The sequence below is a fragment of the Chelmon rostratus genome, chromosome 9 (genome assembly GCF_017976325.1).
Source record: "Chelmon rostratus isolate fCheRos1 chromosome 9, fCheRos1.pri, whole genome shotgun sequence".
NCBI classification, from domain to species: domain Eukaryota; kingdom Metazoa; phylum Chordata; class Actinopteri; order Chaetodontiformes; family Chaetodontidae; genus Chelmon; species Chelmon rostratus.
Window position 1 is genome coordinate 18,378,214 of NC_055666.1, and position 129,597 is coordinate 18,507,810.

Consider the following 129,597-nt stretch of genomic DNA (forward strand, 5'->3'; position numbering starts at 1 on the left):
TCCGTCATGTAGTATTTCCCCGCTGTGCAGGGAGATCTACGACATCAGAGCGTGGGCTAACGTTAGCGACGCTGTCCTGCTTTATTCTGATGTTGGATGTGGGATGTTTACAGTCAGGCTTCTTAAGCACCACCAAACACACTGGTTACATACAAACATACTGTTTGAAGATATGAATATAAAACAAAACTTTAATCTCTGGCTGCTTAGCAAGACGCAGGCTTAGAATGAAAAAATAAGTCTGATGTTGCATTTTTCTATATATATATATATATAAACCATCCTTACGTCTGTTATCTATTATGCATTTTGCCACATTAACCGAAATGAGCTGTCATCATAGCTGTGTGAGCGCTTACGCAGAGCTTTAGCCGGTCACCCTCGCAGCGTAAAGAGACATGCACTTGTGCCAAAGATTAAGGAGAAAAAATCAGGCATACACCTTTTCATCTTAATAATGTAACATAACTCAAATCCATTAACCACCACTGGCGGCTGCGTTGAGAAGCCTGCATCGTCCTTTCGCAAGCCAGCAGAAATACTTCTAATTTCCATTAATGGCATATTAAAAGCATATTTAGTGTATGCAGAGCAAATGTAGGCTGCACACTACAAACATGTAAGATCATTGGATTGACATATTAACAGAATTCTCTTGTTGCGATCGAAAGAAGCCTAATTCTTTTCCCCAGTTCACATTGTTTGCTATTTGTCCGGTCGTTGCCTAAAGATTTTCAGGATTTTTAAAAATTATGTTGATAGATGCTTTTGGAATATTCTGGGTGCCTGCGCTTTTAGAGAGCAGATCATATGCAGCGCCCTCCATTGCTTGGCTACATGTCCATATAAAGATAACAGATGCAGGCGACAATAGTAGGCAAGGAAGTGCGATATTTAAAAAATGACCATATCAATATATTAATGTAGATTAATCAGTAATAGCTAAATTGACTTGGACCAGCTTAAAATGACTTGTGAAGATCTCTGGTCTGCACACACTAAGTGAATTATTCAAGCATTCTGGTAATATTCGTTTTTTTTAGCATTTTTTATGGGAGTTACTGCACTTTTACTTGAGTAAAGATTTTCTGTACTCCACCCACCACTGATCAGACTGTTAACATTACGCACATCAAAACAGCATTTTAATTTCCATGTCCTCGACATGGATCATCAGCTGCTGAGGATGCTGAAATTAACACATTTAAACCCACTTTTACAAAACAAGTCAGCTGGAAGCAGTGAAAAGCCAGACAGAGGCGCTGTTTTCAACCCACTCGTGGAGCTAGCTTAGCTTAATTAGCTACGTTAGCCAGCAGAAAATCACAGATAAAACCTGCAAGCAACAGTTGTTAATTCAGCAAATAAAAATGAGAAGCATGCTCTGTTTCTAACCCTGTCTGAAATCTGCTGCTGTTAAACCCTGTTGTGCCGTGGACAGGTATCCCACCAGGTGTAGAAGCAGGTTTAGCAAGCAATTTCAATTCAATTCTCTCCCAGTCCAAGCTGATGATACCTTTCACTGGTTGCTGCAACAGCATGAAGGGTTGAATATGTGGCCTGAGAGAAGAGAAACGTTCCTACTATAACCTGCCCGTCGCTCAGCCCTGTACTTTCCTACAATAGCCCACTTGAAATTACAGTCATTAACACTTTATTTCTGCCTCTCTGTAGGCTTTCTGTTCTTCTCTGAGGCAAAGCGGTGATGCAGAGCCCCTCGTGGAGAAGGAGGGCACATCGCCACTCTGGAGCCACCACACCAACCGCAATCAGCTCCATCTTTTTTAATCCATCTAACAGTGCCCTCCATCCGCCTTGTCCCCCCTTTTCACAACTTCAAAGCACTGCTTTACCCATTACCCTTGGGCTGGAGCTGCCCTCCTCTGGACCACGCTGACATTCATACGCTATTTAGAGCCATTAGGCCACCAAGGTCAGCACTTAACTTACATTTTCACAGCTTGAGGCAGCAATGTTTTTTTTCATTTTGCCTTTTTTCCCCCCTTCGTTATTGTTGTTTTTTGCGGCACAGTGCACACGGGACAGTGAATTGCTCATTAGCTGGGGCTCTGGTGCCATAGCATGTGCTGAAAAGGGGAAAGTGGGGCGAGAAAGCCCGAACATTCAAGGCGACATTTTTAGTCATCACAGTTAGACCATGTGACGAATTAGCTAGCAGCGCAGGCTATCCTTGTAACCCCGTGGAGAACATCTTGATTCTTTAGTAGGAAGATAAAAGGCCAAGGATATGTCATTTTAAACCACTTTCTTATAGGATAATGCAATATAACACTGAATGGCGCCCAATGACAGACCATCAGGCAAGTTTTTCTGGTGTCCTTTCCTAGAGCAGTCAAGGTTCATAAATTTCTCGATGGAGAGAAGGTTCACTTGGTCAGGAAGAAGACTTTAGAGGGAAAACCATAGCTTGTCAAAGCTGTCTGTGGCGGGGCAAAAATGAAATAGTGTGTCAAAAGTGCAGCGCACAGCCCTTAAAAAAATAAAAGACCTACACAAAAGATCACAAAAATAACAAAAAGAGCATACAGAGATATGAGACAAACTCTCCAGTCATGATCTGATCTCCCCTGTTAGATTTAATGTGTTATTTAGTCTGGCAGACGGAGAGTGTGACAGAGAGCAAAATGTTTTTGGCCACCAAGTATCACAGCAACAGTCACAACTAATTTAGTCTGTTTACTTTTTGCTATCACGACTTTTTTTTTCACAGCAATATACTAATGTCAACGCAGAGCATTGTTGCATAATCATCTGGCATTTGTGCAATGAATAAAACAGATGCAAGTAATTGCTTATTGTTATGGAGTAGCACTCTGAGAAATGTGTTAAGTTTTGGATGCGGACTGGGAAAAGAAAGCCGTATAGCACAGGATACATGAGGACTGGTCGGGTTCATAATTATAGAAACATCTCAAAATAATTAGACTGTGCTGTGACAAGATCACACGTTTACTTTTAATTTTTCGGCTTGTGTTCTGTTATGGTGCATTTTCTGTTAAGTTTGACCAGAGGAGGTTTTGCATGAATTCTTCCACGTCTCTTATAAGGTGATGATGCGTTTTTATATTTGTCCCCGTGCAGTGAATGAATGCATAATGCGGAGTAAGTAAAATGAGCTCAGCCCTGATAGCTCCAGCTGGGAGCAGAATATTCAGTCAAGTAATTGCATTAAGATAACATGAACATTTTATTTGCTGTGTACTTCTGTTAAGCCCTGCAGTCGTGCGCTGCGTATCTTTTGTTTCTTTTCTTTTCCCAGTTCAAGGTATTTGACAATTGATCAGTTCTCCTGGAGCAAATCCCAGTGTCACCTCCCAGCTGAGCAAATGAGCAAGCTGAAAATTTAATTTAATTTCCTAATGACAAATGCAATTCTCCTGCAGCAGGGGTATGACATTCATATTTGATGAGCCACTATATCTCACTTCAAGGGTCTCAATAAACCAGCGAGCGAGCTTTTTTTTTGTAAATATACAGCACTGCACTGAGCAGGCTGCAGCCCCTCATTGCCTGGCAACTCCCCATAGGCTGCTATTGCTCATTCACAGCTCTGTGAGATGTCAGGGTTTGGCGCTTATGAAAATTGAACTCCAAACTCATCTTCACCCCAGGCCAAAAAACGCTGAACAATGCCTTGTCATATTCACAAAGCGCAGAGACTAATCTGTGAAGTGAAGCAGGCATCAACAAAAATAATGTCACTGTTTGACGTATTGACCGAGGGAGAGTGGGAAGGTGTGTGCATGATGCGTTGTAGTGTCGGCGGGCGTATGAAAGGAAAAGTGTGTGTAAAAGAGAGAAATGGATGAAGAAGAAGAGGGACGGCCGGGGTGAAAAGAGATAAGGGGGGATTTCCTTTATTAAATTCCACCAACATTTATTCCAAACATTAATTTTATTGCGCTATCGGAGCCGTTTCAGGGTTGAGGAATGAAGGAAGAGCAGGAACAAATTGCTTTCAAGTTCTACAGAGCATTCCCTCTGGATGGCACAGACTGGGACGCCTCTACCCCTAATTAAATCCCCCTGTTGTATTTAAAAGCGTAAGATGTAATTAGAACATTTAGTTTCATTTAAAAAACACTTCAATTTCTTCCCTCCTACATGCCACAGTTTAATTATATTCAGCATATCGTGGACTCCTGACAGGAACAGAGAGTTGCTATAGAGATGACCACGGCTGAGCTGTGCTTGGAAATCCTTCAGAGTACTGAGTCTTCACACAGCGAGCCGAGCACACACACACACACACACACGAAACCACTATATGCAAACAAGCGCAAGGAAGAGGCTACCTCTCTATCATTTTGTGCTGCAGATAAATGCAAATATGCAAACACGTGTATAAACTGCCACATTCTGAACAGCTCAGCCAGCCGGCGCTGCCGCCAAGCAGCAACAAGCGAGCGCATTGTTCAATCAGGTGCCAGCCTCTTGCATAGATACAGGCCACAGGAGGTGCACCTTTATCACCGCGAGCAGAAAGCCACCTCCACTCCTCCCTCTCCTCTATCTCTCTCTTTGCGCATGAAGCGACCTCCCTGTATTCCTGCCTCTCGGCGTCCTGGAGGTGCAGATTTTGCCGTGGGTGTCCTCTTCACAGCTCTCCCCCTCGCTGGCTTGATTGGGGCTTTGAACGCAGCGCACTAGAAATCAATGTCTGTGTGATGGCCGCTGTCACAGTCATTAGATGCGCTATTCTGATGAAAGAATGGACTGCATCCTGAATGCAGATCAATTACCCTGAGCCGATCAAAGCACAAAGTCAACAGGACACCTCACACACTCATGTTCTGACCTACTCGCCCTTCACTCTCCATTAGCTCTAACCTCATGCAGTAGCTGGGGTACTTAACAGTATTCTCCCAGAGACCAGTTGTGGTGCATTTGAGATTCAAGGCTGGAAAGAATTTCCTGTCACAGAGAGATTCACGAGTCAAACCAGTGAGTTACTCTCCACTTAACAGATCAATAGTTATAATATCCAGCCATCGGCAGCCAGCAGGAGAGAGGTCACAGACATTACAGAGACGGGTGTTCGTGTCATGCAGAATATACAGTATAACGCTCAGCTTAGACACGGCTGCTTACTGTTTGGTGAGCAGAGACAGCACGCTCACCAAACAACCGCTGTTATGAAAACCCAAAGCACAACGCAGAGAAAATAACTTTAAAAACAAACAAACGGCTGCGCTCCTGCAGAGATTCCTCGAGCCTGAGTAATTAAAGCAAATGTGTAAACCAGGACTTCAAATTAAACTCCTCTGACTGAGTCGAGGAAGAACAAGTCGCAGCTTTTGTTTGATGATGCTTGTGAAGACGGTAACTGAGTAACTGAGCACAATAAATGTATGAAGAGAAAAATAAAATGAAAGCTGCTGATCATGACTTATGTCTATCATAAAGCTGCCGTCTGTTCGGTTTTCTTAATGAATATATACATTTTTACGAGGAAACTCAAAACCCAGGAGGATACAATTAAAGCAGCTCTCAGCTTCTGCTATTAAAGCCAATGTGTGTGGATTGTGTATGTCTTTAAGATATTTCTGAGAGAAGGTTTTTATTTCGATAAAAATATCACTATCCCAGTCAAAATTGGTGCAGGCTATGTGTTACTTGGCCAACGTCTGAAATTTCCAAATTCTACTCATAGTGGCTTTAAAATGTTGGTTGGCTTGCTGAGTCACACTAGTCTTAGTTGGCAGTGCCAGTACACACACTGTAAGCATAGACCGTCTACAAAGTCAGTCACACTGGCAACTCTGTGAGGTCGTACTCAGGCCGTAGACTCTATAACTCTGCCAAACTTCCAGCTAATCCAAAAACGGGTAAAGAGGTGGAGCGTGGGTGGAGCTGAGGTGGGCCGAATGAAGCCTGGTTGCTAAAACTAAGCGGTTAGGTGTCACTCAAAGCTGCCATTCCCAGAATCATGCTTAACTTTCAGCTTTAATATAATTTAAAAAAGTGAGTTATATAAAAATTCACCCCCTACACTTGTCACGAACGGTACCAGGCTGTAAACATGTTTATTTCTGCTGTAACGTTGAACATGTTAATATGGGGGTCTATGGGGATTCACTCGATTTTAAAGCCAGTCTCAAGTGGCCATTTGAGGAACTGCGGTTTTTGCTACTTCATACTGGTGTCAAACGAAATGATGTCACTGTCCATGCCTTTAAAAACCATTACATATATAATTATCAAAAATAATCAATCTGAGCATGTTCTGATTGTCCCTGGTTGTATTTGTGCAACTAAAACTGCTGTATTAAGGTGTGACTGAGGTTGCTGCCAAAGCTCTTTGCTCTAATGTGCAATGGCAGTTTTCACACTGAACTTAATACTTCATTGCTGAAGTGATATATGAGTGGTGGGATTAATAAAGAGAAAAAGACTTGCAAAACATTTTCTCCAATGATCCTTTTTTTGTAAAAATTGAGATTGGAGTCTAATGGTAAACATCAGAACACACACAGCAGGGCGGGTGTGCATCGTAGCATGACTGCTATGGATCATTCACCTTAGTACAGAATAAATCAGGAGCCGTTAAGTGGCAATACGAGAGTTTGCACGATCCTACCCGTGATTTATTGGAACATCATCTGAATCAAAGAGCTGTGTGAAGTGATGATACTCGTGCAGTGGATTAAAAAGTCCCAGCTGTATCACATATGTTTAGCTTGTTCTGCAACGGCTGATTCAAATAAACTCCGCACAACCTGCCACAACTGCTCTGCTCTCTTTGCTGCACGCTGAACATTTCTATTACCTCCCGCCCATCAACGAACTAACTAAAGTGTGTCCTCTTTGCTTCTAAACCAGCTGGTCTCTCACACAGTATGGCACTAAAACACTTAAAAGGCATTCAGAAAATGCATTGAACGCTAATTTTTTCTGACGACCGCGTTACCAAATTAGCTTCTTAGCGTCTACAGTCACGCTAGCAAGTCTGTGAGGTTGCACTCAGGACACAGACTGTATCAAACCTGGATGTAGCTTCTGTGACGTCACCACAGGTTTCTGACGAGCCACTGAAGCTCAGTGACAGTCGCTCTGGCCGTTGGCATCTTGGCATTACCTGACTCCGCCTAACTCAAAAATGGGCACACAGGTGAAGCATGAATGGAGCAGAGATGGGCCAAATGAAAGCTTGTTGCTGAAACCTAGTCGCTAGCTGTCACTCAAAGCAGCCATATTTATAAGCAGCATAACTTCAAGCATTAATATAGTTTAAATGAGTGAGTTATATTAAATTCATCCTCGTACAACGGGGAAATTAGCTATAGAGACCAAAAAAGTTTTTTGGACCAGACTGTAAACATGTTTACTTCTGCTGTGAAGTTTTTTAATATGGGGGTCTATGGGGACTAACTCACTTTTGGAGCCAGTCTCAAGTGGCTGTTCGAGGAACTGCAGATTTGGGCGCTTCCACGTTGGATTCATTTTTTAGCCCCAGAAGTTGCTGAAATGTAATGTACGCTGCCGTTTAGCAGGTATAATGTTTTCCACCATCCCACCATCTTAGATTAGTGTGTTTGCATGCAGACATTTGCTAATTAGCACTAAACAGAAAGTATAACCGATGCTGACATCATCAGTCCGTATTTCTACTGACAGACTACAGACTTTTTAGATAACTGCTCTGAACTGTCAACCACCGTAAAACCTTACAGAAGAAGAGCAAGCTGAAGAAGAAAGCAGCAAACACAATCACATTCATGATGAAGGTTGGAGCAGGAAGCCAGTTTCAATGACAAACACATCAAGAAAATGTATTTTTAGTTGAAATGCAGCAGCATTACAGCTGAAAACAAAGAGAAGGAGGTGAGAAAAGAAGCGAAAAAAGGAGCCAACAAAACACCGTCGGCAACAGAAATAATGTGTTTGAATGAGATTTATAATGTACCCCAACAGGCTGCAACCTTCCCAAGGCATTGTGGGTATTTTGCAAGAAGACCAACAGTTGCATGGAGCCAGCTCTCCAATCAGCACAGAACATCAATGTCATGTTGGTAAGGGCATTTTAAGAGAAAACTTTCTGACTTCAGATCATTGCAAGAAATGATGCGAAAAGTCTCCACAGCAGCCGCCAAAGCACTTGAGGCTTATGTGCGTCGCAGCTAAAGCCAAAATCCATTCACCATAGCTGAAGACCTGTCACTTCCAGCTGTTGTTGTAGGCTGTGCAGGATAAAAACGCAGAAGATAAATTAAAAACTGTGCCTTTGTGCCACCGTTTGAGGCAGAATAGATACGATGGGGACAGACACTGTTGATCAAGTTGTGGGGAAAAAACTGGCAAATCCTCTTCACTCCAGCTCGATGAATCAACAGAAGGGCACGGCTTATCGCTTTCGTGAGATACATTTATACTGACGACATTGTCAAACATATATTTTTCTGCAGGAGTTTGGAGGGCAAAATAACCAGAGAGGACATTTTTAATGTTTCATGTGCCCTTCTGTGAAAACGGCATGAACCAGTCTGCATCGACCACAGGCTGTGTGAAAAGGCTCATGGAACGAATCTGAAATGAAAATCCCTAAGCACAGTTGACTCACTGTGTCATACACAAAGAAGGGCTGACGTCCCAAAAAATCTGTCCTGTGCTGTATGATGTTTTAAATGACGTCAAAGTAAGAAAGTTTATTACGTCAAAGCCGCTTAATGTTTCGCCGCCGTTGTGAAAACGCCTGAGCCGAACACACACAACTGGCTCTTTCGAGGGAGAATACTCTGAAGTGCGCACCTTTATGTCAGAGCACAGGTCTCTTTGAGGACACAGACTGGTTTACAAAGCTAGGCTATCTGGCAGACATCTTCAGCAAACTGCAGGAAGTGAATGTGTGTCTGCAGGAAAGGACACCGGCGCTGTGAACCTGTATGGTAAGGTGGGTGTTTTCCTGAAGAAAGCAGAGCTGTGGAAAAGGGCAGCTGCAGAGGGGGGTTTCACCTGCTTTCCTCAGGCGGATGCTTTCCTCTCCGGCGAGGATGTGGACAGAGCTCCGGCCAATCATAGAGGGACATCTGGCCGACTTCATTGATGGTTTTAATTCTCATTTCAGAAAGCTGCACAGCTCGGCTGGGTGAGAAGCTTCCCGTCAGTCATCAGGAAAAACTCTTGGATGTGTCATCTGACCGTGGCCTCCGGATGAAGTTTGACACGTCCACCCTCACAAAGCGATTACCCTTTGGATCCACATGTTGTCTGAGGCCTCCTTTCTCGATCAAAACAAAGCAAAGAAGCAGACTGTGCCTTGAAGAGAGTTTGATCGCTGAAGTTGCCCCCTGCCACCAAGAGTGACAGAGACCCTCTGTGAAGCACAAGCCTGCATTTCTCACTGAAATAAGAGCAGTTTACCAAAAGGATGCAATACAGTCCACCGTCTTAGCGTTACTGCACAATGACATAAAATTGGTTTGCCATGAATTTGGTGATGCATTCCAAACATTTGAAATTTCGCATTTAAGTATTTTTCATTTATAAGGTGGTTGTTGAATACATCTTTATACAGGCATGGTATTTTCTCCTGGCTGAAAAAAACATTTCAAAGGGAGCACATTATTGAATAAAGTTTGCAAAGCACTAATTTCATGTGATCACATCTGTGCAGTCTGAGAACACAAAGAGAGCGAATGTGAAACAGCCGCCGGGCGTCTGGTAGCTGCTGCCCGCAGGTAAGTGATGACACTACTCCTGCACGATTAAGCATGTTTGAGTTATGCGCTTGTTAGCTAGCTAATGCATGATCCTGGGTTGTCTATCAGCATTAAATAGCTAGCTTGTTAACTAATGCAAGTGCCACAAGGCTAACTCAGTGATAGGGACGTAGCTGAATCACTGGTCAAGTATCGGGGGGTGCAGGGGGCCTCTAGCAGGTAGCAAACAGAGCAACAACAATGCACAATAATGCACTACAATGAAGGATGACATCATTATGGATATTTTTTTATCATCATTTTAACAAAAGGTCACATCTGCCTTAATTAATCACTGATTTAATGCACCACCCTGTGAGCACACTAAGTGGCACAAATCAATTTGTTGTGTCTACCGAGGGGCCGCTTCCCTCTGCGAGGTGTGTGTGAGGCCTTTCTGCTGTTCCTGACCATCCATTTCTGCCACAGCCCGGACTGCAGAGCCTCATCAGCCCGAAACGCCTGAAAACTCTGAGAAGCACAGTGGGACAGAGAGGCTGAGAGGACATAATGCGAAGAAGAACGGTCCAGTAGAGAAGTCGAATGCAGCCGCTGTGGAGTTTATATTGTTTGCACATCCCAGTTGTGCACTTTGGTGATGTTTTATTCTGCTGTTAAAGTGGCAGTTATTTCATTTCTGTAGCCTGATATTGCTTGTTCCACCCACTGCGGTGTCCATAGCCCTTTCAACTTATTGCCATTCATTGTGCCCAATTGTCTGAGTTTTGTCCTCTTTTCTTGTTAAGCGTATTGAGGCTGTACAGAGGAAGGCTGATGTGTGTCTATAATTGATAATCAGTGGCTCCTACAAGCGCGGCCATTAACGCCAGCTTTTTGCCCTCCAGCAAATTTAGACATAGACATATCATGCTGCTTCTTAAGCTTAGACCTTTTGACATAAACCCCCCTCGTCCACACCCATGGCCCACTGCGGGTGTCTCGTGTGGATGTTAAGATTTAAGACATATAACAGAGATCAATGCGAGCGGGGTGGGCATTAACAGGTTTAACACTCAGATATGAGCAGCGCTCTGTGCAGCATGGGGCCTGTCAGGCTCAAGGAAACATGAGGAGGCATTCGGGTGGTGAGCGTGCATGCGTAGACTAGCCTACCTTTGTGGTTAGCCGCGCACATACCTTTGTGTGCTTCTGTCTCTATGAATATCCACATGGGTCAAAAAGTGTCCAGAGGAGCCGCGGTGAGCGTGTTATGGTGTGATGTCAGGTCTAATTAGCCAGCCTTGCCTGAGGCTCATTACTCACAGACCACTGGGAGGAGGAAACAGGGAGAAGAGGCAGGGGAAAAAATGAAAAGGCCACATGGGGAGCGCTCACTACCATTTTAGCTTCATCTCCACTGCTTTCTCACTTGGAACGCGACAAGACTTTGATAAGGGCACACGCACCCCACTCAAGACTTTTATCAGCCTCCTCCTTACGCCTCTCCAGACTCCACACCTCCCTCCAAACACCACACAGCTACCTCCTCAAGCATTTAGAAGAAGAAGAAAAAAAAAAGAGTGGGCTGACATTATGTTGATGCGATCGGAGGATTAAAAACATGTTTTAGGCTGTTACCTTGGAAACACATTTGTGTCCATGTTTAGGTTGATTGTAAGCGCCTCGCCTTAATGATGAAGTGGTTGTCAAGCAAGATGTATGTGATTAGAAACAAAGATGCACACCCAGGAATTTTAAAGATGAGGGCTGTGGGCTTTGGTGTAAGGCCTTGGACTGGAAGTGCATGTTATTTACCATCAACCTTGGTTAAAGCCTTCATCTGGATGCCTATTATTGGTGGAGATATGGCTGATTACAGACTGGCTAAGTACAATGCTCAGCATTCAGCCCCATTATAGGGACTGCGCTTATTCAATTACAACCACTCTAACACAGGCCTATTCTGACAACACTGATTAAAATAACTAAAGGAACAAATGAAGTGGGCCTACCTCGATTTGAGTCATGAAGTCAGTGCAGGTTAAAACAGAGGTGTGTGTGTGTGTTTGCTCTTGTGTGTTGAAACCCCAAATAGCGCAGCCCAGAACACAATCGTTCATGACCCTAACCTCTTAGACTTTGTCAATTCGGCCTGCTATTGTATTCACTGGCCATACAAACACCTAAATAACACCATTCCCTCTGACAGTTTTCATTTCATCTGCTGTCCACGTGTTGCCCTTTGAGTCGAGCAGATCATTTAATCGTCCATTCTCGAACCCGCTCCACCTCCTTTGTACCAGAGTGAAAAGATGTCTAATGCACCACTCCGCCTGCTGCTGAATACAAACAAAAAAACACTGGTTCAGTCTGCTCCCTTTGACATATCTGCCATGAAAGGTACAAGCTCACACAAAGTATGGATGGAAGGATGCTGAGAATACAAGATTTGAGAGGCACAAGAAAAACTTTGAGCAGTACTCAGTCCAGAAATAAACCATTTACTTATCTTTATAAAGAGAAATCTGCATATGGATCTACAATCTGTAGGTAAAAGACAAGATTTTGGTAACAGAATCGTTCTGGTTTCCATTTGTAGACCGAGTTGTATTGACCAATTACATTTGAGCGGGCTTTGGTTGCATGCAGGTAAACAGTCTGCATGAAAAGGAAGAGAGCAAGCCACTAGCTATAGCCTGACAATGATTTAGCTTTTTATTAGCTGTTTTTACATTTATCTGCATTTATACTCCGATAATCTATTCATACAGATTAGCTAAAATGTCGCCAGAAGGCGTCTCAAATTGCTAATTGGTCTGTAATTGGTCTTCAGTTTCTAGTGGGATTTCCTGAAACAGATGTTGGGTTTTCTTATTTCTGTGTTTTCTATTGTTACGAAGAATTTCAACAGAGGACATTTTTAGAAGGTTTATGAATGGGGTTCATTGTCACTTCTGCCCTGAGAAGGTTTATCTAACCTGATCTGATCTGACGCTACATTTTGAAAGAGAGCATTTTCATATTTCAGACCCCAGCATGAATAAACCAGGCAATGGTAAGGAGATACGTTGGATTGCCATATTTTGGCTGAACTTCCACACTGCCAGAGTAATTAAAATTGTAGGCTAAATCAAAAAGCATGAAGGCAGAAAATATTTAAGTCAAATACTCAATTGCTCCTCAATTGCTCCTTACAGAGGCGCATTATATTAAGAAAACGACTTTTTCCCAGACTTTTACTTTGACAAGGACATGATCCTGACGTCTGGATGAGGGAGTTTCCTCTTGCTGGTAAAAAACGGTTGGCAAGCAACCTTTAGCAATCTCAAGTGCTCGGAAACTGCCAAAACAGATGGAGAAAACTGAGAGGGCAGACTCCACTGAGATTGCCCAAAATCTGATTCTACTCTTATGAATTCATGCACTCTCAAATGTTGACAAGCAGACTGAGTAACGCTCAGACTTTGTTTTGTGCTCTCTCTCAAATCCTTTGTCGTCAATATACTGTGAATAACAGGCACCTTTCCAAGTCCAAAAGTTCAGAGTTCAAAGCCCGGCTTAGATAAAATATGACACAATAAACACACAACAGCAGGCAGAATGCCAGAGATGTGCCAAACACCTCTAAATGAAATGTAATTTGCAGCTTGAATACTGCAGATGACCTTTACATCTTACAAGACCCGGTGATGGCAGTAATGCTGCCCTCGCTATTTGTGGCTGTCAGACAGAGGTGTGACTGCAGGCAAGCGTGTGTGTGTGTGTGTGTGTGCTCGGGGGGTCTTGGATCACATAAGAGGAAAATTGCCAATAACTGCAAAAATGATCCATCACATCACAGCATTAAAATGTGAGATTACTTCAGTGATTTTTTTAAATAAATGTTATCATGAGATGAGATTTTTTGGATGATCAGTCCACAGGAAACTATTTTTCCCCCTTTTACAAATTAAGGTTTGAATGCATTCATTATTCATCAAAACTCAACAACACTGGTCAGAATTCAAGCATGAATTGATGAATTAGTTCATTTTAATGTTGTGAGGGGCTGATGCACCTGTTGCATCATGATCTTTATGCAAAATTCACAATATTTATGGTTTTCCTGCCAAATTTCCATCCCCAATGCCCGCAGCTTCATGAAGTCCCTGCTGTTTTTCCCCATTGTACAAAGTTTGCCAATTTTTCACTCACAAGAAAACAGCAAATCAGACCCAACAACATGTAAACACCAGCGATGTAAGCGATCCCACCGAGCGCCACTCTGGGATCGTCTGAACATTATGCAGGACCTGGTATTCATGATGCAATGATCACACAGCCATGAACATGAACACAGTCAGAGTCAGACTGTGATGTCTCATCTTAAAACATGAATTTTCACTCCCCTTCCTCTGTGCATAAACATCCACGTTATGCTCGTCATTTCCACACCTGCACCTTATTTTGGATTATCCTGGTTCTTGGTCTCTTCCTTCATATATCCCACTTGAAAACTAGCACTATGCTTCATAATTTGAGTGTACAGTATTTTAAAACTCAGTTGGCCTGAATATCAGTATAGATACGTTGAAAAGCTTATAACCTGTAGTAAAAACAAGTCCTGACACTTTTGTATAATGATGGGTCTGTTCACAGAGGTCACTGCTCTACACACATATTGAAGGTGTTAATGCTAGAGCGCTGGCTACTGCTCCTTCACATTAAAAGTATTTCATTTTGCAAAACGGCAGGTTGCTTTTATTGTGAAGCAGCCAGCAGAAATGCAATCAACCTGTCACTGACATTAAAGCTGATTGCTATTGTTTTGGGAAGAAGACACTCCTACGCAACAAGACATGGACACTTTTAGCCATGTTTCGTAGGCGCATCAGTTTATCGGGCGTATCGGAAAGTTAAGAGAAGAAATAGACAGAGCGAGGCTGCTTTCTAGTTTCATGGAAAACTAATTGTGCTGTGCGACGCAGCAGGGGTCCAGGAGTGAGTGAGCGGAGCACACAGTGGGTTCAGGAGGCACAGTATAAACCAGATTGCTGTGCTGCTAAAAGGCGTCCCCAGTGGAGCCGGGGCAGTCGAGAAGAGGTTCTGTGGCGTGACATGCGAGCCGTATGGGGTGGCCAGAGGTGGGGTTGCCGCCACAGGCCACCACCTGGCTCCGCCTGGGACACCTTGAGGCAGTTACTGTAGTCCCTCCAGCGTGTCCCGGGTCTGCCCCGGAGTCTCCTCCCGGTCAGCGTGCTTGAGACACCAGCAAAAGCGAGACAGCCACGGGCATCTGTATCAGGACCTGAATCGCTCCAGCGCTAATTAGAAAGCAGCAGCGACTTCTTAAATCTCTAATCTCCACAGAATATCATTAAAAAAGTACGACCAGCCACCGTTTGAAAAGCCTCATTTTATCTAGGAAAGAATTATGGTTTCTGACTCTGCGATGCTGACCTTCATTCCTCAGCTGCAGACCACCTCACTGTACACCAGAGGTCATGGGCAGATGGAACCCAAAGGGCAATATCATCTGCAAGCAGCTACACTTCGATATTCTGCCCATGAATATCGCAAACAGGAGAGGGCACGAGGTGCACCCTCGTCGGAGTTCACTGTTCGCATTCAACAATGTTGGTGTACTTTTCGCACAGGAGGATTTTTCTTTTCCACAAGGTCCTTCACAGCCATGTGGACGCAGAGACCATAAATCAGCAGAAGCAGACCAGCTTCATTACATTTCTACACCGATCAAAAGAAAAAGCGTCAAAGTAAAAACAAATCTTGACAAATGCATATAAAATATGCACAAGTATGAAAGAAAACGTACTGACTGAAACGTACTCACCGCTCAGTTTTCTGAGCCTTGCCCTCAGTTGACGTAGATCAGTCTGTATCAGATCTGCATCAGCGCAACACGATCTTGAGACTGCATCTTTTTGCTGCTGCCTTTGCAAAGCTGCTCCACATCTGTCAAGCTGCATAGGGATCATGTAGATAACTACGCCCCTCTAAAGTGCTCTGGTAACATGCTCTGCTTGACCCATCCATGATCAATACATGACTGGTGCAGAAATCAAACAAACAGCTCACTCATCTGGGGTTCAGATCACAGAGATTAGAATCAGAGTCAAATTGAGCATTCAAGGTGCTCATCGGATGGTTGAATTTGTAAATTGCAGTAAAATTTACTCCTCCAAACTCCTGCTAGGTGAATATACACAAACAGCCCTCCTCCCTGCTTGCTGCATTCGCCTCCACAACATCATCCATCCACCAGACTGTGAAATATGGCTCTGAATATACAAAAATAATAGACTGGAAATTGGAATTGTGTTTTTCAGCTACAGTATGTTCTCTGAAGTGTAGAAGTAATCCAAATGTAATTAAAAGTTTATGTGTGTGCGAGTGTGAATGGCGAGTGCAATAATAACTACTATCTATTGCACCGCGGCTCATTTTACCTCCACCTCTCCTGGACGTCCTCATTCTAAAACTTTATCCTTCACCTGGATAGCCCGAGGCTCCCGCATGATGCAAATGAGCTCCCTCACACCGCCACGAAAACACCCGCGTGCACACGCTCGCAGTTGTATTTGAATCTAACCAGAGTTGATGCATGCAGTCCCACACGCAGAAACCAACACTTACTGATCTCTGGGGCAGCATAATTCCCGGACTGTCCCCCTGTCTTTTTCTTTCCTCTGCTTCACCTTCAGTCGGGCACAAACTAACTCTTACTCAAAATGATAAAACAAAAAGACGCACGCCTGTTTCTTTGAATTTCCTCTCAGGACCGTATCAAAGAGCGAGAGTGAATCAAACCTTGGCAAATCTCTCGGGTTTTGAATAAGAGCATGAAAGAGTACAGGGATAAGGACTGCCAGTCTGAATTCCAGAGATAAGTTTTGACGTTAAAGCTGTATCTATGCAAGACACATCAGACTCTGGAGTACGCAGCAAAGACAAGGCTGGCATTCAGAATAATGGAAGTCATGACAGCTTTAGATAAACAGTCAGCTGCTATTGAGGTCAGTGTCTCTCTAGCGCCGCACCTGCTTCACTCTGTCATCTACCCATCTATCTGCACCGTACTCAGCTGATTAAACGGCAGTGATTGATCTGTGCTGCAATCTAAAGTTCATGTCTTTTATTTGTCAGGCTAATTTGCATATAGACTGAGATCTAAGAACAAATTAGCCTTTGAAGCATTCACTTAGTTCCCCCAATCCATTAGACGGGGAGTTGAGACCTTGAATACGTTCTGTTAAGCAGCATCTGCACGCAGCGGTTAGCACTGTCACCTCACAGCGAGGAGGTCCTGTTTGACCCAATTAGGGGCGACTGTGTGGAGGTTCAGCGCCTCCCCAGAGTTCATCTGCGTCTCCTCCGGCAGCTCCAGTTCCTCCAGCAAGGCGAGGCGAGGCAACGTTACTCGTACAGAACATTTCATCACTCAAAGTGCTTTACGTAAGACTTTGGGACTAAAAGGACATAATAAATGACACAAATTAATTAAAAAGCAGAGGGGAAAAAAGAAAAAAATTAAGAAAATAAAGTAGCATAAGCAGAGACAGAAAGCCACATTTATGGTCCAGATCTAAAAACAGCCTAGCATTTAATTAAAAGCAACAGCAAAATGATGAGTAATGGAAGTTGAGGCGAGGCTCAGGTCTTCTGGAAGTTTGGTCCAGATTTTCAGATGATTTTAGCTAAAAGCAGCTTCCTCTTGTCTGTATTTGTGCAAGCAATTATCAGAGCAGTGTGAGTCGGCCCTGTGTGAGGTGATATTTGTTGTTGCTGCAGCAGAAGATCAGATCAGAGACTTGTTTTTGACCCAAACCATTAGTGGTGTATAAAAGAGAAGCAGTATTTTAAAACTGATCCTCTGGCAGACTGGAGTCTGTGCTGAGATTTGAGGATTGGAGTGAAGGCCTCGTCTTTGTGTGCAGACTTGAGCTGCGGTTGTGTGAGAGCTTGTAGATTAATCTGCTCGGGATGAAGACATTTTGAATCTGGTTTGGACACAAGTTCTCATATTCTTGCTATGTTTTGCAGTTGTAACATAGACTGACTCTGTACTTGTTTTAATGTAGCTGTTAAGGAATAGTTCAATATTTTCTAAATGCACTTATAAGAGTTAGTTGAGTAAGTATTAAGCATTAAGACAGGACATCAAGGTGATCCGAACACTTACCCTCATTAGCATTTAACACACACATACACACATACACACACACACAGTAATGCAGTGGTAAGCAGCTCGATGGACATGTTCAGTGTTTACAAGCGCCTACAACTACAAAATAATGTGTTCATATGCCACTTACAAATGCTACAGGGGCGGGCCTTAAAGTGTTTTGCCTCCTTAGCTTAGCACAACTTTGTTCATTTTCTTTGTGCATTGATTAAGCATGCTAACAAGTGAGCTTCAGGGGTGCTGGTAGGCAGATTTTTGGACACTTTTGGACAGAGTCAGGCTAGCTGTTTCCCCTTGGTTCCAGTCTTTATGCTAAGCTAAGCTAATCGTCTCCTGACTCTATCTTCATAAACACGTGAGGGGTGTCGACCTTCTCATCGAACTCTCAGGAAGATTGCGAATAAGCTCATTCCAAAAATGTTGAACTATTCCTTTAAAGTTTAAGTATAAAAGTATAAAGGTGTGTAGGTCACGTGACCTGTAAGCTCTGGTTTAAAGGCGTGTGTGACTGTGTCCACATGTGAATCATAATGTATATGGCGAAAGCTTTCAGAGTTACATATCTGTTCAGAAACACCCTCAAAAACCCAAAAACTTTAAAGGGCGTTTAAAATGATGGTTTATTGCTAATGTGCTTCATCTAGAAGTTCAACCCAGCCAAGTCTTTAAAACTAACACATCTTTGCTGCTGGAGGCTCGCTCACTGCGGTGGCTGCGTAATTACCACAGAATGAGCTACGGTGAAGTGTTTCCCAACTGCTGCATGTAATTTCAATCAGCAATGACAAATTATTCCTTAAGCAGCTCAGATTAATAAGTAAGTCACTCCAGTTTGACTAAAAGCAGTCCTTGTGGAGTTTATATATTTAATTTAACATTTGAAATTACCTCCAGTGAAGCTGCCTTTCCCTGGTGACAGCTTCAACAGCCTCAAAGTCAATGATACTGAGTGTATTTTTAATATGTAAGACATAGTTTGCTTTTATAACTTGTCAATTTTTTGAGCCTTCAGGGCCTGAGTGAAATATGGTCTGGAATATAAAAAATCTCTATAAGTACTTACAATGAAGGAACTATGAAAGAGATTAGTGCTGACCTCCACAGAAGCTTGACACTTTTCACTTAAACAGGCTCATGCCGGTCTTCTAAAAACAACAGGAAGCTAGTTATGTTAGTTACCGTGGTCTGGTGCTGATTTGAATCGATTTTTAGCCTGATCAGCAGCAGCAGAGGATGCGAAAAACAGCTTGAGGTAATTAAGGTACTTTAAAAAGCCTTAGTTCAAATATCACACTCAATTCTCCGAGTCATAACTCAGTCAAATCTGTCCACAGGCACGATATACATATTTTGAGGTATTTTCAGTGTGATTACAGTGTGATACAATTCCTGAGGATATCATCATCTCAGCACCATGTTCATACTTACTCTCATTAACGTCCATAAATCCAACAAGAAATCAGAGAAAAAGGCGTCTTTTATAATTACAGAACTTGCCTAAGAATCATCACATTTTTAAAGTTTTCTTCAGCATCAAAGCGATCTACTTATAGTTGTGTGAGCATGCACGGCTAAATTGCAATGAGGAGCTCTTAGTAGCTAATTCGGCATGTTCTTAGTGGCAGCACTTTGTGAAAGTATTGTCAAATAAAGGCTAAAGAAAGCGGTGCTCAATTCATAGCCCAGAGGTAACTTAATGAATTGATGGCAATATCATACTTCCTATTACAGAGGGGCAGTCCAGTGTCTTTTAAAACTTCTGCTCTACAACCTCGGAATAAAGACAAAATGACCAAAAACACTCAACAAAACTCAAATTCAATGACTGGATAGGAGAATGTATTCAAATGTATTCAGACATTCTGACAATCGTTTGTTTTATGTGTTTGCTCATTCCAGATCTAAAAACCCTTAAAAATAAAGTAAAAATTGCACACACACAAAAAAAAATCAATGTAATCAAATACATTAGCACTATGTCCATGTCGTCAGCCACTTGGCTGGTGAACAGCAAATATGCCTCAACATGAGAAATAAAATGGCACTGCTTGATGGCTGAGTGGGTGTATGCGTTCAGCAAACATCCTGCTCCAACTAATTTGTGATGCAGAAAGTCAAATGAAGCCAAATAATGTAGTCCTTAGCCAGAGTCACGCCGTGGCAAAGCAACATAAATCAAAGGCGCCACAGAGTCAGCCAGCTGGGTGTACACCGATCAAAACAACATATTGTATCTGGTGGAGAAAAGAGAGGTTTTAATACCACCGAGCAAAATAGTCAAGAGATGCGAGGTTCCTCTCGCACCATGAGGGTTTGGCAGTTCACATTCACTGGTTTTAACATGACTCACTGCCTCCTCGCTTAGACAAAGCACCAACAGGAGATTGACTCTAAAAATAAAGACCAGGCACCATCAGCATTTCCTCACATACTATACATCCCAGCACTGGTTCTGACACAGCCGCCGAGGTGTTGTGGTAGGGATACTCCCTCAATCTGGAAAAAAGGAGGTAGAGCTTTGCACGAGCGGCATCGTGAAACAGCAGGACGATCTCACTGACATACTCACAAAAGGATCTTCGGTGCAACTTTGGCGACGCGAACAAGCATATCTGGGGTGTGTGTCAGGATTTAATATGTTAAGAAGAAAGGCTTACAGCAACATCTACTGGCACATGGAAAGGTCAGCGTGACTGGAGAGAATCTGAAAGGTCAGGCCAGTAAAATAATCGAACATCTGAATCATTCTAGTTAAGTCCAGGTTTATTCCACAGCTTTTGCATCATTGGAAAAGAAGCCCAAAGTAAAAGTGCTGCCTTCACTTCAGTGACCTGTTGCCCGGTGTCAAAAAGCAGGATTTAACGTGAAGAAACACTGTCTACCAGGGCAAAGAGTTCTGCAATCTTATAACATTTCACCGACTATTGGATTGGTCTGCATAGCAATAAGTTTGAACTCTTAACACTGCAGTTTCCATAGGAACTAAGTAAGGCGGCTATCAGCTCACAAGACAGATTGATGAGAAGCTTTAAGTGCAGAAGCAAGACTATTTATGTTGAAAACACAGCCACAAGGCACAGAAAATGTTTTGGGCATTAATTAGGAGGGATTATAACCTAGCTTTATGAAGCATATTGAAATAACTTGAGATTTTTCATCATGCAAGCTATTTCTACAGCACAAACATCACAAAAATAAACACTGCCCAAGGCAAGGTGCCTAATCTACGATGGAAAGTCTTTTTCATCCGTAAACAGAGCTGGTAAACCGAAAAGAAGCAGAAGAACGTAACTGTTGGTGGCTGTGGGGGGGATCCGCAACACGCATTTAATTTACTTGACTTTTGTCTGTGAACATTTATTTAAGTGAAGTGATTCTTTAAATAAAAAAAAACTATCTGTAAAAAAAAAACATCACTCTTGCTGCTGCAGACGTATTATGCTCTGTGTTTTTCTTCAACGTATTTGAATTATTGCTTTTGTGTACATTAATTATAAAGTAGTAGTAAAGTATACGTGTATGCATTTATTTTCTTTACACTCGCCATATAACTACAGCTTGTAGCCTTGCTAGTGGCATGGCTCTAAGACAATGTTGGTGTGTCAGTCGGTTGGACAGACTGCCATGAAGTCTTGTAGAGACATTCATGGTCCCCAGAGAATGAGTCCCACTGGCTTTGGTGACCCCTCTGACTTTTCATCTAGTGCCGCCAAGAGGACTGTCATGAAATATGGTACAGTTTTGTTCTTCCTTTTATGTGTGAGCTTGACACAATGTGACAGCCAGACAAACTCCACTCAGAAAGACACTTGAGTCACAGAATAGTATCCAGCCTCCATCTTTTAATGAATGAGGTGTGTGAGTGTACAGCAACTATGTATTGCACAATACGATGATAAACTATGTGATGCTTATTACCAACAAAAGAAGGCAAGAATCTTCCAGGTGACAAATTTGATGACACTTAATGGATTAGCCAAACATAACCTACAGTAGCCTCAACAACTCAACAACTATTACATTTTACAAATGATGCAAAAATTACCTGATAATATCAAATCGAATCGACAAATTGACTCGTGGATGCTACTTCCTCCTATACATCTGAGGCAGGTATTCTGTGATTGGCTAACACTTGTTGCTCAAAGATGCATCTTTCTGATTGGACTCATTGTCTGAACTGTGGTGGGTTGAAAGGATACACTGACCACAACCAGCATATTTGTCACAGGGAGACTGCCAGCTGAACATGGGATGTGCTAAATGTTGTACGACTGGACTGTACTGTCGTACAATTTACATCATGTTATATTATATTAATCATAATGATATAATATTGTCTCTTTTGTGTAAATAAAATTGCATGACTGATAGAGAGCGTCATCACATGGTGTAGCAACAACCACCTGAAGCTCAGTATCAGCAGAACATCAGCTTGTGGTGGACTACAAAGCTTCAGATATGGATGTTGCTGCAAAGAAGCTAAAAACTGTAAAACATGGATGTTTCACACACATGTTCAACCCGTCAGCACAGAAGATCTGTACAATCAGCACAGTTTCAAGGTGGACGCCCAAGATAAGCGAGCAAATGTGAAATATGGTCACAATCTCTCCTTCTGTTCCTGAGTTATGGTGTTGAGTAATGGACAGAAGAACATTTTAGCAGAACATTATAATGTCATGGCTAAGTTGACCTTCGACACTTTGGATTTGAAATGTCACCACTTCATCAGTTTATGCTATAAGAGATTTGTGTGAAAAAAGTCGGGATTAGTGAGTGAATTCTGCTTCTGCCTACCGTTCGCTTCCCTTTTTTTCCTCTCATCTGTAACTGACCCGAATTTCCACATTCCACTTCTTATCTATTCTTTGTTTGCAAATTCAATAAATAAAGGTTGGAGTCAAAGATACATCATTACTCAACACTGCTTAAAATGATTAAACATTGAACAGTGGCTGGTATAGAGCCGCATTATGTCACATAAATACCGCCCTTCCTGTCTCCCCTCCTGAAGACAACCCATGTAATGACATATGTCACTAATGGAGCGAGCATCCAGAGCAGCACCAAATAAAAGCAGGCAGAATTAATTGCAGCCTGCCGTGGTGACCTTTTCTGTTTGATAAATCATAAAACCTAAGAGACTGCCGTTAGCCTTGTAGATGGGAAATACGCAGCTTTGAGAAATGATCTCAGAACTGTATCGACCTGGCCAGTTTGTGCTTGCAGCACACACACACATGCACGCATGCAAAATTTCTATTATTCTTTCCACTTGAAATGCGACAGAGACACCCAGCGCTTTATTGTCTGAGAAGTCAAATTCCTATTTCATCACTCAGTAAAGAGAAGCATTCCCGTGGTGCTCAATTAACTTCAACAGGAGGAGCCACACAAGTCCCTGGACTGTGAATAATGTAGACAGTCATTAGGTTCTTTTCTGGTTCATTTTAAGAGGGAGATCACATTTCACTGGTGTTTGTGAGACAATGCTTGGGCAGAGGCTTCTGAACCTGGCAGGTTGTGCACAGTCTAATCTTCATCAGCAGCTTCTGGCCGAAAACTTTTAAATGGAGAGCAATCAGGAGTCAGACAACAATAAAACTAAACAGGTAATCACAGGGTTGGCGAGGAGTAATTACTTTCAAGGTGAAACAGAAGGTCAGAGAATCAACTGTGATTTCCAAGTGATTTCATCATGATAAAGCAGTTCGGCTTCATCATCCTTTAAATACTGTACAATATGAGGTCATGAACTCAGCGTGAGTGTGTGAGGCAGCTCTGTCAAAGCGCCCGAAGGCTGAATTGCTTTTCTGTAACTCAGCTCCTACCAAATTAATTGCATTTCTATTCAAATCCACATTTTAAATACAGCAATATGCTTTCTTTCGCACGCAGTCAGTCACACTAATCCACAATGAACAAGCTTTAAGTTACAGCTGAGTTGATTCACGTTGTTCTTTGTTGTCTTGGAATTATGATCAATTATTTGCGCAACTTGTTAAAATAATCACAAGTGATTTTATCAATTGAGGTAACAAACAAGCAAAGACTGAGCACAGAAAGGCTGCAGCGTGTCGTCTGCTGCAAAGCGAAGGAGACACATCTACAGTTTACCTCAGTAAGACGTTTAATGTATCAGACTGTGTCTCAACCTGCACAGAAAATATTCTATTTTCCACAAGGGTTCAGCAACATCAATGGATTTTATTTTCAGAGCTTTGACCTTTACTTTGATTGTGTACAATAACCTGTTATTAAAAACGCTCAGCTGCAGAAATGTCAGAGAATTAGCTAATTTCTTTACAATGCTGTCGTTAGGGCAAACATCAGCCAGTTTTCAGAGACTCAATCAGTGTCGACAGTTTGTTGGTCACTGTCATTATGAAACACAACTTAGACCAGCTGAAAATCGTGTTACTGATGATCTCCAGTGGTTTAACTTCTCAGCTCGCTGCAGTGATGTACACGTGAACACCACAGTGAGTTGGGGCACTGTGACATCACTGCTGGGCTTTAGGTTCAATCTGAAGTCCACATCTGAGCACACTCAGCAGTGGTAACACTCAGTTTCAGCCTGGTGTCAAGGTACTTTTTAATAAAACCTTTGAGAACTATCATCACATTCTGTTTCATTTATGTTTTACACAGCGGAATTGGGGCGGTATCATTAAAAAACCCACAACCCCAAAAAGAAACCTGGTGTTTGAGCACACTAAATACTGACTCTTTACACTCATGAGGATGATGTCCATCCGTCCCACATTACAAGAATTATTATTACGTGGATGCTTGTGAGTCATGTCTCTTTGACGGCCAACCATATTAATCTGAGCTTGAATGCAGACAAAGAGCCAAAATCAAGAGCATAGACAAGTGATCAGGGAGAGGCAGGAAGGCAACATGCACATACAGACACGCCACTGCTCACCATGAGGGATGGGAAACATGGCCCAGCCAGCACAATGGAAATATATGAAACTGAAAATTACACATACAGACAATTAGGGCACTAGGGAATTTATTTTGCTGTTGAAATGACAGGGTTAAAGCTTGAGCCATCTCTGCAGTCTGCGCAATGGTGCAGGTGAGTAAAATGTTATTATAACCAATGGGAGTAATGGCCAAAGCTGTGAAAATAACACCCAGCTTGAAACACAGGGGAGGGAAAAAAGCAAAGACAAGCTTCCTCCCACCACGAACGTTTAAAGAGTAAAGAGTAAACTCAGAAAATAGGCAAAAGAAAGAAAAACGAATGCCAAAAATAACAAGTGAGTGCATGTGTGTGTGTGTGTGTATAAGCATATCTGCCACTTGTGATATGAAATTATGATCTCATTTAGACGTTTTTTACTTCTCAAACCATTCAGACTACGACATTAAACATCATCTACCAGAGAACAATAGACAGAAAATGTTTAATTCAAAGACAGATATAATACCGGCTTTAAAGACCTGCCAGAAAAATGGTCTCCAGCAGTTTTTTTTTTTTTTTTGTCTTCTAGAGCCTGAAGGTTAGATCGGGGAAGATCGGGAGTCGTTTCTAATGGGTTCATCATCTTGCACATGGCATGAATACTCCATTATGTCTTTAAAATGATATGAAACCAGGAGACTCACTGCAATTATCCAAATAAGCCCACCCCATTTCCTTAATCTAAAAATAAGAGATTAAAAACAAAAAAAAAGACAAAAGATCTGTGCTCTGTCTGAGGTGGGGGCCAGAACCACGACACACATCCAGAAGCGAGCCGAGATAAAACACAGGCGGGGCTGAGCAAGCTCGCAGTGGAGGAAAAGGCCGAGCCCACCCGGGGTCAGGCCGCCAGACATGACACCTCGCTGATCGGAGCATCAGAACACGTCAGCTTCAATTGGAACACATGTTAGCACATGTTCAGAAGATGAAGTGTGAGCAGCAGACGCAGCGTTACTCTGCCCAGACCCGACAAATACAACAGCACAGAAGCAGTTAAGTTATTCAACAGTTTGGAAACTCAGCTGCAGCCACAAGAAGTATGTAGTGCTCAGTGCAGGAGCCATTAACTCCAATTAGAGTGGAGCGCCTGTAATGTAATGCCTGCTGATGTAATGTTATTGACCAGAGTGTCTTCCACAGGCTCAAGATCCATCCTGAACAGTTGCATATATGAGAGTCCACTTGATTAGATTAGATGTAGCTTTGCATTTAAATGACACACTTGAGCTAGAACAGACTTTTTAAAGCGGTGCAGAGGTGGCAGAGGACCCAAACTGAAACAACGTCTTTGAACACCATGGACTTCATCTTTAAAAGAGGCATAAATCAGTTGTCATCGACTTATTGTCACATGTTTAAGCGTTCATCCGTTGCGAGATGCTGCTGTCAGGAGGGGAAAATTTGGTGTTATTCAGCATAAAAGCAGAAATGTTCAGGCGGTGGATATTTAGTCAAACCCCTGTCCCACATGCTGACATACGCAGATAAAAGAAAAAACAACCACAGCCAGCATCTCTGGTGCAGAGGATGACAGGATTAAGAAATAACACCACTGCACCGCCGCCTGATAGTAACACTGGTGCAAATGTATGATCTCTTTTACACTGTGGACTTTCCATCTTCTCTTCACCAGGAAAATGTTAAACAAGACTAAGAGTCTGCAGCCATACTAGTGGCTCTGTAAGGATGTACTTGCTGCAGGCACAGCTGTCCTTTGAGCTAAACGTTAATGTCAACATGCTCACATGCTCGCAGTGGCAATGCTAACATGCAGCTCACAGGATAGCAGCATCCAGCAGGGGACTGGCACGTCTGAGGACGCAGAGTGGGATCAGCTAATTCATGATACCCCGCACTTCAGCAGAGGCGGATTTGTTGTTATTAGCTCAGTGTTTAGAGTCATCGTGTGACAGTTTGCGACACCAGATACACAAGTTCAGTGAGGATGCAAGCAGAGGATTCACCTCCTTCCTGTCCACACGCAAGGTTGTGCAAGAGACAAATGCAACTAATAACTAATAATCCACTTGGCGGAAATAAATCTTGCAAACTTTAGGATACAGCATCACTCCTAAAAGGTTTTGGGCTGAAGGTTAAAATTAGATTTATTTTATTATGCCGACATAAGGTAACATGCTGTAAAAATTGGGACATTGGTGGACATTATTCTGCCAAAGACTAGGCCGCCCCATTTATTTTATAATGCCGACAAATGCTTTGATTGACTCTGTATTTTCTTTAAATTCACGTCGAGCGTAGCAGAGGACTTTGAAATTGATGCATAAAAAGCACAAATTAGTGCATGAAAATTCACTAGAACGCAAGAAGTAAAGTGTCTGACACTCTAAATCTTGGAAATACCCCCAGACCCCCTCCTTGATTCATGAGCCCCAGGCAAGGGGCCACTCGAATTGTGTCCCTAATTCTTACACATTGAAGGTGGCAACCCTATGCTTCAGAATGGTGCGTGCAGGTTATGTCACTCAGAGAGTCGCTCTGATTTAGATGTTAACTTGTTTGTTCTGGACTCACCTGAGCTGAAGGCCAACTGAGCCAGGCTTCGGCATTGGGCTTTTGGAGCTCTCTGAGTCAGCAGACAGAACCAAGAGAGTGGTTAATGAGTTGCTTCACTAGTGGCGGGTGAACAAAACAATCTGGGTTACTTAAAGAACCGGCCCTCTAATTACTTGCGACAACTCTGACCTGCTGGTGGCAGGTGGTGAAAAGTCAGTATGATTCATCCAATGAACGTATGTATAAAACTTCACAGCAACCCTTCCAATACTTGTTACCTCTGCCCGTAGTTACAGATTGTAAATTAAGCAAGTGGTCGCTGCTCCTCTCCCATATCGCCATACTCAGGATGACTTGCCACATGGGGCCACACCGTGCGCCGGCACCTCGAAGCAGCTCGGAGAGCAAGGCCTGCAGTGCCGGGCAGTAAATAACCAGCATAAACGTGTCGCGGGAGACAACCCACAGACACCAACCCATTTAATGTTAATAGGAAAGCATCGGTTACCAGATTCTAAATAATAGCTTGCAGTCTCCATGACCAAGGATAGGCACCGCAGGCACAGGAATTTATGGAGTTAGTAAATTGCTTTTCTATCCCCATTCTTCCCCCATTTGTCCCTTTTGCCATCTCTCAGCATAGGTTGGGGATGATGGAGAGGTGCGGGGAGATGATGGGACTGTTGCAGCCTGCTTGACTGAGCACAGCTGTCCTACGGCCACAGAGCTCGAGATGATGATGCTCCAAGGTGTACAACAACTATCCGTCCATCTGGGTCTCAGGAGGGACAGCCACTTGACAGGGCACTGAGATATTTTTATTCCAGCAGGGCCTAAGGTGTTTGGATGTGGCCAGTGGCACTTTTGTTGGACAGGAATTGTGGATGCACCAGACACAGCTGGTCTGTGGTCAGTATGTTAAAAGAGGTTATACACAGGGCCAGAACAACTGTTCACATCTGTTTATTGAGGGTGTTTAGTCAAGCTTGATTACCATTCAAAAAAGAACAGTATTGTGATTTTGCAATTCTATATATAACTACATTTCTTAATTATTCACTTAATCGTGATCATTTTTAAAGGAAAACTTTAAGTTTTAAGTTTTTTTGTTCTCTATTTTCAGCTGTGGATTTGGAGCTTTCGTGGGTATTTACAGCACCAGGACAGCGCAACATAAATTACAGTGCCCATGATTGTTGTATATAAGCTATATCGAGCTTTGGATACACAGACAACACTTGTTTGTAGGATCAATTCATTCTTGGCTTCGGTCTTTTCACAGGATTTGTTGACAATATAAGAAAAGTACAGAAAATCACCAGACTTGTTCTTTAGCTGAGCTGTCAACTAACAAAGATGGCTCAAATAAGAAAACATGGATGCGAACATTAGGTTTGTAATGTGACAAGTTTTTTAGAGATCGCTTTCAGACAGACACACTCTTTAGGTGATTACCAGCCAGCCAAGCATTGCTGCAATCCAACCACAAAGGACACAGCACTTAATTTGCTGTGCCTTCCTCTTATACTGTCACAGACAGTGTGTTATTGATCCAATCAGACAGTCTGACATGCTCTCTGCTCTCTGCATGAATGGCTAGAAATTAAAACATTAAAACTAACGCTAAATTAAATAAAAGAACAGCAAAACTTTTACTGAACCTAATTAACACTTCCTGGGATACAAACTGAGTGCATCATCAAGCATTTCATAGTTTGCGGGAAGTTGTTTTTTATACTACGCTGGAGTGAGTAGCAACAAATGGTGTCTTCTGAAGGGAGGAAAATGAGCCCAGATATCTCCAGCTATGTTAACTCTGTGCAGACTCAAGTGGGAATATGGTGCTTATTGCTAATTATACTTATGTAAAGAAGAGAGGCAAATATCACAGAAAGAAATTATCCCTTAAATACAGAGTTGAGTCACAAAAGCTCTTTTACTGCAAATACGCAGTCTAGCAACACAAGGCAATATGGAGTTTTAACTGGCCAACAGGAGAGCAAGGCGACAGCATTAAGGTCAAACCTGGGGTCAGCTGTAATTAAATCACTATGGCAGTTTGACCAGTTTGACTCCACGAGGTCACAACCTGAAAACTCATCAGTGCTTTGCTCGGTGTAGCAAGAAAACGTCTGACCAGACTCATTATTCATGACCACAGTGTGCATGAACTCATGTGATCACCGATCACCTTTTCAATGTAAATAAAGAATAAAACCGTCTCAGCAAGAATATGTAATGTCACTACAGCAGTTGGTAGGTTGATAATTCTTAACGCTCCGCTAGAGTTACTGAGGACCCGGGGCAGACTTTAACAGAGGATGACATTTTCAGATCACTCTCCTGAATTAAAAAAGGGGGAAAAGAAAAACATGCCCGAGACAATCTTTAACACAGCTTGCTCCCCACATAACAGTATAAATAATGCAATCCCAAAATACATGTTTAGAATTCATCAGAGGTGATGAAAACAAACCATGAAAGAAACCAGCTCAGCGGCTTGAAGTTCTTCCTATTAAGGATTAACGTTTCACACTCTCAAAACTGAGAAAAATACAAACAGCTGAACAGTGATTCCCAACCAGGGTTAAGTTCACTACCTGGTCCTATGCAGGGGGTACTTCTGCGGCTGCTAATGGTGCTGTAGCTTGACAATTTTGTTCTGAAAAATAGAAATAACAAATTTCTACTGACACCTAGTTAAGAGTGTTTAGAAAGCTAGTTAGTCAGGAAGCAGAGAACTCTTAAGTTAGCGAAAAGTGAGTGGCTGAAAGAGCTAGCTAAAATTAACAAATAAACAATTCAAAGTGTTGATGAATTGGCTAAATGGCTTAATTAGATAGCTAATTGATGGATAAACAGATTAAATAATTAGCTAAAGGTAATAGATAAATGGTTGACCTAGCTAAAAGTACTTGATACGGTTGAAATAGCTAAAAATGATGCATAAACGGCTGAAATAGTTGGCTCGGTTGAAGTAGTTAGCTTACCTACTGTAAATGTAATGGATCAAAGTAATGGATAAATGGTTGTAATACCTTGCTTAAAGTAAAGAAATCAATAGCTAAAACTGATGGATAAACAGTTGAAGCAGTTAGCTTAACGTAGAAGCAGCTATCTTAATGTAGCCTAACTGATAAACGGTTGGAAGAGCAAGCTAAAGGTAATTAAATAAATAGCTAAAACTGATGGATAAACTAAAACTGATGGATAAACAGTTGAAACAGTTAGCTAAACATAGCCTAACTGAGAAATGGTTGAAATAGTCAACTTAACGGAGCCTAACTGATAAGCAGTTGAAATAGTTAGCTAAAGGTAATGACATAAATAGCTAAACCTGATAAATAAACAGTTGAAACAGTTAGCTAAATGTAGCCTAACTGATAAATGCTTGAAATAGTTAGCTAAAAGCTATAGATATATGATTGAATTACACATTAACATAACTGACTGATGGCTGAAGTCTACTTCGCTCAAAGTATTGGATAAATAGCTGAATTATAGAGCTAAATGTGGTTGAGAATGGTTTAAATGTCCAGCAGCCACTGCAAATGGTGGCACAAATGCAAACACAACCAAATCGACCAAATTCAATTGTGTGAAAATACTGTAACAATATCCACTTTTATATAATTAATAGTGTAAAATGACATCCAGTTTGAAATTAATTGAAATGAACACATTTGGAGCATGACGGTTGGTGTCAATGAGGAGGTAATTTATTCTTCTGACAGGGCTGTGGGGCGACCATGCCTCAGACAAAAAAGGTTGAGAACCACTGCCTTTGCATTATGTGCTACCATTGACACTGGCGCTGTCATCTTAAGGATAAGTAAAGGACATTAAAATAGGATGATGCTGTACGATTTAATCTACATTCTCCAAAACACAGCTGGAGGACAAGTGTTGAAAATGCATAACATAAAACATGTCCAGAAGGCATGTAGATGGAGAGAGGCAGTGACAATAGAACATCTCGTAATCCTTTTAGCGTCTTTAGCAATTATATTTCACTACTGTGTGGAACCTTAAGCAACACAGTTTCCCTCTGCCAAATCTGTGACAAAGAGCAACACATAATATGCGAGATGCGGTGGTCATCACAACATATGCTGCTCATTGTTAACCATTATTAAACCCGCTATCTGCATAATTACTCCTCTTGTGTTTCATAGTTTCAGATGCTTTGCGGCTGCCGTCAAGATCAAAAGACATGCAATCCTATCATCCCATCAAATTGGACTGCCTAAAGAAAATTCAGATGCGCTCCTGTTAGGCCTCTGGGTTCTGAGGAAAATGGTCTTTCGATGTAGGTACGGAAAGATGACTGTCCATGAAAATTACTTGAAGCCATTCTAAACGAATGCAGATTGATAACACTGAAAGGTCCCGCATAAAAGTCATTTTCAGAAGGATTTCTCAATGAGACAGGGTGTCCCCTTTGGGAAGGAAACATTACTCAGTTCTCTTTCCTTTGCACCAAAATAAACCATTTAAAGCTTCCAGAGACCTTCGATTTCATCCTGGACGGAGCCATGAACACCAAGAATTACCAGGCTTTATGATCAAAGATGAAAGAGTACCAGCCTGGTAACTGAGAGAGAGGATTGCTTTTCATGTGCAAAACCAAGAAGATTATTTTTTATGAAGGGATTTTTTCTAGTTTTGGATTGATTTCTCAGTCAACATTTGGACACAAAAGCACAGACGAATGTGCAACTGACACGCTGAATTTAAATATTTAGATAAATGCATTTGTCACAGCTCAAATATTTTGCCAGCCTTTGTGTAAGAGCAGTTAAAGAGCCAATTAGTGGTTTCTGTAACCACAACATGAGGGATGTCCACATATTCGGACTCTTAGATGGGGCCCATGTGGACAAGTTTTCCAACATATGAAACAAACAATATCTGAAACCAAACTTGAAATCAGATGTTGTCTGCACCTGCCAATCAGGCAGATAGGGAGTCAGTGCAGGTCCAGATCTTGTGTTTTAGTTAATAGGGAAGCTATTTTGCCAACATTTGGATTTAAACAGGCTGCTGCTGCTGTCAGGTCCATAGAAGCAGGATTACTCCTCCCTCCAAAATATTTACCTAAACCATCCCATACTGTGTTGCGTCCTGGGGCCCTAAAAACAGTCTTGGGGCTTAAGACGCACACCGTGTAATTGTAACCATAATTACTCGCGACACCCATGAGTTCAAATCCAGCTCAACACCATCACACGTCAGTCTCCACCCATACAAACTGGTGAGGCAGAAAAGCCCTAAAAATGCTCTTTTTTCTGCAGGAAGCCACACTTTGCAGGGAACTTGCGTAGAAAGATGATTTTTTTTGTCCTCTCAGCTCCACAAAACAAGCGCACACTTAAAACAGTGTCGGTGAATTTGACTTCCTCTCATCCGCAATTTGTGAATGAAAACCTGTGGTCTGCGCGCTGCGGGGCGTTCAGAATAACGAGCAGAAACAACTGTAACGCAAACACATCAGGAGGATGTCCAGTTGAGAGGCTTTCGCTCCGACACCGCCGGCCACAATCAGGCAAACCTCATTCATCACACGGATTTCATCCGAGTGAAGAAAAGATCCAGCTGCCAAAACTGTGACCAGGACGATGCACACTGTCCTAACTGCAGCACAACAGCCAGCGTCTACCTCAGCGTGCGCAGGAGTGACCCACAGGCGGTTTAAGAAGCCCGACACGTTGTCACACCATGTTTCTGTGCCTGTGTGTGCGCCCTGGATGTGAGGTTAACCGGCTTCAATCAAAACACTTCCCGCTGTAAACACTCACAAAGAGGAGCAGCCTCGAACAAGCTTACCTTCCTCTCCCCGAGGCGAGGCTTTGGCTCAGGTGGGACTGACACGGCTCAGCCGAGCGCGTTGGTGAGGAGGTTGAAATAAGCTACTCCGGTGAATGCAGCCGAGACACGAGCTGGAGAAAAGTGAGGAGCGCGGCGGCGCGGATGAAGATTTGAAACGGCGGAGCGGCGCAGCGCTGTAGCGGCGGCGGAGTCTGTGTCTCTGACATCAGCGGGCTGCGCTCCTTTAAGGCGCCTCCGCTCACTCACAGGAGCGCCGCACACCGCGCGCAGAGGCTTTCATCCGGCCGGCTGCAGCAGCTCAACACATAATGTTCGCATCGCGGGGAGCTGGAGTTGGAATAAAACGACGCGCTAACAGAAAAGTTCCGCGGTGCGTTATGGCGGAGCAGCAGGAGGGAGGCTCTGAAGTCACAGCTGAGGCGGAGGAGGGGGAGCGTCCAAAAACCTGTCAGGGTGAAATTTGGCTCAAGGTTGAGAGAGCGCGTCTTCTCTGCACCGCTTCATCATCTTTGACAGTGGACTGAAAGCTGCAGTAAAGCCTACAACGCGTAAAAATAAATCTGTGATGTCCAATTTGGCATTTTTGGCCAAAGTTCTGAGAACTTTCACACTTTGCCAGGTGGACCATCTGAGAGGGTTATATAAGAGAGAAAAATCATTGCCCTGAAACTTACCCCCTTTGAGAGACCATCTCTCAGGCTTACTAACAGCGTAAAACTGAAATAATCAATCAATTAGACAATCAACAATTGTGATAATTGCTTTAAGTAGTTAAAATAAGCAAAATACTAAGCTAAGTTCCAGGTTCCTTTGGTCGGACAAACCTTTTTGACCAATACAAAAAAGATCACGTTGCCCCTCTGCTCACATGACTGCACTGGCTACATGCATCCCTTATAATTCATATTAAACTCCTTTCACTTACCTACATGATCTAGCTCCCTCATATACCAGCGACTGCCTTTCATTTTATGTGCCGACAAGAACTCTGAGATCTACCACTGCCTTTCTTTTAAAGGTTCCCCACAAGAACTTTGTGAGGCTGTTTTCTGTACCCATGGCTCTAAACTGTGGAACAGCCTGCCCCTGGATATTAGAAAAGCTAACTCCCACTGAATCCTTACAGAGAAACAAAACACCTATCTTTAGTCACTGTATTTGTATTTTATTCCTATTTTATTTATTTATTTATTTTTTTAACATATTTTCAATCTGATCCTGTTTTGTTAGCACTTCTGGCTGCATCTTTGCATTAAGGGTGCTATAAAAATAAAGCAATTATTATTTAAACAAAATCAAAATGATCAATTCAATGTTCATGAACCTCTCTTTTGTGTTGTTTCCAAATATCAGTGATATGAAGATGGTTTAATAATGTTCATGTTGCACAAAGTTCTGGGTCAATATGTTTTTCCACAGACAAAGCTGATCACTGGTTGTACCGGGCATTGAATGATTTCACCCAGTGTTTTCAACGGTAGCCGTGGAGCTGGGGGCCTAATAACCACCCAGATGGGTCCCTCCATTAAAGCAAAATGCTGTTTTCCAGGTGGCAGAACAATTGACTACAATACACAAGAACTGATGCCATCTGATAGAGGTAAAATCCAGGTTCACATTAGGGCACAGCACCAAGACACTTGCCTTGTAAACTGTGATGTACAGCCATGTAATGTCAGTAAGCGACAACAGATTTTATTTGCTTGTAAAGTAAAAGTCTTGCATGTATTTATTTTCAACAATGTGCAAGAGTCAGGTTTTGCAGATGGAAAGCTGTACAAGAATATACACAAAAAGTAAAGGGCAAACTAAAGAAAAATGCGTTTTTAATGTGGTAGCTGGTTCAAGGTCGACATGTTGAATCCATACAAAGTGGCTGATTTTATTGAACAAAAAATTAGACTGAGAAAGAATAATTTAAACTTCTGTTACTTGCATTCTTCTGTATGTTCTCAATATGCATGTGGATCATAAGTTAAAAAGGAATTTACTTCTGTGTTGTAAAAGATAATCTTCCCTGTTGAAGATATTCAAAGGACTTAAATCTACTACTAACAATGCTCTGGAAAATGGCCGCCATTCCAGTCTATTACTGTTGAAAAGACAATCATAAAAAGTAAGAATACACAATAGACACAGTTAAATCTATGTACATAAAAAGATTGCTTGCAAGTAGCTTGCTTGGAAGCGATGAGGAAATGAAATATGTACAAGTCTCTTAAAAAACTGGTAAGATGCGAGTGGTTGCTTTTCCTCTCCACTGGGCTGAGCATCTACCTCTGCTGCGTGGACAGGCTGCCGTCCTGCCCGTCGCTTGTCGTCAGCTGCCGGCTGATGTTGCTCTGAACAAACTGTTTAAGGCCGTCATAACCCTGAGTAAACAAATACTCCAGGTACCAACTCCACGGTTTGGAATGCTGAAACACACCCACAGAAACACACCCCGTCACATCAAAGAAGTGAAGAGTTCGATCATCAAAGCAATCTCTCTTAATCTCTGAAATATGACTGACACACATCAAACTACGTGCGAAGTATATTATAAATGCAGAAATGAAAAGGAGACCCTGCGTACCTTAATTGAATTGAGGTCCATGTCCTTTCTCCCTGGCCAACACTGATAGAGAAAGAACATTAATATTGACTGTCAGCCCACTCGGCTAAATCTCACAAGATCACTGCTGGATGTTGGAGTTGGACCAAACCAAAAAGAGGTGTGTGTATTATTAAACATGGTGAAAACCAAGTCTCATGCAGCACCCATTAATAATAAAATGTCCTTCTGTATTAATGTCTCTTCTATGAAAGATACATTAATACCACATTTGTCTCCTTGTCCTGCCTGGAACACTATTACCCAACTGCACAGACTGGCTGCACATTGATCCATCACTGGCCTGTTACGGTTTCAAAATAAGCAAGAACGTTGGAGGTGCATAGGAGAAACAGCAGCAGGTAGGAACCAACCAAAAAATCTTTGTTAAACACAAATGAAGACATAGTAAATTGCCCCCACTCACCTTCTGGTGAAAGTCGACGGCGTAGCTCATGAAGGCGGGGTGGTGAATGAGGTCGAAACTCGTCCAGTACTGTGGTACGTTGCTCTTGAGCAGCAGCTCCTCTCCCAGCTGTACATCCATGCCCGGTTGAAACAATTTGGAGTTCCACAGGCAGTTGACCATGACGACGACGTAGTGGTTGAACTCTCGGAACGTCTGGCGGCTGATGTGAAAGGCCTGCTGCAAAACAGATTCGAAATCAAAATAGGACAGAAAGATAAGAAAATGGAGAAAAGAAAGAGAGACTCCAACTAAACCACTCTCCATATCTGCAGAGTTTCACATCTGATGTTTGTTGTGCTGATTCATTTGCATGCCATTTACCAAGTCGATTTTCCTGAATAAAAAGCGCCACTGACATTTGCAGGGGAATGCACTAGCTGCCTGTCACATACTTGTAAATTCACATCTCGCAGTGGCAGGTGTATTAAAACATCAACAACTTTTTAAGTCCTCATCTGAGAGGGTATTAAAGGTTATCAGCTGTTGGTGGTTGCTTGTGAATTCCTAAAGAGCTGGACTGAGACGTGTAAAATCTATAAAAGCCACCACAGTGAATCTAAACGTACAGGCAAGTCACTTCAGAAGAGAGCAGCGGCTAAATGCCTGAAATGTAAATGTAATCACAAGAAATGCATTCAAATTCAAATGTTGGAGATAACAGTTGTCGTATGTCAAGTTCTTGGTGCAGTGGACCGAAGTGTATTCATGCAGTTGCACTGCAATGCAAATCACACTGTGTTTGATTTTCAGACGCGCATAGCAAGAAAAAAGCAGTTTGTTTTTACCTCTGTGAGCTTTTCTTGACTCTTGGCTGATGTCAAGTTCACCTTGTACCTGAACAACAAAAAAAAAGGGAGAAGACCAATGACCTCTGTGATAGTGAATTACTGCAAAACAGCTTGCTCTCTCTGGTCTGTCAAAAAAATACAATGCAATTATGCTCCAATTTTCTTTTGCCATGGCATTTTTATGCTGTGCTTTGGTGAAATTACTTGAGAAGCCTGGGGTGTAGTCAATTAGCCAACACTGTGAGGATTTGTGTTATTAAAGCCTGGAGTTACAAACGATGCTTGAGTTCTACATAAAAAGGAGAAGATGGCTTAAATGTATTGCCTCTTAGTCTCTCATTATCATAAATCATTCATTAACATTTAAGTACAATGTAGCCATTTGATTCCCGTTCTGTTCCGCCATCAAATATGCATAAACATGTGACATACTACATTAAGGTTGCTGATAGAGTGTGCATGTTGTGCAGCCCGTAGCATGGAGATGAAGCGTCCCCACCTGTACATGATGTAGGCCAGTCTGTCCACGCTAACAGGGTCAGTGGCGAAGAGGGCTGGGTAAAAAACTCCAGGCGGAGGCATCACCACGAGGGGCAGCCCATACTTCAGAAACATGTCACACACCTGGGGGAGGAGGGAAATATGTAATAAACAGCGACAGAGAGTTCACAGTAAAAAGTAGATACACAAACACACAGTATATCTTTCTGCTGAAGCATTAATCACAGCTCTGCTTTGGTAGAAGCTGGGACACGCTGTTCTGTGAAGCTGTTCTTGGCACCTTATCTTCATATTTATGCAGTTTTGTTGTTCCAAATGAAGATGAGAATCACAGTTTAAGCTCCTGAATTAACATGTGCCTTTCCTCTGATCCTAAGTTGCGTACTGAGCAATGGGTAAAATAAATAAACATATTTCAATCAGACATAACTTCATCTCCTTGCACTCTTTTAAAACCTCTCTCTCCAAACTGGAGGCAATCCAAACTTTCTGTCTGTGTTTGTAAAATCTTTATCTGGTTGGAATATTAGGATATATTGTAGGATTTCATTTATGATTGATTATTATGTCTATATTTTTTATCTTGTCATGGTTAAAGGTCCTTATGTCTTCTTTTTAACAAAAAAAATGTTATCCTCTACTTTGGTTTGGTTTAATGGTCAATTAACACATGGATGATAGCAGCCTCCTGGTGTCAAACATCATTATGCACATGATGGTCAAACATCCAAGTAAAATAATAATAAATAAATAAATGTTATGTCATTTAGAAGCAAAGCCCAGGCAAAGGTTTCCCTAAATTAGCCACAAAGCAGATTTCCAGCATTAGCATCAGCTTATTTACCGTGTCGTAGAAGTCCAGGATGAAGCTCAGGAGTAGAGAGTTACAGCCTTCAAGCTGAAGGCCCACAGAGGCCAGCCGACCCACGAAGTGAACCAGCTCCAACACTGAATCCTTGAACCCTGACAGAGTCATGTTTCTGGCACAGAGGGTAGAGCAGAGCTTCAGATACACATTTTAACCAGAACACCAGCACATAGGAATGGTGCTAAGTGGAAGCTGTAACACCCGTCGGATGACAGAAGAAGACCCCCACACCAGGAATCTGCTTGTTAATTACAATACAAAGCACACACACTGAATCAAGAGCATCTAGAAAGCGTACACAAATGCAAAATCAGTAAATTAAAAATCTAATCGCTGAGTTGTACTCAAATACCAGAGGTGAGTTTGAAAATGTTTGGCAAAAAAAATGGATCTCTTCACTTACTGAATCATTTATTGTGGGATTACACATGTGAGGACTCAATGCTGATGCAACCCAGGTATTAAAATGTAACTGACACCAACTCCACCCCGTAATTTGTAAGCTGGAAAATCATTTAATTGGATATTAGGGCTGTTTCTGTCTCCAAACAAATTTCAATTAAAGGATTCTATGGATAAATGGGCTCCAAACCAAAAGGTAGAAACACGTCATTACACACTTCTGCCTTAGTGGCTCTGGTTGCTGGTGGATTATGGGCTGGCTTGAATTAACGGTAAAAGGTGACTGTATAGACCAGAGAGTTTCAGTCTCGATTTTATCTGATAGAATTTTAAAAAAGTCTAAAATGTTGGGACAATATTGTAACTCAAAATTAATAGAACTTTTAAGCCTCATATTTGAAACAAAAGTGGGCAAGTCAACTGGGACACCTATAACAGGGACTGATTTTTTTTTCATTGCACTAAGCCACAGTAAATAAAACTGAGGCAACACCTCAACACTTTTATTACATCTGTAAGAACTGATTAGGTGTGGGAAGACATCTTGGCATTTCTCGGCTCGAAAGTAAAAGCTAAACGAGCTATAACCCTTATGCTCTCAAGTAAATTCACAAAGTGTTTCAGGTCTATGGCTTGTTTATGCTCAGGGCATAAACAAGTAGCAGGAAGTGGATGTGAGACTCACATGGAGGTGTGGCTGTTGAGGCTGATGTCCAAGTCGTTTTCCAGAGCATACACTGAGTGCCAGGTCAGCCACTTTAACAGCATATTGTTTAGACACTCCATCAGACCACACTGCAGACACAGACGCACACAACAAAGAGGGAAAAGCACTAAGCATACAGTAGTTTAAACACTAAGCCAATACAGAATCCATAATGACTATATTAGCCTACCTTGAAAAACATTGAGGATGTGAAGAAGAGCTGCATGAGGGGCTCAAACAAAAGACGCCCGATTTCTGAAGTAGGGTAGACAGAAGGTTACAGCTACAGTATGTAATTCAACACACCATAATGCAGTGCCTAAGATATGGCACAATACAGCTGGCCTTGCTAACATAAGAAGTGGAGAGCAAGCTTGCAGAGGAAAACAGTTGTGTGTGTTTGACAAGACAGACACAAAGACAGAATGCTAAATATGGAGAAAGACACAGTTCTGAAGCAAAACTCACGGGAACTGGGGACAACCGGTATGTTGCTCAGCAGGCCGAGGATCTGTGGGCGGAAGAGGGAGCCGTCCCAAACGTTGAGGAATTTGTAGAGAAAAGCCTCTGAACTGGAAAACCCCTCCTTGTGGAGAAACATGACAAATTAAAAACATGAAATCACTGTTTGACTGTATATTATCCCCTGGCCTGAAATGTGAGGCTCACCTGGAGGAAGTGCTGCGTGGACAGCAACGTGTTCAAAAACTGCAGAACTTCTTCTGAATTATGAGAGGCTCCTCCATCGCTGCAGAACAAAAATTCTTTAGAAAAAAGCAAAAAAAGGTATTTAGTGAGCAGAAAAGTCAAGGGAATGATAAAATAAGCAGTCTCTTTTCAACCCTTCTCTGAAAGAATCCCTTTGATATGCCAAGCAGGTGATGTGTTCAGGTTCAGCCCAAGGTCTTTACTTTGGATGCCTCTTCCTGACAGAAGATGTCACAGCGGTTTGGTAGCTGCTTCTCCCCCTCGCTTACCTTCGTGGAGAGCGTAGCCTAGCCAGAAGTTGAGGCGTAGGAGGGCAGACTCATCCTGTACGCAGTCCAGGTACTGCAGTGCCAGACTGGAGCCCAGCAGTGAGCCCATCTGAGCGGGCAGCTGGTTGAGGTAAAATGAAGAAACAGGAAACACATGCAAGACAGTATGATTTAGAGGCTAAAATAATCAAACATTAGTAAAAGCAAAAAAGTACAGAGAGAGGTGAAAAAAAGTCGCACTTTGCTCACAAAGTGAAACATCGCATAAAAAACACCCTCAAGCCAGTTGCAAGTCAATCTGTTTACCTGCTAAAGAATAAACCGATGATGTCCTTGTTTTCATTGAGTGGGCCAGCATTCCGCTACTGGGCTAATTCTTCCACTAATCCCCATAATGCCAGCACTGGGACATTTCCTCCATCACGCTGGATAGTTTATACAGTCCCTTATTGTGTGTGAACAGCTGCCTCCCAATATGGCTACTTTGTTAGTATAATAAATAAATTAGAATGAGGAGGAGAAGACAGACTGTGAATGGACACAGATCAGTTCTGCGATAATTATGGAGCAACTGTATCATTAAACTGACAAAGCGTCATTCTGCTTTTGATAACAGAAATGCGGGCAATGAGGGAAATAATCAATGATCCTTTGTCAATGTCTTTGCTGAATAGTTTTATGAGTGTGATTGACTGTTCGTATCTGTCTTTCCCAGGACATGGCAAAGTAGAGGGAAAGGCTTATTGCTCACGTTGGCTTTGTGGGCAGCGACAGGGGTGAATTTATGTAACATGACATATAAAAGACTGCGAGCAATTTAAAATGACTTATATTAGTTTATCAGGACACTGAATCTGCAAGGCAAATAGACATTTATGGAGGGCACTCTGAAATGACCAATTGTTATGAAACTTTATCCAGTGCATTACTCAGATACATCTGATTTCATGTCTTTTGCTTTCATTACTCATATAGGATAAACCACCGGCAATATCTGAAAAACGAACAATGACCTGTTTAACAAACAAGTCATGAGCACTGTGCTCATGAAGCTGGTTTATGCTCTAATCTAATACACAAATTACGGACACAGGCCACCTCTGCTGTGGTTTCTCTGTGACAGAGTTGCTCGTGGGCTAATTTAATATACAGACAAAATTAGAGTAGTTACACAGCACCACCCTGTGGATGTAACGCTGTATCACAATATAAACTGACTGGTTATACATCCTAATGCCATGGAGAAACTGGCATACACTTTATTCTGGTGCTTAAATGATTAATTATCCTCACACTTAACGCTTAAATTATATTCCATCTCTTCCCAGTCCAGGGGTGTTGGGGCTATGGGACTAACAGCTGAACTGTAGGCACTAAGGTAGACGGGAGCAGAAAGAGTGAAAGACTGAGAAGTGAGATGGTAAAGGGGCAAGGGTCCTGGGAGAAATTACCTCTATACGGTGCATATTTTCCAGCAGCTGAGCAAAGGAGTGGAGCTGCACTAGGGGGACCACCTTTCTGCTGCAGGACAACGCAGTCTGAGCCTGTTTATTGACTACAGAACTCAATGTCGGCAGTTCCAGGTGGCTGTGTTTCTGAGAAATAAGTAAAATAAGAACACAAATAAAGGTAAGCCTATGCTAACATATACTTTTACACGAGTATACTTTTTTTCCTGAAATTGATAAAAGGCTAAAATCCTGATAAAGAAATTTTTATACCCTTTTCCTTGAGTTGGTCTTATCTTTAACCATGAAGGCCACACTGATCCTGGAGTCGACCTGGTAATTGTTCCTCTTCTGGACACCAATCAGTGCTGATTTCCAGGGGGAATTGTGGTTCCTAAACCCACTCTGTAAGAAAAGAGAAAATAACATATTCCCTTCGTGCTTTAGAGATGATGGTTACATGGCAATATGACAGCAGAATGAGCAACAACTGCACTGTCCATGTACAAACCCTCATTCGTGTTGGAATGGAGAGCGTCACCAGCTCAGGACAAAACACTTTGTAAAGTGACAGTAGGTGCAGGAGGAACGGCTGCCTTCCCTGAGGAAACAAGAGCAAATATCAACACGCTCAATATGACACATCTTTGTATTCTAACTCTCCATTTCTTATTGATATTTAATAAGGCAGAAAATAACAATAACCAATGGTATGGAAAGGGTAAATGTTTATAGGAATAGCAAAAAAAACTTTGTGCAATTTATCATTGAATAGATATTCATACAGAGTATGGAAATAATGTAGTAATGTTGATAAATGGCTCTGAAGGGCATCAAATCGCAGGATGCTTACCAGTTTAGACTGTAGCTCCAGTAGCTTCCTTACTCTGAAGACTCGCACTACAACAAGAGGGAAAATATCAAGCAGTCAATAATTTTTGTAGAGGTGACAAGAACGCTAAACAGAGGAAATAATGGAGTACACTAGGAAAAATAGGGAAAATAGCAGTGCAAATGTGGATCATATATCAGATGTGAAAATGTTTGACATACCACTTTCCTTTCTGGTCAAAAGGTACAACAGATGACAGATGAAAGGACACTGAAAACATGCGACAAAAGATAATGAGTTTGCATCTCAGCACTTTTTCAGTGGATCCAATATCACATTACAGTGTTGCAGTCAGTCCGTTACAGTAGTATGCAGACAATCATTCACACATGCAAACAAAAAACAGCTGTGGAGGAAAGAGACATGTCACAATACGGCACTTTACTGAGTTATGTGGATGACTTTGTTGAAGAAAATGCAGAATATATTTGTTAACTTTCAGTTTCAGATATAAGGGGTTTTTTGGTTTAAGCAGCAGTTATACTCCAAGTTCCTCCTCCTTGTTATAACGCATTTTGCTCCCCAACAGATCAACTTCAGCCAAACAGGACAACACAAACCTATTTTGTAATGCATGAATTACAGGCCTGAACCAGATAAATACATATATCTTTCCAGTCAAGAAGAAACAAACCTTTATTTATCGCACCAAGTCTGTGTCTTGAACAAGGCACAGCAAACAATGAGGAATTTGTCATGTTAATATTGTTTTAACAAGAGCTCAGGCCTTGAAATACACATGTCATTTAAATGACAAATAATGTCAGGGAACCCTACATTTGTTTCTCAATGGTATGCATAAATGAACATGAAACAAATTTGACGCCAATGCAAAGATCATCAGAACACATACCAGATTTTCCTCTGTGACGAAGCTGAAGATGAAGCCGTAGATTGCTCGAAGTTGGTCCTTTGCATCAATCATGTCAAAAATGGTCAACACCCACTTTATGAAAAGAACCTATAAATTGTACATTCAAGTAACACAACAGTTAATTAACAATGGTACAATCTTAGCAATGACACATACTGAATTAAAAGCAGGTAAACCAACACACATCTAACATATTGTGTAACTCCAATTTTTTGTTTAAAAACTGAAAGGCACTCATTTTTTAAGTGAATTGACTGAATCATTACATTAATGAAAAAAAGATTGGACAACACAAGTAATCTTAACTCATATTTCTTTGCTTAAAATTAATTTAGAATTTTCTAAACTTAGTCATTGGATCAATGTAATTATTCTTTACTGGTAGTTATACGTCTCTTCCAACCACCTCAAATTACTCATGAACAGAAAACAGATGAAAAGAACTTCGACAAATCAAATCAAGATTTACTGCCCAACAACATGCAGTACAAAAAGTTACAATCCATTGAGATCAAAGTTTAACTTTAAATCTTAAATATGTACAATTGCAAATAAAATAATTTGCACTTACTTGTGTGCTGATAGGTATTTTGCCAACACCTAGCCAAACCACTGCTCGAACGACAGCCTCCTGCGGCACCACAGTGGCAGGAATCAGACACTTCAGCACCCGGGCACACAGAGTCGTCCCTACACAGAGAAATTCATAGAAACAAAATCAGTTAAAGCAAGCAAATGTTCAGACTGACTGTAAAAATGACAGCTGTTCAAGATATTAACACACACTTTCTTCTATGCATGTTTGGGAAGATAAAAAAAAAAGGCCAATGTGCTTAAACTGTGTAAAAAATATGTGCTCACATCACACTGACAGACATAACAATGTCAAAACATGATTTACTGAATATCTAGAACATAAGTGATATTTGGCTCCATCATTTTTGTTGGTTGAACTGCACTACCAGGTGGTATTACATTTTTGCACAGTGGCTTAGTAGGTAATACTGTCACATTTAAATTGACTGAGGTGTGACACTGAGGTGAGGAACAAGAGTGTGACAATTGATAGCCCTGTGATAAACTGGCAACCTGTCCAACGTGTACACTTGCTTGGTGTGTGATGGGACAGATTCCAGCCCCCTACAAATCTGTACAGGTTAAGTGCCAAACAGCATGGATGGTACTATGACCTACATGTATAAGCACATTCCTCTGCTAGAAATTACTAATTAATACCTAGTCCACAGCTGCTGCTAAGTGACTGGCTTACCCATACGGAGGCTCATGGCAAACTCCAGCATAATAGAGATGGCTTCTGGAAAAAGGCCTTTACTGTAGGCCACCTTCTCCACCTGCACCAGGTTCCTCTCCAGCTCATCATTCCCATACACAGGAGTACCTGCTTCAACTACAAGAGGGAGACGGAGGTAACATTAGAGTGTGTGTGTGCTTTTGAAAATGTTGAAATACCCACACACTTTGACAGATACAAGAGGTAGTGTCAACAAAGGCAGATTTTTTCTGCTAATGCTGATGTTGGGTGACATGACAAGAGCAGAGGATCTGTTACTCTACAAACTCTTTGCTAGATCAAACTCCAGCATTTTCTCCACGAAAATCTGTTGCACGTGTTTACGCATAAGCACATGGAAACTCCAAGCTTTAAGTGTAAAGCAGCAGTTACCTGTGGAATGAGGTGCAGTTAAGTGTAAAATCCACCAAAAACCACGTTGATCATCAAAGAAACACACTGCAGTGTTGATATCATCTAGAGACAAATCTTGAACAGTTCCAGAAACAGTAAATAACCCCTACGAGGCATTTTTGGTTACAGGACAAGAAAAGCAATTAAGTTATTGAGGTATAACAAGGAAAAACATTGTGTGTGACATTACAATGTGTGACACTAGAGTTCCTCCGAAGAAAAAACAGAACATTTTGTTTTCAGCTAAGGTGTTTTGTGATGTGAGAACAGATTTCTGCACTACTAGGCACCAAGGTTTTTTATCACAGCTGCAGCATCAAAATTTGTGACCCTGTTTCCAGCGTGCAGAGACAACAGCTATCAAAATATTTTATGTGACTAAAGAAAAAAATTGCAGCAGCAGTATAGCTGAAATATTTTTTTCAGGTCACAGAATAAAAGAGAGTAACTTCTAGGACCACATTACAACACCCATGATGTTAATAAATAAGCATTTTCTGATTTGTGTGTGTAATGTTACGCATTAAACCTTACATGGATGTGAAATAAGGCTGCAACTAACTATTACTTTCACTAGTTGTTTAGTCCATGTCAGGATGGTGAAAAACATTGATCACTGTTTCCTTAGGCCTCAAATGCCTTGATTAATCGAATCCTTACACCATACAATGACACCATATAAATGTAGAAGACCACGTCTTGATCCTCCAGTATCTTGCTTTTAATAACGTGTTTGTACAACACCGATTCCAAAAAATTGGGACACTGTGGAACTTAAAAAAATAATGTTTTGCCGATCTTTCTTTGACATATATCTAATTGATAACAGTACAAAGACAATATATTTAATGTTTTACTCCAACTACATTTTTATAAATACATGGTTATTCTTAATTTGATGCCAGCAACATGTTTCAAACAAGTTGGGCCAGGAGCAACAACAGACTGGGAAAGCTGTTGAATGCTCCAAAAACACCTGTTTGGATCATTCCACAGGTAAACAGGTGAATTGGTAACAAGTATCATGATTGGGTATGAAAGGAGCATCCTGGAAAGCCTCAGTCGTTCAACAAAAACAAGGATGGGGCGAGGTTCATCACTTAGTGACACACGATTGTTTAAAGGAGATTACTATATGGGCCCAGGAACACTTTGTAAAACCGTTGTCGCTAAACACAGCTCATTTGCAGATGACTGCTTTCTGGTTTTATTAACCTTGTAAACAGCGTCCCAACTTTTTGTAATCGGAGTTGTACGTAACGTTACTCGCTTAGCTAACACTTATGCTAGCTGTGTTTGGGACTATCATCCACAGAGTGAGAGCTAACGTTCGGAAGTAACTGCAACATTATCTATCGGTAATCCTAAATTACACCTTAAATCATATAAGAAAGCAATGTAAACTTCAGTTAGACTTATTTTTCCTAGCGGTCACATTAACGTAAGAATCTCAGACAGCTAGTTACGGTTGGTAATAGTAACGCCACCATCTGCTATCGACCTGCGGAACGTCTAGTCTTACCGTCAGAGAAGTACTTCAGGCCCAGAACAAACGGGTCCTCCGCCTCGCCTCTCCTTCTCTCCTTTTCTGCGACTCTCAGACTTCGGTTGCCGTTCAAGCTGGACACAGTTTGGTCGTTTGGAGAAGACGTGTCTGAGTCCGACGGCCCCGAAAGGTTTAGTTTTGCTGCCATTTCTACATTGCTAAAACTTAAAAACAGTGTGCTGTATTCCGTCTTCAGTCATTCAAACAAAACTCAAATCCTCCGCGCGACCGTTTGCTCTGCGCCTGCGCAGTATAGTCCATCCGCTCGACGGCTTCCCGGGAGTTGTAGTCCGCTTGCCTTCACCCGCTCCGAGAGTAGATCTGCCGTCCCCCACACCCACCCTATCTACACAACACAACTGCTGAAGCGTCACATATCACATGAACTAAAGTACATGAAACTGTATATGTGTGTAAATGTAATGTTCGTAAGAGGGGGACTGGTCAGATAACAGCCCCTTGACAGAAGGGCCAGGATCGCAGATACACTGTGTGATGGTTTTCTTTGACAGGTTTTGATGTAACAGTCTTTGGGGGGAGCAGGTACAATAGACGATGCAGTTTTCTCGGGGAGTATCTCTTTAATAGAAAGCAGTTGCGGTGAAAATCGTTCATTTTTGTAAAATGAAATTCCTTTCAGTGCTATTTACTTGCTCAAATAATCGCTTTGGTTGATAAAATGTCTGAAAATATGTCCATCACAAGTTTCCAGAGCTCCTGTTAACATATTCAGATGTTTTGTCTGACAAACAGTCTAAAACCCCAAAATGTATCTGAACCCTACAAAACCAAATGGTCAGAAAAGGACAGACATTGGAACTGAGGGAGGATGTATTCTCTGTAAAAATGTATTTGATGCTGTGTTTTCATGAGGATCTGCAAACACCATCTTGAAAATTTGTTCTTCAGGGGAGCAAGTTACATAACTTTCCCAACTTCCCCCAAAACTGTAAGCTGTGACGGACTTCCGGTCCAGTTTTCATGCTTAGGGGGATAAGGGGGCCAAAATCACTCCATTTTGTCTTGAGGGGAGAACACAAAACAGAAAGACCTTTGTGTCTGAGCTATGCTGCTTCTCCTGACACTCCCAGTATTTAGTCTACCATTGGCCTGGTTCTTTTTGCCATGCAGGGTTAGGGATGGTTTGCTGTGTCAAAAATGGTACTAGCATGAGGTACAGTTTCAGCCCATTCACTCAACATGTTAGCCAAATTCTGTGGTCAGAAATCATCTAAAAATGTATATTTGCAAAATAGAATGATTTTATCAGGGTACTGTTACAATTTCCTCATAACTACATTATTTCATGCTAAGCCTAATACAGTTTTGTTAAGCTTGAGTTAAGCAGAAATATCTGTAATGCATAGAATAAAATAAGCAACAAATCCTTTACAGGGTATGATAATAGGAACTGTATATCTATATATGGGTCCCTGACAGGGACTGACTGAAGTTATATAACAAGTTTACCACACAAAAATCACACAACAGTACCTTCTGCTGTAATTTTAAGGAATAAAAGTCAAAGTGTAATAATTAACTTTGTGAAATGCAAGAGTACAAATAAAACAACTAATACCTAGTCAGTCTCACCTCCAATCTTTATTTTAAGTTCATAATTTACAGAAATATTGTAAATCTCAAAACTGACAGAATTTTCAACTGAGATTTCAGCCCCTAACAAAACTGTAATAGGAATGCTTTTCATATCTTTAGAGAGAAAAAAACTAACCAAACAGAAGACAGCAGAATCTTTAAGAGACAGTGAATAGGTTTAAGAGTTCACCTGTGAATTACAAAAGGTAAAATTCCAGTTTTAACAGGCAAAAAGACTTTTTGGATTTGGTTTTGTTCTGCTGTACAAGCTAGCAGCAGATACCTGAGGCAGCAACTGCTGTCTCTTCCAGCCAAACAACTTCACTGTGGTAACTGAACTGAAAGGAGACAGATGATATTCAGCTTATTTCACTTTGGGAGAAAGGATTTCATGCATACTTCTGCAAAATTGAACCAGGATTTATATATCTTTTTTTTTTTCTAAAATAGCTTTCTGATAACACTGTACCAAAATAAGATGTGGATATGGAATACCGGTCGATGCATAATTAGTACAAAATTCTTTCAAAAGTGCTCATTTTGGTTTATGTTCTGTACTCTGGACCAAATGAATCATGCTTGAACTATTGAAATTCGTAAATTATTAGCCTCTCCTACCTACAGTATAAAAACAAATTAGAAAAACAAGCTACAAAGATTCTTTCATGAAAAACAGCATTCTCAAATCAACTTGTGACATAAATGAAATTCATACTTTAAAACAAGAACACAAACACGTTTACCACAGTGTAGGAGTAAAATAAGTAGGGAAATGACTATTGTGACAGTGAGCTGAGCTCATCAGTTTCCACATGTATGATTGTCCATGGTTATGTAGAGGATGTACGGTTCAGGAGTTCTCAGTTTCACATTAAGAGTGCAGGGGAGCAGGTGAAGAGTCATCAGTCAGCCAGCTGGATGGGACACGATATGTGTGTGAGGGGTATTATTACTGGGAGTGACTGTTTCCTTCAAAATTTGAATTACTACAATCCTTAGAGGCGCACCAGGTTCCCTTCGTTGTAGCTTGGACGGAAGTAGAAGAGGATCTTAAGATTGCTTGACCTTGTTCTTTTCCTGGTCATTGACGTGCTGTTCCTCTCTGCTGTCCTCTCTCTCCGGCCGGTCATCACTCTGACGGGCAATAAGCAGTCGGCAGGTGAGCAGAATACCAAAGACTAGAGCGTGGGCGTACCGTTTCAGGGGGTCTCCTACTAGCTGGTGGAAGAACAGGACAGCCAACATGACAAGCAGAAGCAAGAAGTTGGCCACATCCTTCGGCCTGCCCGGCACAAGGGTGAGCACAATACCGCAGCCCACCTCCAGAGAGCCAATGATCTTACGAAGCAGGACTGAGCTGATCCCAATCTTTTTCAGGCCTGGAAGTGCTTTGGCATAGCTCTTGTATGCCCTTTTCTGAAAGGAAAAAGCAGAGAGTTCGTTTTAAATATATTTAACTTTGAACTAAGGTCATACAAAGTCCTGTAGGGGTCTATTAGTGAGATGATTTAAGGACCATGGAAGGTCATTCTCAAGTCTCTGAAGTTAAGTGTTTCATCATTCAAACCCTTTCATTTCATCGCTATGGCTGTACAACTTATCTTCAGCCTATTGATCTCAAGCTCAAGAAAACCTATAAACATATGCAATTATGATGAGACAGTATCCTCTGAGCATATTGGTTTGGATTTGGCGTGAAGCCTTTGGGCATGCCAGCTATCATCTTCCACACAGGACACTTCAGCATCAGCACCGACAGGTGCACCTCAGAATTTGCTCGAATGCGCCGCCATTGCTCTTCAGCTGTGAAGTTGCTCTTCATATTAAACGAGAAGCTTAGCTACTAGTACATATTTAATAGGCTATGAAGAGGACGCTGTTACATACAAATCTATTGATTATCAATGTGTGCATCTTTAAGCTAAATTATAGCATGTATTAGGAGAGTAAGGTGCCTTCAATCATTTGACTACTATTCATCCCTGTGTCAGTGTTTACTAGTCTATGGCAGACACGTTTCGTATTGTTTTAACGATATGTATCTATGCTGGTTCATGGATGTCACCTGAGCTAATAGCGACTTATTTAGAGGTTTAGCGTTAGCTTAATACATACAGGACTAGCATGTGTGCTAACTGTAATGCTACAGGCAGTACAGCAGGTCTTAACATTGTATATGCAGGAATGTCCTCTGGTGAATTATCCAATGCTTCAGACGCAGATTAGAACAGTAAGAATATATCGAAAGCATTCATTTTCCGTATCATTTTATTTAGGTCAGCATCTCCTCACATTACTCGAGCCTAACATCCTTTTCTCGTCCGGAGCCAACACAGAACAATGGCCTTTATCGACAAAGATGCGGGCAGTTTATCGTTACGATTTACTCACCATTTCACTGTATGCGTCTTTGCTTAGTCTCGGAGTGAGCTTAATCGTCCCCATAAATACGAAAAATAAACCCAGAGCAAACGAAAGGGCCACAATAGTTATTGTCCTTGGTGAGGCCATCCTTCGCCACCGTGCATGCAGCAGCTTCCCACTGAATTGAAATGAAAGTCGGACGGTTTCCCGGTGAAAATGCACCGGGGGGGATGGGCTTCTGGATGAAGGAGGAAAAAAATGGCGACGCACTGTGCCACTCTCTGCGCCGCATCCGCGAGCGGGGGACGTTAGCCTCATCCGCAACTCAAACACAGCTAAACGCTTTGTTTTCCACTTAATGTGTTAATGAGATGAACCTTACTGTGCTAACAGTCCGTTCTGGCTAATACACTACAGCAAAGCGTCTCTAAATATTATATAATATTGCAACATTTTGGGGAAACACACTTATTTGCTTGCTTGTAGAGCTGTATTAGCTCACCTGAGGTTGCCAGGCAACCAGGAAAGACTCCAGGAAGTCAGTGCGCCAGGAAAAGAAATAGTCCCACACACAACTCCCCTAAAACCACAAACTGACGTTTTAATATGTGGGTTTTTTTGTATGGATTAAACTAATTACATAAAACAAGTTCATTGGAGAGCTTGAGAAGCGCTGATAGATGTATTTGGCTACCTTTGGGCTCAGCTGGGTAATTGCCCCTTGTTTCAAGACTTAACCATTTGCCACAATGGACTTGCAAGGAAAACTTCTCTTTAGTCACTTAAGCAATTTTTGTCATTGCTTAAGTTAAGGACAGTACAGTCAGTATTGATAAAACTGAGCCAAAGCTGTAGCACTAAGACTCATATCATTGAGGCCATCTGGTGAATACAGAGTTTCTGCAGATGAAGGGAATGAATTGGGGATTGTGGAAGGTGGTCAAGTTGGGGGGCACAGAACCAGAATCTTATTTGGATATGCATTCAGATAAACCTGTCTTGTTCTTTGTTCATTCTCTCTGTTTTGTATTAAAATCTAAATAACCTATAGCACAAATGCTTTGTTGCTGCTGCTGTAGCATAAACACATAAGCCGTGCCAAGTAGTGACAAAATGTTTATTGTACAGTTTAATATAGTTGTTTGTCACATCAACAATGTCCCATACGCTGCCCAGTGCACTGTTCATTGCTGGAAAATGTTAATAATGAAATGTTCATATAATAATGAAATATTCTTTTAAAAAAGGATATGGATAACAAAAATCAAGTTTCAAAATTGCATAGATTTACACAAACAGAACCTCCTTTAACATTTTGGCCAGGTCACAACCAAGTTTTTTTTATGTATATATTATTTATATATTAATTTTTTTAATGTTGTATAATTTTTTCTATCATTACATGATTATGCAGACCTGCCCTTCACTACACACTGGAATTCAGAGCTTCACTCCATAGGTTCAGGGATCAGGCCTGAAGTAATCATCTATAGAAAGTGATAAAGACACAGCAGTCACAGAAAAGGATGTGAGAGTTTGTGAAGTGATGCAGTGTGACCATGTGCTGCTGCTGTGGACCACATCCTTCATCCAGGTCACAGGACACAACCAGGATTCACTCTCACTGTCCCTGATCCTGACGTTCCTTCAGAGCCAGTATTGCTTTTCGGTATAGATCTATCGGGAGACAGGATCTTTTTTTAAAATAAAGCCGTGATTTCTTCATTTCAGGGTCCAAAGTGTTAGTGTCTGATTTGGAGATGGAAGAAGTGGGTGAGGCTCACCAAAGGTTGCAGACAGGTCCACAGGTTGAGAGTAAGCTCCTGGCATCTCCTCCGTGTTGATCTTGTTCTTCCTTTTTACTTTGACAACTTTCTTCTTCTTCCTCTTTTCCCCTTTAACTAGATGGAAGATAAAAAAAAAAAAAGATTAAATTCCCATTCTTAAACAGCGAATTTCCAAAAAATACAGGCCATTAATAACTCATTTCAACCTTTGAGTGCCTTCTCGTCATTGTCAGGTGATTCTGGCTCATCCAGTGTCTCTTCTTTCACCTTTGTTTTGCGTCTCGGTTTGCCTTTTTTCGGGGGGATGAGGGCACTGCTGGCTTTCTCTCTATGACCAGAGTTTTCTTGCTCTCCTTCATTACCGTCACCCTCCTCTTCCTCCTCCTGATTATTTGCTTCTTCTCCATTCTTGTCACCTTCCTTGGCCTTAACCGGCTTCTTCTTCTTTGTCTTCAGCTTCTTTTTCAGAGTAGTTTCCTGTGAATAAAACACCATGCTTAATTCAGCATTTATTTAGTGTAATTATGTCACATTATTATGGAGGGCTTCACAATTTCAAAAATAAGGTAACAAAAGGACCCAAACATAAGATATAGACCTGGTTAGGATAAGGGGTGGGGTGTAGAGCTGCAACAACTAACTGAGTCAATCAATACAAAAAATAACGATTTTTGATTTATGATGTTGTCATTTTTTCTGTTTCCAGCTTCTCAAATGTAAATATTTGCCAGTTTTCTAAGTTTGCTGTTATCATAAATGGAATATTTTCACGTTGTTGGCCAGACAAAACAAGAAGGATTTGAGGACTCTACTTTGGGCTCTGGGAAACAAGAGCAGAACATGTTCTGCCTGCTTCGATGATAAACATATAATTAGATTGAAACCTGACAGTGTCGATCAAAACAGGGCATTTTCATCTTTGTAAAGGCAAAGTTCATGGCTGTTGGATTGCATTAGATTTTACAGTTGTGCCTAATAAATGTTTTTAAAAAGGATGCAAGACATTTCCCCAACCTTTTGCAGCATGTTTCGAATGGGTTGCAGCTTTCCTTCGCCCTTCGCCTTTTTCTCCCTGTCTTTTGGCCGATGAACCTGGCGAAGATCTGACTTGCTGGATCGCATTCTGAGGTGAGAAAACATTTCACATGGAAGTCGAGTGTGTAGCTCAGATTGATTGATATCTCATGCTTAGGTTTATGGCGATCTGTTCAATACTTGTGTCAAAGAAAGCTATGAACGCTAAGGCCTCCCATACCGTTCCCCCTTGGTTTTCCTGCGCACTTTCTCTGTTTTCCAGTTCTTTTCCTTCTCTTTCGGTTGCAGAGGCCTCTTGCTGTCCTGGGCTACACGAGCACACAGCTCAGGGTAATCCAGACAAACAGCACGCAGCAACCAGCGAAGGCCTCGCAGAGTCTTCCTGTCCGACCAGCGTCGCAGGTCCATTAAGGCTGAACACGGCTCCTGAGAGTGAAAAGGACACAGGTCTGATTCTGTCTGCCTGCATCTCTACAACCAACAAGAGATTTATGATTGTTCAGTCTGCATCAGTGAATTTTAGAAACAACACTTACAATATGGCAAAGAGAGCGACTCTGGTTGACCAGCTTCTCCAGTGACAGAATCTCAATCAGCTCACTTCCCAGCAAAGCATTCATTTTGTCCTGTTTGTTTGCCAACCTAAAAAGAAAAGGCCAAAGTAACTCAAATTTTAGCTGTAGGTAATTCAGTGTCCCCTCTCATCAGCCACCAGGGGGTGCTGTTCACTCTACATTTGTCGCTAGATTGCACTTGTATGTACAGTAGGAAGTTGAATTTAATTACACTAATATGGGTTTTCCTGCCACTCTTGGATGCTTCAGCAGGTCGACAAGAACCTCCTTGACCTCCTTTATCCTCTGCCTGTCACTGGAGTCCACCACAAAGATGATCCCATGGGCCTCTCCATAGAGCTCCCTCCAGGCTCCTCTCGACTCTGCTGATCCTCCCACATCCAGCAAGGCGACCAGGTAGTTCTCCACTCTCAGCTCATTTCGGATGCAGCCCTGGGTGGGTCCCGCTTCCACACCATGGGGGACTGAAAAGGACAGGAAGTAAAACACAGGTGGATCATCTGTTGTGTTCCTTCTTTGAGCACTTTAAACAATAAATCATATTTGAAGTTGCTGTTGAATTACCTCTTAACATCCCTCTAATAGAGGATGTTTTTCCTGCTTTGTCAAGACCAACCACCAGAATGGTCACTTTCCTGCAAAGAAGTACGCACAGTTTACAATCTGACTTAAAAGAGATTTAATTTACAGTTGTACATTTTTAGCAGTAACCGGAAACCAGGTGCAAATGTATATTACAACTATGATTCCAAAAAAGAATCCCATCATTTACAAATGCAACACAACAGTGTTGAGCTGTGAACCTCGCCCCATCCTCGCTTGTGAACAACTGAGCCTTTCCAGGATGCTCCTTTCATACCCAATCATGATACTATCACCTCTTACCAATCAACCTTTTTACCTGTGGAATGTTCCAAACAGCTGTTTTTGGATCGTTCCAAAACTTTCCCAGTCTTTCGTTGTTCCTGTCCCAACTTGTTTGAAACATGTTGCTGCCTCAAACTCAGAATAGGCTGATATTTACACAAATCAATGTTGATGAGGTCAAATATTAAATATATTGTCTTTGTGCTGTTTTCAGTTGTCAAAAAAGGATTAAGAAATGATCACATTCTGTTTTATTTATGCAGCATCCCAGTTTTTTTGGGTTAGGGTTAGGTCAATCAGGTTTTTCTACTGAACTCCCAACGGAAAAATAAAAGTGTAATTGTTATTTGTCTAGTTTTCTTTGTGCAGGATGATTGCTCACTTTGGTTTGAACTTTCATTGCCTATGAGCACTTTATTTGGTAAAGTATGCTGAATCTAAGAGATCTGGAGGCTGATTATGTTGGCCTAATCCTCTGTGGGTTTCTTTTTTTGCAAGATAAAACTTTTGCCAAATGCAGTACATGCATCACTGATCTCTTATTTTCTTAGACTCATTAATTACTCATTTTTCAAGGAATACATTATTTGTACCTGATTGGCTCCTGTATTTTGGAGACCCAGGTGCAGCAGTTGCTCATCAGGTTGAACATGTTTAGTTGAGGTGAGAGAGGTGTGCACAGTGGCCACCATCTTCTCTGGAACTGGTACCTGCAAACAGATGGTCAACCTTAGCATGACTCACACACACACATACACAAACAGGGCCGTTGGGTTGATGGCCAGGTCCAACACAAAGATGCTTTGTGTCTCCTGTGGGCTTAAGAGACTTTTACAGATGGTCTGAAATCCAAGCAATGCTTTTAATGCCAAGTGTCTCAGTCTAAATCAACAGAATCTGAAATTAGCTGTAATCTAACACTCTTTAATTCACTTTAATTTCAAATTTTATTTCATCAACAAAAAGTATTCTCAGCAGTTAATTTTACTCCAAACATACACAAACATTTTCTTTTTTTCTTTTGCATAACTACTGTAGCCTCGGTATCATCTCGTGTTGTAGTGATGATGTGCGAGCCAGTAAAAGCTTCTGCCAAGTCTTGGGAATTATGAGTAGTCCTCTCAAGTCTCATGCAGCAGGTGTGTCCCAGACCATGTGCTAAAAAAAAACACTAGCAGATCTTTCAGTCCTTTGTCCAGTGCATCTGCTGAGGTTCCATAATCTGCTAAAGCCAGTTTAGAGTGGCCTGTTTTTACAGTGTTGTTAACAACCTGACCCATATTTGTTTTGGCTGTAGAAGACAGCGAGGTGATCATTTCCATTATAGTGGACGTTTTTTGAGAAGAGTATTTTGCACAAGCATCTAAAACCACAGTGTTTTAGACATTTAGAGCAAGTGTGTGTAAAACTGTCAGCAGTTCACAATGTTTTTCAAATACAAAGAGACACAGTTTGCTCTATGTGGAGATTTAAAAAAAAGAACATTAATTTATACTCAAAAACATGTTTGTACAATACAAAACGTCATTTTAGGTTTCATTATTTTAAGCGATTTGTTTATTTTGATACTGGTTACTGAGATTTTTTGTTCCAATTGAATGTTTGGTTGTGGTCCATACTTTGTAAATATACAGTTTACATGTTAATATACACATTGATTGTACTGATATCAGAAGCATAAACAAAACAAGGAACTGGAATATTAAGCACAAAAAATACCCAATGAATTTTAATAAAAGTTGAAAGTGTAATAAAAATCCCAACAAGCAGCAACAATAGATAAATAAACACATAGCAGACCTACTGTAGGTTACATTGTGTTTATCACTGATTGAAAAATATTGTATTTTTATTAAGATTTCCACAATTACTTCCCAAAAAACCCACAGTGCACCATCTTATATCTACACAATGAGCAAATGGTGCACATGGGTGATGAATCAGTGGATTAAAGCAAAGCATCTTTAACTCAGTAGACACTAAACTGCTCGTCCCCGAAACCAGTGAATGAATAACAGGTAGAAAAGAAATTAGCAGAGTTTAATAAAGTAGGAGAAATTTAAAGAATACTTACAGAAGTAAGTCTATGTCCATGCATTTGTTTGGGTGCTTCTCTCTACTAACATCTTGTACCCATCAGCTACAAAACCAATCAGGCTCACACTAAGCCCTTGGTCACCCCATGTGGGAGGTACAACCTGGAAAATGTTGTGTTGGTATTTCAGCCAATCCCAGAGCTGTCTGAGTCAGTCGCTAATCCTATTGGATGGCGTGGTTCTCCTTAAATACACCAAACAAGGTGCATATATCCCTCCAGGTGGACTAAATGTGTCTCATGATCTGTGACATGCTGTGATCTCGAGTTCCCGCTGAAGTCTGAAAGTGGTGCCATGCAGAGCGTTCGGACAGATTCAGGCTGCATAATGTCACCTAGGGAGATAATGACATCATAACTATGATGATGGCCAGATGGTGTCACACCTGCAACAAGTTTACAGCTATAATTAGAACTAGAGCCCACCATAGACCTGTTCTTTTTTTTTTCTTAAGAGGTACATTTTGATTGGTGGTGATAATGTATAATCACAAATAATAACATTCATATGGATTGTAGCAAAGTGACATGTTAATGTTTATACCAATAGTTACTGGTGGGTGTGTCGTGAGCTATTATGTGAGTTTATAAAAATATGTCATTTTATTCTCTTATTATGGTACCTTTTTAATATCTGGAGACAAAAGATAAAAATTAAATTCATTTATGGTGTTTTCTAGTCAAATAAAAGAAAAAAAAATCCATTCATAAAGAGGGAGAAAACAAGAGTATAGTTCAGATTTATAAAGTTTATTTATAACATTTCATACACAAAGAAAAAACTTTTTTTTAGTAGAGATCAATGTAATTATCTGGCTGTGTTATTATTATTATTCAGGTGCAACATTGGTTCACAACATTTACAGAGGATCAACATATTACATAATGGTATTAATACCATAATTAAGCCAGGTGAATGCATTTTGTATTACAGCATGAGCCACTAGATGGCCTCCTATTAACAGGATCTATTTTCTCTGTCAGAGGCCGCTGTGCATTTTGCAATCTCTGTAAATAATATAGCGGCTCTATTTTATAGTCCCTGACAAGCTAACATGAATTTCTTCTGCTACAGCTGAACATATATGTGTTTTTGATTTGTAGCCTCTCGACACACAATCCACAGCACTGCTTATTTCATACCTCAGTGTTCACGTAGGTAATGTCAAGAAAATTGACAGTGGACTGAGGGGCAGAGCTTCTGCAGCCATAATGAAATGAGTGTTGATGACGGCTTTCAGAGAACTGGGCAGCGGTTTGTGTGCAGGCCTTATCTCATTATGTCATTAAACCAGCGTCAAGTCAGGCTCTGCTGTCCGCTGCTGAGTGGACTCATCCCAGACTCTGACCACAGCCCTGTGTCAGCTGACACACACACACACACACACACTGTGCAAAAACAGCAGCAGCAGCTGAGGACCACACCCCCATCTGCCCTGTTCTCCACATCGCTTCAAAGAGCTCCAACTGCTGATTTTGCAGTTTGCCTTACAGTCAGAGTACTTTACAGCTTCTCCTATAAAATATTAACACCGAATAAACAGTTCAACACAACCTAGGTTTAGATAAGAGATCTAAACCGTTGTCAATAAATAAATATGAAGCTATATCCTGGAGATGGTTAGCCAAGCTTAGCATGAAGACTAGCAACAGATGGAAATGGACTAGCCAGGCTCTATTCAGAGGTAACAAAAATCAGCCTATCAGCACATAAAGATCAACACTTCATACTTGGTTTGTTTAATGTGTGAAAAAACTGAAGAGTATGTGGTTTTACGAATGGTCATGGTCATTAGTCATGTCAACCAGCGGAGATTTCAGGAAGTGACTGCACCTGACCAAGAGACAGTCCAACACATTACCCATGTGAAATAGTGAGTTGTTGTTTTTACACTTCCTTTTGTATTCAGATTAAACAAATTAGATATAATGTGTTCATTGGAGAGCATAACAGGTAATTTTAGGTGGATTTTCTTAGAGTCTGACAGAGCCAGACTAGCTGTTTCCCTCTGTTTCAAGTCTTTAGGCTAAGCTAAGCTAATTACAGCCTGGCTATAGCTTCATATTTAGAGTACAGACAAACATACGTGTGGTATCAATCTCATCTAACTCTCTAAAGTGAAGGCAGATTTCCCAAAAGGTCAAATTATCTCTTTAAAGATAGTTCAAAACAAAGGCAGGATAGTTTATTTCAGTCTCTTGTAAAGGATTTTAAACATAGATAACAACTGCTCCGCCCTTTCACAGACTTGATTGCCTGGTCACCCTGTGCACAGGGCATATCTGGTGCTCCTTAATGAGGTTTCCGTCTTCCTCTTCCCCTCGACACGCAGTCTCTGCAGTCTGAAGTCACTGACCCACTCCACTGCTTCACCAAACACATGCATTAGTAATGACAAGCCTTCATACGCTGCATCAAACCCCTCCACAAAGCCATGCTGATGTATCTGATTTAGATCTGATCTGATTAGACAGGGAGAGGTCGGCGTGTTTGTTATGAGCTGTGTCAAAACTGTGCCAGTTTATAGTGACATGTACACAGAACAGTTCCCTTTGTTGTTATATCCACTATACTGGAAATGAATTCATCAGTCGTAGCACAAATAGAGTAATTCTGTTCACCCGGGTCACAAAATGTTAATGCTGTCAGATAACAATCAGTAATCTACAGAGGAAATGTCTTTTTAAAACGTGAGCGAGGAGATAGTGACGTTGTAGCGGCTGATTCAATCTGTGTATGTGGGTGTGTGTGCAGCACCTGTTCACTAGCAGGCTTGCAGGTCACCGTAACAAGGCCCTGTTGGTGCAAACTAAAAATGGAAGTGCAGAGAAACTGATCTGCGTGCTCGTCCTCCTCAGTGCTTCCATTTGGACAGGACACATACTGTATGTAATAAAACTACAGCGCATTTCTCACTGTATGAGCAGCAATTAGTTTAGCAAAAGCAGTGCAGAGAGAGTAAAACATAGTAGTAGTACACTGTTTCTATTCCTATTTTTTGCGTATATATGTCTAATTTACTTCACTAAATATAGACTATAGCATTTATTTATTTGTTTATTTATGTGTTTTTTTGCATTCTTTCTTGTCGGGTTTATTTAAGTGTGTATATTTATTTTTACAAAACACACCAGGCACATAAATGTCTTCAGTGACTGGCAAAAGGTTTATCTTAACTCTAATCGCTCTTACTTTGACGGCGGCCGCCCATCATTTCCGGTATCGCCCCGCGTGTTTCTGGCTGACTTGACGCAGCCGTTGGGTTGACAGCGCATCAAAAGCCTGGAACACTAACTGCCAGCAGCCGCACAAATATGCCGACACGGCGGTACCAAAACCTCGTACATCCTGCAGTCAGACTCTGGAGGAAACGGCGGTGTGTTTTTAACCAGGAACAAGGCGCTTATTTAAACTTGAAGCTACAGATAACCTCCGAGTTTGGACGGTGAGTTTTTGTCCTGAACGGACTGTATGAAAAGGCTGAACTTCCAGGATCCTGCGCACCCACAGTGGCGGACAGTGCGGTGGTTTGGTCTGGATTGAACAGGGAGGTAACGCCACGTACGACGATAAACAGGCAATTAAACAATAGCTTTGGCGGCTGAGTCGGTAACCGCACGGCCGAGTTGTAGAGCCAAACACAATGTGTAGCCAGCGATGATCAACTTGGTGGAAAGTTGGGAGAGACGACGCATGAAAGGACGTAATTACAAAAAATGATGTTTTTTTTAACGCAGTTTGGCAAGCCGAATTAAGCTCGTCCCCACGCGACCTCGAACTCGTTCCTCGCGTACAAAACTCAGTAATAATTTGTGCGAAGTGACCATGGAGGAGCAGGAGAGAGACATCTCGGACATAGAGCCGCAGGAGTGCCCCTCGGTGGTGGAGAACGGAGTCATGCTGGTGGTCAATCACAGCCGGGTCCACCCCCCCTTCAGCATCGTGCTGGCCACCGTGCTCTACTGCGCGGAGTTCGTCACCGCCGCCGTGCTCTGCAGCAAGTACCACAAGACCGACGATGTGATCTGGATGGGCTTCACCATCACCTTCATGCTGCTGCCCGCGGTGCTCATTCAACTGGCCCTGACCTTCATCCACAGAGACCTGGGTCGGGACCGGCCTCTCGTCCTCTTCCTGCACCTGCTGCTGCTCGGCCCTGTCATCAGGTAGGAGACGGTCAGGTGGTGCAACACTAAGGCATGGTCAGGGGGGTGGGGTCGGTGTGTTAAAGGAGGGTTCGTTACAAATCATACTTTCCATTCCTGTGGACTGTTATTCCACAGCAGTGTTTTAGAGAGGTGAAGGTGTGTTTGCAGGCGTTCAGCCAACCAGTGGTAGATGCAGCACATGCAAAAACACCAGCAAGTTTCATAAAAAACACATCTGCACAAACTGGCAACTGGCTAAAGTTTTTTATCGATTAGTTGTCAGATATTTATTATTAACCATTTTGATAATTGATCAGTTCAGACAGATCAGTTTGAATTAAGCAAAAAGTCAAAATTCTCTGATTCCAGCTGTTAAATGTGAATATTTTCTGTTTTCTTCGCTCCTCTGTGGCATTAAACTGAATATATTTGGGTTGTGGACAACACAAGACATTTGTGGACGTCATCTTGGATTTTGGGCAACACTGATTGACGATTTTCTGGCATTTTACAGACCAAACCGGTAATTTATTCATCAAGAAATACCGGACAAATTGATCAAAGGTGAAAATGGTCGCTAGTTGCTGCCGTAGAATGATTTAGTGTTGTCACTTTAAATACTCTTCGCTGATGTGTCTGCAGCTGCAGTGACTAGTATATTAGTCCATTAGTTAATTGACACAAAATGAATCTGCAGCTATTTTGATAATCGATAAATTGCCAAACATTTGCTGGCTCAGCTACTCAAACGTGAGGATTTGCTGCTTTTCTTTGTCACATATTATAAACTGAATATTTTGGGTTTTGTTTGGTACAAAACAAGACATTTAATGGTGCCACATTTGGCTGCGTGATGATGTTTTGGGCTTTTTTCCCTCGATTTTTCGATGTTTGATAGACTAAACAGTGAATCTTGATGAATTCTTGTTAGCTGTAGCCCCAATGCTGACTGACTTGCTGAATCTGTTGCAGTTCATCAGCAGCATTTGATGAACCACGTTCATTTGTTGCAGCATCGCGACAACGTTGGTTGAAACAGCTTCTGTTGTGAATCACAGTCCAGATGGAAAGCCTGTCCAGTATGAGGAACAGCAGGGACGATGTGAACATGACAACCTCCCACATCGCACAAGTGTTGAATTATGATGGACTTCAAATACAGCAGAGAGGCTCCTGTGTAAAACGTATTAAATGTAAAAACGTACAATTAAAACAGCACAAAGACAAGATTATTTAATGTTCAAAATGATAAACCTATATTCTGAATTTGATGCCTGCAGCATGTCCGAAAAGGACGTGAGCATGTTTACCACAGTGTTGCATCACCTGTTCTTGTAACAACACTTAGCTTGGGGACACCAGTTGTTGAAGTTTTGCATGTGAGGCAGCGTCCCACCCTTTTTGGGCTGGGGCTTGTGGTTTGAAGTCTTCCTTGATGGTTTCTTCATGTCCCCAGTTGAACCCCCTGCAGTCAAACTCTAAAACCAGTCTGTCAGATGCCTCTGCAGAGCTGGCGTCCACCGTAGTAACACATCCGTCACATTTATCGCCTGTACGACACTCGGCTGTATGACCTCATCTCAGGATTATGGCACCCAGAGGCCTCGGTGCTGCAGACCAGTCGGGCCGCCGATCAGGCCTGCCTGGCACAGGAGGAGAGAGAGGTCAGAAAGGGGTCGTGGATGTTGCCGGAAATGCTTCTAGAAATAATACAGCTTGATTTTATATATTCTATATTTAGAAAAAGCAGCAAATGAGTGAGGCTGCAACATTTAAAGAAGTTTTGAGGTGCTGTTCCGCGTGCTCGGTGGGGGAGGTGTTCTGTTTATACACAGCCAGTTTGCACTCCAACGTCACCTCGTCTTAGCTGAGAGACCTGTTTGACCAACTGTGACTCACGCAGGACGATGTAGGCGGAGACGTCCCCTGAAATTCAAATCCACACTTGATACCGTCTCTTCCTCTCTCTGAACTTTGATTTGTCAACAGCGAGCCCTGAGGGGCTGCTCAGGATTCACTGGCCTACGAGAGCTTAATGGAAGGGTGTGTTTCTTTTACAGGGCCGGACATTCAACCTACCCGTCAGCTCCATGTAGGTTGCAGCTGCAGAAAGAATGATCTGCGAGGGAAAGTGTTGCTGAAAGGAATATAAATAACTCGGTTTGTAGCATGGCTTTTAGTTTCAGCCTAAAACAATCCATCGCATCTCAGAACAGTTTGCAGATATGTGAAAAAGTACGCAGATAGGTGATATATAAAAAAGATCTAGGAGAGCTGCACAGGCAGTCTGTTTATTGCAATTCAGAAGACAGGAAATTATGTTATCTTAAGTGCTGAGCTGGTTTTGATTAAAGAGTATTTACCTTATAATGTAGCACATCAAACAGATAAAACTCTTTTCAGTAATTCCTGCTTTTGCAGTTGTGAGAAATGCCGCTCGAGCCAAAAGTGCTCGATAAATCAGGCCAGTGTAACACATGTGCAGAGGCCAGAGCTCTCCTTTAAAGCAGCAGTGCTCCATGCAGATTTTCAGTTCCCACAGTTAACTGGACCAAGGTCAGGCGCAGGTCTATTATTATCCACTAGCACGCCGGAGATAAGGCCACGCATGTCAGGGCAGGAGACCACCTGCAGCTCCAAAATCTGTTCAAAGTGGAGCGAGAGTGTTAATACACGTCAGTGCATTATGTGATATTTTGGCTGTAGCAAAATCCTTTATGCAATCACGTGGTCACAAAGTGGTGAACCTCACTCCATCCTCGTTTGTGAACGACTGAGCCTTTCCAGGATGCCCCTTTCATACCCAATCATGATGCTATCACCTGTTACCAATCATCCTGTTTACCTGTGGAATGATCCAAACAGGTGTTTTTGGAGCATTCCACAACTTTCTCAGTGTTTTGTTGCTCCTGTCCCAACTCATCTGAAACGAGTTGCAGCATCAAATTCAGACCAAAACCAAAAGCAGCTGTTATCTGTCAGCTACACACACACACACACACACACACACACACACACACACACACACTCATTTATGATCCTGAACACATAATATCACAGTGAGCCAGTGCAACCGTGCCGGCTGCATCTCTAATGCGAGCTCTGTGAACGCTTTGTGCAGTTATCATCCGTTACACTGAGCTGTAACGTCTCTGTTTCATGCTCTTACCGCGGCGGCGAGGCCAGAAAACAAATGCTGGGGTTGTTATTACGGAACGTTTCGCTCCGCTCTGCTCTGTGTTCGTCTGTTTTATGTCAAGCTCTCCTCATTCCCGCTCTGCTGCTGCAAGCGGCCTCTTCTTGCCTCAGATATGAGGTTTCCTGTGCGATCCGTTGATGGTGTAATTGCAGATCATGTGGCTGCCAAACAACATGACTGCTATCAGAAGTGGGATTCCAGCTCGTGATTTTTACAGATAACCACATTAACCTGTTTTCTTTTTTTAGGAACTTGCTCCAGTTGTTGTTGAGTTCACAGAAGATAGCGTGACACAGTATCCACTCAGTCAATATAGCAACTTTAAGAAGGGAGGTAGCGTTATCTGGCAGGGGGGAGGGGGGGGCTTGCCTGGACTTGTCTCCTTAAATATGTGATCCTGCTCCTGCAGCAGGGACAGAAACTACATAATTACTCCGTCAGCTTGAGCCAGCCTCAGCATGCAGAGCTGTTTGCTTGTGTCTCTTTGTCTTCGACACTCTCCGCAGTCTGATGGGCCCGATGGGGTAATCCCGCGCGACCAAATCTTGCTAAAGAGCTGCTGAAAGAATTTCCTGACCGCTCTGCTGCAAGTATTTCAGTTGTCACAGGAGTCTCTTTTTCAAGGCAGTTCCTCTCCTTTCATGTGGTTTTTGTCCCACCGTACCGCTGTGTTCACACAGTGCGGGAACAGATTGCATGTTTAGACTGCAGATGCGGAGCAGTAGCCTGTGTTTCCTTTTATAAATCCATAAGACACTGCCTTGGATGTCAGCATATTGATTCTCTTGGCTAATGCATTCACCAGTAATGCTGTTTTTCCCCCGCTAAGTGAAATTCAGTCTGCCTCTCGATGGCTGTACAGAATCCTAAGTGCAGGCTGGCTCGGGTTCAGTACCCTCATCCTGCGTCCTCAGCCCATTGAGCTGCCAGATTTCCAGGGAAAGGATGTCAGTAAATCAGGTTTTTGTACCTGCGCTGTGACTGTATCGCAGACCTTGTACACTAAAGCTGAATGACCCTCATCTGCCTGTGGCGGTTCAGTCTGATAGTGAATATATTGGGAGAAAAGTATGCTTCCAAATAACAACAAGATTCCCCCCGCCAGCCTCTAAAGGTCAGGGTCAGGCACAGTTCAGGGGCCCGTGTGGAAGCTTGGCACTGGGCCCTGTTTGTAAGTCAGGAATTTCCATGCTAGTAGCAGCTGAAGCAACAGCCTCTGAGAGCGTCCCGCTGCTGACTCTGGAGGGTCAGGACAGCACAGCGATGAACCACGGAGACGCAGACTCGTGCGAGATTCTGACGTCCAGCGCTGGAGCTTTCAGAGCAAAAGATAACATTCCAGCGCAGTGATGTGAGAGTCGTTGCTGCAGTGGGAATCCTCAGAGGGCTGGGTTTGTCTGCAGATGTGCAGCACTGTGAGCCTTTCAGGTCATTTTTATTCAGCATTGTAATGCGGAAACCTTGCACTTCCAGTTCAGGCAGTTTCCCTCTTTTAGCTTCAACATGGGATTGTCGAAGTATTTTAACAACCTTTGTGTCATTTTGTGTCTCTGCAAAGCAAACCCAGTCTTCAAATTCTACTTAGAAACCAATAATTTGCCATAAATTCCCAGTATTTGCTCAATATTCAAATGGCTTCATTAAAGGTGGCAGTCTGCCTTTCCAGCTTGCAGTGGAAAAACATGTTTCCCTCTTAACGAACTCCTCTTGATTTCCAGGCTGTGAGCGAACACAGGGAGCATTTACCTTGCAAACGCTAAGAGCGCCACACCCTGATATTTTCAGTGCATACATTCAGGCCTCGGGGGAACTGTGTTTTCTGACTTCTGGCCGCCCTCTGGTGGATTCTCAGTGTTGTGCTCGTGTCTGTTAAGCTGTGATTTGCAAGGACAGCTCTGCCCATGAAGGATCGCTTGCATGACATAGTGCTTCTAAGATCAATGATCATTTTAGATTCCTGAACTCAAAACAAGCTGCAGTGACAAACTGCTGAATATTTCCCCCGAATGCTTTGTTCTGCTCATATTTTTGCCTCACATAGTCACACTGAGATGATTAAATGATAAATGACGTTAAGGCACAAGACGCCGTAACATCCAGCTGTGGTGTCCCGTAACTTAAACACAGCATTGCACTGCCCTCTGTTGGTGCGATAATGTTTCTCCACCCACAGTCTCTCTGTTGTTGTGTCCTCAGGTGTTTCGAGGCTCTGGTGGTCTATTTCAAGGCGGGAAAAAGGGAAGAGCCTTACGTCACCATTTCCAGGAAGATCAGTCTGAAGAAGGGACAGGGGACGCCCATGGAGTGGGAAATCGGCCAATCGGAGCGCATCCTAGCCACTCACAGAAACGCTTTCAAACGCACGGCGGTCATCCAGGCTTTTCTGGGATCCACGCCTCAGCTGACGCTCCAGCTGTACGCCACCATCCAGGAGAAATACCTCCCGCCTGAAAGATGTAAGAATGAGTGAGGGGCTAGGGCTCACGCTGCCTCTCCACTATGCATTAATAAGGAGGCTCTGTCGAGAGGTGCAGCGATGTGGTGCTGTTGATATTTGTAAAGTGTAGCACATGACTTCTGTTTGTTTTAACAGGCACTCTGATGATTATCACCCTGATCTCCATCATATACGGGGCTCTTGTGTGCAGCGTTCTGGCCATCCAGATCAGATATGACGACTACAAGGTGCGGCTGCGCCCTGCGGCCTACCTGTGCATGATCATATGGCGAGGGCTGGAGATCGCCACCCGGCTCTCCGCTCTGGTCCTCTTCAGCACGGCGCTCACACACTGGGTGATCCTTGTCGGCATGGCTAACCTGCTCTTCTTCTTCTTCCTCCCCTGGGTTGAGTTCTGGGCCAGGAAAGGCTCGCTGACCGAGGACGTGGAGAAGAACTTCTCTAAGCTCGGCACCATAGTGGTGCTGAGCATGTTCACGTTGCTCTACGCCTGCATCAACGTCTTCTGCTGGTCAGCGGTGCAGCTGGACCTCACCCACCGAGAGCTCATTGAGAGGAAGCAGCACTGGGGCCGCCTGGCCATGTACTACTGCGGACGCTTCGTCGAGAACTTGGTCCTCATCACGCTCTGGTACTTCTACAAGTCAGACTTCTACGAGTACGTGTGTGCGCCGCTGCTGGCCATCCAGCTGCTGATCTCCTACAGCTTCGCCGTGCTCTTCATGCTGCTCTTCTACCAGTTCTGCCACCCCTGCAGACGCCTCTTCAAGTACAACGTCCACGACTGCCTGCGCTGCGTGTGCTGCCGCAAAGGAACAACGGGAGCGAGAGGAGGACGACGGAAGCCGGCGCCCTCGTACTCCACCGCTGGCACCATGGTGCTGGTGCCGGAGGAGCCGCTAGAGCTGCTGGACCCCCAAAACTCAGAACCCCACAACCTCACCAGTCAGCTGGGGGAACGTGAGACAGCTATTGTTGAAGACATGATGGAGGCAGCCTGAGGGTCCTTGTGAGGAATTAAATGAACAAACTTAACTTCTCTAATGTAGAAAAGCAGCTGGTGCTGCAGGGTGCACTGCTGAACCAGACCTCGAGTCCTTTAACACAAAAACCTGAGTGATTTTGTGTTTTTTGAGTTAGCAAAGTGATGTGTTAGAGAACAAACTTCTGCCTTTTTCTCTTAAGTGCACAGAACTTTACTCATTCATAGTTCTGAGAGGGATTTAGGTTGGCGCCTGGTGTCTTTATCGGGGATGATTACGTACACTTAGGGCACCACGAGGCCCCAGTATACCAAAGAATGTAGCAGGTCGAGATGTGCGGTGATGCACAAAGGCCGCGTTGAGAGAGCAGCGGTGGGTCATGCACAGGACTGAGCCAGGTGTGCATGAAACGTGCCAAGTGTGTCCGAGGCGGGAACACCCCCAGTTCACTTCCTCTCAGGGTTACCACACCATGAACGCCCCCTCTGCACACGTTTGCATCTGCACTAAAACAAACTTTAAAAAAAAAAAAAAAGCACGAGTGCAGAAAAAGGTCAGAAGAAGAATTTTTCTTCCTCATACCCGACCGCATAAACCTGCTGTGATGAATGCCTTGTGTTGTTCATCGTCCAGTCAGGTTGCCTTGATTAAAGGAAAAAAAAACTTTGGCAAAAGAAAGGTGGAAATATGTGAGAGATGGATGAAAAGATTCCTCTGTAGAGAAGTCAGGTGTGTGTCTTTCAGAAATAACCTTACATGTGATCCATTAACAACACTGACACTGAACTAGCTTCTATTTTATTGAAGTGCTCCCACAGTTTGCTTGTTTTTTATGTTTTGTCTTGTTCGTTCGTTCAGTGCCTTGACTGCTACTGTTTTACTTGAAACTTGAATAAAAGAATAAAAGATCTGTCTGCACATTCGTTCCCGCCTTGATTTGTTCTAGAAATAAAGCCTGGCAGTCCACTCATCCTTGTCACAAACACAATAAAACTTTATCTGTCCTTTTAAACCAGTTGCGTCAGAGTCCAGTAGAGTAAAATGTCCGGTATGGCGCAACGGTCGCTTCCTCATGCGCACAGTGCGCTCTTGTTTTACCCGAGTTTCCAGCCGGCAGGAATGTGGTCCTTCAGCTCCAGGAGGAAAACATCTCTCCTAACTCTACGTAACGCGCCTCAGCGTCCATGCGTCGCATCACCTGTACACCTGTGGAGGAGGAGGGAGGAGTCCGGGCGGGAGGGTGTCGGATAAAAAGTGCGAGCAGGCTCGGGATGCCGGGAAAGCACTGCGAGGAGAGACAAAGCGCTCAACATGGGTAACTGGATCATCAACCATGGACTTACATCCTTCATACTGGTGAGTTCTCCTCAGTCACACTTTTGGAATTCAATTAGTCAAATCGTGGAGGAGTAAAGGTGACAAGATTTCGAGTTTACGCACAGCTTCTGTGCGTAAAAGCGTCCAAACTCCCGAAACTTTTAAGCAAATACAGTAATTATGATTAAAAAAAAAAACTTTTTTCTAAATGAAAAATGAAAGACTATTTTTGTGACGAGATCCCGCCTGTGTTTGCAGGTGGTGTGGATGGGCATCAACATCTTCCTTTTCGTCTGGTTTTACCTCTTCTACGATTTGGGGGATCAGTTTTTCTACACGCGCCATCTTTTAGGGGTGAGTAAAGGGAATAAGATGACATTCTTTTTTTTTTTATCACTACAATTACAATCAGACTCATAAGAATACACACACACACACACATAAATACTTACATACATATATATAATTTCAGTCTGCCTTGGCCTGGGCCAGAGCTCCCGCAGCCGTCCTCAACTTTAACTGCATGCTGATCCTCCTCCCGGTGTGCAGGAACCTGCTGTCCCTGATCCGAGGCTCCTTCGTGGTGAGACCTATATGTTTTCATAGCAGGGCGAGGTGCACAGTGTCACGGAGCATAATCTCATTGTCTTAAAGTTTCATGCATGTCACACAAACTAGTTTGACTGCTGCATGTCTGAGAAACAAATGCTCACCAAACACCATTCTTTGTTTTTTCTAAACATATTTAATTATCTTAATTTAATAGTTTAAGGTTAATTTTAATGCTACCAAACATTTTATTTAAATCTTGTTGTTTATCTTATCTATCTGCCCTAGTTAACTTTCCTGTTTTCAGTAATGTTTTGCCAAGGACTTTGGGCTGGGTGCAACACAAATAAAGTTATTTTCAATATTCACCAAGAATTTTACACTAATCATGAAAAGCTTTCTGAGTGATATTGTGTTATTTCAGCTCATTAACCTGAGAAAACAAAGAGGAGTCCCGGCTCCGAGCTTTGACAGTATATCTGACTCCAAAATCCAACCAAACTGGACTGTTTATGTCTTCCGTAATTCCACCCAGGCCCTCGCCCTCCTCAAGAGACACACTTCAGGCAGGTTTCAGTGACAGCTTTGGAAAGGTGGTCTTTTGCCTCTTTTTCACTTCTTTGTCTTTTCAGTGTTGTGGCAGAACAATGAGGAAACAACTGGACAAAAATCTGAGTTTCCACAAGCTGGTGGCGTACATGATAGCTCTGATGACGGGTGAGCTTCTGTCTTTAAGTCCTCACTTTTGTTCAAATGCTGAAAACTAGTGTTTGGTTAAGTTAGAAATAGTTGCTTTTATCAGTAAGTGTGGATTGTGTATGCAGCTTATTTCACCAGTGCCACGGGTGTAGATTTGGGTGGAGTAATACTTTTTTCAGGAAAAAAGAAAAGAAAGGGGAAACAATTGCATTTCCATTCAGACTGAAAGATTTTGTTTTTTTAATGTGTTCTTTCTGCCCTGGTGCGAGGACGCTTTTGAGAGCGGTTTAGTGCAACGTTTACTATTTCCTTCACTGTGCAAACATGTCTGACCTGGAGCTTATCAGTGCTTATCAGAGAATTTACGCAAAAGTGACCCAGAATAGTAAAGAAGAAAAGATAGTTTTCGGTCCTTCCTGGTGGTGTTGAGAAAGTAAAATGGCTACAAATAGAATAAAGCGCTTCCCCCTCACCACACAGACAGACAAATACTAACACAGGTCAAAATCTTCTCAAAGGGGTCATTTGTGAAGGGGAGGCAAACAAACTAATGGGTCTAAAGTAATGTTAACTGAAGGTGTATTTCCTCTTATCCAGTGAAAGATAAGAGAAAATCTAGACAGCAATGATTAAGCTGTTGAGATTTTTATTCATGCGACCACAGCTGGAATAATGTGTCTCCGCTTTGTCCTGACAGCCGTTCACATGATCGCCCATTTGTTGAACGTGGAGTGGTACAACAACAGCAGACAAGGAGTTTATGACAAACTCAGCACTGCTCTGTCCAACCTGGAGGACACAGAAAACACCACCTACCTGAACCCGATCCGCAAGACAGACATTGTAAGTGATTACAGCGAATTATACTGGGATTGACGTGATGAAATAAGACAAGAGTGGTGATGCAAAATTCCTAAAACTTTCATTTTTGCCCTCTAAAATATTTTCATTCAAGTAAAAAGTCTTCCAAAGTAGAATTACTCCAAAGAGCTCAGTGCTCAACCAAGCACAGCAGCGCTTTGAGCCAAACATCAACAGGGTCACACTTTATAATAAGGTTCACATATTCACTGTTAACTAGCTAGCATGCATATTAGCACAAATGACAAAGCACTAATTAATGCCTTATTCTGGGATGTTATTAAGGGCTAGGTTATTAAGATCATAATTCATGTACAAAAACATCCTTAATTACTATAAATAAGCAGTAATCAGGAGGTTATCGACTCTTAGGTAATGTTCTATTAGTTATAGAATATGGTCATGCAGAATAAGCATTAATAAGTGCTTTATAATGACTAATAAAGGGCCAATATGCTACTAATATGCATGCTAATGAGCAAGTAGTCAGTGGTGAATATGTGTGTCTTAATATAATGCGTTACTGTCAACATGCTAACATCACTGCAGCGACAATGCTACTATGTTTAGCAGGTGTAATGTTTACCGTGTTCACCATCATAGTTTCATGATAATATTTGCTAATTAGCACTAAACCCAAAGTACAGCACAGTAAAGCACCGCCATCCCTCATCTTCATCGCCTCATGTGTCCACATCATCACTCTCTTCTTCTTCTTGTGTCTCAGGATAAGCAGCAGATTCCCACCTACTTTGTGTTCACCACCATCGCTGGCCTTACGGGCGTCATCATCACGCTGGCCCTCATCCTCATCATCACCTCCTCCATGGAGGTCATCAGACGCAGCTACTTTGAGGTCTTCTGGTACACCCACCACCTCTTCATCATCTTCTTCGCTGGTCTCGTCTTTCACGGAGCCGGGTGAGGGGAAAGGTTTCAGCCTCCTTTTATTATAATGGACGTCGTTGTTGATATTGCAAACTCGGTTTCACTCGTCTGTCTCTTCTGCAGGCGCATTGTGAGGAGTCAACAGAAAACCGATCCACCACACAACTTCACCTATTGTAAAGACCGCATTGAGGATTGGGGACGGATCCCAGAGTGTCCCATCCCTCAGTTTGCAGGAGGGTTCCCGCAGGTTTGTCCTTTTTCATTTCAAAATGCTCAGAAGCTGCACAGGCTTCGTTACTGTCCATCCTCTGTAACAGGCTTTAAAGCTATCAAGTGTCATTTAGTGTCTGTCTTGTCTCTTTTCAGACCTGGATGTGGGTGATCGGCCCAATGATTCTGTATCTTTGTGAGCGTCTGCTGCGTTTCATCCGTTACATGCAGAGAGTCAGCTACAGGAGGGTAAGTTTGATTCCTGATTCACCTGTGCCCTCCGTGTTGTCCCGCAGGTTGAGTCATGGCGACTTCAATCCGTTCGCTTTGCTTTCAGATCGTGATGCGGCCGTCCAAGGTGCTCGAGCTGCAGCTGGTGAAGAACGGTTTCAAAATGGAGGTGGGTCAGTACGTCTTCCTCAACTGCCCGGCCATCTCCCAGCTGGAGTGGCACCCGTTCACCATGACCTCCGCCCCGGAGGAGGACTTCTTCAGCGTCCACATCCGCTCGGCCGGGGACTGGACAGACAAACTCATAGACATCATGCAGCAGCTACCGGAGGGAGCACAGGGACCCAAGTGAGCGCGTCTCTTTTAAAAAAACAGACTCCGTGCTGTTAGCACTCTGATGCACTGTGAGGAGGAAAAACAGTTGTTAACACCTTCATTCTAATGAAATCTGGACTGTATTAGGTTTGATGCCAGTTAGCAGCAATTCACTGAACAACTTCCGAAGCTTTGACCATTTCTCCCGACCTCCATCAATTGTAGATGTTCGTATTTGCACTTATAGTTTTCAGCGTCTTAAAAGCAGAGTTCAAACTGTGTTATGTGGCTGAGTTTTGTGTATGCAAGGATGGGCATTGCAGTCCCATTAATAGTATGTCGTGGTATGTGGCACTAGTCCACTTTGCACAATTGTTCTCATAAAAAGAAACGTGAAATGAATAACTCGACCTGGAGCCTCAGAGCAGGCAGCTGGTTGAAAAACAGTTTGAATGAAACCAGCTGAGATATGACTGACACGCAGTATATTTATGTATAGCGATTAGCGATGCTAATCTCCATGAAAGCTTGTGTGACTCACCTTTTGTATCAGAGTTACCAAGAATTATGGGCTGTGGTCATAAGTTGTGTGTATGTAGCCAGTTGTTTCCTGCTTTGGTCATCACCTGTAGTTTATTTCTCCTGCTTATTTATTGTCCCTCCTCAGAATGGGCGTGGACGGGCCCTTCGGCACAGCCAGCGAGGACGTGTTCGACTATGAGGTCAGCATGCTGGTCGGCGCCGGCATCGGAGTCACTCCGTTCGCCTCCATCCTCAAGTCCATCTGGTACAAATTCAAAGACTCCAACCCTAAACTGCGCACCAGAAAGGTAAACAGGCTCACCGTGTTCCTGTCGGTCTGCTTTTTGTCTGCTGACACACTGCTGCGCTCCAGTAATGCGAGACAGGAGCTGTTATTGTCTTTTAAATAAAGAACGCAGTTTTCGCAATGCACTCACGCACGCCGAGCAGCGTGCAGCTCTTTTGCAAGAAGATCGTTGTTTAACGCGCCTGTATCTGCTTTTTGTTTTCAGATCTACTTCTATTGGCTCTGCCGGGAAACACACGCCTTTGAATGGTTCACTGACCTCCTGCAGGTGCTGGAGAGGGAGATGGAGGAGAGGGGCATGGGGGACTTCCTCACCTACAAACTCTACCTGACTAAATGGAATGAAAGCGATGTATGTGTGTATGAATCAGTACTCACGTTGCTCGAGTTACAGGCCGAAGGCCAGATAAACAGCGTGAACTAATTTCAGCTTTAACCCGCCCCCCTTCCACATTTTGTAACAGGCTACTCATGTGAGGGTTCACTCTGATGAGGACACAGACGTGGTCACTGGGCTCAGACAGAAGACCTACTACGGCAGACCCGCCTGGGACAAGGAGTTCGAACAAGTCCGCAAAGAGAACCCAACGTGAGACATGATCCTTTATTTAGCCCTGCGTGTGATGCAGGCTGAAATATCTCAACAGTAATTCTGTGGATTATCATGAACGTTTTTACGGACATTCATGGTCCTCAGAGGACTTTGATGACCCCCCCTGACCTTTGCTCTAGTGCCACCACGAGGCTGGGATTTGTAGTCTTGAGTGCAATGTCTGAACAGTTGGATGGATGCTCTAACTTTAGTGCAACAATACTTGTCTTCCAAATGAACTTTGCACTTATTGCCAATTAGCAAATGTTAGCATGCTCACAGGCTAAATCAAAATGGTGAACACATGCTAGAACGCTGACATTAGCATTTAGCTCAAAGTACACTGTATCTACGCACAGAATCAGGAGATTAAATAACTCTATTAAGACTTTAACCCTTGGCTTCTAGCACCTCATCTTGTTTTTTCTTATGTTTTCAGGTCCGTGGTAGGAACTTTCTTATGTGGCCCTGAAGCTCTGGCAAAAGTCTTGGAAAAGAAATGTGCCAAATACTCAGACGTGGATCCTCGGAAAACCAAGTTTTACTTTAACAAGGAGAACTTCTGAGTTAGAAACAACAGGAATGCAGCATTTGGGCTCTTTGTAGGACTGTCGGTGGGGAATTTTCTTTCTCCGTGGATCATTTTAAAACAATGATGACGGAGCTGCTTGACAACCTGCTGGGTCTGTTTTGCCACGCTAAACTGTACAGCGACAAAGAAGTCGGGCATGTTTTTATCAGCGCTACTTAGGGCCTCACTTTCTTTTCTCTTTGATGAAAGCATGAATGATCATAATATCATAATCAGCTCTGACTCATGATCTGTACGGTCAATTACACTCAGACCATTGTATAATCATTCTATCATTAACTTTAAGCTGTGTTTCTGGTGAAGCCCGTGTTGTTCCTTATGGCCTGAGATTGAACAAGTTTATAGGAAAACATTTGACTGTTACAGAGAGATAAGGACCAAAAGAATTTTGTCTCCATACTAAACTTGCAAAAAAAAAAAAAAAAAAAATACTTTTTTGTACAGACAGTAGACAAATGAATGTTCTTCTTTCAGATAGGTATGATAATTTACAGCAGTGTAGCTAGATGCAACTTAGATTATTTCCATTATCCAATTTTCTGGCAATTATTTTCTAAATTGTTTCTTTAAAGTGTGTGAATGTCAGAAAAAAGTGAAAAATTGCCTCCTCATATTCGTCATTTTTATCCAAACAATAGTCCAAGACCCAAAAAGAAAATCTCCAAATCATCACAAATAAGATGCTGGAAGAGGGATTTGACATTTTTCTAGAAAAATGGAAAACAAATCAAAAGTATTGACTCATTTTCAACTAATTGTTTTAACTCTGAAAAAGATATTTTCCCCTCAACAAATAATTAGCCCATTGTACTGTGTGTCTATAAATACTGTATATATCATGTTGTATTCTTGTAAACAATTCTCTATTTTTTTTAAAGCTTTAATGGTTAAGGAAGGTGGTTTCTGGGAAACAGCCAGTTTATTACAGCCTGTCGTATTTCCTTGTGTGAGAGTGATAAGAAGCCTGTAATCCAAGAAGGGAACAGTCACGTAGCCTGTGGTTAGTCATCCTCTGAAGAAATGGAAGGACTTTTATTACTGTTTTACAAGTTGCTCATTTTGCATTTCTTGTATACAATTCCAAACTCCTGCTGAATAAATGAATAAAGGCATGTCTTCTTGTTTATTTTATTGACAAAACAACATCCAGACAAACAGTTTCCAGAGCCAATAAGATGAAAACAGTCGGCTTAGGCAGAAAAGGATGAAACCTCATGGAGCTTCAGCCCTGGTCTCTTTCATCTGTTCAGCATTCACCGCCATCATCCTCTCAAAGGTTTCACTTATTTTTAAATCCACAAGCGCCAACATCACTCTTCCATACAGAAAACAGACAAGATGATAAAAAAAAACAACTATACAATATCCCAATCTAATGAGACGTCTTCAGAGTTCACGGTGAAGGTGACAGAGTGGAGCAGTTTGTGAGTCCTAAAGAATGAAGGAAACAGAATCACGATTCAGATATTACAGTTGTTCCGTGATGATGTAGGAATGTTTCAAAACCAGTGGATCTCCCGCAGGGATGGAAACTATAGTGACATAGTGACAAGGAAATGAAGAAACTTTGTCATGGCCAACCTGACACCTGCTGAGGTTCTTCTCGGTCGGACCGTCAAGGCGCCCCTCCTGCAGTCTTTTGAATCTGCTCTTTGAGGATGAGGATGCTCTGCCGCTGCTCTGGGGGCAACATGGCGATCTGTTCTGGGGTCAGCTGCAGGACCTGCATGATCAGGGCGGCCTAGAGAGGGACAAAAAACAGACATATATTAATTCATTTGTCATACAGTTAATTTAAACACAAGATACTTGTGCTCAAAAAGAGGATTCATTCTCAGTGAAGAACCTTGGACCCCTAATCTGCCTCTATACCTGCCAAAGAGCAGTGATTCCTAACACGTCTTTGGGGTCATCACAAATCAACAAAAACGATGAGAAGTGCTTTGTGGATGTCTCAAGTAATAGTCACTGTCATTCTTTAGCAATAATGGAAACTCAAGGGATCCTTAAAAAGCCTTTGTTATATTAAAACAACACCAGCTATTGTTTAAGTCAGCATTTGCTAATAAATTTGTATGAGCCCTGCTATTCCCCCCTAAGGTGACACAAAGGCAGAACGACTTGCGATCAGTGAATGAGAATGCATAAAATGAATTAGCCTTTAGCTCAGAGGCACCTCAACCAGCTGCTGTGACAACTGCCTGCTTTATTTGTGATATAGATACACCCACCTTCTCCTGGTCCTGTGTGGAGACCTGGCTCTGCCCCGGACTGAAGCCTCCTCCCGATGGAGGAACGCCAGAGATACCAGGACCCTGCAGGACAAACAGAATGTTTATCAGAGGGGTTATAATAATGCAATTTGACTTTTCTTGACAGTTTTAGTACTCTTTTTTGCATATAGCTATTTCTAGAACATGAAAGGAGAGACTCTGGGTGGATAAGTGTCAAAAAATTAAAAAAAACACAACCAAACAGCAAACAGAGAAAAAGACGTTAGAAGCAGCTGTTACCGGTCTCGCAGGTGGAGGAGCATTGGGGCCCATGCTATGAGGAACGGGGCCAGGCATCCCTGCTGCCATGGGAACCCTCTGTCCCGCCACTGGGCCGCGAGCGTCCATCGCCCGAGGGTCACGGCCTGCAGAGAGAAACAAAGCCGCACTTACACTTGGAGTGCTGACTGAATCACTGGAGTGTGTGTTATGGGATTGGACTAATGTGTTTGCATGTGACTCACGCTGTTTGAAGTGGAAGTTTATCATAATATAAAACATTAACACAAAAATCCTCAAATGTAAAAAGGTGTATTTGTACTCTTCTTGGTTTTTCCTCAGAAAAACATTAGGGTATCAAATATAAGGAAACAGGAACTGTAAACCAAGTGTAATCATAGTAGCAAGATAAAACTGCTCGTATCTTCTACAAACCCCTTGCTAGGACAAAAGGCTTTTGATTGGTTTCCCTGCATTTTGGTTTTTCTGCCAGCTGGGACTAAGCCTGAACTGAGATCTGTTACAAACATAACGTCACACAAACACAGATGACAGATGCATTATTAGAGCAGCTACCTCTGGTTTCCATTGGCGGTGCCCGTGGCTCCATCATCGGGGGCCCTCTGGGGTCACCCATCATGTTTCGTGGTTCACCCATGGCCGGGCCTCTCATGTCCATTGGAGGTCCTCTCATATCCGGAGGGGGTCCACTTGCCATTTGGGCCATGTGTACAGGTGGGGCTTGGTGGGGCGGTGGAGCACCCATGTAACCCCGGCTAAATAATGCAATTAAATATTACATTAAACTGGCAAAAATCGCAATTTTGATAATATTCAGTGCTTCCTGTGGAATGAGAGGTTAGTGTCCCCTCTTCGTCTATCAAGGCACATAAGCACTTAATAATTACATGAATTAATTGTTATTTTTCAGTGAAAGTAACAACTATGTTCTTTAAAACAGGCTAGGTTGGCACACCCACGGCCTAAAACTACACTTATGTGTTGCTGGCCAACGTCCCCCTTAGAAGAAAGTGGCCTTGTGGGTAACCAGTGTATAAATGTAGTATGTATGTAGTCTGGCAGGTTTGCTGTAGGTAGTGACTTTCTTCCCGTGTGTGAGAAAGCACATTGTCACAGCCAGAGAAATGCGTATGCTGACAACGTGTAATTACATTACTAAGTCAGTGAGTGTCTAGATAAGCTCAGCCTGAAGCTACTGAAAGGTCGTGTATTGTGCTCGAGGCCAAAGAAGAAGTTCATGCAACTTTGCTACGGCTTTTCCCCGCATTCTTCACAGCAGAGCTGGTCCAAATTGTGAAAAGCTAGCTAGCAGCTGTGAGCCAGGCTGAAGTAGATTAAAACCCCCTAACAGAGGTCTCACATCTACAGTTCAGAGCTGCAGATCTGGAGAGGTAACATATGCAATTACATTATGACAGAACTGGGGCTCTGCGTGACAAACAAACATGTCGCACAGTATAACAAGCACGTATATAATGAGTGAGAAAGTGGGTCAGCATTTCAAAGCAAGAGCGATTTCACATATTCACATTCGTGAGGAGCTGATGGATGAAGAGCATCAGGTAGCTGATTGACTGAATCCCTAATTAAGACAATATGAGTTTGCTGTAAACAGATACACTAGTTTCTTGGGGTCTGCAGTATTAGAACCACACCCTTACCACCACAGTAACCGTGTGCGTCACAAGATAAACCAGGAATGAAAACTTAAGGATTATTAGTTTAGTGGCTTGAGTTGATACTCCTTTAAATCCACACAAGCTGTTCTATAATTACGGTAATGTGATATGGGTGAATATCGTACTTGGGGTCTATGACCTCTCCAGTGACAGACAGCAGAGTTCCTCCTCTGGGATCATTAGGACCATCTCCCAGCAGGCCTCTGGGGGGGATACCGCCTGGTCCTGAGAGGAGAAAAAGCACACATTCAACCACATGCAAACACTGCATTGGGAAATGCTTCATGACTAATCAATTAAAAACAGGTTGTAACTGGGCATACAGCTGAAATTCCAGGTAGGAGAAAGCACGCACACACACAAACAAACACGCACACACACACACCTATAAACAGATGTGTGTTTGCTCAGAACGGATCAGGAAATAACCAGAGCTGTTTGGGGTTGATAAAGCACACAGTGACCACGTCAAACTGCCACAATGTGATATCACAACACACAGGGAGATATCAACACAGTGATCAGGAACAAAAAAAAGCAGGGAATGGGGGGGGGGGGGGGGGCGTGGTCTTCCATCAACATTAAGAGGGAAATTATTTACATTCAAAACACATTAAAAGCATTTGTTCAAACAGATACAGAAGGCCTGACTTGAGAATATTTTCCTACTTGTGTCTTGTAACTCTGGTGTTATTTGGCCATGAGCACATCATGATGGAAGGCATGCAGAGAGAAGGTCAAGTACAATGGGGGTGTCAGCAGGGCTGAATAATTCATCGAAATATTATTGAAACGGCAATATGGCCGAGTGCAATATCCAAGTCGCAGGAGCTGCAATATTTGATAAAAGGTAGAATGTGCCACAACATACCATTATAAATAAAACAATGTGGTGCTACAGAGAGGCCCCGGCCTACAAATCATATTCCTCAGACAAAAGGGAACATCTGCTGGTGCAGACCCCAGCAAAATAAATAAATAAAATAAAATAAAATAAAATCACATTATCATGTTTAGATATATTTTCAGTGAGACTCCCTGTGTAGTTTTACCTTAATCAAAATGAACATAGTGTAAATATGGCTCATTTAACATGTCATTAGGACGGAGTGTTTATGTATGCCGGGAATTATTTTACAAAACCTCTTTCTGTCAATCCTCATGCTTCGGTCAATTTCACATTTTACAGATTTGAGGTAAAGGCAGCGCTCGTGATAAAAATCTGCATTACGTGGCACTTTAATTTTTTTCTGTCATGCTGAGAACAGCTGCATGAGAGGAGAACCAAGAGCTAGTGTTCAAAAAAAAGTGGCAGCTACAAGCAATTGACGGGATATAGGACATGTGGACTGCTGTTAGTACTGTTGTCAGTGGAGTTACAGTGTGGAAAACTGGCAAGAAATTGGACAGATTTCTGAATGACACCGACAAGCACAAACAAGAGCACAGCAAAAGCCGAGATTTTCCAAGATTCCTTGAAAGCAACATGCTGCTTGAAAGCATACTCAGCAATTTTCTCTCATTATGAAAAGACTTACTATTTTCATCTCGACCCTGGCAACACAGCGATGGACTGAATAGACGTAAACTCGTCACAATCAAAATCCGCTTGTTAAAATAAAAACCGTGCCAGGTTTGAACTGAATGCCTTCATGTGAATTTCTACTGATCCAGAAAAGGAGTGGGAGGATTGAGCTGCCAGTTCCATTTTATAAATAGCATATCTCATTTTATGTAGTTGCTAAACAAAATACATAGTTCGTGTCAGGTGCAGTAAACCGTGATGTCTGAAAGCATTGCTGCTTATTCTGAATTTGATGCAGCAACACGTTTCAAACAAGTTGGGACAGGAGCAACAATAGACTGGGAAAGTTTTGGAACGCTCCAAAAACACCTGTTTGGAACATTCCACAGGTAACATGTTGATTGGTAACAGGTGATAGTATCATGATTGGGTATGAAAGGGGCATCATGGAAAGGCCCAGTTGTTCACAAGCGAGGATGGCGCGAGGTTCACCACTTTGTGAACACATGAGTGAATAAAGGATGTTACTACATGGACTAAGGGACACTTAAACACAGCTCATTTGTAAATGATTGCCTTGTTTTTATTTACATTTTACACAACGTCCCAACTTTTTTTAGAATCAGGGTTGTGATTTAATAGTGATGAGTCTTGTGTGATATGAGATAAGCCCAGAGAGCATCACAAGAAAAGAAGCAAATATACAAAACATCCAAAAGGTGATTTTAACAACACCGCAAGAAAACCTGTCATTCTGGAAGACGTTTTTTTCTTCCTACAATTCAAATGCTTTGGAGACTCGAAGTCTGTGGTTTACTACATGACCCAGTTCAGACTGCCTTCCTTGAGATCAGAGTCACACCTGCACATGCACTACAGTTTACAATGTGCAGCTTGACAAGGCAATCAACTAGCCGACGAGAGAAGACAGAATTCTTTGCCGAGCTGATGAAGCCTGTAAGTTATTTTTCACCTCATTCACAGCATCTAAAAATGAACCAAAGAGTATCTCAAGTGCTCTTTTGACAGCCATGAAGCTGTGCAATGCAGTCTAACTGGAAGAGTGCTGAAGGCACAAAGGCTGCGCTGCCTGCACAAACTGGGGAAAAAGCATCTGTATTTTTGCTGTCTGGAGTAGGCCAACATCTTTATCTACGTGTGACTGGTGTATGTATGTATGTATGTATGTATTTATGTATGCATGCATGCATGCTATGTCCTTCCACAAATGCAAAATGTTCTGACAACAGCACTGTCAAATTGCACACTAATGTGTCATTTTTCTAAACATGTGAAGCCTCACTTAATATTTTTAAGTTTATTTTTATTTGTATCCAGAGCAGCTGCCCCTTTTTAATGTTCTTTTTGTGCACACGTTCAGCTTTTTAGAATTTTGTACTATAACCAAGTGCAAGAAACAGAAACTCAATATTAGCAGCATTATAATGAAGCACTGTAGTGCTGCAGAGACGCCCTGGCCTACAAATCCTGTTCTCCAGATGCAAGAAAACAAGTTTGTTTGGTCATGATTAGCTTTTTCAATGAAAATGAAACTTATGATGCAAAAATGATCATTCCCACTAAGTGTGGCTCATATTGCAATCATAATATCTAATCAATAAATCAGTAATGTGGTTACTTTACCAGATCATGCAGCCTTAATTTCTAGTATGAAAAGTGAGTTGTGTATTTTTATCTAAATATTCTTCTTGCTACAGAGACGCAGCTTTTCCGTATAACGTTATATCTCTACTGACATTTTCACTCCTGGCACCTGCCCCAAACCCATATCTGTTCACATGCAGTGTCACCACCTTCCTCCCACCCTCATGACATGGCACATTCTGCTTTAGTTATGATAATGCTGAGAGATCATAATCTTTAAACAGGCTTAGTAACTACTTCAAGGCCTAAACGTGTGAAGGCAAAGGAGCTCTTTTTTGATTATGGTGGACATGCAGTCTAACAAACTGTAGAAAGCTAACACTAAAATCCCAGAGGAGTTGTGTATTTGGACAGTGGCCTCTTCACAACAGTCCTATGATCTGACTGGAGAACTGAACGAGTACCTTGAGGCCGCTCGATAGCAGCTTGCCCAGACGATCCTGTGGGAGAATGCTGAAGGTTTCCTGAGCCAGCATTAAAGTAAAAAAGAACAGGAGACAAAGACTCAAGAGGGCAAAGCAGCACTTTGAGCATTCTGATGCGTGCTCATGATGAGTACACACACGCACACAGTGGGGTAAAAACTTTTGGAAACTTAACATTAGTAAATATGCTACACGAATGCTCGACAGACACAGAGAACACAGAATGCCAAACATTTGAAGATCCTCAAGTCAAGCTGGTTACACTGTACCACTCATACAGCACCTCGACTAATTACAAGGCTCTAGTGACACCTAGTGATCCCAGTGAGCCATGACACGTGCAGCGCTTCATCAAGGTGTTCATTCCAGTTTTTCCAGATTTTTTTTCCTGTATTTTACTGAAGTCACTGGTAATGGGTGCACTTCAGTCATGCACACGTGTAACTGCTAAAATAACTTTGAAGAACAGCTTAAACCATTGCGTTACACTGTACTGAAAAAAATGCATGACTGTAGCTTCGTTTGCACCTATAAGACAGTTTAATGCCACTTCCACTTTTGAACGGAATACATAATAAATAAAAACAAATGTTTTCAGTTTGTCCAAATCTGTTTTGGTGATCTGCATAAATAAACTGTGCATAGGAAACTCTGCACTGTGGCAGTTAATTGGAAAAACTGAAAAGCAAAAATAAGATTGACCCCGTTTTTGGTGCAAACAACAGACAAATCCTGGTAGCAGGAGTATGGCACCTGAATAATCATTAGTATGTACAGTATACAATATATTATAGTATTTTGTGAGCAGGGAGAGTGCTCTTGTGACAAATATCCAGAGCTAATGTTTGCAGAGATGGATTTGACAGACGGGTGAACTTCTCTTACAAAGATAAAAAAGATGCAAACTCCTCTTGCAGACATAAACTCTTCATCTTTCAGTGAAAGCTACCAAATAATAGTTATGTCCATGTGCCTATTGGATTAAACCTGATACAATGCCTGGCTAAATAATTTTAACTTAAACAAATCTTACATTAGTCTTAAATGAACCTGTCTCCTCTATATTATCATTAAAGGATCAGTATGTAGGATTTAGGGGGATCAAGCTGAATACTCTTGCCTCACCCTCCCCTACGATGACCGATAAAAATGCAAAAAGCCCTCTCTAGAGCCAGAGTTTGGTTTGTCTGTTCTGTTTGTGCAACACATTGAAAAATTTGCAAAACAAGCATACAGAAATACAGTCACAGAAGATTTTGGTTAAAGACACTGCTGCCAAAAAAAAAGAGGTTTTCTTTTTTCTTTTTTTTGGCTGAATTAAGAGAGAGAGCACACATTCCTCTGCATGAAACAGTCAGACCTCACACATGAATTCTCAATCACTTACGTCATCTATATTTGGAACATAAGGGTGATGCTACCACAGCCAGTTCAGTGAAGATGTAGGTATGCATGCAGCTTTCTAATTACCTGGAGGTCCCACTGGTACTGGACCTGGTCCTGGTCCTGGTCCTGGAACAGGCATTTGACCAGGGACAACACCCATGTTGGGGGGCTGCATCATTTGAGGGGCTCCATTGACATGCATTCCAGGCTGACCATAAAAAAAATACGAAATAAATAAGAAAACATGAATAGTTCAATCTAACCTTAATCCTGGCAGGATTTTTTTTTTTACAGACTATAACAATTCTGAGTGCAACCATATGAAAAGCACCCTTCGCTATCCCGTCTTTCTTGACTTTTATGGACTGAGTGGAAAAAACTTTATGCCAATGTGCTACTTTTATTATGTTGTAACCTTTCATCACTTCCCAGTTTCAATGATTAAGTATGCTAAAGTATGATGAGGGAAACTACATTAAAGAGAGAAGACAGACTGCATGATGGGATATAAACCAAGGAATTTCACTTTCTTTTGTTCCCACACTGAGTGCACAAAACAGACGTGTTTAGGTACGGTCACATTGGGCTTCCATCCACCAAATATTTGCTCTATCTCCCATTAACTTCTATTGAAGCCTGCAACACTGACTAATTCAAGCTGATGCGTCATGTTTCAGTGAGTGAGATAACAAACAGTAGCACTGCTCTCGAAAACTGTTCTCATCGATATTTATTTATACCAGCATTAGAGCTGTGACATCACATCATTTTCCTGAAGGAGCAGGGGGCTATTTTGTTGAAGAGAAGTGTAGTGAGACCATTGCTTTAGAGAGAGAAAAGCTGTGCTACTTACCACAGGCTGCGGCTGAGACACTGGCGCGCTGGGCTGTGCAGGAGGTGGATTGACTGGAGGCGCTCCTCCACCCTGCCCGCTGGGAATCAGAGGCGGAACTGAAGTTTGACGGTGGAGCATTTTCTGTACATGGAGCATGTGGAAAAGCATCACTGAAAACGTTGCACTGGTTCCAAAGTGCAGACTAGTTTTCACTTCCTTTGGCAAATGACAGCGAGGTGAACTTATGACTTCGACCTTGCTTCAAATAAACTTATGATCACGTAAGATTTGACTCCTCTCCTTATTCTGAAATTCTCTCACCAAGGCAATCTCGGGGTCAACAATCCGCATGACAACTTGGGCCTGCAGCAGAGCATAGGCCAGCTGAGGGTTCTGCAGCAGCATGTTCCTCGCCTCCTGAGGACTGTTCTGCACACACAGCTGGAGAGAGAAATCAGAAACATGATGATCACAAATGGGAAGAGTAAAAAGCAAAACTTTGGACCCATCCCTTTCAAATGAAAGAGATCCTCATTCATTTAAAAAAAAAAAAAAAAAGCTCTGCGTGCTTTTACTTCCTGACAGGTTAGACATACCCCTGTAGTTTTTACTACCGCTTATGATTCAGATACATGACCATAAGCAACCAAAGTGGCTGCATCAGCACAAAACATTAAACAAAGATGTGCAACAATATCTGTGCTATCAGGATCTGAGCCCTCGCACTGATCAGCATATGGAGCTGTCCCACTGACACAAGCTTTGGTGCAACAAAACACTTTTCCATTCGAGGGAAAAAAAATGTCTGCAGCGTGGTGCTTCTTTGAGCTTAATGAAGCAGACTGCCAGATGTGCAAAGATAAGGCTTCTCTGGCAAAGCTGAGAGAGACAGACTGTAGAGCGCAGCCTCTGTTAATGAAAGGGATGAAGAGCGTCTGCACACAGTTGTCATCCTGGAGGCGACTCAAGCTGAGAGCAACATTTGTCCACCATCTTTTTTTGGAGACCAAAAAGAGTAAACAGCAAAAAACATACAGTTTGAGAACATCACTATTGGGGAAAACTATTATATTTTAAATTTGATTCTTTGTCAAATATCTTACATTACTTTCTTTCATTTCAATGTTGGCAGTTTGTAATACAACTAAACCTCTGCTCCAGTGAGTATGCATTTTAGTTTAGTTTATTTTAGTTTTTTTGGCAGAAATACCTACGTTTATTATGACTGCCTAAACAGCAGTTGCAGAAGAAAGTCAGGGCCAAAATGGTGAACCTGCAATTTGTACCAGACACAATATTTTCAGCCCCATTTTAGGGAGACCATACTGTTACACAGGGATGTGAGCATAAATTCAGCAGAGTAATACATAAATGTCACCGATCCACCAGTTCCAGAGATCAAGAGACTGATTCATAGTACTAGAAACTAGTTATCATAACTACCCATCAACCTTTTCAGTTCCAGGACAAAAACTGTACCACTTAGATCAATAAGCCTCTCAAAGTCTTGCATTAGCTTCTAATATGAATATTTAGAATAGACAGGACTATTTGAAAATGAAGAAACAGATGATGTACAAAGTTGCATTCATGACTTATAATGGTTAATATATACATGCGCTCACACGCACGTGCACACACACAGAATTTAGGTTTGCCTAGAAAACTATTTAAAAAATGTCTCCTATCAGAATCCTGAAGCTGTCAAGATTTTGTTAAACTGACAGAGACAACAGACTCATAATCAATAAATAAACTAGCAAATATGCATGTATAATGAAGAACAAGATTTAGTCAAAACAACTTTTACTCAGGTCTTATTTGCATCAGCTTCCTGACTTAATATAGGTCAAGAGTCAACTACTACATTGAGAATTATTTACAAAAATCATCATAACCAATCAAAAACAGAGGCACCTATTTAGTGCTCTTTACAGCATCTTCCACCTTTAAGTAGAATTTGAATTTAGAACCTCCCTGGAAGTGCTATATTAATCAATTTAAAATGTCAAAAAAGGAATGAAGAAATAGGTTAACTAGACCTGCGACATACTCAAAAACCCACACAGTAAAAATCTGAGGCAGTAAAACCAGCCTACCTTCATCTGCTTCATAAGTTCAAACATCTGCTCAGGTGGCAGACTGGCCACAGCTCTGCTGATGGACTCTGGGGCTTCCTGTGGCTGGATGCTATCTCCATAAGGAGACTCGATAATGGGGGCTCCTGTTCCTAAACCTGCGCCAGAACACAGAAACAGCAGACAACTGTAGCTTTGCACCAACGTCTCTCAATTGAATTGAACGCAGCATCTTAATTTGACGCTTACTTTTGAGCTCTTCCTTGTTTTTCTCACTGGCTGCGTTGTCAACACGGAGAGCGCGACCACTGAACTCTCTCCCGTTCAGGTTCCGCATGGCACTGAGGGCCGTCTCCTGGTCTTGATATTCACAGAAGCCATACCCCTTCGGCTTTCCTGTTTCCCTGTCATAGACTAACCTGAGAGCAAGACACTTGTGTCAGTTACCGTCTAGAAATTACTAAAGCTAAGTGTGAAATCCCATTCAAAAATTCTACGTGATGAATAACATACACAAGGGGTACAAACTTGGATTGTTCACTTCAAAGTCTGTTTCACATGACAAAAATGTCTTCTGTATCTGGGGGTTGCAGCACATAATGATGGCTAACTTAACGGTATAAGAAAGTGAATGGCACCCTCTTTCACTCACCTGAAGCTCACAACAAGTCCGACTTCAGAAAAGATGTCTTTCAGCTGCTCTTCAGTGGCTTCATACGGAATGTTCCCAACTAATATCAATATGAGATAGCATGAGTAACATTAATGTGACCATAAAAATAAAAAAAATATTTTGAAATGTGGTCTCTTGTTCTTGAGGTAGCTAGTGTTAAGTTTGCTCGCTTGTTGCCAAGCTAACGGTAACATTAGCAAGCTATCAACGTTAGCAAGCTTTAATTCATTAGCTCCTGGTTCATTGACTTACTGTGCATTTAATGGATAAAACTGCCAATAACCGGACGACTAACGGCAACAAACTTACCAAACACTGAACGTAATGAACGATCAACGGCTGGGTCTCTACTCGCGGCAGCAGCGGCGGCAGCAGCAGCAGCGGCAGTTACGTTCGCCATTTTGGGAACACAAATGAGTGTGACACCAGGAAATGACACAATATCCGTTTGTCGGGAAAAGGCCACATTCAAATACAAACAGTGCGACCTTTCCTAACCTCTTGGTAGTTGACAGTATCCGCTATTTAGGATTTTTTTGTCTCTCTTAAATAATTAACTAGCTATGAATAATAATTAACGTCATTTGAAAGCGGGTTTCGCTGAACATCAGACAGGGTCAAAGTGGTCAACACAAACTAGACGGAAAAATAGATGGCGCTGTTGTCCGCGGTTAAGTTAGCTACTACTTTGGTCCGCCTGCCAGCACTGTGACGGACAAAAATATGAGACGCTATTAACCGATAATTTCGTCAGTTAAAAGTAAGAGTGAGTGGACGCATCCGTTATGCTGCCGAAGATCATATTTCTCTGCAACAACAGATTTGGTGAGTAATTAGTTGAGGATTAGGAAGCTAATTTATGTTTAAATTGCTTTTTTGCTAATGTTCTTAACTCAAAATTTAGTTAGCTGTTGGGATACAGAAGTTTGGATCGACAGTGAGGCCAGACAGGTGGAAATGAGGTAATTAATATCAACCAATTACTTAATTTATTAACTAGTTACACATACATTGGTATGGATTGGACTACCCTTGATGTTTGGCTGTATCTGTGTACTGCATGTAGTAAACCTGTAGTAAAGGTACAGAGGCTGGTACTCCTGGATAATCAAATGCACCTGTTCCCAGGGTGAATTATAATGAATTACTTAATGCATACATTTAGAGTATGCTTTATACAATAAAACATGTGTGTTAAAATATGGATAAATCAATTATATTTGTAAGAATTTACTAAATATTGTTTTAAAGCTGTCAATTTTTTTCCACCTCACAATTTGTGCCCTATTTTATCATAAAATTAATTTATATTTACTAGAACCTTTGTAAAGTACAAGCACACCTCGTTCATTTAGAGTTGTTACATCAGTATTTTGTGCTTAAAATTGACAGGAGCTCTTTTTATGGCCAGTAGATTCATTTTCCCATCATCTCCAGCTTTGTGTTAGAGCTTGTTTTTAAACATGGTTTTGCATAGTTTTATGTCGACAAATTGCTTGATTGACGCTACAAACCGCATTTTCTTTACTGGCACATTTAGTATTTGCTATGCTGTAATGCTCTGGGTACCATCTCTGATCTTAAATGTCATTAGTTGTTTTTTCTGCCAAGGTCATTGGTTAGTTGGTTGTTTGTCTTTATCTGAAAACCGATTTTTTATGAAAATCTGTGGGCATCGTAGGCCTTGGGCCATAAAACAATTGATCAGAATTTGGTGGTATGAACATAACATAGATATCAGCAGATACATATAGCAGTCTGAATGCTTGGGGTATGTTTGCAGAATCACAAAGTCAATTTACCTTAATATTTAATTGATATAAATGATGTATTTGGGCGTACTACCAGGTTGGAGTGTGAGGTTTTGCACCAATCTTTACTCCAACGAGTGTAGCTATCGTATGGATTTATATTATTTTTCTTAATTCACTGTCTACATAAAATATGAAAAGTGCTTAATATTTTATGGATCCCATTCGTTGTGAATGTAAACTGTGAAAACACCAGTCATGCGGAGCAAGCAGCAGCAGAAGAGTGTTTTCTGGATTAATAGTTTGGTCTACAAAATGTCGGAAAAATGTGATTTTTTTGTAACTGTGAAGCACTTATAAATTACTATATAAATAAAGCTTTGTTTACTAAAACAATTCATTTATTATCAAAATAGCTGACGATTAGTTTGGTGAGTAATTAGTTGGGGACTATGCTGACTATATGATCATAATTGAGGTCGTAGTTAGTGATGATGCTCTGCTGGACTGATGTTTCCTCATGTTTGTAAATGGATTTGGCAAGACACTTTGCAATATAATGTGTAATCCAGTTCAGCACCACTGCAAAGTTCAACCTCAGCAATAAACTAGTTAAAATGTGACCCTACCGGCAGTGTCAACCAGAACTGAACAGGTCAGGTAGAATTCATGGCTGTGGTCTTGTATTGTATTGTGTTAAATGCCAACTGAATGTATTTTCCAATCCTGCGGATGTTATGCAGCTTGTATGGTCACCGAAGTCAATGTTGATACCTTTATTTTACGGACAAGTTACCATTAAATTGCGGAAACGATTTTCAGGACTGAAAAATTCTGGTCCCACTGGGGCTCGAACCCAGGACCTTCTGCGTGTAAAGCAGACGTGATAACCGCTACACTATGGAACCAGCTGTATTACAGGGGCGCCAAACTGGTTCAGATACATGATCCGAGTTGGACATGACGTCCAGTACGGTCTCTGCGATTTGATAAAATGATGCCAGCATCGACATTCCCTGAACCCCCCCGTAACGTTAAGCGGAGCTCTCTGCGTCGTAACTGCAAGCTGCGGTTTAGCGCAACAAAATATCGGTCAGCTCGAGTCTCCCCAGTAGGTCATCTAGCTTGGCCACGCACGTAGCGTCACGTCTTTAGCTGCTGGTGTGTTTGGTTCAGCAGTGAGTCGAGCCCTCCTGGGACGGCTCGCTTTTGTGGCCGAGCACACGGTAACGTTACGGCAGCTAAAATCCAGCCACTGCCAGCCACGAGCTGCAACAACCGCGCCGGGCGAGCCGCCTACGTTTGTCCGTCTTTCCAGCCTGCAGTCTGCATGTCCTGGAAGTAACATACCGGGGAGTAAGGATTTCCGTTTGTATGTTTAAAAGGCTGACTTGTCTTATTAGCATGAACCCACTGTGCATTTTCAAACTTGTGATTTTAACAATAAAAACTTGGGGTAACGTCGTCACCCCATCTCACCATCCTAAGTCAGCTGCTGTGAATATGACAGCACTCAGTATATTGTCTCTTACAGAGAGCTGTCATGAAGTTAAAGTTGAGGCTGAGACATTATTGCACATGACAAAAATACCATATAATGCAAAAAAAAAGAAGAGAGAACAGAGAAAGTCAAATTATATTATCTATCTAATCTAATGTAATCTAAATTAAAGTATTTTGTTTATGTTTAATATTTGCTGACGCACAGCCAACCTCACTGCTTGTGTGTTAATACAACATGTTTATAGTAAAGAGTTTATGAAGCCCGTTTCTGAATATGATCAACAGTTGCAAAGCCCTATGCCATAAGCAAGTTAGGCAGTAGTTTTCTGACCTACAGGTAGCGCATCAGTCACCTTTTTAATGCAAGGTCATCATTAAGGTCATCTTAGAATAAGGGCTGTAAACTGGAGAATCAGTGCATTTGACCTAGATCCGCATCTTGAGCCCCATCTCCCCTCCTCATACAGATTTTTGTTTCCAGGCTGCCGTACGCATGAAAAGGCGCACATTCACTCCTCTCACTCGTTCCTCAGAGTGCTCCTGCGCTGCTGTCAGTTATATCTGCGAGTGTTTCTGCTGTGGTCTCTGCATTAAATGTAAATGGATCTGTTAAGAGCTCAAAACTGAATTTCTAAGCTTCACAGTTGCAATTCCCCTGATAACTTCTGCTTTGAGATATTCTGGCTGTGTGTGCGTGTGTGTTAACCTCTTTCTCTCAAGCTGTGGGCTTTGAGTGTGTTTGTTGCTGTTTGAGGAGCCTTAAAGTGTGCATCAATCAAGCAACTTTCCTATTCAAAGTCTCTTTAAATGTCCATCTCGCCATAGTTCACTGGTGCGGGCGTGAATTCAGCGGCAGCTCATTGTGACGTACAATTTTTGCACCGAGTTTACTTCCTCTCGTGAAATTGTCTGCATGGTCCTTCCATTTTTAGTCATTTTGACTGTAGCTCTCCAGTTTCCTTAGGTGCGAGTGAGGGAAGGGCAGAAAGGCTGCATTGGAAAATGAGGGGATGACAGCTGCATCTATTTATCATGTGGGGTACAATAGCACACCTTGAGAGGCAGCCAGAGCTTGTATTCTCACTGATCCTGGCTCCAATACTGCGGGCCAGAATTAATAGACAAGCCAGATTCATATGTGGCAGGATCAAAATTCAAGAGGCTCTAGATGTATTCCACAAGCTCTGAATTTGACTGACATGCAATATGGTACATGCATGTGATACTAGAAAGCAATTATTTACTGGCGTCCAACGACATTTAAAACAAAAGATGAATAGCTAAGCAATCATGAAAGATCAATGTGAAGCTCTAACTATTAATTTCATTCATATTTAATCTGAGTATTTTAGTATCCGAGTATTTCCTCCCTTGATCAATTAATCACTGTGAAATATAAGAAAAATGTGAATAATAGTGAAATATGTCCATCATGATTTCTTAAAACCCAATGTGACATTTTCAAATAGCTTATTTTGTCTGACCAACAGACCAAAACCAAAAGGTACCCGCATTTGATAAGATGCAGCCAGAGAATAATTAGCATTATAGCTTGATAAATGATTGAGAGATGAGTCAGTAATAAAAATGTTTGCTGTTTGATTTTCTGTCAATTAACTAATCAATTAAATGACTAATTGTTGAAGATCCAAATCTGTGCTCATAGTCTTCTAAACAAAACTCAGGCTTGTTTCCGTACATCAGACAAAGCAGTAAATAGTCCTTTATGATCTTATTTTTGAAGTTTTAATGAAATCAGTGTCCATGTGGTGTGACATGACGTGACAGTATGGGTTTTGGCTGCAAATCGCCTGACTTTTCTTCCATCAGAATTCAATTAAATGGCCTTCAGGCTGCCCTGTACAGTTTTCTTGTCAACAAAGTTATGTTTACATGTTTACATTCAGTATTTCAGCAAAAACTTATTATGTGTCCTTGAGGTCTAAAAAAACCACGTAATATAAATTTTTTTCATCTGTATTTGCTTCCCGTCTTCTTGCCTTTGTTATCTCATTGCTTTATTAAAAATTCCCTGTAGAAGTTTGTGTCGGGCATGAACACGAACGTGCAACCAGGAGGTGTTGTACTTTAAACGCCCGTGTTTTGGAGATTACAGGCACAGTGAATTCAGATTTTTGTGGTAAACCACCTGAAACTACAGGATCACATTCACACTTGTCCAATTTCCAGTCATAAAAGTCTAATGTGTTTGAATTAACCACGACTCCTTTGAATAATCTGAGCTTCAATAGGCGAAGGATGCCCACTGTCAGTGGTAACCGTCCTTGTTTGGTGCAGAGCAGTGCGGACTCTCTACAATCAGACATCGTGACTAAATTAGTGCTACAGTGGGACTCTCTACTGTGCAGTGTGTTCCCAGTATAACAGGGAACACCGTTTGCTGTTACACGCCCGTGGCCGTTTTGATAGCCCTCTTCTTGCACACACTTGTGATTCCAATAACTCTGCAGACCCTGCAGAGCCTCTGTAGACAACCTCACTCAACACATACAGCACATGCTATCTCTGTTAGGAGTATCCACCTCCTGAATGTCCATCTTACTCTTAATGGTCAAATTCATGTCCTCTTCCTTAGAAATAAGAACAATCGCCTGCCTTTCTGTTTCAGACAGTGGCACATCTGGTATAAATAGTGGGTTCGGTAAGATTACAAAAAACATTTTATTAATAAATCTTAGTGGTGTCTGGCCCTGTAGGTAATTTCAGTTTTGTGTGCCAGTGTTTTCAAATACCCTCCTTTAAAACTTCTGACACCACCCCAATAGAATCAGGGTGAATACAGTTTCATCTGTGCTGCTTAGAAAGTTTGTGAATTACATTTGAAAAACTGCAGTGTCCCAGTTACTCGGGATAATCCACAGACCTCACTGTCAACAGTCTCCATAGGGTCTGTTTCTTCACTAGAAAGTTCAGTGTTTCCAATGAAGATTGCTCACAGTGAGGTCTGAGGATTATCCGCAGTAACTGTGGTATCGTTTCAGGAAATACCTGCAGAACCCATTCGTGCACTCTTTTTAATGGGCGACGGCTGCAGCACCACTTCAATGACAGTAGTGTCCATTTATGGCAGAGGATCTGTCAGGTAATGTCCTGTATCTGTGGCTGTTGTCTGTAGAGGCCTTTAGTTTGCTGTGGCGCCTCTGACTGTGCTGCTTTACGTGAACATCTCAGGCACTGCTCCAGTATCGTCTCTTGAGGCACAGGGAGCATGGCTCGACCTTAACGGTGCAGATGAGCTTCAAAGGGCTAGTGAGACCATGTGCACTGTATCATAGACTTGTTGCACTGAGATGTGGCCTACCTGACCCTAGACCACTGCCTTATTCCTTCTTGGCATATTCTCACATCCCACCAGTTAAGTCTTGAGCCCTTTAGCTGGGCCTTTACCTTACTAACAGCAGCCCTGATTTGTTCACTGACATAAGCTACTTTTACAAGCCTCTAATAAGTTGCCAGGATGTCCTGACCTCAGGTGTCCAGCCCAGGTATCTCTTTAAGTGGTCTGTGAATTACGGCAAAAGAGTTCAACAAAAAAAGACAAGAAAACTTGATTCAGAAGAGCTTAACGTGCATCTCTGTCACTGATGATTATTAGACTTGTTTGTGCTCCGGTGTTTTTGCCCGACTCCTATATTTGTACTTTTGGAACATTTAGTTTGTCTCATTTAGTCTGTCTATGTCATGTTGCCAAGAGAACAAGGACTAGCTGCTTCTGATCCGTTTACCATATATGAGCTCCCCTCAAACACCTTTACAATCTATGATTCATTAGTGCCACAGGTTTTGCTGACATTTAGAGGCTAAAATTTCTGCTGTTAAAGACGCTCTGCATGTATTAGATGTCATATCTGCAGGTGATGGCAGACACTGTGTATGTGATTTAATTTCGCTACACACAGACATCCCAACATCTAATGACACCTGTGCTCATTTGGCGTCTCTTCCAGCGACATTTTGCAATTTGATCATTAGTATTTTATTCACACAGGAAATGAAGAGAGGCTGTCTAACCCCTGTCCAAAGCTTTCCATCACAGCAAATCCATAACGACGCCCTTTTACAAAACATTAAACAACACTATACCAAGTATTACAGACATTGCAGCCCAACTGGTACAGGGTTTTTGAGGCTGATACCGATACAGATGTTTTAGAGTTTGAAAAGTCTAATAATGGTTTATCAGCCAGCATTGCTTTTCTTCACACATCCCATCACGTAAATATTAATTTTGATGAGATTCCCTAAAATGTGTGTTTTTTTTCAACAAGTGCAACCAAGAAATGTACAGGGCTGGACAGTTTACAGTGAAATTAAACTTGTTGCCATACTCTCTGACAAACTATACAATGACGACGCTGTTTGAAAGAACATTTTTGGCATGTGTGTGCTTTAGTTTCATGTATCGGCTGATGCATTCACCCATTTATCTGCAATCAGCTAACACTGGTCGATAAATTGGCTTGGCCGATTTATCTGTTGGGCTCCAGTAGAAACCCAGCAGGAGCCAGTGTGTGCAAGTTCACACTTCACAAGAGCTGGCTCAAAGTTCAGCTCTCGCAGATTAAAGTGAATTTGTTCATGTTTACAGTTCACAATTTGAAATTTTTAACTAAGTAAAAAAACAAAACAAAACTAGCTCTATACTTATTTCTTCCATTTTAAATTGAGCTGCAAAGGCTACAGATCTCCCACAGTGTACAAGTCTGTCTACATGTTGCAAGTTTAACTTGGGTGGAGGAACTTGCAGCTGTTGGCTCGTGGTCTTAACGTTGGTGAATAATTTCTTGTGGTCATCATTCACTTGCAGATAATTCCCAAGACTGGTCATCTCGATGTGTGCGTTCAAATTAGTTGCTGGTGTAGTTGACGTTCTGACGTTCTCTGTTTTTCAGAGCCAGCAGGCACAATTTGCAGAAAAATTTGAGATATTTTCCATTGGAATCTGTATAAATTCGTCCATAGAACTCCTTCAGATATTCACTGCTGCCTCTGAATTGCCTGTTGCACTGGACAAGCCGGCATGAACAATCACGTAGCAGCAATTTTTCCCCATAATTGCGACGTCATGACCCACCCTACTCTGCCTCTGTTGGCCACTGCTTGTTGCCTTTGCATGAGGAGTGAGATTGGTTAGGGCTAGGGTAAGAATATCAGGGTAAGCCAATCACAGGCAGAGTAAGGGGGGTCATGCCTTCTTCATCCAGGATGCCATAAAACACACTATGTGAGAATCATTAACTCTTGTGGGAGTTAACGATGCCCACTTTCATATTTATTAGTTGCAACCAAGCAGCAACCTATTGGGTATTTTAAATAATGCCAACACATTAGTGCCAAAAACTGCAGTTCCCCAAATGGCCACTCCAAGAGCAGATTAATCTCCATAGACCCTCATATTAAAATGCACAACTTTACAGCAGAAATAGGCATGTTTACAACCTGAAAAATCAGTTTTGCTCTCTTTTGCTAATTTCCCATTCATGACAGCTGTACGGGGGTGAATTTTTATGTAAGTATTCTGAATTCTGCTAAGGTGTAAAGTTATGCATAATTGTCGGCGTGTCAACGTTTTAGCAGCTTCATTCAGCCCGCCTCAGCTCCACCCATGCTCCACCTCTTTGGCCATTTTTGGATTAGCCAGGCCCTGCCAAGATGGCAAAAGCCAGAGCTACTGTCACCGAGCTTCACAGTGGCTCTTCAGCAACATGTGGGTGATGTCACAGAGACCACGTCCATGTTTTATACAGTCTGTGGTTGCAAACGGATACTTTCAGTTCACTGTTCACCAAAAACACGAACACATTCAATGGGTTGTTGGTGTGTTCATGCACAACGCCGCCAGCACCTGTGGTGCAGGCTACACTTTCTCCTTTTCTTAGAGCACAGTTACTCGGCAGTCAAACATACTGTGTGTAAAGTGCTTGGTCAGTTATAATGTAGGTTTACTGTAACCTACATCTGAATGGTGCAGCTGTGTCATGTAGCGATAAATAAATAAGCATCATATCAGTAATATCAGAGGTAACAGTCGCTTCAGACAGGTGCTCTGGCTCAGTTGCCCCCCTGAGTTCCTGGGCCCCTGAATCTGTGCCCTGCAGGTTCATTCAGCCATTGAATCAGACATTAAATGCTTGATGTAACCATTGCCTAAGTTTGGCTTAAATAAGATACTGGGTGTACTTGCCAATTGTTAGACCCTTTGATTTTAAACACTTGTATTATCTCTTTCTTAAAACATGGTTGGCCCCATTATAAATTGAAGTCTGTGTTGTGCCATGATTTACAGGATATTGTGCAAGCCTAAATGGCAAAATAAGTGCTTTTGATATTGTGGCATTTAAACAGTTTGCAAATGGTGATTTTCAGTGTGACTGCAGACCATCAATATATCGTTCGAGTAATGTGAGCTCCGTGTAATTGGACTTGACACCTTTTTAAATGCCATCCAGGCAGAATATCTAAATCTTTGTTTAGGGGGCTAAAAAAGCGAGACAATGCGCCCTAGAAGGACTATTTATGAGACTCCAGCGAAGTCCCCTGCAATTAAAGATTCAAACCCACCGAGCACCAGTCTGTTTGTTATTCACCTGTAGGGCTTTACCCGGCGCTAGGACCCAGGGTGCGCGATTTTCATCTCCAGCTGCTGCAGACCGAAAACTGGCAATAAGGGAAGATCGCGAGGACAAGCCAAAATTGCATACTGTATTCATTCTACTTCAAAATCACATCCCTGGCCCCGCACGGACGCCCCTGTGGAGACAACAATAGCTTGTTGCGCTGTGTGCAGGCTTTGTGGCTGTAGACAGCTCGGAGCGCAAGGTAAGACGGTGCAATACCATGCGATTACTAATAACAAAGGCGTTACGGGCGAGCAGGGGGCATTAAAGGGGGCATTGCACAACGCTATTGAGGGCGAGTAAAACTCTGCCAAACTTTGACCTGGATATCTGTATTTTCTAGTTGCTGGCGTGTTGCGGGAGCCACAGTAGTTGCGGTGATGTCTCGCTGTTATCCCACGGCATTATGTAGGATCGTGTCACATGTATGGACAGCCAAGTTGTGTATCGAGATGACATACTTGAGTCTGCTGTCCATGCGTGTCGGCTGTGGATGCAGCAGGCTACCCAGCCACTGACACGGTAACTGGATTTGAAGTGATGCGTTTCAATTTCGGACAGATATTTAACATCAGCTGGACGGCGCATCGGGCCATCCATTAACCTGGCAAATAGGAACATCACCCTTCACTGTTTCTGTGATCGGCTGCCATCCTCCCCCCGTTTATTGTAGAATAATTCATCACTTATACCAAGATGGAAGAATATTGCGCTTGATTTTTACTCAGCGTTCACCCCCCCGCCGCCTTCCCAGCCTCGACATTCAATATTGACCAGGTGAACCACGAACTTAGACGGGACATCCTCGTCGCTGTAAACCATGGCGGCCTAAATAGGGTCGATAATCTTCAATATGACTCACGGAGAGATGACCATGTATGCCCACTTTGAAGGCGACATTCTTCAAAAAGCAGGCCTTCGGAATAAACAACGTGCCTTCATCTGTGCTATATCGCAGTTGTCATAGTGCATGTGCCACATCCCTGCTCGGGAGATTTATAATTGCATGCATAACAAGTTTTTTTTAACCCCCACAGCTTCAGACATCCGATGTGGAGCCTGTGAACCAAACTCGTCTATAATTGGTGAAGCCCCGAGCAGCCGGTCACTACCGGGATAGCTCTTGCGCGGTCGTTGAGGTCTCCGGGTTACCCCGGCTCAGACACAATGCGATGTGTCAGCTGCCGACTTTGTGATACTCCCGCATTTATGCCGACACGTTTCTCTACTGCGCTCCTCGGCTTTTTTCACACCGATCGGCGTTTTTTGGCTTCCCAATTTCACGTTTGGCCATCTGTCAACGATTTGGCTGCTTGCACGCAGCCATTACTGAGCGAATGGCGAAGGGCATGTTCGAAGCTCCCACACGCCGATCCGCTCCGCGATAGGCAGGCAGCGAAATAGTTTGAGCTCGCGCTGCTCTCGGCGGACGGACGGGATCGTTTGCCCTGCACCGCCTTTAGTGGTCAGGGACGGCACGGATCGTTCACGGTAGTAAACAAACTCTTTCAGGCACACGACGATGTGAGCCTCGCTGTGTGAGCACGGTTATTTCCTCACCACCACAAGTGTTGAGAAAAGTAGGAAATTTGTTGGCCTAAAGGAGCGGATACCCTTGTAAACAGCAGGCCTGCACCGCTTTCAGGATTCAGGTAAGACAAGTGGCCTAATTACAGCAGAGTAACCTGTGCCGCTTAACTCCCGTGCCAAAATGTGATTATGGAAAAGGAGAGCTAAATATCCTGTGGGTGTTTATCTTTGGGGGAGAAACAGACTAAGTGCAAATCCTCTGCAGACCGAACAGACTGATTTCATGCTCCAAACTTTTATCTGTTCAGCTGTGTGTGACTGGGTGTAACAGATGTGTTGTCATTCGTGTCACCGTTGCAGTGATGAGTTGTTGGTCCCCCTGTATTGTTCCCAGCTCCTTTGTGCTTTCCAGCAGTCAGTCAGAGTTAAAGGAAGGAGAGCCTGACCTCATGTTTCACTGTGTTCACTTGTTCAAAGTGAAAATATTGACAAAGCTGTAAGCAAAGGTGGATTTTATTCTATTACAAATGATGTAAATATGATATTACCTCCAGGAGAGGTGCCTTCATATTAGAGCTGTTTCATGTCCATATTGCCTCATTCTGGTAGAATAACCCGCCTGTCCTCTGTGGTGTTACACTCAGCGCTGAAGCATGTTTGGATGATTTCAGTATGGATTGAAGGCTATTGTCTTGAATGGGCACAGCTTGTCTTGATTTTGTGTAAAGTCTGATAGAGAACTAGAATAAAAAAAATCTAAGCTTTATCCAAATTGCAGTTTTGCTCGGAACTCAGACTTCACTGTAGAAAATCATGTAAATGAATCCAGTAAAAACCTGATCTGACCTGACGACAGGAAATGTGATTTTGACACTCCGCGCTGCAAGATGTGAATGACGGCGAACTGAACATGCACTGCAGAGTGAGCAGCACTCGTTTTGTTCTTATTCATAATCAGTGATTATCAGTGGCCTTGCAGACTATATGTCTTCACACTGACTAAACCTTGGCCTGGAGAAACCAAGGAAATCATGGCGGACCTTACAGTTTAGTATTTGACATGAATCCAAGGATGTTAAATTGTCACGTCAGCGCATGAGTTGTCTTTATTTTGGATTAGTTGAATTTGAATCTTTTGGGCGAAGGACAGCAAGAATTTGAGGGAAATTTGCAGATGAGAGTGATAATATTGGCTCTTCAAAATCCTGATATCACTTTTGGTTTGCAAAGGAATGTGGAAATGGTTATGCAGCTCATATCATATAAGCCGGGCTAAGTAAAGGGAAAACTGAAGTGAGATTTAGCAAAACAGCCGCCTGTCACCTTGCGAGCAAATGTTTTCTTTCCAGAGCTTTTGTTATGGAACTGAAGCTCAACATTGTCAGGCGTAAGTTATATCCATGGCATCAATGCAAATTACCAAAACTTATTGTCAAACAACATGTCTCTCATAGTTCTGGGTTTTGAAATCCTCACAAGAATCAGGAGAAAGAGACTGTAGTGTGTCTCCCCCTCTTCAGTCTTCTCTAAGCTACATCAGCCTGCAGCCTACAGCATGCAACTGGAGTGCCTCCAGCACCCAGAGCATTGCTTCCCCATGTTAATTCCCCTGCAACAGACCCAAACCTCTCCCACTCTTATATATATATATACACACACACACACACACAATTCCGTTTAGCAGCCATCACCCACTGCCCTGACTCTGTTAATTGACCTGACCATCACTGAAACGCAAATACCGCTGAGTGATACTCCGAACCTCTTTTGGTTTAAAAAAACAAAGAAAACAACAACAAACAAAAAAAAATCAGTTTATTACTTCGTTACCCTGATAAGCCTTTTCAGTTTAGCGCACCGTTACACTCTTTGGTCGCGATCCCCCATTCCCCTTGAGCGGCTGGAGCCCGCGTTGCATGCCGGTACCTGCAGTCCTTACCCCTCCCAGCCTCTCCAGCGTCTAATCCTGGGCGTGGATAGCCGAGCACTACATCTCCCATGCTGTCACCCAGCACCCCTCTGCCCCTCGCTCTCGCTCCTCGCTCTCTCTCCCACCAGACTGGAGACTGGCGATACGAAACGGACTGTCTTGACGACCCCCCTCCCTCCCTCCCTCCTCACCCTCCCCTCCTCCTCCCTCCCCATCTCCCTCCCGCTCCCCCCACCCCCACCCCCCCGGACTTTTTAGAACCGAAAACCGTCGAGATTAGTGAGCAGCCGCGGACGGCAGAGGCGAAAGGCTGGACACGGCCGTATCCGAGTCGTGCCTGTTCGTCGTTCACATGCCATCTGGACGAGCGGGTTCGTAACTGTTTGTGTCATTAGACATCTTTTACCTCGCCTGCTCATTAGCCGGGGAATTATTGAATATGTCAGAGAGAGACAAGAGAGAGTCTTAAAGGGGGGGCGGAGAGGAGAGGCTCGGTGGGTCGGCGGGGGCTCCGCGAACGCCTTTTAACGCCGGAGTGCCTCAGTCAGTCCACCAAACGGGCCGATACGGGAGGCTGGAGCACTCCACGTTAGGTCGGCCGGGGATACATAACAGTAGCCCGCCTCAGCATGTGAGCCACCGGGAGCAGCGCGGCGGCTTCGCGGAGTCTCCGCTGCGCAGGGAGCTGGGAGAGCTCCCCGTGCTGGAGGTGGTGGTCAGTGGACTTCAACATATTGTTTGCCCCCCCGTTTTGTGGCCACTCCAGCAGCGCGAGTCTGTGTAATAAGTTGTGTCACGCAGCCGTCTGTCAGTTGTCCAGCTGGCTGCTTTCTTTTTTCCCATTTGCGAGCAACTCAATGTTTGTGTGTTATCAGTGAAATTGGCTTGTTAAAAACAAAAAAACCGGCAAACTGTTACTTTGTCGGCTGTTGTCGGCGGAGTTGTGTGTGTTTTCTGTGCGGCTTCGCGTTGATGTTGACTTACCTTATCAGGCGGAGATGTGTCACATTGCCACATTGTGTCCCCACGACGCAGCCACTCGTTGGGGGCTGGGGCGGGAGGTTGGGGGTATCTGCTGTCACTCGCCGTAATATACCCAAACATCGGCCCTTCATCGGCTCAGTCCACGCTCGTGTTCAGGTCAGAGGGGAAGACCGCTGAGCTCGTGCTCCTTTGCGGATGGAGCGATCACCTGAGAGCCGGCTGCCATTCCCTCATTACGGAGACTGCTCGCCATCTCCGGCGAGAGAAGCTTTCCAGAGTTTTTTTTTCCTTTTCCGCGCTGATACTCATAACAGAGCCTGTTTTCAGAGTGCCCCCATGCCACAGCGTGCACGCGGTCTTCACTGTGCACTTTTCGGATGTGACATTGGGACGTGTGGTCTTTTGTGTCGTGGGCTGGACGGTGAACCGGCCGGGTGAAAAGTAGGCTACAGCAGAACAATTTTGGTGTCTTCGAGGCTGGTCCCCCTCCTCTTCCTCCTCCTCCTCCTCCTCCCCTCTCAAAGGTACTGTCAGGCTGGACTTTGTTTTGTCAAAGCGCCGTTGCCCACGGCGTGTGTGCGGACTACTGCATACATTTATTGGCCTACATCAGAGCGGATGAATTCAAATGTTGTGGCGGAGTCGACCGCGTATGATCGCAGCACAAAGACAAACTAGCTGTGAGCAACTGTTGTACGGTAATGAATGCGGACCCTCCTTGCACTGAGCGGTATCTGCATCGCTGGATCCCTTTCAGTCCGTGTTTGCAGATTCCAGCAGAGATTGGCGTGTCAGTCATTACGTGCATCATATTCGTTATGTTTCACTGACTCCAGGGTGAAGCGGTTTTCCATTTCCCTAAAGCTTTGACAGAGATTTTGTGTTTTTTTTTTTTTTTTTTGCCTCATCGCTTTTTTGTAGTCGTCTCATCTACTTGCAGATGCGCTCGCCTGCGCTCACCTCTACCTGCTGCACACAGCAGATCTGGCGTGTGTCGCCGGTATATGAGTGTCTGAAATGGTTGTTTTCAGATTGCATCCAGTTAGATTGACTGTTTGTGCATCAGTGTTCGGAATTATGTGTATGGTAGGCATTGTTTTGTAATGGAAGGTATTCTGTTGCGAAAACGTCTTTTGTGTGAGTTTCTATTGGGAACAATGGGTGGAATTTCATATCTGATTTTAGATAAGACAGATGAGCACTTAACACTGCCTGACCCTTTCATTAGAACTGCATTTAACTGCGGCTTTATTAGTTAGCAGTGGTAGCCAGTAGCAAAACTTCCACTCACTTCCAGTTACTCTCTTTTCACTGGTGCGCGTGGCTGGGCCAGCACATAACACACTGAGGCTGCCGCTCACTAATAAAAGATCATTTGAGCAGTCACAGCTGATTGCCTCATGGATGGATTACTGAGTGGGCCTACCAGGCGCAGGCCCAGGGGCCCAAGGGGTCGCAGGGCATAAGCAAGAACCACTGTTTTAGTGAGTTATGTATAAGCATTTGTTACTGGAAAGCCGTAGGGCTCAGTCAAACCATCATATGTTTTTTTCCTAAAAAAGCTGCACAGTGCAGACTTAGGCTTTAAAAATAATAAGCACTGTGTTTGACTGCAGAACATCCCTGCTTGATGAAAGAGAACCTGCGCACTGATTATTTTATTAATGTTTTCCTATATTGCATGCATTAGTATTTCATATGATTGTATGTGGAGGGGAGTGTCAGCGTGTATCTGATGTGGCAGGAAGGTTTGAAGAGGATTTGGACAGCCTCTCTTCAGCTCCAGTGTGAACAAAATAGTTTCAGCCAGTAGCAGAACTTTAGAGCTAACCTGAAAAGTACAACGGAAAACACAAGTGAAACGGCTGCGAACAATGTGAAGGGGTTGATCTGGTATTTAGGAGTGGCCTTTTACGTGTGTCTGCAAGGGGCCCGTTGGCTCATAATCTGTCCATGTTGCAACTGATGCATTAGATCTCATTTCCACCACTGAATATCCCACTTTTATTAAAGATAATTTACTCTCTGGATCGATTGCTGATAAATTGTTCGTAATCTCTGCTTGCAAACAAATAAAACTAAAGGGAAGAGCAAGGCAATGGCGTTCTTAATGTCTGCTACCCTAAATTGTCTCCCCGCTCTGAGGAAATTGTAACATATCTGGCCTCCAAGCCTGTCTCAAAGAAAGGAAGTTTTCAATTTCCCAATGTTGGTTACTCTGAATTATTTGCTGTTGCGCAGAATAGGATTTATTTCTTCACAAAGGATTAAATCAAGGTCTGAACAGCACTGACAGCAATCATATTAAGTGTTCTTTTTCTTGTGTGTCCTGCAGCATATCACTGTATTTCAAGGAAAACTCTCACCTGACTGACTTCAGCTTCCCCTGAGGCATGTTGTGATAAAGAAACACCTATGCAGGTAATTGTTTTTTCATTGCAGTTAGATTACTAGATTAGAGCATCTTTCTTCGCATCTAATTAACACTGGTCTCATGAACTTATCTTATTACTCAGGTGGATCCTACACTAATGAATGTAGGGGATGGAGGCACGGTGAGCAGAGAGATCAATGCTCCAAATAAAGCGTCTGCTAGTATGGTGGGAAATCCCCCCCAGACGCTACCCCCTGAGTTCAGAGGAGATGTTACCCTCAGTCAGCAAAACAAGACCACTCCAACTACAGACTGTAAGACAGCGAAAGCCTGCTTGGACACTAGCAATTACAACCACAGCCCTGAGCTTTCCCCACCTGAACAGCTCAACAATGCACCAATGTCCGGCTCAGGCCTCACCGGCTCAGAGAAGAAAGCAGACAAAAGGGCTGAGGCCCCTAAACCCATGGTTGATGGCGCTGGGGTCTTCCCCGCTCCTCAGTGGTCAAGTGGTGTAAAAGTCAGTCGGGACGACTCACTCAAGCCCTGTCACAGCAACGTGACAGCCAGTAAGAAATCACACCCGCAAACACAGTCTGTGCAAAGTGTTCCACCTGGGTTTCAGTGCTCCGCCATGTTTAAACCAGTCCAGCCTGTTGCCTTCCTTCCTTCCACTAATTTTTCCTCTCCACTTTGTAAAATCACTATTCCACCAGCATTGGGTCAGATTGCAGCATTGAGAGAAGCCACAGCCAGTCAGTTTCAGAAAGACATTCAGCCTCAAAGCTCAGGTGTTGGAGGGACACCTCTCATGCGGACCTATCCCTATCCATTCTCTGTGGGCCGAACTCCAGCTGCAGAGAAAAAAGCTGGCACGTTGACGTCGAAACTTAAATCGAACCATTCATCTAATAAGAATGCCAAATCTGTGGGAGAGCATAAATCTTTAGCCTCAGTGGTAGCCTCACCAGCTATTGCCCTACCATTGCAGCACCCGTCATTAACTTCTGCAGCGCCCACCTGCTATACGCTGTCTCCCACTGCTGCCATTTGCTGTGGCTCTGCACTGGCCAGCATCACCTCTCAGAGCAGACTGATGAACCATGTGGAGAAAGGCAACAGCATAGACAAGACAGTCGTGGGGTCTCTTAAAACGACACCCCCCTCTGCTTCAGAGGACCACACAGCTTGCTCAGCGGAATCGAGAGATGTACCTCTTGATTTGTCTGCGAAATCGAAACGTCCAAAATGCATAAGTGACCCTCCAGTTACAATGATTGAGCCTCATAATAATGAGTTGAATCGAGATTTTCTGAACTCAAAGAGGACTCATTCTACAGCTTATAGCTCAGCTGTGCAGTACCCTGTCTTACCCAACACCCATAGAAATGGATCTCATCAAAAGCAAATAAATAGGCCTCAGAATCACCAGGTCCCAGAGCCCAAACCAACCTGGGGTAAAGGATCTTCACAAGACCCCATAAAAAACATCCCGGGAACTTATGTAGGCGTGGCTAGCCCCATACTGGCCTCTACTCTGCGGGGCAAAGATGGAAAAGGGACGTTTGCAGATGAATTTCAGAGTTTTGCAAAGCAGGAGTTTATATCTATAATTGACCAAGGAGAACATCTGGCCTCAGGAGGAAAGAAGCCATCCTGTCTGATGAAGGGCACCCAACATGCTCACAGCGTCAAGCATGTTAAAAACACCAGCACAGCCATAACTAAGAACTGTCCCTCTAAGGGAGCCCTAACGACGACACTCTCAAGCTCTGCCAATGCTCAGATTCATCAGAAAGCCGGACCCGGCAAAACGGCGGTGCCATTCTCGACCACCGTTGTCAACCCAGCTTGGCAGCCGCCATCTCTTCTTCCGCACCAAACCTCGTCTGTTCAGAGAAAAATCACGCAAGGATCTCCAAAGACCAAGGGCGCCACGGTGACGGAAGGATCTAAGTTTCAGAGTGCCCACCACAGCCCGTCCAAACCTGAGGACGATAAGTGGGAGAGAATCAAGTCTCCCCTGTCGAACCTCGCGTCCATCGTAAAGCAGCAAGCTCTTGAAACAACAGCGCTGGCCAACGAGGGTAATACTCAAGCCTCGCCTGTCGCATCGAGAAAAGCTGATGTTCTGCATCCACTCACTGGGAGCCAAGACACCCAACCTAAGCATACACCTGCTTTTGAATACCCACCATACTGGTCTGTGGAAAAATGGGCTGGTGTGCCATCTCAAGGGGATTCAACTCAAGCTATGAAGAGACACGAGAAGGCCCGCGCCGCAGAGCCTGTGGAGAATAATATCGAGTTAGCCACCAGTCAGGGAGAAGATGTGGGACTACAAGCGAAGCAGGGCTCCTTGAAGCCTCTTGCCCAGTCTCATCTCTTTGGGAGCAATGCGTCAACAAATGGGAACAGGATGGAAAGCAAACTAGCCCAGGTGTTGGAGGGGGAGATATTGAAGAAAGAAAGTGGGGCGTCAGACAGCCCTCCCGGTGACAAATTGGAGGGCATGGTTGCGTCTATTCTTACCGGCCAGTGCGCCGGGGGAGGCGACAAGTTTGAGAAGAAAACAAACGGAACCAAAGAGGAGTCGCCAACCAAAGCAAAAGCTGCTGCCATCAAACAAAAGAAGACGAGCCCGAAGAAGCCAGCGAAGGAGAAGTCACCAACAAGTCCATCAAAGAAAGCTACAGGAAAGAAAAAGAAAGACACAGAACACACTCCAACCAAAGTGTCCTGCCAAAACAAGGTAAATTATCTGTGTGTATGGTTATACGTCCTCTTAATGTCTAAAATATCGTTCATTTTATTATTATCTCCCTTTTATTCAATTTTAAGGAAATGTTTATGGTAGCGATCACCCTTTTTTAAAGATTTTAACCGCCGTATTTGCCATACAGAGCTTCCTTTCATAATGTTAAAGTACGACTTCCAAGGGCTTATTGGGAGTCTGCTACATGGTCTCCATCACCATGAAAGCTTTGTGATCAATAGCATCCAATACAGCGTCCTCACTCTGTCCCCTGTGTATTTCAGCAGAAGAAACAATGTGCACCTGTGCTGGAGCAGAGTCTGTCAGTGGGAAAACTTCCCCCACAGAGTAAAGAGCCGCTTCTAAGGGACAAGATCAGCCCCAGCAAGGCTGAGCAACCAACCCGCAACAAACCAGGTATTGTCTTTGTTTCTTACAATCCTGTGGCATTCACTGCCCTGGAAAGTTCGGACAGTGCGGACAAATTTCTGGTGTTTATCACAAATGTAATGGTGCTCTCAGATGTGTCAGACATGTATGCTTTTGTACAGCGTACAGTCAGACTGGGTTTCTCATAGCTTTGGCTCTGCAGACAAATAGCCTGCAGTCCGCCTCAGTAGGGTGGCAGTTTGTGAATTAAGCAGGCAGAAAATGTCACACGTATTGTCTGAGTGGCATTTTTTGGATGTCTCAGTCATACTTCTATGCGCAGGAGCTGGTGTGAGTATAACAATCAAATGTGATTTAATCAGTTACAGATCGCGGCAGCAGTCCTCAGAGTGAAGAGGCTCCCGTGTCTCTCAGTGGCTCCGCTGTATCCAGTAAGGAGGCCGACACGGCTGAGTCCTCCTTCCCCAGACTGAGGAGAGGACGACGGCGAGCTGATGAGGCTCGACTCGACCTCTGGGGTTTCGCAACGCCTTCCCCTCCACCCCCGCCGATGCCTCCTCCCCCGGCCTCCCTGCCGCCCGCACTGCCTCCCGCCCAACCAGCCCGCCGTCCAAGAGGGAGGCCCCGCTCAAACCCCCTGCCAGAGCGAGCCTTTCAGGGCAAGGGCAAGGCAGCCAGCACGGACAGTGAGACGCCCAGCCATAAGAAACGCCGGCGCTGTCGTAACAAAAAGTATCAGACTGGGGAGTACATCACTGAGAAAGACAAGCTGGAAGATGGAGAGCGCATCAAGGAATCTGACTCCCTGAGACAGGACAGTGGAATTCCAGCAGGTACGCAGTTTCTCTCTAGAGATCAGTCACGTTTTCAGTTAACTGTTTCCAGCCCAAGTTTTAATCAAAAGGCAGCTGTTAGTTACAGATATGATAAAGACAATTTACAAGATAAAGTTATGGTGTAAAAACTCCAAAAACCGAGTCTTCTTAGTATTTTTGTACATCCAATAGCTGATTTTGTGATTAGGGCTGCAATTATTAGTCGATTTGTCAGTAAATTAATTGACAGAAAATTAATTAGCCACAATTTTATAATTGATCAATCATTTAAGTAATTTGTGTAATAAAACCGTGAGGATTTGTTGCTTTTCTCTGGTTTTACGTTTGTGTGAACTGAACATTGTTGACTTGTGGACTGTTGTTTGGACAAAATAGGGCTTTTAAAGATGTAAGCTGGTGGACATTTTAAAGCCCAAACCTCTGACATTTAGGAGATCAAACATTCATCAATGAATTGTGAAAATAATCAGTGGATTGAATTATAACGAAAATTCGTATTAGTTGCGGCCTTTAACAATGTAATCATTGTTTTAGTTCTTGAACTACACCAAACATTAGACTGTAACAGCCTCACAAATAAGCCTGAATTGTTCTGTTTTAATACCATTAGATATTAATCCTTTTTTGGCTGCTAACCAGACTAAGTGACAAAACATTTGGCTATGCTGGCTTGTGATGGCCATTTGTCATTATTTCTGACGCTTCATAGACTAAATGATTTTTCATTCTCTGAAAACAAAAAATCTGATGAATGAATCTGCACTGACAATAGTCACTGGGTTTTTAGGAATCGGTCACTATAAAATGAAATACATATATAAACGTTGAATTTTACATTTCTGTGTTTTTGCCCTAGATATTTCACCTAAATATATGGTTTTATTATTTTCTGAACACCACAGGGAGGCAAAGGTGGTCAGATTCAGTATCTGTGAGCCCTGAGTGTGTTCATATAAATAATCAGTTTAGGAATTAAGGATAAATGATTTAGAACTGACCATAATAAAGCTTCACAGGAGGCTTCTGTGGTTAAAACATATGTAAAAGACATGGGAAAATACTTTCACATCTTCAGTGGGAAAGCAGTGATAGCACATTCAAAGATTATGAAGACAACATACTGTATATATGCCATTTACATCTTATATTCCTGTACCTGTTGATGTGGGTAAGACACATATCATGAGCCTTATATGTGGAGAATTTACAGAGATGTGGCAAACCTGAGCACAGGGTTGCAGAAAGCAAAGCAAAGTGGCTCGTAGACTGCAGTTACCCTGTTACAGCAGATAAGATGGCTAAGCCAAGGGCCATTGGTTCAGGAAGTACCACTCTGTCTGATGTTGGCACAAAACACCATCTAAAATACACCATGTTCCATGTCAGGCTCTGCAGACCTATAGTGGCGTCAGTACTTCACAGATAAAATGTTTGATGTTGAAAGATTGTTTGTGAATATTTCATTTTGGTACTGCTCGGCATAACCCCCAGGCCAACTTGTCATTACAGAGCCACAGGCGGATCAGTGTCCGAGTCCCACTGCCTCAAGTCCCGATCCTCCTCCGCGGAGACCCTCGTTCACTCGCTCGGGGTCGGTCCGCTACCAGGAGAGCGAGGTGTCTCCAGAGTGCAATGACAAGCCTTCAGGGAAGAGAAAGTTCAAAAGCAAACACTTATGTGACAATGACGATCAGAAGGTGAGTCGCTTTGCTGATGCTGTTTGTGGACTTACAGCATGTTTCAAACCATACAGGCCTGATAACGTACACGGTGCCATGAATATATTAGCTTACAGTGCCCTCCTGTGGCTAGATAAATGCTATGTTTGTCACATTTACGATGGCAGCAGGTTTTATACTGCACAGGTCCTTGATAAGTGGAACCCATTGCCTTAACTTGGCAATGCATTACAAGAGATTCCATTTCACACAGCGCTCTAATCAATAACTCTGTATTTTAGATTAAGACCAAACGCAGCAGCTTGGGCAAACGTGGTGCCTCACTCGCTCTGGATGATGATGGTGCTGATGTAAAAAGAACAGCTAGCCCCCCACCCACCCCAAAAAGTTTGCCGTCATCTCCATCTAATAAGAAAGGCTCATCGGGAAGAAGCAGCGGTTCAGAGTCTCCCCCCAAAAGGCCCATTCCCCCAGAGGTTCGCCGCCTGATTGTGAATAAGAATGCCGGGGAGACCCTGCTGCAACGTGCTGCACGCTTGGGCTATCAGGTAGAATTTACATGTTTTGTATTGCTAGCATGAATTAACTGCAGTAAACCTTGTGCCCCTTTGAACCGTGTTGTCTCTGCTGCTCTGTTCTGCAGGACGTTGTTCAGTACTGTCTTGAAAAGGACATCAGGGAGGTCAATCGGCGCGATAATGCCGGTTACACAGCTCTCCACGAGGCGTCCTCTCGAGGCTGGACTCAGATTGTCCAGATGCTGCTGAAACACGGCGCCGACGTCAACTGCAGCGCCCAGGACGGAACACGGTGAGGCTTCGTGGTGCATGATTTAGAGTCGTGGTGCTGGTTAGTTGAATTTATAAAAATCATTTCTCCTGTGAGGACTTTGACATATTTGAAGGTTATTTCTTGACCTTCGCAAACAGTATGTGTAACAAAAAACTCCACTTAACGTTGGCTTACTTACCATCTGTCGCATCTCACAGTCTTTGTTGAGCAAATGAAGCTCGCTAAGATATCATGTATGGTCATGTTCGTATAGTAAACACATGTATTGCATTTGTTAGAAATGTTTTTGTAATGGAGCGATGTGTATTTTGTGGTTAAGAATATTAAAATCAAAATATTATGGTTGCATGTCTTGGTGAGATGTTTGGCAAGACCTCCTGTTGCCTGTTTGGGCCTGTTTACTTTTACAGTTGAACGGTTACACAGATTTGAATTAATCATAGGAAAGTATTAGAAAGTTATTCTCACTTTTGCTTTACTGTAGTGCATTTCTCACATAAGAGCATATACAACATGTTTGCAAACAGATTCAGATGTGGTCTACAGGTGTACAGTCCCTGAAGGGTATTTGTGTTTTGTTCATTCTGTCTTTAGGCCTCTTCATGATGCAGTAGCGAGCGATAACCTTCCAATAGTCTGGCTGCTTCTGAACCACGGTGCAGACCCGACTCTGGCCACCTACTCCGGCCACACACCGGTCAAACTGGCTCACAGTCCGAGCATGAAGACCTTCCTCACAGGTAGCTCACGTTTTTTATCAGCCACCTTTGGATAAACAGACACAACGCTGTTTTACTCCGGGCTAAATTCATTTCTCACATCATCAAAAAACACTTCAGATACAATAAACAACACATCACAAAAGCTATAATAAAGCTAATTGAAATGAGACACGGAAATAAATAATAAAACATGTATTGCCAACTTTACAGTCACTCAAGCAGTGTGTCAACACATTAATACGCTCTGTGCACACTCCCACTGCATCACATTTGGCACAGTGAGCAATTGACAGTACAGGCTGCATGCAGCATACTGTATATGACAAATGAAGTGAAAGATATTACTCCACATGGCATTAACTGTTCAAGCTGCTTGCTTTCAGACCTGTGACTCAGATTCTGTAGCTGTTTCATAGCTGACCAAAATTGAAAATGTTGCCCAAGTTAAAGGAAACGCTGGAGTTTTAGCTGCTGCACTGAAAACCCCTTGAAGGACCAACAGCAGCACAGTGAAAGTTAACCTTGACACCTTGTTTGGAGGTTTGAGTTCAAACTGATCCAAAATCGCTGCAGGTCTTCATCTAACCAGATCACCATGACTTCTCCTCCTTTTCCTGTTTCTCCTCTGCAGTGTGTCTTTTTTTTTAAAATAATCTGCTGAATTTTTATTTGAAAAAAGCTGCAATAAAGTAATATGTTTATATTAGTATATAGAAATCAATATAAGACTTGAGTCTTGTCACAGGCAGTTTAAATAAAGCTTTCACGCTAGAAAAACATGTATTGTGTGTTGTAAAAGCTTCTAATGATTTGATCAGTAGAAAAGCCAATGACTGGTCGAGGAAAATGCTTTAAATTTACTTCCCCATTGTCAACCTGAGCCATAACTGAGCCAGGCAAAGTTTCAATTACACATTTGGCTTCCTGGGAAACTTCTGGCCTGTGTGACTCTCCCTTGCAGGTCATTGTGCACCAGAGGGAAATCCTCCTGCAGCTTTTCATAGCTTTGTAGTTTATTTTCATGGTGTTGCCCAGTTTTCAGGGTCTTTCTCCAGCACTCAGCCAGGTTGTGGAGAGCGAGGAAACATCAGTCAGCAGCTGTCGCTTCGCTGCTACTGGTGTTTCTTTAACTGTCAACTTGGCGGCAATATCAGTGTTTACTGGAGAGCATTCGCCTCACACATTGCATCTCAGGTAAACAGAGAGATGATGGCTCAGCAGCTAATACAGCTGCACACACGCACAGCTCTGATGCCCAGTTTTCTTTTTGCATTGGAAGCCACAAACAGCCGCAACAAACAGAGTGTTTGACAAAGACAAACTGCTGCTTTAGTTAAGTTTCTGATACCCAGCACTGGTTTTTATATTGCTTTTGTTTTTATTTAAACTACTGCAAAAAGCTATCGGACATTTTGCTTGGTCCTGACAAGGGGACAAGCATTAAAGTCAAGGCCTGTCTTCATATTTTCATAGATTTACACATCAGGAACATCAAGGAAATGCAAACTTAACTCTAAATATAACACACAACACTGTTTGTTTCACAGAATATTTCACAGACCTGGAAGGCCGAAAGGAACAGGATCCCAGTTTGCCCTGGGATTTCTACAGCAGCTCCCTGTTTGGTAAGAAGCCTTTAAATTATAGCTGGATCTGTCTTTATGTCTGCCAATCAGTCAGTCCATTGATCAAGCAAATCTTCTATTCCACTTTGCGACTGAAAGCTCATTCCTCCTCCGAGGAAGACGAGTTGAGGCTCATTGGGCCAATGACCAGGTTACTGCAGGGAGATTATTCTGGTTTTCAGGCTGAGCTCAGGCTCAGCCGTCGGGAGGTGGAGGGATGTTAGCTTTGTGTACCAGCGTCAGTGTTGTGTTGTAAACAGCCACAGGGAGCCAGTTCTCCAGTGGAGGGAGAACAGGATTAGAGTTGCATGGAAGGACTAAAGAGATAGTGGACTGCAGCCCTCTGGATAAACTGTAGAGACAAAAAGAATGACGGTAGAAACTTCTATTTGCCCCCGCATCGAGGACAAATGTCTATATTCTTCTGTATTAGGTTTTTTTTATTTATTTTCCTCCTCCAACTGCTCTCATCTTAAAACTATACCTAGAATAATTCATCTAATTAAAATTTAATGCTTTGGTAATAATAAAGAAAAGAAAACCAAGTTTTCACAATGTGCATTCAGTTACGTCTATTATTCTTAATTTATTACATCAGTTTATCACCACTCTGCTAATCTAGGTTTTTCCCCATCTAGCTGCATATATTTTATACATGTCATTGGTTTGTGCAATTTATGTTCTGACTGTTCCAAGTTTAAGTCATTTAACTTGCAAATTATTCTCTTTTCGTGTTGAAAATATAAATCTTTTCATGGAGGATGATCATGCTCACCACCGATGGGTCTGCACATTTTAAATCACCCATAATACGGCCTGCATGTCCAGCTCTGCTGTCATATGACAGTCTTTCCTCCCTAACAGCATTTTTCTTAATATATTAGCAGCCCTGATGCCATTTTTTGTTTAGTTTGTTAATGTTGCTTGTATATCTGTGAAATATGAATGATTTAACAGTTTAAATGGTTTAATTTCTCTCCTTTATGTTGTTTCTGGTGATGCCTTCTCACAGAGTGTCTGGAGATAAGGATAATGTATCTGGCTCACTAACTTCCCGTCACAGAAAACATGAAGCTTTAAACTATCTGTTCCATTGTGGCTAAGTCTTCATATCATTAGATGCATTGAATTACACTCTGCTTACTGTCACATCACCTTACACTTAAATTGATTAAAAAAAACACTCCAGCAGGAAATAATCCTTCAAGATATGTGGCCATGTGTTTCTGTGCAGGGTGTGATTAACTTCAAGCTGCGACTGACATCATAAAGTTTGTATTCCTTTAACTGATCGCAGCGTCATCAGCAGTCATTCAGTCAGTGAATGGACTGTCCACTAGAGGGCGTCGAAGCCCTGTTCACCTAAGCAGCTCGGTCTGTCCGCGGGCCGTCTTCTCACCTCAGTGAACTTCCCTTCACAGAGACCGACCAGGAGCCGTGCTGGGACTTCTTGCTGTCCGAGCAGAACCAGGAGCTGGAGGAGATCGCAGCGGGGAAGACTGAGCCGGACTCGGACAAAGATTGCCTTCTGTTTGAGTTCTCCTCCGAGCCTCTCTTACCCTGCTATCATGTTCAGGTGTCATTAACCCAGGGGTGAGTTCACAAAGATGAATATTGTTAGCAAGAATCAATAGAAAGTAATGGATGCCACCACCAAGGCTGCACAATCCTCTAAAGTTTCAAGAAATTTCAATCTGCATCCAAAAATCACACATGGTAATGGCTGATTTTTAGACAATACCATAACCTGATAATAATAAGGTTGAGTCACATGCTTGAGTTATGGCTGTTTGAATTAATTCATTGACTCTTGCCACCTACAAACAAAACAAATTTTACTTTTCTTTGATTGTTTATGTCAAGTAACTGATGATAGAGATGATAGATAATGGAAATAGACTCGGCACTGTCTCAGTGATTTGTTTGGTTGGTATTTACATTGAGTACAGATGTAGATGAATAGTCTGTTAAGAAGTAAGCATGGTTTAGCTTGTTTAAATTTGAATACAGTGTGTTGTTACTCAGGAAAGGCTCTGCTGATACACGTAGAGAAAAATGCTTCGGTGTGTTGCAGCTCCTGCATATAAGTTCTAATGTGCACCTGGTGTGATCCAGATTGAAATTGATTTGAAGTGATTTAATGCAGTGCTGTTACAAAACCTGTGAGCGCAGTGGCTGAGATATCATGATGCTTTATGCCTAGTGTGGATCAAACTCCAAACAAGATGGATTCTACAATTCCCATATTGTATATAATCTCCATGGTTCGACCTGCCTGCCACGTTTTTCAAACTCCATGTTCTCAGTTTGCGTCGGATGGTTTTTGTTTAGTGTCCACCTTATCACGTCACTGGGTTTCTTTTCCTCACACTTGTGATCCTCGTGTGTAAAATTTGTGGAGTGCCCCCTTAAAGGACCTCACTCATTTTTAACAGGTTAAGCTGTAACTATATTGAGATTGTTGTACGTGGAGGCAGCCATTATCAAGAGAGGTGTCCCAATCAAAGTTTTTTGGCTGACAAAATGGCAAAGTTCAGTAAAGAAATGATCAAATTTGTTATGCCTCATTTTATCCAGTACCAATCCATTAAAATATGCTCACATCAGCCCCTGATACCAATCATTATAATCAGCTCTGGACATCCCTAATTATGATTACTGTGCAGCTGTGTGTTCTTGTGAGACTCAAGAATGAAGCGTCACCTGCCAAACAGCGATGTTTTCAAAGCAGGAACTCTGAAAGCGACGGCCTGTTTGCTTTTCTCTGTGTCCACATTTACTTCATGTTTGCCCTGCGTTTCATTTCCTGATATCGTAGCTCAGGGCTGCTTTTGTAGCCGTTAGCTCTCAGTCTTGATTTCAGAGCTTGATCTCAGCAGCGAGGAGAAATGCTTTTGAAGTGTTTTAACACGAAACTATGACTTGGTCTGAAGAAAATTAGCAGTCTACATGCTCACTGAGCTGGATTACCAGTCTGAAGGAACTTTCAAGTGTCTGCCAGTCGCCTTTCGTTCTCTAGAAGACTGAAAGTCAATCTGAAAAACCTGTCAAAAACATATTTTAAAGTTTTAATTGGGCTCAAACGAGTAAAAACTTTTAAATTATTTGGTGGAAAATTGTGGGATAAGATCATTAGTGTGTGGTTTTAATGAGTTGACTGCTTTGTGTCTACCCTACCTTCATCAGTTGTTGCCTCATACAGAGAGGCGTTTCTGCTAGGGTGGACAAAATAATAGTAATAAACACCTGTCCAAGTCTCAACAAAAACTGAACATTATAACATTCATGATTCACTCTCTGTTGTAATAGACTGCATTAGTTTTAGATTGGTGTACCTAATGAACTGCAGCCACTGAGTGCAGTTTCCTTTGCAAATGAGATCTTGATCCCAGTGAGACTGCTTAAAAAAGTTTAAGTAACACATTTTAAACTTACCCATGGTTTTTCATGTAATTTGTGTTGTAATCTCCAGTAGAAATGCTGAGGTTTCTATCTGATTCTCCAGAAAATCATCACTTACAACAAAAATTAAATAAGAAAATAATGTGTTGATTTGCAAATCTTAAATTTTGGGTTTCTTATTAATTACTTTAACCTTTAGCTAATACCGCACGTCTGCCTCTCTTGCAGCTTTTGCAACTGGTTCCTCCTGACGGACGTCCTGAAGCGCCTGAAGATGTCGACGCGGATCTTCCGGGCGCGCTACCCGCACTTGGAGGTGGTGAGCGTGCCGTGCGCTGAGCTCTGGAGGCAGGTATCGGTCAGCCAGGTGAGCTCCGCTCTGGCTTCGCCCTACGGAGGCAAAAACAGGGAGGAGGAGGAGGAGGAGGAAGAGGAAGAGGGACTTGTGGATCTGGTGCGATGTGTGCCAGAGCTCCAGAGACTACTGGGCTCCTCCATTCACATCCTGCAGGAGGACGAGGAGAAGGAAGAGGAGGAGGAGACACTGACAAACACAGGGAAGCCTCGCAGCCGATAGCCTCCCTCTCTCCGCGCTCCTCCGCAAACTGTCGCTTTCAAGCGTGTCAGCCCGAGTCCTTCCCTGCAAGCAGCAGCTCAAAGGAAACCTCTCCGTCCATTGTAACGAGGGTTTTAACTCCAGCTACAGTACAGACTTGACACTCCACCTATAACCTTTGACCTCAGACACAAGGTGATTAAGTGATCACAAGGACCTGCACATGTGAGTGGTCGGTGCTGGAAAGCAGCTTTCAGGTTCCTATCTATAGGTATATTTGAATACATGAGAACTATTGAGCAAACCGTTTTTTATTGATTATGTATGTACATGGTAGTGTATATGTATATCTTGCCATCAGGGTTAACACATTTGGTTATATAAATGTATTCTTGTGGCATAGGACGGATTATATTCAGGACTGTTTGTTTGAGTTTGTTCCTGAGGGAAAGCGATATTTTTCGACGGGAGATAATCCAAGGCTTTTATCTTGGTGAACTCTTGCGTAAAGCTAAGACGCTTAAGTCAGGGAGGCCACTGGCCCAGATGGTTTCTCTGTCAACCTGGGAGACCTGGAGACCTGCAGAGGAGAGACCACGGCACATAATACTCAAACATAATCACCCGCTCACATCAGAGCCTCATTTCCCCTTCCTCCTGCGTTTCATTTTTCACTCTTTCGTCCTCCAGAGATCGCCACTGGATGGACCTCTAATAGCTTACGGTGTTTATTTCTCCTCCACATTTCACAGAGTTAGCCCGGGCAGCACTGAGCGGTCCAAGTCCCCGCTCGCAGTATGAAATAATGTCTTTTTGGACCTTGAGATTGAGAGTTTGTTTACAGAACTGGACAGATAGTAGTGTTCTCCACTCCCCAGGTTGCACTCCTCCTGGACTGATACAGAATCCTGTGGATCTGGCTCAGAGGATAAGTCGGACCGTCTCCGGAGTCCAGAGCCTGCTCCTGTGTCCGAGGAGCTGAGACGCCCTTTTAACTGCAGCCACGACTGTCCCACCCCCCCAACGTCCCAATATGGTGTTTCCAGATCCCAGAGTGCTTTGTGTTGCAGTGTTTTATTTACACTGTTTGTTGTGCTTAATTTAATAGTCATTAATATATTTGACCTCTTGTGTATCTGACAAGCCTATCTATGAAAAAAATGCTTTGTATGGTTGGTGCTTCATTTTGAAATGTACTTATTAGGATCCCTTTATTCTGAGATTCTCCTCCCTCATTCAAAAACAGTATTTCAAACAAGCTAAAGTACAGTTTTATTGTACTGGTGCTAAAACAGATTTTGTGTTGACAATCAATGATGTTTTGGTTTGAAGTCACAAACTAATAAAAGATATTTAAGATGAAGAGACTTAAGGTGTAAAGAAAAGTATAGTTTAGTTAAAGAAAACGGGATACAGCAAGACTGAAAGACTGAGCAGTGTGTGAGATCTTGAAGAGCCTTTTATTTGATTCTTTTATAAGAAATCAACAAGAATAAAGCATGATTGTGAATCATAGTTTTTATCTCTTTGTTTTGTCAAGTGGATAATAATAGAATTGATCATTAGAATGACTTGAAAGCTCATCTGTTTTGCCTCAGACGTTTTACAGGACATTGTTTTAAATGACAGATTCGCCATTATGATGAAGGTCCAGGGTGTACACCATGCGATCACCGCGCCGCTGGTTCAGCTCCGGCTGGGTCACCTGTCTGTCGCTGCTGCATAAAGGTGAAAAAAATTGGAATAATTAAGATGTGTCATGAAGTAGAATGTGCACACTGTTCTCTATTTCCACATTTTTTTTAGTGGCACGAGGCAATGCACGAGCCACTATTGTAATCTCTCGTGTTTTTCTTCTTATTTTTCATTTTCTGACAGAATTTAGGTGTGTAACTAGTCCCGCAGCCTTGAGAAAACCCTCGCAAATATATCAAAACGTGCGGCTCGATCGGGAATGGTGTGCTATGTACTTATGGCAGGATTCATTAATAATTCACAAAGTTATTTGCAAAAAACTGTGAAAAATTTCCCATAAGAAATGAATGGGAAATTTCCTCAAACTTCAGCCTTTTTCAAGTTTCCGCTGCCCCGCCATACTTTCTCCTAGAGACTTAATTCAAACTTTAAAACGTAGATAATTTTGTCGGCTCGAAATGAACCTCAGCTCACTTTTTGATATCTCTTACGGTTATCGATCCCTGACCATCTGAAGACCATAAAGTTTCTCAAAAAATGCTCAGAATTTCTGCCCCTAGAGTGGGTGATGTCATCAGCTAGAGTGCGAGAGGCAGTGAGAAATCGCCTGAATTTTTTTTTTTTAATTGCCATAAACTCCAAACGATGAATAGGAGACACATAATTTTTGGATCCTTTTGTAGACAAACGTCTCTTCTCGCCTCTGATTTCAATTTTAAAGGGTTAGCTCCCACCAAATTTAAATAAAGAGGGATTTTGCACCAGCTGCAACACCTGATTCAAATGCTCAGCTCGTTACTGGGCTCTGCTGAGGCCTGATAACGAGCCATTCATTTGAATCAGGTGTGCTGGAGCAGGGATACATCTAAAACATGCAGGGCAGTGGTACTCCAGGACCAGGCTTGAGAAACAGTGGTATAGATAACACCAGCAGCCCCCTCGTGCCACCATCAAAATTTCGGCGGCACCGGAATTGTCTTGTTTTTATTTACTGTTGCTGTGTACAGATATAAATAGTATGTACATGTATATGGATGTATATACATATATTTACCCATATATGTATGCATATATGTGTGAATATATATAACATATAGCCAATGAATTGTGTGTGATTCAATCAGCAGGTGACTAAACTGAGAAAACATGGCTACATGTCTGTATATACACACATATATGTATATAATGTGGTTGTTGTTGCTGTTTGTGCCTGAAGAAGATCTGATTGGCAGAAATGTTAAACAGTAAATGTAAAAAACAGAGAGCAGCACGTGGATTCTACTTTTTGATATGACATTTTCTATTTGGTCTGGCAGCTGCTGAAGATGGTTTTTTTTTTTTACTTTTTTGGGGGGGGGTATTTTTTTTCTCCATGATAATTACCCTTCCTAAACAATGAAAAGCAGATTGGAATCTTGACCTAACAATCTCATTTCAAGGTTCACTTACCCGCTTGCTCTGGAGCTTTCAACCATCTCAGCCGATATGAGCAGACTGACCTTTTCCGATTGTTTTGTCCTCTGCCGATTCCAAATGAAAGTTGAATTCGTTAACAGTAAACGCAGCCCTGCTCACTTCAGTGCACCCGGAGGTTTTGCTGCTACAGTCTTGCGTGAAGGAGACATGTTCAGAGTCATAGAGAGTTTGTGCATCTACATTTCTTCAGACAAGTGAACAAACTCAACCTGCTGATAAGGACGGTTTGATTCGGTGGAAAGCTCCAGAACAAAGCTGTGGACCTTGAGCTGAGATTGAGTTTTCAACTGCTTTTTCCAAGGTCAAGAATAAACTGACAGGCTCAGGACTGGAAATGTGTCAGCGTTGTCTGAGTTTATCCACTAGAGGGAACCAACGACAGTGACACAGTTCATATTAAAACTGAAAGGAGCGATCTGCTGCCTCTTTCTTTTACTGCATCTGATATCATTGAGCTGAGCTACTACTGACTTCACAGGCGCAACTATTTCAAGTCACATTACATAATTTTGTGATCTGGAAAAACAATAAATCTGTAAACTGCACTGATAACTCAGCTTTAAGCCCATGAGAGAGCAACCTGATGCCAAGTGTCAGTGGCTGCTTGAGAGGATCGGAGGAGCAAAATACAAAACAAAAACTGTGACGACCTCTTCTGTTGTCTGCATCTTCTCACTATTCTCACTGCTGTTCAAAACGTGATGGCGCCTTGTTAAGTTAAGTAACAGAGCAACAAATATCAGGAGGCGGCATCATGTGAGACATGTTGTGACTTCTGTCTGGCCTGGAGGGCAGCTGTTCATGTCGGGAAAGTCTCAGACTAGCCAAACAAAAATGTGATTAAAATTCTCATGTTTATGTCTTGAATGTCATGAATTAAACATCGTTACCCAGTACAATAAACGGGCATTCATCTGTTTGAGCAACGTAACAGTTATCTACTAGAATGCCCTAAAAAAAAGCAGCATGGTTGAAATTGACTAAAAATGCCATTAGATCACACCTATTGATCAGTATTTCCCTTTCATTTTCATCAGCTATGAAAAAACATTGCTGATAAAAGTTACACCCACAATTTTCTAACCACAGTACAGTGACTCTTTTATGATACCTCTAATATTTGAGCTGCTGTATTACCCTGTAATTTGACATTTGCTTGCGAGCGTATGGGGCTCTGTTTGACGCCTCAATGTGACTGTGAAATGCAGAGATGTATAATTGTACTGAGGCGCAATTGTAGCCCCTCTTCAGGGCCCCATGGTGCAGATGGTCCTAACTACAGTGTAACCTGTGCAGTCCCCACGAGGTTACTCTAGTTCAGTCTCTGCAGCGACTGGGCGTTATCTCCCAGCAGTGACAGCATGTGGCTGCCGCCACATTCGACACTCAAAAATCTTTGTTAAAGACTGTAGATGAAGAATTGATTCTAAAATACATGAAAAATGCTTTGGAGTTTGGTACGAAAGATGTACAGAAGTATTGTACTGTAGTATTTTTAGTGGGAAACTTCATCTGGACAGATCAAGCTGTTCCAAGTGAAGTGATCATGTTTCAGGGGGGAAATTTTGACTCCTGTAAATCAAGTCTTATTACCTCATACAAGAAGTTCAGCTCTCAGGGCCGCCCCCTTCACCAAGCCCCTGCCATGCCTCGCCGCTCATTGGCCCCCTGTTGTGGGGCAGTAGCATCTGATTGGATGAAAATGAGGGCAAGTCTTTATGAGACCCACTGACAGACTGACATGGAAAGAGGAAGGGAGGCCTGCCCGGTGGAGCTTTGCATTGTCCCTACATGGAGACACAAAGGGACTCAACAGCACATTATACGTGTATGTATGTGTGTGTACGTGATGGGACGGGTGGTCTTTAGCGGTAAAATGAACACTACAGAATACTAAAAACCTTTCACCAACACCAAATCATTCAATAAAGCTAAATCCCTCTTTCCAATCCAAGCAACACCCGCCAACAGTCTTCAAAAGTCTTTTCAGGTTGTTGGTGATTATTTTGTGCCCATCTGTATATTATTTGTTATGAAAATTAGCTCCTCTAAATACCTCTTGCTTTGCCTCGGGTTCACCGAGGACATCTGTTGTCTCTGTTTACGGCGCTTGGTTCGGGTTATGCAACAGACCTCTTTGAAAAAAACAAAAAAACGCTGAAGGGGGAAGTCCTGCTCACTCAACTTGCATCTAAAGCTCAGGCTAGAGACTTCATTTCCCTCAGTCCCCATTGAAAACAGCTTGCTGTATCGCTCCGTCGACTGCTGACCAGAATCTTAAACATGGGAGAATAAACGTTGTAATCTGTCTGAATTGTCCTTTGGATGTTTGGGGAATGTTTTAGTGCTTGAGGCAGATAAAACGTGCTTTCATCCCATGAGACTGCACAGTACTCCTCTGTTATGATCAGCAGGATTTAGATGAATGTCTGTTCTCCCCACAGCCAGCAAAGTCTGCAGGACTCTGCTGAATGTCTGTCTGTGGCTCTATATTAAAACAGTGAGAAACCATAGAAAGCACTGCTTTGAAATAACACTAACTAGTGTGATAGATATGTTTTGTACTTGTTGTTACCCAGACATCTAATGGTGTTTAATCCATTGTTATCTCTGGCTGATGGTTTCCTCCCCATGGCTCTAAATATAACCCAGAGGGAAAATAACGCTGTCATGCATTGCGCCTTGCAATGTTGCAAAGGAGTTGACCTCTACCAGAAATCTGAGTTAGCTTGTGTGTGCAGCCAACATTTCAGCCAGCCTGCACGTGCATAAGAAACCCTGTCACCCAGAGAAAGTCATGAAATCTGCTTAAAATGAAGACATTTTGCACTTTGTGTTTAGAGCTACACAAAGGTTAAATAAATAAACTAGAAAAGGCTGAAAAACGCTGAAAATTGCAGGGGCATATAGTATAAAAATGGTAAATCTTTGCATGTGAAATAAGTTGCAGTTGAAGTTGGAGCTCCTGCAGGAGCTGAAGTGTTAGTTTAACTTGAAGCATTGAAAGGAGTTGAGGTGTCATTTGAAATGTCAGGGCTGACAGGTTGCTTTCCTTTTTTTAAATTTTATCCGGCTTGTGTCAGCTGATGCGTACGAGGTGAAATCAAGGTCTAAGCCATAAAAAAGCAACTGAAACGTCAGCGGGCATGAAAGCACTGAAAACAGATCAGTAGTCAGTTGCATGACAAACATTTTATTGCAGTTGCACTTTTTATGTTGTACTTGCAGGAGATGAAGTGTCAACTGATTGGAGCTGAGGAGTCAAGTTAGACCATAGAAGTATAATAACTAAAAACATGTGAAAGCATTTAAAGACCCTGAAGAGCAAGAGCTGAAAGCAGTTAGACTGTCAGCTCAGGAGTAATAGCTAAAAGTAGATCAGCTGAAGTGCAAGACTGAAAGCAGCTGAAATGTCAGTTGATAGCTCAGCCACGAAAGCAAATGTAACATCAGCTGATGCAATATCTGAAAGCAGTTGTTGCATAAATTGAAGCATAAGAGTTAATAAATGCTGAAAGGGGCTGAAGTGGTCGTATAATTGTGAGCACTGAGAGGACACGTGTGTTAACGTAAATGTTAAAATGTTAGAGTGAAAGCAGTTGAAGTCGGTTGAAGTGCAGTTGCTGTTGGCATGTTTAATCTCTGTGAAGAGCTGTAGCACATTGAGGTGGCAGCTTGTATGTAAGTGCTGAAAGTAGTTGAATTAACAGTAGATGAGCTGAAAGCAGTTGAACTGTCAGCTGAGGATGATAGTTGCAGTTTAAGGTGAAGCACACAGCAGGTGTGTATGGAACAGGACTATTGATAGAAGAGGCACTGTTGCCTGTGTGCCAGCCTGCACATGCCTATAAAAAGTCCATTGCCCAGATATGAAATGTTGTTAAATGAGTGCGAGTGAATTAATCAAATAAATACTGAAAACATCACATGTCATGTCTCTTCACATCTGAGGTCACGCCGGTTTCCTACCAGCAAAAAAACAAAACAAACACTTGATAACCACAAAAGCTCCTGGTGAAAAGATAAAGCCTGAGCTTCGCGCTGTAAACAAACCCTCTCATGTCGGTCACTGTGTTTTGTGTGGATCGTATGGGTTTCCAATAGCTCCGCTGACAATAGAGGGCTTCATGTTAGCGAGCACACTCAACACACACAGCCCTGCCATTGTCTGGCCCGTTGTCTTGCAGATTAGATTAAATGCGGTAGCAACCGGAGTTGGACGCAGGCACTGGCCTGCGGAGAACTCCTCTCTTTATCTCACTGTGGGCCCACTGACGGCGTCGCTGACAGCGGCGAGAGATCTCCCTGATGGTTATCACCTACCTACCTGTTAATCACAGTAAACTGAGGAACACAGTGCCATGTATAGACACAAGGCCAGAGGTGGAAAGTCATTACATTTCAGGGGTAAATGATGTATTTTTTATCAGAGCTACATTTATCTGACAGCTCTAGTTACATGTTACTGCAGAATGCAATCCAGTAGTGAAAAGTAACTACGTACGTTTACTGTAATAATACTGTAATACAGTAATACTGTACTTAAGTACAATTTCGAGGTGCTTTACTGGAGTATTTCCATTTTATGTTCTTTATGCTTCTACTGCACTACATTTCGGATAGAAATATTGTAGATGTCTTTTTACTTTGCTGCATTTATCTGGTAACTTCAGTTATTAGTTGCTTTCACTTTTAGTTTTGAGTTTTCCTACGTTGTGATTTTGCTATTTCTAATTAAAGAAAAGCTCTGAGTGCTTCGAGCACTTCTGCAAAAAGCTCACCGCGATCATCTCTGGGAAAATATATGAAGCATGCGTGTCAAAACTGCTGTGACACAAAGACCAAACTAACATTGAAAGCATCATAAAACCCCACCCTGGGTCCATATGCGTGTGTACATTGTGTACATGACGGGAGGTTGTATTGACCTACATAAGCAGCACATAAAGGGATAGAGTAAGTGTGTGAGCAGCAGAAGGGCGGGCTGAGGGGATTGTTCGCTCTCAGAGACACACTGTGTCAGGCTGTAAGCTGCTCCAGCTGGACTGCACACCCACCCGCCTCTTACATAACCTCATGCATTCCTCCCCGACATGCACAGAGCATGCACATACAGATCGTGGTGTGACATTCAGCAGCAGCGACGGCATGCTCTCCGAGGTTTGCAAGTCTAACACAGTGGGCAGACTGGCGTTTTCCTCTGTGGAAAAAATGAAATAGGCCTTATTGTTGTTCCAAGTGAAGCCAGTATTTTCTCCTCCCATCTCAGACGACTAAGTTTCACCAGCAAGGAAGCCCTTTGTAACCCAACCAGCACACATATTGATTCTTTTCCCCAAAACAGAGAACACAGAGCTATCAGTCGGGGGGTCTTATCAAAAAGTCGAGGAGAAAAGCATGGGGGTGGTGCCTCTGTGTTCTGGGGGTTCAGTGGGAAAGCCTCCGCCCAAAAGAGAACACGGTGTTCCCGACTTCACATCTGAGCCTCAATGCTGACTCGAGAAAAAAAAAAAAAGAAAAAGGAGCTGAAGCTGATCTGAGGCTGAGAGTCTGGACAGCAGCTTTTATCTAAAACCAGAGTTCATACACAGCATTTAAAGCCATAATCAAAGGCGAATACAGATGCCTCGTTCAAATAATAACCTCAGAGTCTGGCTGTAGTCCTTAGTCCGCACATCAGGCTGTGAATGCTGGCCTGCAATCATATTCAGATATTCAGCCCTGTTACTTCAAGCCAAGGTACTCACACCACAATGTAATAATGCTCCATCAAAAAACAAGCTCTGCTTCCTACATCAGCATGTACTGAAAGTAGCTAAAGTAAAAGTACTCATTATTGCAGGTCTGTGCAAAGCTGTTTTACCTACTTTATATGATAATGTATAGTTTAGTCAATAGCAAGGCATCATATTTCATTTTGTTCCTATATAACATCTTAATTTGTGAGAGTAGAAGTAGAAAGTAGGACAATGTACTGCAAAATACTCATGTACAGTGCTTATGTTTATGTACTTTCCACCACTGTATCATTATTATCATTCTGCGGTCTCCTAATCTAATCTAGGGGCACATGGATAAGATAAACTGATAAATAACCACGTGGGAATGGCTGATCTTGCTTGATTCTGTGATTTAAATAGCAAATTAAAGTATTTCATCACATCACTGCAAAAATCCTGTAAACCCAGAATTGCTGCAACGCAGTTTTGCTCTGAAATTATGCACATGGTGTAATACGCCAAGAGGTATTAAAGGGATAGACACAATGTAAATGCTGCGGTCAACAAATTTGGTGGTGGTATTTATCATCATATTGCCCAAGTCTAACCTAATCTCACGTACTAGCTGGGGAACCCCATCACAGGCATTTTGTTGGATTAGTACCAGACTGGACAGAATGGTGGTTTAGGTTCTTGGTTTCCTCCCCAGCAGAGTCAGAGAGTGATAGGTGGTTGTCTTCTTAGCATTATGGATGGATTACTGAACAGGTCTGCAAGGTGCAAGCCCAGGACCCCCTGACCAAACCTCTGTATGAATTTCCTTATGCAAAACAACCACAAAGGGATGAAAAATGCCGCCAAGGAGATGAAAACAACCTCAAATACTTCAAACTGTTGATACGGTTTCCTTCTGGCATTCACAATGCAACCGTTAATACTGTAAAGTATCATTGTCAGGGACTTTGCTGCCTTATTTTTAGTCATTTTACAAAAGTGCCCCCACCTCTGGTCCCAGAATGCCTCAGTTCCTGATTTCAGTGCCATAAAACAAAAGTCACTTCCTCTATTCCAGACCGACACTTCAGACCTTATTCAGAACAACAGAAGCTGCTGATCGAAGCCAAAGCCATTAGACACAGGTCATTTATATTCTAATTGATCACAATACAAAGTCCACATGAAGATAAACAGAATCAAAAACAGTTTTTCCTTGTGTGTGGCTGATCTGTTTCTACTTGTGCACTGAACAAAAAAGCACTTGAGAGAATTTTCTGATGGTCCTTATTTCTTATCATGTTAAATCACACAGCTGGAGGAGAGTTTTGAATACAAACCTCACAGAAATGACTTCATAAAGAAGGCCGTCTTCTTTATGGACGCTTCCTACAACCAGTGCTGCTCTGGTGCTGTTATGGGGACGTCAAACACACAGAAATCTTAATGACATCAGTGAGCATGCCGGTTCCCATTACTTCTGCAGCACAAGGCAGCACATTGTACGTCTGAGCCGTGGGCTTCACCGTCTTTCACATGAGACAATTTCAGCGATGCCTAGCAACGCATGTGAGCCACATCACATTACACAACAACAAACATGTTTTAATGACGAGCAGCAGTTACCTTGGAAGCACGTTAAACACCTACAAGAGGTCCCCTTCAAGTTCAGATGGTGCAATATAACTAAGTACATTCACGGAAATACTGTGCTTAAGAATAATTTTAAGCCACTTTGGTTTAATACTCACTCTACTTCATACATCCGCCGCGCTACATTTTATAGCTTTATAGATTTGTTGTTTATTTACTTACTTTATTTGCCATTTATAGTTACAAGTTACTTGGAAGAGTAATATTTTTAATACAAAACCTTCACTAAATGGCCATTTTATTAGGCACATCTCAGCATTCAAAAACAATCCAATGCAACAGATCTATCATAAAAGCCTGTACAATGCTTATAATTCAGATAGTAATAAAAAAAGACTTCAGTTGTTAATAATCAAGTCAAAACAAGGTTGATACTAGATGATTCTGCAAAAAGACAGATTTCAATAACAATTTTTTTTTTTTGTCTTAACGCCACTGTACTGTTCAACATCTGTGCATGGCTACTACTTTATTATGAGGTAAAAATTCTGGCTATGGCAAATGAACAATGGTTAAAGTGTCTAAAACACAGATCGTGATGAAAGTTAACTGCTCATGAGCTGGATGTAAATTATTCTGTGTGGAATCGTCCAATATAAACGTAATTTGAAAACGATCTGGGCTGGAGGCTCAATCTTTACCTTGTCAATAAATATAATAATATAATAAATTGAAGGTTCCCACACACACTTTTTCTGGAGCTTTTGACCACATCCAACAACCACTCAAGCAAATTCAGTAAGATGTGCTAATGAGCTCTGGGAATTTCCAGCAACTGAACGTTGAGTTTACAATGTTTGATGATGATATGTGTATTAGTGAGGCTATTAGTTATGGTGGTGTTGTGCTGGACTACATCATACTGAGACGTGTTTGATTGTACCTTGCACAGGTGTACCTAATAAAGCGGTCACTAAGTGTAGAATCAACTGGCAAAATATGACACATTGTTAAAGATTAAGCTGCCCAGAAGTATAAGTAAGTAAGTAATTAAAATAATTTTTTGAGTGTGGTAATTTTGCTTTTACTCAAGTAAAATATCAGAAACAAGAAACTCAAGACTTAATATGCAGGATTTAAAGCAGCTGCCTTTTGTGCCATAATCAGGTTTATACAGAGCCCTTGTTCAGGTGTTCAAATAATAATGTGGGAATAGTAACTACAGCATTAGACTGTAGACTGTAGAGAACATCAGCCATTGACTGTAGGTCTGTCAGGCCAGTGGTGGAAGAAGTGTTTTAATAAAGATATATTGAAGTCCCGCATTAAAAATCTTACTTTAGTAAAAGTACTACTGTATATACTTCAAAAATAAAAGTACTCATCATGTGTGGCTTCTTTTTGAGGCATTCACAATACTTCTTCCACCATCATCAGTAAGTTAAAGCTTTCTGCCTCTTTAAGTTACGAAAACGTTTCCTCATATACAGTTGACACATATTTGTCTTTTGTTTGATTTCATGGTTAATTCAAAGGTATAATGAAACGTGCCTGGATATTAAAGCAAACAACACAGTGAATGCAGCCATGTGTTTGCTCAGGGAGCAGTGCAGAATAAAGGTGAGCAGGTGATAAGAGCCAACAGGCTGTAGGTGTGGCAGCCAGGCATACTGTACACTGCTGCTGGAAGTGCAATTTGCACGGCTAAAAAGGTATGACTCTTTATTTAGAATCACATCACTGA

The 129,597-nt window shown here is 42.5% G+C and overlaps 7 protein-coding genes and 1 non-coding gene across 13 annotated transcripts; 3 read left to right on the forward strand and 5 right to left on the reverse strand.

Annotated features, from left to right (window-relative positions):
• Positions 1-34,864: 34,864 nt before the first annotated feature.
• cenpi (centromere protein I) lies at positions 34,865-47,145 on the reverse strand. The gene is made up of 20 exons (XM_041944322.1): positions 46,912-47,145; positions 44,955-45,092; positions 44,256-44,374; positions 43,664-43,771; positions 42,972-43,020; positions 42,772-42,818; positions 42,430-42,519; positions 42,192-42,323; positions 41,922-42,065; positions 40,471-40,591; positions 40,163-40,257; positions 39,962-40,079; positions 39,684-39,748; positions 39,473-39,582; positions 38,362-38,497; positions 37,516-37,640; positions 37,014-37,062; positions 36,187-36,405; positions 35,742-35,783; positions 34,865-35,583 (listed from the first exon to the last, which is right to left on the reverse strand). Exons 1-20 carry the CDS (start codon positions 47,081-47,083, stop codon positions 35,440-35,442), a joined length of 2,223 nt encoding a protein of 740 aa, XP_041800256.1. The 5' UTR covers positions 47,084-47,145; the 3' UTR covers positions 34,865-35,439.
• Positions 47,146-48,530: 1,385 nt separating this feature from the next.
• Positions 48,531-51,063, reverse strand: tmem35 (transmembrane protein 35). Its single transcript, XM_041944535.1, has 2 exons — positions 50,923-51,063; positions 48,531-49,947 (listed from the first exon to the last, which is right to left on the reverse strand). Exons 1-2 carry the CDS (start codon positions 51,040-51,042, stop codon positions 49,582-49,584), a joined length of 486 nt encoding a protein of 161 aa, XP_041800469.1. The 5' UTR covers positions 51,043-51,063; the 3' UTR covers positions 48,531-49,581.
• Positions 51,064-52,023: 960 nt separating this feature from the next.
• Positions 52,024-57,311, reverse strand: arl13a (ADP-ribosylation factor-like 13A). Its single transcript, XM_041944536.1, has 10 exons — positions 57,234-57,311; positions 55,753-55,869; positions 54,857-54,927; positions 54,504-54,756; positions 54,254-54,359; positions 53,938-54,143; positions 53,697-53,805; positions 52,889-53,159; positions 52,680-52,796; positions 52,024-52,572 (listed from the first exon to the last, which is right to left on the reverse strand). The coding sequence occupies exons 1-10, from the start codon at positions 57,251-57,253 to the stop codon at positions 52,517-52,519; spliced, it is 1,326 nt and encodes a 441-aa protein (XP_041800470.1). The 5' UTR covers positions 57,254-57,311; the 3' UTR covers positions 52,024-52,516.
• A 3,218-nt stretch (positions 57,312-60,529) lies between these two features.
• Positions 60,530-68,961, forward strand: xkrx (XK related X-linked). Its single transcript, XM_041944513.1, has 3 exons — positions 60,530-61,421; positions 66,799-67,058; positions 67,196-68,961. Exons 1-3 carry the CDS (start codon positions 61,081-61,083, stop codon positions 68,059-68,061), a joined length of 1,467 nt encoding a protein of 488 aa, XP_041800447.1. The 5' UTR covers positions 60,530-61,080; the 3' UTR covers positions 68,062-68,961.
• Positions 68,962-69,275: 314 nt separating this feature from the next.
• On the forward strand, positions 69,276-76,241 carry nox1 (NADPH oxidase 1). Its single transcript, XM_041943704.1, has 13 exons — positions 69,276-69,399; positions 69,619-69,714; positions 69,833-69,943; positions 70,542-70,626; positions 71,306-71,451; positions 72,197-72,390; positions 72,481-72,607; positions 72,727-72,819; positions 72,908-73,149; positions 73,784-73,946; positions 74,151-74,297; positions 74,410-74,534; positions 74,977-76,241. Exons 1-13 carry the CDS (start codon positions 69,355-69,357, stop codon positions 75,101-75,103), a joined length of 1,701 nt encoding a protein of 566 aa, XP_041799638.1. The 5' UTR covers positions 69,276-69,354; the 3' UTR covers positions 75,104-76,241.
• On the reverse strand, positions 76,126-88,314 carry cstf2 (cleavage stimulation factor, 3' pre-RNA, subunit 2). Its single transcript, XM_041943705.1, has 13 exons — positions 88,218-88,314; positions 87,888-87,966; positions 87,485-87,654; positions 87,257-87,393; positions 85,479-85,598; positions 85,176-85,298; positions 84,407-84,530; positions 79,447-79,546; positions 78,198-78,397; positions 77,643-77,767; positions 77,361-77,444; positions 76,711-76,870; positions 76,126-76,560 (listed from the first exon to the last, which is right to left on the reverse strand). The coding sequence occupies exons 1-12, from the start codon at positions 88,306-88,308 to the stop codon at positions 76,745-76,747; spliced, it is 1,479 nt and encodes a 492-aa protein (XP_041799639.1). The 5' UTR covers positions 88,309-88,314; the 3' UTR covers positions 76,126-76,560; positions 76,711-76,744.
• A 363-nt stretch (positions 88,315-88,677) lies between these two features.
• On the forward strand, positions 88,678-118,890 carry bcorl1 (BCL6 corepressor-like 1). 6 transcript variants are annotated; one of them, XR_006007109.1, is made up of 13 exons: positions 101,530-101,631; positions 104,580-104,665; positions 104,761-107,370; positions 107,658-107,790; positions 108,126-108,596; positions 110,109-110,296; positions 110,560-110,826; positions 110,922-111,088; positions 111,665-111,810; positions 113,340-113,417; positions 114,839-115,010; positions 117,048-117,600; positions 118,254-118,890. XR_006007109.1 is itself a non-coding variant. In XM_041944063.1 (12 exons), the coding sequence occupies exons 2-12, from the start codon at positions 104,660-104,662 to the stop codon at positions 117,394-117,396; spliced, it is 4,587 nt and encodes a 1,528-aa protein (XP_041799997.1). In that variant the 5' UTR covers positions 88,678-88,733; positions 104,580-104,659; the 3' UTR covers positions 117,397-118,890. The 6 variants fall into 6 exon arrangements, 4 of the variants coding, with proteins under 4 accessions (XP_041799997.1, XP_041799998.1, XP_041799996.1 ...); XR_006007110.1 differs by having other exon boundaries at positions 117,048-117,570; XM_041944063.1 differs by lacking the exon at positions 101,530-101,631 and adding an exon at positions 88,678-88,733 and having other exon boundaries at positions 117,048-118,890.
• trnav-uac lies at positions 90,495-90,567 on the reverse strand. The gene has a single exon. It is a non-coding gene; the product is annotated as a tRNA-Val (tRNA).
• Positions 118,891-129,597: the final 10,707 nt, after the last annotated feature.

Excerpts from the sequence above, each read along its gene's own strand:
- cenpi (XM_041944322.1), bottom strand. The coding sequence starts at position 47,083 with ATGGCAGCAAAACTAAACCTTTCGGGGCCGTCGGACTCAGACACGTCT. Across the intron at positions 44,375-44,954 it reads TGCCATGAGCCTCCGTATGG|GGACGACTCTGTGTGCCCGG; the intron begins GTAAGCCAGTCA and ends TTCTCTGTGTAG. Across the intron at positions 40,592-41,921 it reads AAAATATGCACCGTATAGAG|CTGCCCGCTCAGATGGGCTC; the intron begins GTAATTTCTCCC and ends TACCTCAACCAG.
- tmem35 (XM_041944535.1), bottom strand. The coding sequence starts at position 51,042 with ATGGCCTCACCAAGGACAATAACTATTGTGGCCCTTTCGTTTGCTCTG. Across the intron at positions 49,948-50,922 it reads AAGACGCATACAGTGAAATG|AAAAGGGCATACAAGAGCTA; the intron begins GTGAGTAAATCG and ends TTTTCCTTTCAG.
- arl13a (XM_041944536.1), bottom strand. The coding sequence starts at position 57,253 with ATGGACATAGACTTACTTCT. Across the intron at positions 54,928-55,752 it reads AAAATACAGGAGCCAATCAG|GAAAGTGACCATTCTGGTGG; the intron begins GTACAAATAATG and ends ACTTCTTTGCAG. Across the intron at positions 54,757-54,856 it reads TATTAGAGGGATGTTAAGAG|TCCCCCATGGTGTGGAAGCG; the intron begins GTAATTCAACAG and ends TGTCCTTTTCAG.
- xkrx (XM_041944513.1), top strand. The coding sequence starts at position 61,081 with ATGGAGGAGCAGGAGAGAGACATCTCGGACATAGAGCCGCAGGAGTGC. Across the intron at positions 61,422-66,798 it reads CTGCTCGGCCCTGTCATCAG|GTGTTTCGAGGCTCTGGTGG; the intron begins GTAGGAGACGGT and ends TTGTGTCCTCAG. Across the intron at positions 67,059-67,195 it reads ATACCTCCCGCCTGAAAGAT|GCACTCTGATGATTATCACC; the intron begins GTAAGAATGAGT and ends TTGTTTTAACAG.
- nox1 (XM_041943704.1), top strand. The coding sequence starts at position 69,355 with ATGGGTAACTGGATCATCAACCATGGACTTACATCCTTCATACTG. Across the intron at positions 71,452-72,196 it reads CGATCCGCAAGACAGACATT|GATAAGCAGCAGATTCCCAC; the intron begins GTAAGTGATTAC and ends CTTGTGTCTCAG. Across the intron at positions 73,150-73,783 it reads GAGGGAGCACAGGGACCCAA|AATGGGCGTGGACGGGCCCT; the intron begins GTGAGCGCGTCT and ends GTCCCTCCTCAG.
- cstf2 (XM_041943705.1), bottom strand. The coding sequence starts at position 88,308 with ATGGCGAACGTAACTGCCGCTGCTGCTGCTGCCGCCGCTGCTGCCGCG. Across the intron at positions 87,394-87,484 it reads AAACAAGGAAGAGCTCAAAA|GTTTAGGAACAGGAGCCCCC; the intron begins GTAAGCGTCAAA and ends GTTCTGGCGCAG. Across the intron at positions 77,768-78,197 it reads ACCGCCAATGGAAACCAGAG|GCCGTGACCCTCGGGCGATG; the intron begins GTAGCTGCTCTA and ends TTCTCTCTGCAG.
- bcorl1 (XM_041944063.1), top strand. Across the intron at positions 107,791-108,125 it reads ACCAACCCGCAACAAACCAG|TTACAGATCGCGGCAGCAGT; the intron begins GTATTGTCTTTG and ends TGATTTAATCAG. Across the intron at positions 110,297-110,559 it reads GTGACAATGACGATCAGAAG|ATTAAGACCAAACGCAGCAG; the intron begins GTGAGTCGCTTT and ends TCTGTATTTTAG.